The sequence below is a fragment of the Fundulus heteroclitus genome, chromosome 21, assembly GCF_011125445.2.
Source record: "Fundulus heteroclitus isolate FHET01 chromosome 21, MU-UCD_Fhet_4.1, whole genome shotgun sequence".
Lineage (NCBI taxonomy): Eukaryota > Metazoa > Chordata > Actinopteri > Cyprinodontiformes > Fundulidae > Fundulus > Fundulus heteroclitus.
The window spans coordinates 38,995,893-39,140,071 of NC_046381.1; the positions used below are offsets into that span (position 1 = coordinate 38,995,893).

The 144,179-nt window shown below is 41.1% G+C and overlaps 2 protein-coding genes across 16 annotated transcripts in view; both read left to right on the forward strand.

The window, feature by feature from the left end:
* Positions 1-2,677: 2,677 nt before the first annotated feature.
* On the forward strand, positions 2,678-65,871 carry LOC118556853 (phospholipase D1-like). 2 transcript variants are annotated; one of them, XM_036125346.1, is made up of 26 exons: positions 2,678-2,779; positions 38,760-38,921; positions 38,996-39,159; positions 40,933-41,075; positions 41,161-41,272; positions 41,359-41,424; positions 41,698-41,756; positions 43,738-43,830; positions 45,402-45,554; positions 46,927-47,076; positions 48,750-48,833; positions 50,039-50,120; positions 50,437-50,547; positions 50,628-50,810; positions 51,467-51,698; positions 54,167-54,295; positions 54,375-54,493; positions 54,947-55,060; positions 55,802-55,912; positions 56,697-56,785; positions 60,517-60,630; positions 60,742-60,791; positions 60,868-61,002; positions 61,585-61,738; positions 62,010-62,127; positions 63,759-65,871. In XM_036125346.1, the coding sequence occupies exons 2-26, from the start codon at positions 38,792-38,794 to the stop codon at positions 63,981-63,983; spliced, it is 3,120 nt and encodes a 1,039-aa protein (XP_035981239.1). In that variant the 5' UTR covers positions 2,678-2,779; positions 38,760-38,791; the 3' UTR covers positions 63,984-65,871. The 2 variants fall into 2 exon arrangements, with proteins under 2 accessions (XP_035981239.1, XP_035981240.1); XM_036125347.1 differs by lacking the exon at positions 2,678-2,779 and adding an exon at positions 20,582-20,722.
* Positions 65,872-71,199: 5,328 nt separating this feature from the next.
* Positions 71,200-144,179, forward strand: part of LOC118556197 (TRAF2 and NCK-interacting protein kinase-like) — a 78,024-nt gene continuing 5,044 nt past the window's right edge. Inside the window, exons 1-32 of one of the 14 annotated variants that reach the window (XM_036124904.1) lie at positions 71,200-71,756; positions 79,337-79,402; positions 101,578-101,634; positions 101,739-101,864; positions 101,942-102,052; positions 102,216-102,306; positions 102,383-102,513; positions 104,012-104,066; positions 104,344-104,422; positions 105,344-105,519; positions 105,618-105,684; positions 109,092-109,290; positions 109,586-109,702; positions 115,009-115,095; positions 117,828-118,028; positions 119,730-120,020; positions 121,940-122,104; positions 123,513-123,752; positions 126,440-126,546; positions 126,645-126,760; positions 128,098-128,189; positions 128,339-128,362; positions 132,617-132,625; positions 136,143-136,324; positions 136,463-136,577; positions 137,031-137,168; positions 139,272-139,380; positions 141,004-141,186; positions 141,266-141,409; positions 141,663-141,797; positions 141,926-142,026; positions 143,015-143,164. In XM_036124904.1, coding sequence (XP_035980797.1) covers positions 71,649-71,756; positions 79,337-79,402; positions 101,578-101,634; positions 101,739-101,864; positions 101,942-102,052; positions 102,216-102,306; positions 102,383-102,513; positions 104,012-104,066; positions 104,344-104,422; positions 105,344-105,519; positions 105,618-105,684; positions 109,092-109,290; positions 109,586-109,702; positions 115,009-115,095; positions 117,828-118,028; positions 119,730-120,020; positions 121,940-122,104; positions 123,513-123,752; positions 126,440-126,546; positions 126,645-126,760; positions 128,098-128,189; positions 128,339-128,362; positions 132,617-132,625; positions 136,143-136,324; positions 136,463-136,577; positions 137,031-137,168; positions 139,272-139,380; positions 141,004-141,186; positions 141,266-141,409; positions 141,663-141,797; positions 141,926-142,026; positions 143,015-143,164 — 3,972 coding nt within the window. In that variant the 5' untranslated portion in view covers positions 71,200-71,648. The remainder of the gene's footprint in view (positions 71,757-79,336; positions 79,403-101,577; positions 101,635-101,738; positions 101,865-101,941; positions 102,053-102,215; positions 102,307-102,382; positions 102,514-104,011; positions 104,067-104,343; positions 104,423-105,343; positions 105,520-105,617; positions 105,685-109,091; positions 109,291-109,585; positions 109,703-115,008; positions 115,096-117,827; positions 118,029-119,729; positions 120,021-121,939; positions 122,105-123,512; positions 123,753-126,439; positions 126,547-126,644; positions 126,761-128,097; positions 128,190-128,338; positions 128,363-132,616; positions 132,626-136,142; positions 136,325-136,462; positions 136,578-137,030; positions 137,169-139,271; positions 139,381-141,003; positions 141,187-141,265; positions 141,410-141,662; positions 141,798-141,925; positions 142,027-143,014; positions 143,165-144,179) is intronic. The other 13 variants (XM_036124905.1, XM_036124906.1, XM_036124908.1 and 10 more) reach the window with 13 other exon arrangements.

Genomic DNA, 144,179 nt, shown 5'->3' on the forward strand with positions numbered 1-144,179 from the left:
AGAAGATTTTTAAGGTTCTGGAGGAATAATCCTGAGTTTGATGGTCCAGAAGTACCTGATGGATGGATGGATGGATGGATGGATGGATGGAAGGATGGATGGATGGATGGATCAATGGATAAATGGATGGATGGGTGGATAAATGGATGGATGGATGGAAGGACGGACGGATGGATGGACGGATGGATGGAAGGATGGAAGGATGGATGGATGACAGATGGATGGGTGGATGGATGACAGATGGATGGATGGATGGATGGATGGATGGATGGATGGGTGGATGGATGGATGGAAGGATGGATGGACGGATGGAAGGATGGATGGATGGATAGATGGAAGGATGGATGGATGGATGGATCAATGGATAAATGGATGGATGGGTGGATAGATGGATGGATGGATGGAAGGACGGACGGATGGATGGACGGACGGATGGATAGATGGATGGAAGGATGGATGGATGACAGATGGATGGGTGGATGGATGACAGATGGATGGATGGATGGATGGATGGATGGATGGGTAGATGGATGGATGGATGGATGGATGGATGGATGGATGGATGGATGGATGGGTGGATGGATGGATGGATGGATGAATGGATGGATGGATGGAAGGACGGACGGATGGATGGATGGATGGATGGATGGATAGATGGATGGAAGGATGGAAGGATGGATGGATGGATGGATAGATGGAAGGATGGATGAATGGATGGATGGATGGATGGATGGATGAGTGTAAACTGCTGACGCTGCAGCATTCAGACCAGCCTCCTTCCTCCTTCCTCCCACGCAGATGTTCCTCAGGGTTCCTCAGGGTTCCTCAGGGTTCCTCAGCAGCTCTTCTGCAGGTCTTCATGTGAGCCCACCTGTAATCATCTCTGACTCTCTGAACTTTAATTTATTCTCTTTCTGTTTATCTCCAGTTGCTGCAGCAGCGATCATTATTTTTTAAACCTAACCTGGGAAGGAAGCATCTCAGGGTTTCTGATGCGGTTCCCTGGAGGAAAACCAGCAGCTGCATCAAAGCAGAGACGCAGACCGGATGCGTTCCCTTTTCAAAATAAAAGCCGCTCAAATTGGCTGTCGAGATGATTCCTGGACATAAAAGCACCAAATCACAGAAGTCCTCCTGCTGAAATATGTTTTTAGTTTGAGTAATTATGTCACAAAAACACCAGAAATGGTGCTTTAACTATAACATAACTTATTGAGAATTATGTGTGTTTAACTGGAAAAAAAACAACAAACTTTTGTGTCTTGATTAAGATAAAACGTTTAAAATAGGAGGGTGAGCTTCATGTTTGGGCCTCAGAGCTTCGCTTTGACATTAGCATGAAAGATCATGAATAAATCAGCACACAATTAAGGCCTCCAAACAATCCTTTGCTATATTGACTGATGTTGCAATGATGATTTATTCATGTTCTTACCAGAAACACTCGGCGTATGTTTTAATCCATAAAGTTAATCTTCAAAGACAATTTCCATCCAATCTGACTGAGGTTGAGCTTTTTTTTTACAAAGTAGAATGAGGAAAATAATTCAGTCTGGGTGTGCGAAGGCCGAAGTGAAGCATCCTGATAGAGCCAACGCTGGTTAGTCATTTCATTTTCATTTAAATTTAATTAGCTTCATAATTACGTTTTACTGTGTGTTGGTCGGTCACATGAAATCCTTAATGAAGATGTTTGTTCTGACGGGTCAAAGCGGTGAAATGACTTTTCTAAGGCTGCTGCCTGCTGGCCACTAAACACTCACTAAGTGCCGATTGCTTTACAGACATTTTATTTAACGATGTGAAAAAAGCCTGAATAACTTCTGATTTCTTCACAATTCATGTAAAGAAACAAGATTTTATGGGAGTCTTTTAAGGTTCTGTAGGAATAATCCTGAGTTTGATGGACCAGAAGTACCTACAGGATGGATGGATGAACAGTGGTGCTTTAAATATAAAATGATTTATTGAGAATTCTGTGTGTTCAACTGGAAAAAAAAAACTTTTGTGTCTTGTTTAAGATAAAATGTTTAAAATATGAAGTAAAATTCCATATGGGCAAAAAACGACATAAGAACACCTCTAATTGTTTTGTTTTTACTTTTATATACAGTACCTTTATTTTATTTCAGACATTACTCAAGCACCAAAAGCTTTTATTTTACGTTGTTTTATCAATCAAAACAACCTCGAAATTACACGGCTGAAATGTGTTTATTAAATATATTGTAATTTAATCAAATAGCTATTGTATTAATTTTTAAACACAGTGTATACTTTTTAAAGACTTTTAACTGAAGTAGATTTTTGGAGATGTGACGCATATATGAGCATACTTTATTTAATCATATTTGAGGTTTTTGTTGGAGGAACATCCACTCAGCTGTCTGTTTCCTCTTATAGTAAATTTAATTAGTTTAATTTAAAATGTGCTATTTGGTATTTTTCTAACTTGTTTTAACTTCTTCACATTTATTTTACCTTGAACCCTCATCATTCCTGCTGTTTACCTGAAGGAGGATCTAGACGTTAGTAAAATATTCTAATGATTCTTTTCTCCTGGTGAAGGAAATGTTAAATGGTTTAAATAAGATCTCGTCATTTTTTAACCTCCATGTTTCTGGGTTTTTATTTTGAAGGCGGCGGCACCGGAAGTGGCGCTCCGTGCGTAGTTGCTGCCAGCTTAGCGCGCCGCTGGGACGCAGGCGCTTGTTCTTGGTCGCGGCTCCTCGGCTCCGCCAGAGCAGCAGCTGCCGTCGCTTCGCTTCACATCGGGAGGGTGAGCTTCATGTTTGGGCCTCAGAGCTTCGCTTTGACGCTCAGTTTTTATTTAATTTAATTTAATTTAATTGTATTTTCTCTGTGTGTCTCATGGATGTGTGCTGAGAGAAGTTTGCAGGAGTTGTGCGTAATTTGGGAAGATTAATTTTCCATTTTTAAGGCTGTTAGCCAGATGATGAGCAGCGGTTTGATTAATTAGTGTATCTTTATTTACACATTTATGAATTTATTGTTTATTTATTTGTTTATTGGCGGTGTGGAGGAACCCCCCCCCCCCCCCCCACGGCCCCTCCTCCCTGCAGCAGCTGTCCGGTTCGCTGCGCTCTCAGGGGGGATCCAGGTGAATTAAATCTCCCGGCTCTGGCCCGGTAACTTCTTGCGCGGCAGGGAACGAGTCAGACCTGTCTGGTGAGCGCGTCACCCGGCCGGTGGGGTTGTCGGTTCGTCACTCCTCCCTGCCACAACAAGGCGCTTCTTCCCCTTTTTTGAGTGACTCCTCTGCGCTCTGCAGCTCTAAACCCAACAAAGCCACTTCCCCTCCATGCCAGCCAGCCAAAGCCACCACGGTGTGACCCAGAGCGCCAGAGCTGCGGCGCCTCGGCTTCATTCATTCCTAGAAAATGCTCCACCAGCGGAGAGGCGCCTCTTTCAGGCCGTCAGAACCTCCAGAACCTCCATCTTGCTCAGGTTGTGCTCTTGTGTTCTTCGTGTTGCAACGAGGCTTTCCTCTTTCTGCAACAGCCAGCCGTGGGACCCAGCAGCAGCATAAAGATGTTAGCGAAAGACTTTCGTGGTCTAAAGCTGACAGGAAGTCATAAGAAGCAGAACAGCCGCAGGTTTTTCTGATTTCACTTGAAAGGTTCCAGTCAACCCAGACAGAAGTTTTCAGTCCAGAACCAGACCAGTATCAGAACAGGTTTTTATTTATTTATGGATTTTTAACTCTTGCTGGTTTAAAGAAGGTCCTGAACTCAAGCTGGTGCCATCACATGACAGAGAACTCACCAAAGAACCAGGCATGAACCATATCTGCTGTTGCCTTGGACCAAGCAGGTCCAAAATGTGCCTGTTAGGGTAAAGAGTGTCTGAGCATGAACAGTTATTTGTCCTGTGATGGTCTGCTGGAGATGCCTCCCTCCAGCCGTGCATGGCTTGTACCTACATGTTTAGTGGGTGTAACGGGACCGGTACGGTCCAGTAGGGACCAGTAGGGACCAGCAGCTCATTCTGGGGCATCCTAAGGCCCACCTCAACACTAGCAGGCAGAATCTGGACTGATCTGACTTTGACTCCATGCCCTTTGGCTTGCTTGTTGTTTTCCAGCCTGATGTCTTCCTCTGGTCTAAATTCAGAGACGGGTTTAGTTCCAACTATGGGTGGGTATTGCCAACGAAGTCATGATTCGATTCGAATCACAATGCATCACGATACTTGAATTATTGCGATGTATCGCGATGCATTGTGATATTTTCACTGAACACTGTTAGAAAAAAATACAGCCATTACCAGTGGCTGACTGGCTGTGTATGATCTGGATAGTGTCTTCAATTGATACATAACTGAAAGAAACTGAATTCATACATAGCTGTATTTATTGAACGACTTTTGGAGGTATTGCCATGAAAACAAATATTACTGTTACTGGGGTGGACACACTGACAAAAAGTGTTTAGGATTTATAAAACTTAAAATAACAAAATAAAGATAATCAGTGCCGTTTACATGGCCTCAGCTGTCCTTTAAACCAATGAAGTTGTATTTTACTTGTTTTTGGCTGATGTTCGCCAACCATTCATGCAATTTTATTTATTAATTTTTTTAAATTAATAATCGATACTTGGCGTCAAGAATCGATGCAGTAGATCGCGAAAATTAGAATTGCGATGCATCGTCATGACGATTATTTTGCACACCCCTAGTTCCAACAAGCTGATCTTAGCTGTCAGCTCCTAAACAGGCAGTATTTACACATTACAGTGGAAAACGGGCCCCTGATGGCGGCCCCTGTTGGTGCTCTTCACTGGTGGGTAAAATCTGGGACCCATATGGGTTCTATGTGTTTATACCAATTTAAGACTTATTTTACCCTAGATAGGCAACCGTGGTGTTTTTTATTTTATAGGAGGTGTATTTGGTCACTGATGGGTCCCATATAAGAAAGCATCCAGAAACCAGAGCCACATAGTAACTGTCCAGCCTAAATGAAATCCGTATGGGGCCCCCGTTCATGTTGTTGGCAGAACGCATCTCTCTGGTCCGGCGTTCGTTTCTTTGCTGGATCTTAAAGACTTGAGCTTAAGATACAGTTTCTCCGCAGGAGATTGCTTCTTTGGCGCCTTTGCACTTCTTTTAAAATAAAATAAGAGCAAAGATGGGTCAAAAAGACACCCTGGATTGGTATAAATTACGTGTCTGTAATAACGAATAAACACCCAGGATCCCTGACAGAGTAATCCTGAAACATCGGCCTCATTCTCTGCTCTGCTAATGGATCAGGGAGTCCAGCAGGGCCCGGCTAACGGGGGAGCAGGTAGGATCCTGTATGTCTAATGGCTCTTCCTCAGGATGGGAGTGCTGGATTGACTTTCTGGGTGGGATTGACTGTGTGCTTTGGCACTAAATGCACGGAGACGCTGATAGCCTGAAAGCTCAAGGGGCAGTGGGTGCGGCGGAGCCTTTCAGCCTTTAATCAATATGTTCAGGGCTAAATGTCACGCCACACCAAGCAAAGGGTGAGTGAGAGATTCACTCAGCGGCGCTGAAGTGGAACGGGACCCATCGGCCTGCAGGGATGCATCTGAGTACCGGAGAACTGAAGAAGAAACGATGGTTTTACCTTCTTCTTCTTCTCCTCTAAGCTTCTGTTGCTCTCTGACCGTTAGCCGTCTCGTTAGCGCCCCCTGCTGTGAGACTGGTTGGCTAAATATGACATTAGCATGAAAGATCATGAATAAATCAGCACACAATTAAGGCCTCCAAACAATCCTTTGCTATATTGCACAGACTAATGTTGCAATGATGATTTATTCATGTTCTTACCAGAAACACTCGGCTCTCTGGTAACATCCCTTATGATGTATGTTTTAATCCATAAAGTTAATCTTCAAAGTCAATTTCCATCCAATCTGACTGAGGTTGAGCTTTTTTTACAAAGTAGAATGAGGAAAATAATTCAGTCTGGGTGTGCGAAGGCCGAAGAGACGCATCCTGATAGAGCCAACGCTGGTTCCAAGTAATTTCATTTTCATTATAATTTAATTAGCTTCATAATTACGTTTTGCTGTGTGTTGGTCGGTCACATGAAATCCTTAATGAAGACGTTTGTTCTGACGGGTCAAAGTGGTGAAATGACTTTTCTAAGGCTGCTGCCTGCTGGCCACTAAACACTCACTAAGTGCTGATTGCTTTACACACATTTTATTTCTCCACACGGACGCTTTCGCCCGTTCCCAGTAAAGATGGCGGCAGTGAATCGATGTTGAAAGGGTTCTCTGGTTCCCCGTACGCCTCCATCCTCTCCCGCTCCGATAATTCAGTGTCTGGAGGTCAGAAATCTTTATTAATCACCAATAAATCCAGCAGTTTCACCACTAAAGGCTGATTGAAAAGGTTTCTCACCTAAACGTGACGTGCCGACTGGACTCGGGGTTTAAAAAGATTATCTTGTCATGTTTCTGATCTTTAATCGAGTCAAATGAACCTTTCAGATTAGAAATGTCCCTCAGATCTCCGTTGATGCAGAATATAAAGCAGCTGCAGGTTTTTCCATTAAGCTGAAACAATAAAACACTGCAGGCATTTTGTTTATAGGTTTCTAGTGTGCAGACTCGGTCACCGGGGAGGAAGTTTCAATCTAATGCGCTCCTCTGAGCGAGCTTTTAACGCTCCTCGTATCGCCTGCTGCTGAGTGTGGCTGCAGGACTGCTGTTAAACAAGCAGGGGAGGACAAATAATAAAACCCTGTACGACTTTATGCAATCATGGAGAGAAAAAAAGGAAATGTCCTGAAATGTGACACGAAAATATTTAAACCAGATCAGCTTCATCACAGCCGGGTTTATTTATTTTTAAATAAATGTGTCTTAGATTATCTGGTATGCAGTTGATTTAGGCTAAATTCATATTCACTGTTGTTTCAGTCAAATTTAAAATCACAAAAATTTATCATCAACTTATGTTAAAAACTTTATTGCGTTATTTCTGTTTCAATTTTCCTAAATGTTTTGAAAAAAATCCCGAACAAATTTTGACAAAAGTACTAAATATCAATACATCTTAATGAGAAAAAAAAACAAAAAACATTTTCATCTGGCAGAGACGATATGAAAAAGATAAATATTAGTTAAGTTTTGGTTCCTGTGGGGCCCATGCGGGGCCTCAGTCCACATTCTGCTCAGGGCCCCAGAAAACTGTGGACCGGCTCTGGATTTGGAGCAGAAGAAAAACTTAATAAATCAGGCCTGCAGTCACTTTTTCAAACCTTCCCTCTCAGTTATTTTAAATGAGTTGGATTTTTAAAACTGCTACACTAAGTCAGAAAAGTTAACACCCCTCACTTTTTTTGTAAATATTTTATTAGATCTGTTCATGTGACGACGCAGAAGACGTGACGTCTTGATCAGATGCAGCGTTCGGGTTGTAAATTTGTTGTTCCTTCAAAATTCGCCATTAATGTCTAAACTGCTGTCAACAAAAGTGAGCACACCTCTAAGAAAAAAAACACCAGCTTTGGTCCCAATTAGCCATTTTCTCTCCCTGGTGTCATGTGACTCGTTAAAATCACGAGGCTTCAGGTGTGAATGGGGATCAGGTGAGTTAGATTTGCTGTTATCGCTCTCAGACGTTCATCAGAATCTGAATAAATGAGTTACTGCTCTACAGGGAGATGGTCCGGGCTTAGACCTGCTGCCACAGGGGCCACAAAGTCTAACAAAAAGTTACATATTCTGCCTGTTTTAAAATAAATAAATTCTAAATGAGTAAATTCGGTTTCAGAGCTGAGGAGGAATGTGACCCTGGTCGGGTCCGGATGCCGATCGTGTCTCAGTAAATGAATCTATCCGCCTGCTGAGCTGCTGATTGACATCATCTGACTGAAAACAAAGGCGAGATGCTTCCTGGAGTGACGCGGCAGTCAGAGATGTTTGGTGACCAGCGGCTGAGGCGTGCAGCAGTCTGACTTTACCGTAAGGCGCGCCCCGCCCGGCCACGCCCACCCAGCAGTTTTAATCTGGGCAAGAAGCAGGAAGTGTGACGTAACGCCGGCCGGCCGGCGGCTCTAGCAGCACAGCAGCAAAACAAACTTTTCATTTCCTCTTTTATTGAAGCTCTCTGGCTAAAGCGGACAATCAAGCCAGATAAACGTTTACAGCAGATAAAACAGCAGCTGAGTACAAAAACTACGATCCATCATGGTGGACATGTAGGAGCAGCTGTCAGACCTTCAGCTTTACCTGCTTCTCTCATCGCTGTGGAGAAATTCTCACCCAATATTTAATTGTTGCTTCATTTATTGAGCTTGGAAGACGTGCCTTTCCTCACGGCTCTCTTATTTCAGCCCGGTGGAGGTCTGGACTTTGACTAGGCCAGAGCAGAACTTTGATTCTTTTCTGACCTGCTGACTGAGGCCTGTAGAAGGAGGTAGAGAAGGAGTTCTGGGGTTCCTGATTTCTGCTCTAGTGCTGAGTCTGCTGGGACGTCCACTCATGGAAGGACTGGCTGATAAACTTCAGACGGTTTGGAAATGACCTTTGACCCTCCCCAGGTTGATGGGGCATCAGCGGCTGCTTCTCTAACATCATAAATGGGGATTTTTTTAAAAATGTAGATCTGGGGAAACCAAGAGAGAAAATGAGGGTCAAGTGCAGCAACAGTAAAGTCCATTTCCTGTCTGTAAATTAGAGTTTTGAGTAGCGTTGCACCGATACCGATACCAGTATCGGCCGTGGCTCCGATCCACTAAAATGTTGGTATCGGTATCAGTGAGTACCAACAAATAGGCACTGATACCATTTTAATGTTTGTATGTCACTTGAACGCAGCCTTCTCTCTCCAGACACTCACTAGTTCTACTGGATTCACTTTGTATTAATCTTTTTCCTGCTTTAATAAGGTAGCAGTTTGACAAAGCCATGATGGCAATTATTTTACATCCAAGTAGTCTGCAGTTCTTCATATATACACACATCAATTTCAAACAGATGGTATCGGTGTCGGCCGATACTGCACAGCCAGGTATCAGTATCGGGGCCAAAAAATGGCATCAGTGCAACACTAGTTTTGAGTCATTTCTCGTTAAAGATGGCTGGAAAGCTAATGTGCTGTATAACCTGACGCTACCGTCTCCTTGTTATGCTGCTAATTGCTGCTGATTCTGACTTATCCTTTGATGCCATAAACCCTGATTGTCTTTATTACTGGTAAAATGGACACTAGGGCTGCAGACATGTTAATTTTTACAATAATAAAACCGCCTCATTGTTCATATCAAGTTAGCTGTTTTTTTTTTTTTTTTTTTCTGTACCAGTAAACCTGGAACCGCAGTTCTTCTGGGTTCTGGAACAAGACTTTTCTACGTGGTTAAAACATTTTAATAAAAGTATTCTGAGCAATATTGTTGCTATTTTAGATTAACCACCCAGCCCTGTTAGTGTGTTTTTTCTTTTTATTTAATAAGAGCCACAGTTAAATTAGAGCTGCAGGACGAAAAGTTGTTAAGTGAAAATTAGGGCTGGGTGATATGGCCTAAAATATAATCTCTGATTTTATTTTCCTAAATCCGATTAATCAATTTTTTTCCCTCCATTTTTTTCCACAAAATTAAATTATTTAAAAAACTTGACTTCGTGTCAATCGTTTCTTCTTTGAGTCGACCAGAAATCAAAGTGTAACTAAATAAAAGCTGCAAAGCATGCTGGTAAAGCAAGATGGCCGCCCTGCCGTAGTAAACAATGAGAATATAACTAAATGTTTGCTGCTGGTGGTTTTACACAATGAGCTGAGAACAGAATTCACTGCTGTAGCTTCAAACTAACTTAAATAAGTAAATGAGTGAATTAAAGTGCCTCATATTATGGTATGAAAGTTTCCTCTTTACCGTATATTTTCCTAAACATATTCAGCGTCGCTGCTGTTCTCTAGGAAGCCCAACGAGATCAATAGCAAAATAAAATCCTGATTATTAAGAAGAAAAAAATCAGTCTTAAATTGTAAATTCTAATGAATCAATTAAATTGATTTTACCGCCCAGCCTTAGTAAAAAATATTTATGTTGGAGAAAATTGTTAAAATTGTCATCAAAATGAATTTTGCTGTCTGGATTAAAACTGAACAGAAAGGCTTCAAATAAATGAATTAATCAGTTATTTGTTCAAAACCTAGAAATGTCAGTATCTATCAGTCATTTATGAGGAGAAAAGACTAAAAGTGGGTTTGATTTAACATGATCTGGGTGAGACGTTTCCACTCAGCAGGACGAGTGGAAACCTGCACGGCTCCAGTGGAGCCTGAGAAAGTTAACGAGTGGGCGTGGCCCAGATGTCAACTTAATCCTGATTCAGTGCTGACTAAATAATACAAATCCACACGACTTATTTCTAACCACAGCGTTTCACATACCGAGTTTTATTCAATTTAAAGATGTTTTGAAAAATCCAGATACGCCAACCTGTAGCTGTTGTTCGTTAAATGAAGCCAGTAGAAGACTAAAATCCTGCAAATATGGCAGACTAAAGTAAATCAGGTTTAGGTTTGTTGATCACAGGCTGCAGATATTCAGACTGATCTAACGCTGTAAACTGGCTCCGTGTTCCACGAACGTTCAATTTACACGATTACATAAAGTTGCAGCTTCTGCTGCAGACAAATGTGTTTAAAAGTCCAACATCCGTCCATGTGGCCAATGAGGCTGAAAGGCTTTCTATCACTTCAGGAAACAAACTGATCATAGATCTCAGAAGATCTTAAACCACATAAATGCTGCTTCGCTCAGATTTCTAAGCATGCCATTAGAAAGTGGCTCCTCCTCTTTATCAAACCACAGAGTTTGATAAGTTCTGGGCTGCAGAATATTACGGGCTTGGTTTTTGGTTTTTGGAGCCTGTAGCAAACTCTGAGCTCTGGAGACGAGCGTCCCTGAGGGAAAACTGATTATAGAATATACAACTTGGAGCTAAATTCTGATTACAGCAGTCATATTATTCACATATAAAGCAGCATGAGAACATTAAAACAGAGCATTAATAACGTCAGCTGCTCTGCATGTTAGTCAATATTAATCAGCTTTCTCCGTCACTTTCTTCTGCCACCCACAGTCACATCGATCACAATCTCCCCCTCCACCCACTTATCTCATCTTCTTCATGTCGCCTCCTCCTCCTCCTCCTTCCTCAGACCCTCCTCCTCTATCTTCCTCCTCATTCCCTCCGTTCTCCTCAGACCAGAACCTTCTCCTGCTCTGGACCCAAACCCTGGATCTTTTACCCACTTCCTCTGGTCAGATCCAGACTTAAAACTGACCCCTTCCCTGTGATTGCACCGCTCCAGATAACTTATTTTATGTATATTTTTATCAGTTTTTCTTTTCTTTTAACGGTGATTCTGAACTTTATGAAAGGAGCCTGTAAATAAACGCATTATAAACTGGGTCTATATCTGCCGTCGGTATGAACACATTCATGGCTGATTATAAACCTTTCTGCTGCGTGTTTTTATTCAGCTGCGTGTTTTTATTCTGCTGCGTGTTTTTATTCTGCTGCGTGTTTTTATTCTGCTGCGTGTTTTTATTCAGCTGCGTGTTTTTATTCAGCTGCGTGTTTTTATTCTGCTGCGTGTTTTTATTCAGCTGCGTGTTTTTATTCAGCTGCGTGTTTTTATTCAGCTGCGTGTTTTTATTGAGCTGCGTGTTTTTATTCAGCTGCGTGTTTTTATTCTGCTGCGTGTTTTTATTCAGCTGCGTGTTTTTATTCTGCTGCGTGTTTTTATTCTGCTGCGTGTTTTTATTCAGCTGCGTGTTTTTATTCGGCTGCGTGTTTTTATTCGGCTGCGTGTTTTTATTCGGCTGCGTGTTTTTATTCAGCTGCGTGTTTTTATTCTGCTGCGTGTTTTTATTCAGCTGCGTGTTTTTATTCAGCTGCGTGTTTTTATTCTGCTGCGGGTTTTTATTCAGCTGCGTGTTTTTATTCTGCTGCGTGTTTTTATTCAGCTGCGTGTTGTCGGGACGTGTTTGTAACCTCGCTGGAGGCTGCAGCTTCCTGCTCGCTGCACCACACAGACCCGTCAGAGGAAACTTCTCAGAACTTGACCCAGTGGCCTGCTCTCTTTCCTCCGGCTGCCGCTGCAGGCCTGCATGCAGGCGTCACTCCTGGCCGCTAGGGGGCGCCACCAGGTTGCAGCTTCCACCTCCATGTTTGCTGGAAAGTCCTGATTCTTCCTCTCTAGATGCTTTACATCTGCAGTCAGTGTGATGTAATCTGGTAACCTTTAAGTTAATTTAAAGTCTGTTGGACGTTGACTTTGTGTTTTTTCTTTTAAATTTCTGTGTTATTTCCTGAGCAACGCTGGGACAGACTTCCTGCTGAAAAGCAGAACACACCCACCCAGTCACTATAAAAACATGATGCATTTTCCTCCTGGCACTCGTTTGTTGTTTCGGCCGTTCTGAAAACACGTGTTTCCTTCACTAAAGGGAAAAGTGAAGCTCTAACAGTCTGAAGTGTTGGTTTGGCAGCTTGGAGACAAATATTTCTCCCTCTCCAGCTGAGAAGGTGTCCCAGACAACGAGATCTGATCTGTGTCTAATGAGTCAGGAAACCCATTAAGAAGTCATTCAGTCTGAAAACACCAAATCGATCTGCAGCAAACGGCGGTCAGTCTGCTGGAGACTCGTTTTTATTTAAATAACATAACATTAACCCTAATTAACCTTTCTATTAATGCGTTAATGTGCTGCCCATACTACTCTGGAGGTTTTTTTACTCTGTTTTAGTATCTCTGCACCTCGCAGTTTGTCTCCTACTGACCACATGTTTGCACAGCATGACTGTGAGGCATTTCATGCGGCGCAGCGACTTCTTCTAGTGTTCTGTGAGTTCTGCAAAGCTCAGCTCTAAGAAAACTGCCTGAACATAATAAGTCTTTGCTTATTTTCCAGTACTTTTATAACTTTTTCCGCAGCACAATGAGCATATATGTGCCACTACGCTTCAAATGTGTAATACATTTAAAGTTTATTTACACATCACCACCTTTTTAAAAATGTGAAGATGCTTGTAAAGCAAACAGCAGGTAGCAACTAAAATAACTAAATCAGATAAATGAGACTTATGACTTTTTTAAATGGACAATTAAAAGACCAGAAACAAGAGAGACGCATTCACTGCACTTGCCTAAAAGTCTGTCTCATGAGTTTAATTAATTTATATTTTTGACCTTTTTGGGGCTTATTTATTTTATTATTATATGTATGAATACGTCTTTTTATCGTAGCTGTAGAGCAGCTGTATTGTTAGGTCCCTCTTGAAAAATGTATTCTTAATTATATTTTTTTAACAAAGGTTAAATAAGCTCAAGTCAAATTTTATCAGCTAAAGTAAAGTCTTTACTAGTTGCTTTGCTAGCCAGCTTGTTTTGTATAAAAACAAGTTAACTAGCTACTAACTAGCTGCAATGAGGGAGACACTCTCATTTTAACCAGAACCACCTCGTTCTGATCTTATCCTACAGCACCTCTGCTTATTAGGTAGTTAATCGTGTCTAATAGTGTTTTCACGCTACTAACATTTCAGACTTACCGAAACCAAGAAAATACTTTATCCCATTTTTTTAAGGCACAGGTTTCTATCTGGTTAGCAAAACACATCATTAATTACACTGAGACAAACTTTTTTTTATTAAGGGAAAACCAGTAAGAAAGGGACAATTCAGCCTTTGTTTAGAGAAATATGTAATTTAAATGTCACTTCCCTTTTTGGCAAAACGGTAGAAAAGATAACACCTGGTTAAAGTGTTCAGTCATGTAACTATAAATGTAATTAATTATCTTTAGTGCGCCACTCTGTGCTTCCATTTATCTGCCGGTTTGCTGATGATACAAATATAACGTTACTACTGAGGAATGAATAAATAAAATAATATTTTATCAGAACAGACGTGGACAAAACGTTGTAAACGAGGATCTGGTCCATGTAAATTTATGCAGCGGTGTAATTTCTGTCTCTGGTATAGGTTGGAGTGCTGTGTGAAAAAATGTGATCCAGCTTTTTTAGCTCAACTACACGTCTGCCTTTTTTATTTTTGTCTACTCTCTTAAATATTTTTAAGATGTGTTTATTGTGTTAAACTTTGAGAAAGCCACTTTATGGGTGGAGCCCTTCTTGGTATAATGGTAAGACGTCTTTAGGATTACATGCTGAAGTCAGCATTTCTGGGGTTCCAGTCGTACCTGGTGACCTCGTCTGCTCCCTGTTTATTATGAAGCTAATATTTAATCAGTTTGTTTTGAAATGGTAAGAATATGATATTCTCTTTTTCTGAAGTTCAGTTTATAAATAAAATTTAGCAAGCCAAGTACATGCCTATATATTTAAAGTAATTTAATTACTTAATTTAATGCATCGAGTGGCAACAATTTGGCAAAAATATTGACTTGACCACCTTAAAGGTGCATAGCTGTATTATTTGACTTCTTTAATTTATACATCAGCAGCTCACTCTGGTTGCATACAAAGATTTTATGAAATATTATCACGTCCTGCTGGAGTATTGGTTGTTATTTTGGTGTTTTATTCTTTGTTTTTGCTCAATTTGCGAGTAAATAAGGCCTTCCATGTTAATTTACGATATTAATGGAAGTGCGTACTGAGCATGCACAGCAGAGGTTAAAACAAGGAAGTAGCTAACGGCTATTAGCATCTCCAGGTGAAACAATGCAGAAAGGTCCAAGATCCAGTGGGAAAAAAAAGGCCAAAATAAATGATTCCAGGACAGAAAAGCCAGGAATGTCTCTGGGAATACAGTCTGATCGTTGTTGGTAAACCTGCTGAGGCTCAGATGTGACGCAGAGTTGACTGACGTCAGTAAATGTTCTGATATGAGGCTCTTAAAGTTGCTGTAGATCGTTTATATGTAATTAATAATGTTGGTCTTCGATCATACCAAGCTACCGCTTTGCTGCGAGGCATTGAAGAGGATCAGGCTCGGTCTGGCCTTATTTAATTTAGATTTATTAATTAAACAAACTGGCATTATAACAGTTCTGTGATACTGTCACTAGATGGCGCCACGTCTGTTTACGTCTGCTGGGGCTATTTATCCACAAAAAGGACCATAAAACATTATTAGGATGGAGGCTTGATGTATATAACCTTATTTTATCATGATTAAACATTTTTTTATATAAGCATATAACGTGGCTATGTACCTTTAAACCCATTAGAACTATGTGATATGTTAAAAAAGTTTCACAGAACATTTTTATGTTTTTTTTTTATGTGACACAACTATTGCAACCTTACAGTTATGACGTCTTAATTGTTAAATTGTTAAATATAGTCAGTTTTTTTGTTTCCTACCTTCTGACCCCGTTTACCTGTCTGTGCTCACCTTAAATCTCTGCACCTGTAACAACATTTTCTCTTTCAATAACTATCATAATTTGATAATTGGGAGTGTTTTAAATGCTTAGGTTGTCTTCCTCCCAGCTGCCTCACCCTAAAGTGTTGCACATGTTGTCACCTGTTGAATATAAATTTGTCACCTCAGATGAACTATAAAAGCAAACTAAATCAGGAGAAATAGTCTTTACCCTCCACAACAAATACCGCAGCAGGCGGCTTTATATTTTCCTAGTGTTTTTCAGTGCCTTGCAAATAATTTTTGTTTAATTATGTAACCAAAATATAAGAAATGAAAGTTTTTGGCCTCCTAAATATCAAAAGTCCCTCTGGATCCACCCAAACTGGGGATCAGTGGGTCCTCAATGCTTTAGGAAGGCTGAGGTTTAGTTTCCGGCTCAGTTTTGTTGCACCAAGCTGTGAAGATGAAGACAAACTCTGCGTTTGTGTGGGCCGCAGTGTGAATGCTCTGGTCCTCCTCTGGAATGTCAACAATGAATTCTCGCAGATACGCTCATTCCTCTGGTTTCACTCACACCCACTTCCAGAAAATTCAGCAGGTTCAACCTGTTTGCAAAGTCGTTGGTCTATTCAGTCATACCTGTAGCCCATGTTGTCATTTAGTTTATACTAAAAAAAAAACACATTTTATGTTTTTATTCCAGTGTTTTAAAATCATTTAAACAAATTAGCTTAATCTAAGGAACTGGAAAAAAATGCAGAAATATACATTCAGTGTAGTTTTAATATTTAGACACATTAAAAGTTAAAATAGAAACATATTTGTAGAATTCCATGTGACTGATGTGCACCAATCAGATGGGAAGAAAAAATGCTGAATCATTTCCGTCTGTCATACGGTGCATGACGCATAATGTTAGCGTTATATAATTATTAATGTCTTTACAGACATTTCTGCTGTTACACACACTGTGGAGCTCCTGAGGGTCTTTACTGTGCTGACAGTCCTGGTTCTGGGTTTTTATAAAGCACCAACATGTGGCCTGCGGGCACCAGGTAGCCCCCCAGGACCACATGTGAGGCCCTCAGACCTGTTAAGAAATAGCAGTGAGTTGCATCTAAAATGTAATTTTATTTAGTTGCTCTTCCTTTTTAATCATACTTGTATTTACATAGATTTAAAATGATTAAAGCATTAAAAACATCTTTACATAAAGTTAAGATGAGCTGACTGCACAGGTAGCCCTTTTTATGACACAACACCAATGAATTAGCGCTTATCTTCTAAAAGGTCGGTGACGCCTGTTATAAAGTGATCAGATGTGTTTTTATACTTTCTAACGAGCTATAAAAGTTACTTTAAAACCAACAGACTTTCTACTGTTTATTTGCCACAGTTGATTAGCTTAGTTTATGTCTGTGTCCGTACAGGTGGAGCGGATAATTATTTGTTAATCTACTGGAAATATTGCGTTGTTGTGTTGGCAGTGGTTGCCACCGATGCAGAGCTTGTTCAGCGTTGGCAGCAGGTGGGTTTGAGAACACCTGTTTACACGTTGAGGTGAAGATTAAACCCCACTGAGGAGCCGTGGTGCGTTTTCTAACATTAAAGAAAAGATTAGCAGCCACAGAACGGATCGACTCCAAGTTTCAAATCAAGAAGTTAATCTTCTTATGAAAATGTATAATTTTATTAAACACACAATAAGCAGCTAACTTTGAAGACACACCACTTTTACCCCTGTGAATATATATATAAAAAAGGATATTCCTACAATATAAATCATATTATATAGATATCGATAATTATCAACAAATTGAAAACATGTATTTTAAGTGCAGCCCTGACCATTTTATGCTGTTGCTTTAGTGACTTATTTTTAAATACAGACACAAACACTGAATTCAAACTCAGCCCTTTGTTCAACCAACTTTGTACCAAAACTACAAGTTTTTAAAAAAGAAAAAATGACACATGCGCTCTGAACTCTGAAGGGGCGGAGCTTAGTTCCTGGGTCTGCGTTGTGATTGGTTGGGAGGATGTAATGATGTAATACTAACCTATATGGATAGAATGTAAAAGGAAGGAAAACTGTTATTCTACTGAACTTTTTATTCACCCTGCTTCTATCAATCAATATATATTGTTATTGAATTATCGTCCAGCCCTAGCTATAACTTTACAGAATATTTTTTGTCTCTCATTAAAACTCAGTCACAACTAAATGTTGGTGGTTTTACTTAATTTAGTCGACTGTTAAGAGCTGCAGTGATGATCAGGGCTGGGCAATGTATGGAGTTTCTAAAAAAAATTAAAGATGAGACTATATAGTTTAGATCGAGATGGTCTATGTTACATTATAATTATACTTTTAATTTTTCTGCCATTATCTACAGCTGTTGGTTAAATATTTGCTTGTGAGACGTGTGGGATAAAGCTTTCATTCAGAGACGCCTTTTTATAATTTATATATATAAAAAAAACATATTGAGATAAATGTTGTATATCGGGACTCAGCCTAAAAATATGGAGGTATTGTTTTTGGTATTGTCTTTTCCCAGAAGGCTGGCGCTGCCATCACCTGAACACCTGGTGGGAGCGTGTCCTAACTCTTTATTCTGTTCAGGCAACATGATCTTGGCGGGGGAAGAGTGTTTCCAGGCCAGAGGGCTGGGGTTACAGCACCTACCTGTCCCAGGTATCACAGGTGTGTCTCAGGGTTGCAGGCGTGGTGAAGCCTGCAGGTTCGCTGTCAGGGCTCTATAGTTCACTACACTTTACCGTTTGTTCTTTTAAAGCAGCTACTTGATCTTTCTTTTCCACTTAGTGTCTGATGAGGAGCGCTTCAGTTTTTAAAATTGCTAAAATGTTGAAATGAACCCAGACGATTGGCTGAGACGGGCAGCAAGCTTTAATGTGTTAAAATTAATAAACCTGTCATCATGTCTGTGAGTAAGCATTCAACAGCAAGTTATTGGATTTATCTGCTCCTGTTAGTAACAATGTTGGTGAAATGTTTTGCAGACTAAAACGTTTAAGCACAGATTTTGTGAAGGAACGGTCCGATTCAGACTCAGTGGATTTTATCCCAACAGCGTCGTTAATAGAAACAACCCAGACTTCATTCTAGGGCTCTATGATTTTTCCCTAAAAATCCAAATTGTGGTATATTTCAACCATAACTGTGATTTAATTTTGACTTTTCTCTGCATTAACCATCAGCAATCAAAAATATCCTGCAGATAAATGTTTGTACACTTTTTAAAACAAGAAAATGAACAGTTTTTATTAATCTGAATATTATTATTCGACAGAACAGCTTTTAATTAAGTTGGACATCAATCCTTGTTGAACATAAAGTGCAACCAACAAACAAGTCTGTGGCAAGATTCCTGAAAGTATAAAAGTGTGATTATATAAAGTTTATATAAAATTAGGTTATCTCACGGCTGCAACTCTCTTCCCTTCTATGTGGAAACATAATACTGACACCTAAAGGACGAATTAATCGTTACATAGCCAAAAATTGCAGAACTCTGGATTTGGAACACGATTTTTTTAAAATTATGATTATATTAATAATGCAATAAATTGTCCAGCCACACTTTTGAGGGTTTTGCTGACTGTATTTCAACCACCCGACCAAGTAAATATCTAAACTCTATCATAATTTCACTGGTTTGTCTTGAGATGACATTTGCTGTGAATTGGCACTTTGGAAATAAACTGAAATGAAATGTTTGCCCACCAAAACACTAAAACACCAAAACAAAGTCAAAAGAAATGGACTTTCTGCCCACGTTACCAACCAAAGCACATTTACAGAATGATTATATCGCTCTTATTTGGTTTGTCTATTTTCATTGTTCTGGTTAAAGAGAAGTTTTATCGATTTATATTTAAGAGCATCCAAACCTCTTTAATCAGCGCTACTGCTGCTGAACATGGCAGCTGGATGTTTACACTTTTAACGCTATTCTCCAAAGTGACGAGTACTTTTGTCTGCTTTCACAATTTCTCACAATTCTTTGTATTTTTGACATAATTTACCTTTTTTTTTAATACGCATCTTCCTTTTTTTCCCGCACGATTACCATCAACTTGGCGTGTAATTTACTCAACTTCTTAAGTAGTTGACTAAGTTGAAATAATATTAAGTTAGAATGACTAATAATTGTAGTTCTTAAAACTAATCAGTAGAATTAATCCATTCCCAAATATTTTGTTTGAAATTTACCAAACATATTAACAATATCTAAAAAAAATTATTTAAGCAAATACTAATTTCATTTTGTGAAATAAACCTAAATCATAGTTGTAAATTGGACACAAAATTAACTGTTGAATTCTTAGACATTTATTTTGGTATGTACAACTCTTAGACTTAGACAACTTTATTTGTCATTTTGTATGCACAGAGTGCGTACAGAACGAAATTTTGTTGCATACAGCTTTGTAAATTACAGAAAAAGTTAGATTACAGTTTTAGGTGCAGCATAGATTTAAAAGTAAACATAGATTTAAAATACACTATAAAAACAATTTAAATGTAAACAATGCAGGAGAAGATCACAGTATACAAACCATTAAATGTGCAGAATTGGGTTGTGAAAGGATGCTTTTAAGGACTAAGAGTTCGGTAGCATTTATAATGCTAGATGGAGATGCTCACTTAACTCAATCACTTAAGTGATATTTAGAGATTTTATTAAGTTAGTATAGCTATTTATTGCGATGATATTTACTAAACCTGTGAATCATTTTTTCAGAGCATAGGGTTACTTTTGTTGCCGTTCTGCTGATTTTCTGGTTTAAACGAAGCTGCTGTTCGTTTCTGCTTTTCTTGAGCCATTCTGTGACATTTTGGCCACATATGCACATCTAAACAACAGCAAAAATAAGTCTAGATCTGCCATCTGCTGGGACTTTTAATCATAAACTGTTGCCTTTGGCTGCATAAACAGAAATAAACGGGCTTAGGAGCGATTCCTGCGGGTGGTTTCTCTGATCAGGCTGCAGAACAGCCGCTCTCTGTTCCTGATAAATGAATCTGCTGCTTTAACGCAGAAAGACCCTCCCTCCTCTCTCATTGGCTGGACTCTGACTCCCCGTGGCTCTCCTGGCCAATGAGAGTGGCTCTGTGCTGCATGCCCCGCCCACTCTGTGGTGTCCACGCTGCAGCTCAGCCTCTCTGGGCTGCTGTGGCTCAGTGTGTGCTGAGGAGGGCAGCAGGAAGGTGTGCAGCATCTGAGAAGAGCTTCAGGCAGCGGCTGCTGAAGAGGGAGCTGAGGTTTGATTTCTGTGGAGGAGGAGGAGGAGGAGGAGGAGGATGAAGATGCCTGGCGTTCCTCAGGGTCTGCGAGCTCAGGTCAGTCACGCCTCCTGCCAGGAGCTGAAGTCTGACAGGAAGCACATCTCTGCTGCTCTGCTAGGACTTTTAGTGCCAGGGTTGTTTGTGGATTTGTGTCTCAACTTTCTGCCAGACAGATTTGTTAATCAGCGTCTGATGAGTTCCCACCGCGCTCATAAGACTTTTATCTCCAGAGGAATGTGTGCAGGCCTGTGCTGGCGCCTGCATTTTTAAACGCAGTGCAGCTCCTCTGTGTCGACTCACTGCTGGACAACATTTGCCTCCTGAAGCCGTTTTTAATGCCGTCAGGATTCCCTCTGATTTATCTTTAAAATAACAGATTTTTCTCCTGGTGCTGAACTTTGTTTCTTTTTTCTCCACTAAATGTCTGTCTTATGCCAGGACTTAAAAACCAGCTGGTATTTGTTTAGTTTGCCATGCGTCTTCGCTCACTTACCTGTAAATGAGTAAACTTTCTGCAAACCACATTTCTGAGAAATGAATAACGAACGTCTGACTCGGCTCCATTCATCCCTGCAGAGGAGATGGAAGACGACAGCTTTCAGCCAGAAAAGGGCAAAATAAGGTGACTGCATGCAGCCTGCCACATTTGAACCATTACACGGTACCTGGGAACAATTCAACATATTTAAGATAAGATAAGATAAGATAAGATAGTCTTTATTGATCTCACAATGGAGAAATTCACTCGTCACATCGGCTCATACAAGAAGGTGCAGAGTAGGGAAGGTGCATTCAATTATATACAGTGAGTCTTCATATATACAATGGATCAGAAAGAATACCAAAAAAATACAAAAAAAAAAAAAAAAAAAGGAAATAGGAATGGGCATATGATGTCTCATTTACATTCTTAGTGGTCTATATATATATATATAAACATATCTATATACTTAAATATATACATATATCTATGCGCCTACTTACATACGCACCTACGCGTATGTACGTGCATATACATTGTATACATTTGTACATACATACATACATACATACATACATGTGGGCTGACTTATGTTCAGGTGATGATAGCAGCAGAAGTCAATACATCAGGATTATTGCACGGGTTGTAGGACAGTGTATTAAATAGATTATTGCACATTGGTTATTGCACGTTAATTATTACAGTTATGGTCACAGTTATAGTGCAGCATTGTAAAATCTTGTAGCAGCAGGAATAAATGACCTCCGGTAGCGCTCCTTTTTACACACAGGGTGTATAAGTCTGGCACTAAAGGAGCTGCTCAGCTCCTCTACAGTCTGGTGCAGGGGGTGGAAGGTGTTGTCCATGATGGATGTGAACTTGGACAACACCCTCCTCTCAGCTACTTCCTCCACAGAGTCCAGAGGGCAGCCCAGGACAGAAGTGGCCTTCCTCACCAGCTTGTTCAGTCTCTTTCTGTCCCGCTCTGCACTGCCAGGAGCCCAGCAGACGACAGCGTAGAGGAGGGCTGAGGCCACCACAGAGTCATAAAAAGTTTTTAGCAGAGGCCGGCTCACTCCAAAGGACCTCAGCCTCCTCAGGAGGTGGAGCCGGCTCTGGCCCTTCTTATACAGAGCGTCTGTGTTATGTGTCCAGTCCAGCTTATTGTTGACGTGAACACCCAGGTATTTGAAACTCTCCACAGTTTCTATGTCCTCCCCCTGGATGTTCACAGGTGAGTGTGGTGGGGGTCTTCTCCTGAAGTCGATCACCATCTCCTTGGTCTTACTGGTGTTTAAGCACAGATGGTTTTCCTCACACCAGTCCACAAAGTCCATGATGACCGACCGGTACTCCAGCTCGTTTCCCTCAGACACACAGCCCACAATGGCCGAGTCGTCAGAGAACTTCTGAAGGTGGCAGCTGACCGTGCTGTAGGTGAAGTCCGAGGTGTAGAGGGTGAAGAGAAACGGAGACAGGACGGTGCCCTGGGGGGCCCCGGTGCTGCAAAGTGCCACCTCTGACTGACAGCCGTGCAGCCGCACGTACTGAGGGCGGTCAGTGAGGTAGTCCATGGTCCAGTCAGCTAGATGTTTTATTTCTTAATATATAAACCTTGTTTGGATCTATAAATAAACCGTATTAAATAATTTCTGTTTTTTAATACATTGCCAGAATCCACAGCACATGAAATAAATGTTTTAGCTAAACAACAATTAGAGGCACAGAGTGAAACGAGGTGAAGCTGTGTGTGAATAAAATTCAGGGAATTGTTTTAGTGCAACAATTTCAGAGAAGAAGGAAAACTATATTAAAAGTATTATATCTGATCCTGCTTTTTAAATCAGGGCAGGATAAATTTACAATGAGGGAACCGAGGTTTTCCTCCCTGCTCTGACTGCAGGTGAGTCTCAGGACGAGGCAGCAGCAGCGCTTGGACTAGGGCTGGACGATAATTGCATTAAGGCTCTCTGTGAGGTTTATTTAGGATGCACCGATGTGTCCTAAGTTGGGCCGATGTTGATATTCGATATTAATATTGCTCTTATGACCGATAACAGATATTTACAGATATGCATATTATAAACATTTTTGCACCCTTTTAGCAGCGTGAAAAAAAAGCACCACACTGTTGAAAATGTTGCTCTGCTTCGGTCACATGACCACATGATCCGCCGCCCGAAACACACAGCAAGATAGAAATAAACTTTTAATATCGGCTCAGTTTTACGTATCGGCCCGATACAATATGTAAAAAAAAGGACCAATGTCGGCTGATACTGATGGTCCTGGTTTGTTGTTTGATGAGACGGTGTAGGACGCCCAGCTGTGACGGTGTGTTAAAACAAAGCAGGAAGAAAAATAATTATTTATCACTAGTCGCATTGTTGTGATATTTACTAATCTTATCAGATGTTTCCTAACATCGTGCAGCTCACTGTAAACCTATTAAGCAATTAAGCAATTAACCAGACCTGTAACCAAAGTGTTAATGCAGGCTGAGGCCAACCAGGCGTCTACTGAGACAAGCAGAGCCTCAGAGCGATGATTCAGGGCTTCTTCTGCTTAAAGTAAAGCGCTGAATATTGTTTCATTATTTACACATTTCCTTTTCTACTTTTCTACATATGAGGGAAAGAATCCAGTAAGGACCTTTTGTTTGACCTGATTGGGCAACATTTCAGCTGCTTGCTCTTTGCTAATCGCCTTGTTGGAGCTTAGCTTCAGGAAGTCTGGGTTTTTGTCGTTTTGAACTCTTTTCTAAAGAAATGCAAACTAATTGTGTCTTAATGACAAGCTGCTGGAACCAGTGGTGGAAAATGTTGGATTACTAGACGGAGAATGAGTGAAAAAGCAGCCAAAGTCCGCCTTGGAAAGCCTGGAAAATGTTTAAGGTTTTCTTTCAAAGATCACAATGTAGTCTGTGAGCTTAGAGGAGAAAATGTGGAATCGAGGACTAGATCTGGGCTTCTGCACGTCGCTGTGTTTTTAATTAAGGAGATAAACCATTAAGGCTGCAGTTGTAACGATGTGATCAGCTGCGGTTCAGGTGAAACGCCGTTAATTAGGCTTCTGATGAGCTGAGAATGAGCCGAGCAGCCAAACATCGGAGCTCTGCCGCCTCGTAACTCAAACCTAAATATTTAGATATGAAAAGGTAAAGTTGCAGAGCAGCTGCAGGTGATTCTGCTCAGCGTTTACCTGCAGAGATTCTCGTTAATCCACCACTTTCATGCTTTCATGCATTTTCTCCATAGTTTCCTTGTTTCCTCTCTGGAAACCTTTTGAAGGCTCTTCCTTGGTCTCCTCCTCCTCTCCACAGATCAACATGAGCTTGAAAAGCGTGAAGCGTCTGTGTTTAGGAGCCGTTAGCCTCCACTATCAGCCTGGCACTGTGTGTGAGTAGAGTTATAGCCCACGGTGAACCCAATTAACGTTTGTGCTCAGTGGCCCGGACACAACCCACCGCCGTCACTCATCCTAAAGCCCGTTAGTTTGGGACTCGGTGTTAGCTGAAGGTTGGATTCATCCTGAAGGCTGCTTTCATCTGGAGCTTTTCTGACGGCGGGTTTCTGCGTGGCTTTTATTTAGGAGATGATTATCCTGAGGAAACACTTGGTGCATGCAGGAATCAGAGCCTCCAGATGCGTTGTGGCAGATATTTTCTCTGCAGACAGACGCAGCATTTTCTACGGAGTCAGAAATCAAGCAGTAAACGGAGAGAATGATGCAACCAGACATTCACAAACGCTTCAGCTTAGACCTGCAACACGCCCGTCCTCATTCTATGACTGAAGACGGCTGGATTAATACCCAGGTTCACTTTTCTTTCTCTCATATTTTTTAGGGTTGCCTTTTTAACGGACCAGGATCAGTGGTTCTCAGTTTGCTGAAATCTAGACCCTGCTGACAGAGCTGGTGGGTCCGGTTTGCAGGTTTTTAGTCTTTCTTTGGGGGTGAGGCCACTCCAGAGTGTCTGCTCTGTTGTCTTTAAGTGACTAATTAGGTGGTTTCCTCAGGTTTTCCTCCATCAGAAGGACGCATGTAAGGCCTGAGTGTCCGGGGTTTCATGTCCTCAGACATGATGCCGTCTGTTTGGTGAGGTGAACCGGTTCTACCTGCAGCGACATGATTCTTCTTGCCCTTTACTTCAGTCTGGATGGCGCTCTGGGGCGCGTCTCGCCCTTTTTTACTCCTGATCTAACGATGCTCTTTGTTGCCAAACATCTTCAGCTGCAGGTTCATCAGACCACAGGACATTTCTCCACGACTTAAGGTCTTAATCTTTGGACTGACGGCTTCTACCTGAGAGGCTTTTCTGCCCACAGGAAAGCAGGACTCATTTCACTGTGGATGATGATGATGATGATGATGAAGCCTTCCTACCTGCATCTTCACCGGGCGTTAGCCTTTGTTCTGGAGGTTGATGCACGTGTTTTACACCATAAACCCGTTCATGTCTGGGGCTCAGAACCTGTGTCTGCATGCTGAGGCGTTGCCTCATCAGATGCTGCTGTCCTATATGAACACTGCTGTTAATGCTGAGGACTCATAAATACATGCAGTCACCGGTAATTAAAATCAACCCGTTTTTTTTATTGGTCGGCCCCAATAGAAAATCAGCAAATTAATTTTTACATTTCTGGTTCATTACTTGCATTGAATCTGAAGACGACCTCTCTCTGACCTTCAGTGCTTGGCGACCATGTTCATGGAGCCGAGTAAAAAAAAAATCATGTTTAGCGATGAATGCTTGGCTGCATAGATGGGCTTCAACTTTTAATGCCTCCATGTTTCTTGTTTGATTTTAAGTTATTAACTTTTCCCCTTGGACTTCATGATGCACATTCTGATTGGTTTAATTTTTTTCCCTTAAACAAAGTTACCTGCACAGACAATATTGAAAAAGCTCATTTTAAACAGTTTTACTATCAGAATAAGTTTTTTTTTTGTCAATTAAAACAAGATTTTTAATCAAAGTATTGTTGTTTGTTTTGCAGGTTCAGTCAAAGTTATCAACTAATGCCGATTAATTCACAGCCAGGCTATGTCTGAATATATGATTAATCATCCCTATCAGAATATGTGGGAACTGCAGTAAATGTTAGTTAATTAGGCTGCAGTATATTTGCTGCCATTTATTGAAAGATCACAACTTCCACTGATTTTCTCACAGATGGTGCAGCCGTACGTTGTAGTTCAGCTGTTTATACACAGCGTGTTCAATATCAGTCATTTTATAACAGGTCTGTATCGGTCCGATATGTAAAACTGGGCTGATGTTTATTTCCATCTTGTTGCTGTTTGTCTTTCTGGAGGGGGGGGTTGGTCATGTGTTTGGTCATGTGACTGTGACACATCACAGGATTGGAGGATAGTGTTTAACTGAAGCAGTTTCTCATGGTGTCTAAACAGCAGGAGGAAACTAAGCGGCCATGACGGTGATATAAATATCGGATACCGGGATTGGTCCAAATTTTTATGTGCGTCGCTAGTTTGATGCCGATATCAGTGAATTAAAATTTGAATAATTTCTCCTGAAACTAAGCAGAACAGACTTAAAGCATAAAACAGCTGCAGTTTTTTATGTTATTTGTGGCAAGATAGTCATATTTTTAAACTTCAATATGTTTCTATGTTATTATTATTCCAACTTGTATCGTGGATATTTGTCATTAGGTTGGTGGAACATGTTGCAAGATGGTGCAACGCACAAAATTCACAGTTTCAAAAATACTTTAAAAAGCGGATCTGGTCATTTTAGGTCTTTATTTAAAATCTGATGCAATCTATTGTTTTTGGTAACATGTTTTCACTTCCTCTTTGCTCTTCATCCTAATGCGTCGTCGTTTATTTCACTCTCAGCCGTATGAAATCAGACACGTCTGATACTAAAGAAACTGCAGTAAAACACATTATATATTAATCCAAGAATAAGATCCCAGGACAGTCATGCATACTTTATATGAGTATTAGTTGGACTGAGTATAGTTTTGGTCACCAGACCAACTGCAAGACTGCAAGTCAAAAATTCAGTGCAGATAATAATTATTTAAACTCGATTAGATTTGAAAAGTTGATTTAAATAATGAAAAAAAAATTTAAGGAATTTTGAGGAAATAAAACCACAAAACGTCCTCAGATTCATGTAAGGCTTGTAAAAGAAAATAATGATACGTTTTTGTTGTGGTTTAAGATATGAAACCTAAAGAGAGTAGTGGAAAAACAAGAGAAAAGTCAATAAGATCTAAATAGTTATTGTAATTTGCAACAAAAAAAAGAGAAAAGCTGATTGGGGGGGGGGGGAAACTTAACTTTTCATAAATAAAATTTACTTAGATTTCATGCTGTGTAGATTTCTAAAGCAAGTGATTTTAACTATTTTAATTCTCCCAGATGTTTGCAGAAGATTACTGAACGTTTCTTTAAAAAGTGATAAATCACTCGTAAAATGAACCCACATCTCCTGAGGGGCTCAGATTATAAAGCCACGTTATTTGTTTATAAAAAAAGACCAAAAGCCATTTGATCGTGATAAAATAAGGTTATATACATCAAGCCTCCATCCTGATAATGTTTTATTGCTCCGTTCTAGGGCTAGATGTTATCCAACACGGGCGCGATTAGCAAATGTAAACAGATGTGGCGCCATCTAGTGGCAGTAGGAGATGCTAATAGCCGCTAGCCGCTTCCTTGTTTTATCCCCTGCTTTAGTACGTCCTTCCGATGTTTATTATAAATAAACACAAAACGCTTTATTTACCAACAAACGGAGCGAAAACGAAGCATAAAACATTAAATTAACAACTGATACGCCAGCAGGACGTAATAATCTTTCAGAAAAACCTTGTATGCAACCAAAGTGAGCTGCTGACGTATAAATAAAAATAACGTGGCTATGCACCTTTAAGGTGCTTGGATGGCTGTAAAATCCGTCCTAATAATGGTTAAGATTCGGTCCGCTGGATAAAAGACAGTAAAAATCATAATGATGTGAACTGATCAAATAACAGGAGTCCTTTAAAAGATTAAAAACTGCTTCTACTGAAATTATATCACATAGTCCTGCATTGAGTTTTGCTGTGTGTATAAATTGAATATTTATATTTTAATCTTAATAAGTGTTCAGTGCTCATTTATTTAGAATGACAGAACAGCTGGGAGTGTTGGCGGCTCCTCTGTTTAAACATCAGTCTGCTGAGATAAAATAATGAGACTAACTTTAGATCTATTTCAGTTCTTCTGTTTATTTTACCAACACACACGGTGACGCTCTTAGTTTGTGTTTGTTTGTGTTAAGAGTAAAGGGCGTTGCTCTTCTGGTAGTTAAATATAGACTTGAACGTATTATTATCTTATTATTATAGCGTTCCTAAACAGACATGAGTCTCCTCCTTTCAGCCAGCCCGACAACAGGGCAATGAAGTTTCTACTCAACCTCATGTGGCGTTAAAATGGGGACAAAATAATTCAATTTAATCCAGTTTGTTTATATAGCAACAGTTCAAAAAGCAGTTTAGAAAAAAAGTTATTTGAATATAGTTAGGGCTGAACGATATAGGAAAACAAAGCACATTGATAAAATATAAATCATATTGATCGAAATCAATAATTATCAACAAATTCAAAACATATATTTTAAGTGCAGCCCTGGCTATTTTATGCTGTTGCTTACTTACCTATTTTTATATACAAAACACAAACTAAACCCTTTATTCAACCACCTTTTTAGTAAAACTGCAAGTTTTTAGAAAATAAAAAAGAACGAGTGCTCTCTGAACTCTTTGAAGGGGGCGGAGCTTTATGACGGAGGGTTCCTGGGTCTGCGTTGTGATTGGTTGGGAGGGTTAATGACTCTAATATTAACCTACATGGCTATAATGCATAAGGAAGGAAAACTGTTATTCTATTGAACTTTTTATTGACCCTTTTTTTTTCTGTATCGATCGATCGATATATATTGTTATTGAATTATTGTCCAGCCCTAAATATAATCATACCATCAGATCCACGACTGGCTGGAGGTCAGAGAAGACAGAGCAGAGTCTAGCTGCTCTGACCCAGGAGTACTTTCTATCTGCCATTAAAAGGGAGGAGTAGCTTCTTAAGTGGCTTCACCTAGCAGAGAAAGTTGGTTTTCAGGTCTGGAGGATGAAGGAGAGCGCAGACAGGTAGTTGCAGTAAAAGCTCAGCCTAGAGCAACGTCTGGAGGAGAAACACTGGCAGAAAATCAAATAGTGATCAGCGTGAAACACGATGCAGGGACCGAAAAATCCAGTAATGAGAGTTTTCAGCTCCAGGGCCGCTGTAACTTAAAATACACATTCACTTTCTTTCATTCATTCATTCATTCATTCATTCATTCACTCACTCACTCACTCACTCACTCACTCACTCACTCACTCACTCACTCACTCACTTTATTTTTAGTAAATTATCCAACATTAAACACAGGAAACAGTAAAAAAACAACAATAAACAAACAAATCCACAATTTACCAGAAAAAGGAAAAGGCGGAAGCAAAGTTTATTCTTGCCTATCCTGTTTTATACTTCCGACCTTTACAACCAGTACATATATACATTTTTAAATCTACATATCATTTTACATTTTAAAGCCCTTTTAAAATTCACCAAGAAAGGACATAACTTTAAATCGTCATTCAGTTCATGCCACAGTTTCACACCAATAACTGATACACATCTAGACTTTATCTGGCTCTTCTCTTTTGCACATTCAAATATAAACCAACATCACAAATTATATTTAATCTCTATTAACTTAAATAATTTCTGAATACCAGAAGGAAGACTTTTGTTCACTGCTTTATACATTTCAGTATAAAGCGAGTTTCAGTTCGATTTAGTTTATTTATATAGTACCAGTTCACAATATCCATAAAAACATATACTAAGTCTATTTACATGAAAGAAAGCAACAAAAGAAACAGTGTTCTCCTTTTTAGACATACGTTCTGCCCTTCTGTCTTTGACAGAAGCAAATTTCTCAATAACTCTGTGGTTGAAGTCTGAGACGGTTTAACGGTGATGCTACAAAATCCACCGATCCTCTGAAAACACTCGTATTATCTGAGCTGTTGCTTTCATGGTGGTTTATGATTTATGATTAGTTTAAATACAGCACAGAACTCAACCCGGTCTATTTTTGTTTTTGTCAGCCTCCTCATTCTGCTGCCGGATCTACGCCCTGCAGCCCTCATCAAGTTTATGGGAAATGTTTATTTTGCATTGCTAATCCATGCTGGGTCAGACGCTGATGGAAAAGGAGGCAGCGGAAGCAGGATAAAGCGTTAGCCTCGCTATTAGCCGTTAGCCGTTAGCCTTGTTGCTAAACCAGGTCCTGGAAAAAGTGTCTCGTCTTCCTCTGCCCATGCACTGCTGATTTAATTGTGATGAAGAGCTTGAGCTCTTTAACCTTTAATTTCTCCTTTTCTTCTTTCAAAAAGTGTTTTTGAGTGACAGCGTTCTGAATTATTAGATTTTTCTTGCACCATTTCTAATTTCCGTCCGACCGTCTCCAATCCCGCGGCTCGACTTGTCGTTCCTGCAAACTTTATAACGGACAGCTGTGACGTCGCTCCATGGTGGGAGGAAAAGTATTAAAACCCGTTCTGCATTCAGCTCTGGGCGTCCCTGGATGGTTCTGTCTCTTGTACTGAAGAGGAGCTGCTGCGTATATAACGACTTTTTACGATTTCTGCGCCCAGGGCGGAAATACGTGACCAATCAGACGTCGTCGATGGATGAAACAACTTTACTCATCGTTAACTTTAAAATGTTTATCTTACACGGCTAAAAAATACATAAACATATTTTTATTTTGTTGTCTTATTCAAGGTAAAGTGGTGACAGGTGGGGTGGCGCCCTCTATTGGCCAACCGCCACTGCCCAGACTTCACCTTTTAAAAAGGTTCTAAAGTTAAATAGTAAACGGTTTGTAGAGCTTTAACGAGTCTGAAGACCCCAAAGCGCTTCACACTACAGTCAGTCAGTCACACCCTGACGGTGGTGAGCTACGCTAGTAGCCACAGCTGCCCTGGGGAGTGAACCGGCAACCCGCCAATTGCAGGACGGTTCCTCCGTTGCTCCTTAAAGCTTTCGTTGTGCTGTAGCTCTGGGGTTCCTCTTTTTGTGGCGGTTTTGGTGAAGGAACGTTCTGGATTGATGGAAGTCTGAACGTAACTTCTGAACGTAAATCAGGAGGTGAGGACCTCCTGGGCTCTGCTTCTCCAGCCTTGGTCACTTCTGGTTGATCTTTCTGTCGTGTTTTCATTCTCCGTGTCGCCCGGTGCCACCAGGAGCTGTTGGCAGACGCATCTTTCACTCACTTTTTCCACCCAGTTAACAATGAGAGTCTGTTTCATGCAAAAAAAAGCGGTCCTTCAGGATCTGTGTGCAGGATGCTTTGCATACTATAAACACCGGCCGTGCTCTCTGCTCCACCAAGCAGCTGTCTGTGGGCTCAGTGAAGCTGCTGCGTTTGCATGACGGTGTTACAGCCAGGCTCATTAGCTGGAAACCTGGGACGACTAAACCAAAGCTCCAGCATCTTCTCTGTGACACAAAGGCTCCTCTGGCTGAGCCGCCGGTAGTAGAGGCGGCCATCGTGGCTGCAGCATGATTAATTGATACAACCGGACCCAACGGGTCCACCAGAACCTTCTCCGTACCATTAGACCAGACATGCTGGTTTCCTGCAGCCTCACAGCATTTACTGGCTCATGGCTTCGGTTCTGAGCCGGTTCTGCTGCATTTTCATATTTCTGCTCCCGTAAAGAACGGGAATCAGCGCCGTCTTCCATTCAGAGCGGTCGGACTGCAGAATATCAACGGAACATGTATGAAATGTTTGAAACGTGGTTGTTTGTCCTTTGAGGTGCAGAACTTGGGGGATTTGGAGCTCTGAGCTGCAACCAGTTTGGGATCTTTAGCTCCTCTTGAGATGTTAAAATAAATGTTTATATCTTTGCTCCAAATGTCTGAGGAGATGAACGTCAGTGCCTACCTACGGATAAAATCAATACGTTGGCTGTTTACTGCTCAGAAAGTTAGAATGGTGAACGAGCTGCAGTTAAATATCACTGATTTCAGAAAATGAAACTCGTTCATTTTACAGAATCATCACATAGAGACGTTTCAAGGCTTCATTCCTTATAATTGATGATTATGGCTTACAGAGCATGAAAACACAAAACTAAGAGTTCTATGAGCAAGAATGTTTGTTTGAGAGTTACATCCTAATCAAAAACAGAGGCTCAGTAAATACAGGTTTCCTGAGCCTCTAAACCACATGTGTCAAACTTAAGGCCCGCGGGCCGAATCCGGCCCGTCAAGGCAATTTATCCGGCCCTCAAGAGCCAAAAAAGGCACATAATCTCATATTGTAGAGGCATATCTCCTTTTATAGTGAATAAAGTGACTAAAACTGAGCCTCCTGTAGTGAATGTTGATTCAGTTTTCCTACAACACATTAAAAGAACCCAGAAATGTCCAAAAAGAGAAGAAGTGATGCAGAATGATTAGTTTAAAGTGTAACTCACCTCAATATCAACTTTATTTGCAGATAAACTGTATAAACTGGACCTACAGTGCTACTTTATGTTACCGTGTATTTTTTTATATTTCTGTATGAACGAAAGTGAAATTATGACTTATGAAGTCATTAAAAGGGCCGGTTATACGAGTATGAATGATACTTTTTAATCCCCAGAACAGAAATGAGTCTGACACCCTGATCTAAATGGCCTGGGTCAGCGGGCGGCACCAGAACACCGCAGTCTGGACAGAGGTCCAGAAGATGGACATCAGTAGGAAAGCAGGTTGTTCACAGAAGGCGGGATCCAAGCATATTCATGGAAAGTTGAGTGGAAGGAAGAAGTTCAATAGAAAATAGACGGACCATCAGCCTGGAGAGGATTGTGAAGTGAAACCAGTGAAGAATCTGAGGACCAGAACCGACGCCGCTATAAGTCCAGATTAAAGTTTCCACAGTCTGATTATTTAGGGCGCCATGTCATCTGCTGGTTCTGGTCCACTGGTTTTTTTTAGAACCCAAAGTCAACGCAGCCGTCTACCAGAACATTTTGGAGCATTTCATGCTTCCTTCAGCTAAAAAAGCTTTATGGAGTTCATTCCTCAGCAGGACTCGGTACCGGCCCACACAGCCAAAGGTACCAACAGCTGGTCCAGTGACCCTGGTGGTTCTGTGCTCGACTGGCCTGACCAGAACCTCACAGAGAACCTATGGCTTAAATGTCCAGAGGAACATGAAGGAGCAATCAGAGGAATCTGGACCTCCTGAACATCTCAGCAGAACCTCCTCCATGCCACGCCGACCCGGTGCTGAGTGAGCAGAAACAGACGATTCTGTTTAAAAACGTCCGGTTACTGATCCGATGGGACGTTTAAATGTTGGGTTTTTATTCAACCCAGATTACAGGAATGGAGGCTGAAACATTTCTGTGAGTCTGGCTGTCTGACATCAGTGGGTCACACGGTACGGGTCGGTCCGGGTCGGTCCGGGAAGTCCTGCTTTAGCACAGCAACCATTACAGAGATTTAAATGATCCTACATTCTAATTCAGGGTTTTTTCCACCAGCAGGTTGCAGAACCGGTTCTGAACCGGTTCTATAGATAAACAGGTTTAGTTTTCCTGAGAGCCGCCCTCATTGCACCACCTACAGCGGCGCTCCGTTCACAAAAGAACCCTCCCTGGTTTGTTCTGACCCGGCTCACGCTCTTCCTCCCATTATCTCAGATTTCCTCACATTTCTGAACCACATTTGGAGTTTTATGAGCAACGTTCCCATCTTTGATTACTAATGCCGTTCTTGCACTGCAAAAACGGATGTAAAAATAAGTAAAATGTTCTTAAAATGTGTATTTATCCTTGATTTGAGTAGGTAAATAAGATTATTTGCCAATGGAATGAGTATTTTGACCCCTAAAATAAGATCATTAGACATTATGCACTTGAAATGAGATGATGGAGATGAGTTGTTCCTATTTTAAGTGCAAAAGTCTTAATCGATTGGCAGATTATTTTATTAATCTGCTCAAATCAAGGACAGATCCACTCATTTTAAGAAAATATTCATTTTACTGCAGTGTGCCTCCATCTCCAGTCCAGATGGTTCTTCCCTCTGATCCAGCACAACATCTGGGCCTCAGTCACAGAAATTTAAAGAACCGGTGTTAGAAACCGTAGTGATGTACTGTCAGTAATCCAAATAAAAATGATTAAACTCAGTTTAAGTGGAGCCAATTAGCAGCAGCAGCCATCATGACACCATGTTAGACCTTATGTGTGCATGTTTAGTATGTTTGAGCTTTTTTATTAACCTTTTCTTGTTTTAACCTGTTTGGTCACCTATGAGGTTTTTAAAATGTGCTTTAGAAATAAATTTGATTGGTTCAGTTTATAATTACATCTTCAGGTTCTGACCCTTTTTATTCCCCATCAGAACCGTTATATTTTACAGCAGGTTTCATGAGTTGCTTGCTGCAGAAACAAATTAATTATATATTGTGAATTATTGTTTTTTCCCACTGATTATTGGTGTTGAATGAGCACCGTCTCATGAACGCACACAGTCGTCCCTTCGGTGGCGTTTTTATGAGCAACCAGGGAACCTTCAGCCTTCGGCTTAATCCCTCAGTCACAGGGAAGATGAGGCTGCTGCATTCATGACGTTTTAACTCTGGGATCGTTTCCTGGCTCCTAAAAGAGCTGCAGGGTTCACCCCGGCATGAATTAAAAAAATCTCCACTACAGTATCATGGTTTTTACCTCCTCTGATTTTTTTTTCTGGTCACTCCTAAATGTTTCAGATCATCAGACTTATTTTAAAAAATGCAAACATAATCTGAGGGAATTTAAAAAAGCTGTTTTCTACTAGCGGTTCCTCCTAATCAGGTGAAACAAAGCTCCAACCTGGCTCTTTATATACTCTTCATCATTGCTTCATCACGTTGATCTGGACGAGGCGTTGGTCTCTTGGGTCTCTTTCATGTTTTTCTCTGTTTATGGATAAAGGTTCTCTGGTTCTTCAAAGTCCCAAAGCCTTATAAAATGCATTTGTAACCTTTTCCAGACTAATAGATGCCTAAAACTTAGTTTTTCATCTGTTTTCCTTCTGATTGGGGCGTAGCGTCTGCTATTTATGAGATCTGGCCTACTTCATGTCGCCAGACGGGTTCGATTGAAGAGATTAATTTACGGGTCGTAGAAAAATCAGGTCTCAGCAGTTAGTGAAGCTCAAAACAAGTTTAGTTGTTTTACTTTTCTGAATATTTAACATAAATGATTTGTATTCTTCCCATTTTGTTGACTAAATGATATTATTATATTTAAACATAGTAAACTCTGTACGCTGCTGTAGGAAAAGTGTCTTTATTTTCTACAGCGTGTCCTTCTAAGACGTCTGATAACTAAAACCCGTTAAAGGCGACTCACTTTGTTTTTTTTTTTGCCACTGAATTAAACTTTGTGTCGGTTCGCTGATCCTGACCGCTGCTGTTTTCTGTGTTCTGGCTGCAGCTGAACTGACTGGCTTTTTGTTTAACGTTTGCAGATGTTTGCCGAGCATTTAGTTGTTTTTTTTAGCTCCGTACGTCGTCCCTGATTCTGCTCAGACATGTTCTGCGACGGTTCCACGGCTTTGTGCTCCGTTTGTCTCGTTCTAGCATGAATGTGAGGATTTGTAGCTAAAACGCCGTTGTGACTCCTGTGTGTTCTGGTTTCTGTGGTTTTGTGCTTTGTTGACTGTTTCTGTAGGAGGAAGTGGAAGCAGACAGACCACAGTAAAAAACCACGATTTTACTTTCTGTGGAACCCAAAAATAAATGTGCACTGCAGCTCAGTGCATCAGGTTTTAAATTTTTACTGGGGTGCTTGTAGGTTGCATTAGCGGGCTTCATTGTGTTTTGTGTGTTTTTGTTAGTTGAGGGGAAAAAACCCTGAAATCATTGTTCCATCAATTAGACTTGCTCTGATGTAGAAACATGTAGACCAGGAATGTCAGACCCGTTTCTATATGGGGTCACTTTGGCGTCGTTAAGTCATTAAAAGGGCCGATTGCATCTGCATCTGTATAGATGACACTTTTGACTTTATAATTTCATTTAAGTTCACATAAAAATGTAAAAAAACTTTCACAGTAACATAAAAGTAGCACCTTAGGCCCAGTTTATACAGTTTATCTGCAAAATAAGTTGATATTGGGGTGAGTTACACTTTAAACTCATCATTCTGCATCACTTCTTCTCTTTTTGGATATTTCTGGGTTGTTTTAATGTGTTGTGGGAAAACTGACATCTAGTGGCAAATAAAAACAATTAACATTAGCTGCCGGAGGCTCAGTTTTAGCCACTTTATAAACTTTAAAAGGATTTATGCCTCTACTTTATGACATGATACGCCTTTTTTGGCTCCTGAGGGCCGGATAAATTGCTTTGATGGGCTGATTCGGCCTGCGGGCCTCGAGTTTGACACATGTGATGTAGAAACTCATTGAGTTTGTTGGAAACAGTTATAGCACACTGTCACAAGTAAAATGTTCTTGAAATGAGTGTATTTTCCTTTGTTTCAGCAGCCTAATAAGATTATTTGCCAATGGAATAAGATTTCTGCACTTAAAATAGGAACAACTCATCTCCATCATCTCATTTCTACTGCAGGATATCTAATTTTCTTATTGTAGGGGTAAAAACACTAATTTCACTGGCAAATGGTCTCCAATTAGCTGCTCAAATCAAGGGGAAAAAACTAATTTCAAGAAAATTTTACTTACTTTTGGTTCCCTTTTTGCACTGTGAAGGTTTATCCAAAAAAATCACATTCAAGAGAGGTGGGATTAAAGCCCAAACGTTTAAAATCGTGAAATGGCTACAAAACCAGGTTTATTAACAGCTTCTTATGGAAATAAAATGATTATTATTCTGGAAAAGGTTCTGGATTTTACCCGTTCATCTTTGTGTGGCCATCTTTCGCCCTCCTCATCTCAGACGCGACACTAATCCAGACATGCTGGGATTAGCAGAGAAGCACTGAATTCACTGTAAACACATTCCTTTATAACATGGATGTTTGATGGAGGAAAAAAAAAAAAACGGGTCATAATGTGTGTGTGAGCTCAGTCATGAACGAAGAGGATTGACTCGAGGGATTTTCACTGGAAACTGACCCAGAAACATGAACATGAGGAAACATGAATTAACATATCACCTTAGCCTGGATTACACAGATTAGCAGCCCTACTGCTGGCGTGGAAAAGATAAATTCATCTTTTATAACATCAGAACAACCTCTCACTGACATTTATCTGAAAATGACAGCATTTTACTCCAGTTCATGTCGCAGTAGGGAAAAAAAACTCATGCTAAAAATGTCTTTTACATGAAATTATCTGTAGGTTTTGGATTATTATCCTCCTGAAAGACCTGTTTTTAAAAAACGACCAGTTTTATGTTTAAATATTATGATATTTTAACAGTTCCTTAGGCCTCTGGAAGATAAGGAAGGGATAACGCCAGATGAGGAGTCTATTATCAGAATTAACAGACGACGTGGAGGCGTGAACCGTCCGAAGAAAAGTCCATTAACTTCTTATATTATCCGGCTGATACCCTGGTTACTTATGAAATAAATAAATATTAAATTAATTATTTACACTTTAATGTTTATTTTTCAGTGTTCAGGTTTTTTTTTATATACAAGAAGCGGCTGAGAGAAGTATTTATTATCTGACATTGAGGCGGTAACCAGTGTCGCCGTTAGCCGCTAACGAGATCCGTACTCTCAGCGCTTCTGAGCATGTGCAAACAGAATGATTTCCCGGAAGGCAATTTTTCGTTTTTCTTACTTATTTCCTCTTTTATCTTATTTTGGGTGTGTTGTTGTATTTTGTTGTAATTGTGTGAATATTGCACGATTTAAAGAGAATAGCAAAAATACAGAAAATAATGGTTAAATTGCGTTTCAATGGACGCTATGCCTGCTCTGAGCATGTGCAATGATCACATCACACAGAGCAAAAATTTAAATTAATTTGAATGTTATTTTCTACGTACGTAACTGTGCATTCCGCAGTGTTAATCAAAAGATTTTAAATCTACTGTAAATTACAAGCTGTATTCTCGCACAAATGCCCTTTGCACAATCAATTCTGCACATAGAAATGGTTTTAAAAATACTCACCTGTACACTGTGACTTCTCCTGCATTGTCTACATTTAAATTGTTTACTTTTAAATCACTGCTGCACCTTATACTGTAATTTAATTTTACTGCAATTTACAAGCAGTATGCAACGAAATGTAGTTCTGTACGCACTCTGTGCATACAAAATGACAAATAAAGTTTTCTAAGTCTAAGTCTCTAAATCTAAAGAATGGATCTGTTTGCAGTCTTTTGTCACCTGCAGTAATGTTTATGCCAGAAATAAACGATGTGGCCGTCGTAACGAGGTTTACCTGCCTGGTCACACTTTATCATGAGTAGAAATATGAAGTCTTTGTGTTATTCTGCTGCAAGTCCCTCATGTCGGCACTAAAACTAACCCCTGCCACCACTCTTACCTGTCTCTCCAGGTGAGCCCTGGGCTCCAGACTAAGAGTTAGCCATGCTGCGCCAGTCGGAGCCGACCTCCAGTACCCTGCACCTGGTAGCCAATGACATGAGCAGCATCATGCAGCGGCTGGACGCTAAAGACCTGGACATGGGAGACAACGTCTTCGACACGACGGATGGAGGTGCCCGCCTGCGTTGACACAGGTGTTTTCTTCACCCGCTGTCGGGTTGTGACGGTTTTATGTTTTCCTCGCAGGCGACCGGTTGCCCTTCACAACGATCTACAAGCTGGTGGGTTTCAAGGAGCCCGAAGCCGTCATCTTCCTGTCTTCTCCCATCACCGCCAAAATCTTGGATGTGGAGCGATGCACGACGACCGAGGACCGCTTCAAACGTTTGGGGCAGAGGAGCGTCAACAAGGTGGGTCCATGTCGAAGTTATACCTGGTCACAGATCATAACCGAGGAGTTATGTCTGATACGATAAAGGGTAAATGGTCAATGATGCGTCTGGTGTCAGGATGCAGATATTGGTTTAAGCTATTTAACCTATGGAAGGACGATATAATAGGAAAGCGTATCGATAAAATAGAAATCATTTTGATCGACATCGATAATTATCAAAAAAATTCAAAATATATGTTACAGGTCCCAAATATGGGACTGTAGTAACAAATTTAAATATCCTGAAAGACAGGTGAAATAAAAGGAGATTGAGACACAGCAGCTTTCCATGTTTTCTCCCAAATTGGATCTGAGAGCGAGCGGAGGTCCGTTCCCATAGCAACCGGAACGCAACTGCTTGTGCCATTCCTTAAAGCGACAGTATATATATATATATATATATATATATATATATATATATATATATATATATATATATATATATATATATATATAGAGAGATATATAGAGAGATATATAGAGAGATATATAGATATAGATAGATATATACTAATAAACATATGACCAATGTGGTCACCTGTTTTGGGTGCGCCACATATACATTTTATGTGCATCCCTGGCCATTTCATGCTGTTGCTTAATTATCTATTTTTAAATAAATGGATTCAAACATTAGTTTTAAACTGTAAGTGTTAAAAAAGAAAAGAAGAACATGTGGTCTCTGAACTCTGAAGGTTTATGGAGCGTTCCTGGGTTTGTGATTGGTTGGGAGGATGTAATGACTGTAGCATTAACCTACATGATAGGCTAGAATGTTCTTTTACTGAACTTTTTATTGACCCCTGTTTTTTTTGTTTTTTTTAATAATGAACCACACGTCTATCGATCGATATACATCGTTACTGAATTATCGTCCAGCCCTAATTTGACTGCTTAAAAATCCTAAAAGCTATAGTTGGTAATCCTGTTCAGAAACACTTTTTGTTACCTTGGGTAAAATGGTCCTTCCATCCTGAATGTAGTTAATAAATTATGTATTAAGAGAAAGGAGGCTAAAAAAATGAAATCTCTGTAAGAGATGCAGGCCTGTAAAACCTCTGACCATTAAATAATTTCCCTCTGGGATTATTAAAGTATTTCTTATTCTGATTCCCTGCCGTTTGGTCTGAATGGAAGGGATTGGTCAGAGTTTTCTTCCTGCTTTTAATGTTCTCTGTCCCTAAAGTTCTAGAGGAATCAGCTTATCTTGTGGTTGTACCGCATGCCATCGTTCTGATGGGCTCACGTAACGCCAGTGTGCTGCTCGTCTCACTTTCTGGCTGCACATTCACACTTCTCCTGTTTCTGTATCTGGTTAGCCTAGCGGTTAGCTTAGCGGTTAGCTTCGGTGTTAGCATGCGCAGTTATTCAAAAAGGGACTTACGGAAAATTTCCGGAAAAATTGCAAAGTCTACCTTTAAATTGATGTGGGAAATGAAGAAAATCACACAAAAAGAGGAAATAAGGGTCATTGCTTTACTGAATTTCTCTATTTTTTGTTTTTATGTTTACTTCGCCTTTGAGGTTTTACAGCTTTAACTTAGAAACAAATGGCCTCGACGATATAAACTGAAGTAAGACTTAGAGTTTTTATCTTATAGGCTGAAACACCCAATTGAGACCAAAGAAAATCCTCCCTTGCTAATAAGCGATAATAGCTTCAGTACTTTCAGCGCTGTCCGTATGTGTGGCAGCCATATTGAATACTAGACCGCTGAGACCTGACGTCTGGTTGCCGTCTTGCGTGCAGGTGATGCCTGCTCTGTACACCATCGAGCTGAAACACGGGGAGTTTACCTGGCAGGTGAAGAAGAAGGAGAAGCACTTCATGGAGCTCCACAGAGACCTGAAGTTGTACAAGACGCGCAGGCGGCTCCATCTGCCGTCACGAGGGTAATTTCTGCTCCACTCTTTGACGCCGCTGCTGGAATTTCAACCAGCAACCCCCTGGCTCACGTGAGCAAGTAATGTTTTGCAGAAATACGATAATGAGAAAGACGATGCCAAAGATGGAGAAGGTGCAGATTCCAGACCTCCGCCGTGAAGAAGAGACGAGCCAATCAGGAAGAGGCATAGTGTCCAGCCGCAAGGTTTCCGCCCCAGCCGAGCTTTCATTGGTTAATTTTTCTTAATCGGCAGGTTTCATTAAGTGGTGCTGTGTGTGTTCCTGTTTCAGACACAACTGGAGGATTACCTGAACGCCATGCTGAGGATGCCGCTGTACAGGAGCTACCACGCCACCGTAAGCACAGCACTGTCACTTTAAACGTTTTCATCAAGCAGTTTTTAAAACCTTTAAACCTTGAGTTTAAACTTGCTGTGACTTTAAATCTCTTTTTTTCTCACCCACACGTTTCACTCTCTGAGAATCTGTCTCTGTAGTGATTATGTTATTAAAATTTCACCGTATGTTTTAGACCTGGGCAGAGACGGCTGCTTTCGCTCTAAGAAATATGCGTTTTTAAGACCGCCTCCCTGTTTGGCTTCACTGGAAATGTTTTTTTCTGTTTTTCAGAGGGAGTTCATAGATGTTAGCCAGCTGTCCTTCATTCATGATTTGGGACCAAAAGGCTTGTAAGTTGACTTGCTTTTATGAAAAAAAAATCCCAATTTACAGTTATATTAGGCTGTAATTCTGCATATTTACAGGGTTTTCGCTACATGTAATTGTGGCGCAGCGTCACACCAAAATAAAACCTGCCACGCCTTCAGAATGAAGTTTTAAAACAAAAAGTTAAAATAATGTAAAGTGTATGAGATATATATATACCCTATATTATGTATAGCCTATATTTGCGCACTTAGACTTGCCATAATCCGAGTTTGAAATTAATTAAAATCTGAAAAAACAACTTGGCCTGCTTCTTCCTATCTGGCTAGCTGCTGCGCTGCTCTCAGGAGGAAAGGAAAGCTAGAGACGATACTCCACTGTTGCCCATTTAGCATCGTTGTTGCTTTATTTAGCGACTTTTGAGACAGCTCTGGCAATTTTCTTTCAGAAAGTGACTTAACGACTTTTTTTAGTGACAGCTTTACCAAAGTATCAGTCGCTTTGGAGTCAGCAGTGAGAGCTGCTATGAGGGATCCTACTTCCCTCAGCGCTGTCTCACAGGCACACTACAGCTGCTTCTGCCTCGTCACATAAATAAAGTTTTTAAAATAGTCTTTATTTTGTCCCTGAACTGCTGCACTAAAATAATTCCCTGGATTTGATCCACACACGGCTTCAATCTCTTATTTACCTCGTTTGTGTGCCTCTGAGAACTGTTTATTTTATGTAGTGTGGACACAGCCAATGTATTAAAATTCAGAAGTCATTAGTAGTTTCAAACACATTTAATCACCATTTTTATGAACTTTTTTGAAAAGCGGTGGTTTCTGTGACATAAATGTAACTTTTAAAAAGTTTTTAGGCGAGAAATTAGCTATGTGAACCAGAAATATGTGTTTGTTGACATCTCTTAATTTTAAAAATAGCTCTGACCCTAGCTGGTAGTTGGCGCTCGCTATGCCGAGACAGAACGCCTTTCTCCCGACACGTTGCCTTCCAACTCCTGTTGACTTTGTGAAATAATTCAGATATCTAATGTCAATGTTTGGTTAGTTCATTGTTATTATTATTCTCTACAAATAAACTGATTTAAGCTATAGGGTTAGTGTTTAAGCTGGAATTACACAAATATTTGTCATCAACAAATTTTTGTTTAGTGGTAATTTTCTATACAAACATAAAATGAAACATTTGGCTTATGAATAAATGAGATGAGCTATCATGAATATGTAAGGGAAAAATAAAAACTTTATACAGTTATTTACAGAGGAGACAGCAGGATTAACCTTCAGGCTCCGTTGGTTTGACTTCACAGCTGCACTTTAGATCTAAATGCAGATAAATTTTGCTGCTCTGAATGTTTTTTTGCATTTTGATGGTCTGCTTACAGTCTGGTTACCAGAACGAGTGAACAGCTGTAACTTCTTCCCCAGTTTTGTTATGATGATTTTTATAAGGAACCGTCTGGATGTTTGTTTAAGGAGGAACCACACCGGACGTGTTCTAAGTTAGCATACGCGCGTCCTGCGCTTAGGCTAGCTTTTAATTATAATCGGTCAATAAATTTACACCAGAATCATAACGCGATGCCTGAATTGGATAGAAGATCTAAATAAGATTATCTGCAATTTTGCAATTAAAATAGGAACGACTCATCTCCATCATCTTATTTCATGTGCAGTTTATCTAAATATCTTATTTTAGGGATCAAAACACTCATTCCATTGGCAAATAATCTTATTTACCTGCTCAAAGACAAATACACTAATTTTAAGAAGGTTTCACTTAGATTTAGTTCTTTTTGCAGTGTTGAATAACATTGTTGTAAAACCAACAGGTTTCATTGACAGAAATTAAACATTAAGTTTTTGCAGATTATGCAGCAATTTAAATATAAATAAGAAAAAATAATGTTTCTGATTAAAATCTTTGCATTTTCAGTGCCTAGTTCTTTTAAAAGGCAGAAAAACTGCAGTTTCTCTGATGCTTTGCTGATGCTTCCAGGGAAGGAATGGTGCAGAAGCGTTCTGGCGGCCATCGAATCCCCGGCTTGAACTGCTGCGGTCGGAGCAGAATGTGCTACCGCTGGTCCAAACGGTCAGTGCAAACACGCAGACAGACAAAGTGATGCCATGGGTTTAAATAAGCCTGCAGATTGTTTGTCAGAGCATCTCTGCAGACAATGCAAGCCTTTACTCCAGGTCAGAGTGGTTTTGCCTGCACACACAGAACCATGCAGCTGATTTTATTAAATAAAGTTTGAGACGACAGACCTGGAATGAGCTGTTCCACATTTATAATTACCACCTCTGACACGGCAGCAGCTCGTTCTTCTACAAACAGAAACGTCTGAAATGGTGAGATTCTTACAAGACGCTGGAGCATAACTGGGTTTGATGTTCCGATGAACTAACATGTTCTGATAACAGCCAGACTGTTAATCTTAGTTAAGTATCATTTAGTTACAATGCTTAAATAAGAAGTTATATTGTAGTTCTTCTTTTTCAGACACCTTACATCAAATATTGTTTTAAATCCCACGATTGCATAAAATCCTCCATGTTCTTTATACCTTTCAGGGTGAAAATGTGAGAAAACAACAAAAAACTCTGACTGATACTGACGACTATAAATACTGACGACTCGGCGTGTTGTGCAGCTCTAGGGTTGACCCAGAACATGAAGGAGGGACTGCCTGGTCCTTCTAGGCTTGGAAAGCAGCGGGAACCCCAGGATGAACTGCAGAGTGTTGGGGGGGGGGGGGGGGGGGGGGGTTATGGGCAGGTTGGATTAGAAGATGGATGGACGGATGGCTCTCCGACCAAAGTTCTGTCCAAAGACACTGACTTGACCCAGTTAGCTAACCGTCCTACCCCAGACGGGTCTGGTTGAGGACGATAAATCCAGGCGCACCAACTACTTCCTGTTAGGGGTCCAGTTCTTAATGTCCGGGACCTTTAAGCCTTCCCAAGATTCTTTAACGTCGCAGCGTGTTACTGTGATCTTTTCAGGACATCCTCCGCTGTAGAGTGGACAATAATCATGTGTACAGCTTTTTATGCCCACATTAGAGCGGGAAAAAGATGATAGATAAATAAATCAGAGTCCGAGGGCTTTTAATATCAGTCCCTTCACCGGTGGTATGAGCCCTGTTGCATAGATCAGTCCGTCCTTAATAAATCACAAGTAGTGATGTAATAAGGTGCTTTTGTGCAGTGATTATAAGGCTTTATTTCCTGGAGAGCAATTATAAGAGTACTCCCAATCAGATCTTTGAAATTCTTCCACTGACTCAACTTAGAGACTTCCTGACCACGTAGCTTAGTGATCCGGACCTTACAGTCACCCTGCAGTCCCACAAAAAAAACCAGCCATGTGACTCTAAAAGGGATCATGATCCAGTGAGTGTAGCGTTAGACGCAGGTTAGCATGGGCTAATATCCACGCTAACATCTGGAACAAGGTCAAAGGTCGGGTTGGCCCCATTGCTGGGTCCCCGGTTTCCTCCTTTTGTCATGATGAGTTTAATTTGCAGCCTTCTGCGTTTTCTACCTGTTGCTTTGCTGGACTGTCGTGGTTTGATTGTAGCTGAAGACCTGGATGACGTTTTCCTTAATTAGAGGAAGAAACTTTCATTATTAAAGCGATTTATCTCCGTCTGTGCTCAGCTGGCTGGTGGTGAAGGACTCCTTCCTGATGTACATAAAGCCAGACTCCGGCGCCGTCTCCTTTGTGATGCTTTTCGACAAAAAGTTCAACGTCAAGCTGGACTCCAAGGAGACGGAAACCAGACACGGCCTCCGCATCGACAGCCTGTCCAGGTCTGTAAATCCTTTCTGTTAAAAGACATCCTGGTAAACACATTTCTGCCTGTAAACCTTCCATTGGAGCATCATAATCATCTGCAGCGCTTTTTAATTTAATCCGTTTCATCAATTATCGTTAAGTGGCGCCGTCACACCCTCAGGTGCAGCTTTTTCTGCGGGTTCCTTTTCCATTTTAACTATTTATTTTTCTTTATTTAATATAGAGCATCACATACAAACCAGATGAAATGCTTGAGTGTATTAGCACATGTGCTAATTTTCAACACCAATCTATAGGAAGCTTTTACAAAAAGGTGATATTGCACAGCTAAGTAGAAATAATTATATAGCAGACAATTTAATATGCATAAGGTCTGAAAGTTTCTGACACACTCCCAACTTTCCCTTTATCTCTTGTAAAGGTAACAGCCCAATTTATCCCTAAACCTCCATGTGCTGCTGAGTTGCAGCGTCCACCACGGCGCCCTCTAGTGGTGGGATTTCTGGATCTGCCACTTAAAGCCGGGCGTACGCTCTGAGTTTTTGTCTTTTTTGGGTCGATTCTTCAGTCATGTGAGAAATGTTTGGATCAGGCTGAGTTTTCAGCTGCATTGTGCGTCGTTTAGCATCCAGGGGGAAGCAGAACTACGAGCCGATTTCCCCCAACCTCACACACTGAGCATGTGCAAACAAGGAAATTCTTCTTCTACTCAGACAAAAACACAGGAGAGGAGAGAAGCATAGTGGTAGTACGTGAGACATGGAGTCAAACTACGGAGGAGAAACTCGTAGAATTACCAAGGGAGCGCGTTTGGTTCTAGTGAGCCTAAAGTTTAACAGAGAGCATAAATACCTCCGCCATTTTCTTCTTCTATGGTTTACGTTTGGCTTCCAGATAGACGAGTCCGACAAGCGCCATCTCTCTAGAGAACTGTGAACTTTCAAACCCTGAGGTTTCATCGTACAGTTTGAGATGTATCTGAGTATGACTGAAAATATCCTACAGTGAACGCCTGGTTTAAGACGAATTTTAGCTCTGAAGTTGAAGCAAAAAAAGGTCTGAGAGGCCTCAGAAAACTCGTAAGTCAAGGTAGCGCTGTGTGTCAGAACAAGACCAAAGCGGCGTAAATGTTTCTCATGACCAAACTGTATTAAATACTTCCCAGACAGCAACAGGGACAGTTTTACTGGCTTTTATTGCTCTATATTAATTATAATATTTGATTAAATCAAACCAATCCCCGGTCAGTTCTATTCGGTTGCTGTTTGAAATGCCAGGACATTTTGATAAAATCTAATCACCATCATAAGACTTTAGTGTTCCTGGCTCACCATTTTGGCTCAGAACTCCTTCAAACTGTGTTTTTTTTTGTTCATACCTGTGCAGGGAGTTGGTGCTGAAGTGCTCCAGCTACAGACACGCCCGCTGGTGGGGCCAGTCCATCGAGACGTTCTCCAACAAGTACGGCTCGGCCTTCCTCCAGGACCATCGCTTTGGATCCTTCGCCAGACAGGAGGAGAACATCCCCGCCAAATGGTAACCGTGAAAACCGGCGTGCCCTGCAGCAGCGGCTGCGTTTTTATTAGCGCTTATACCTCTGAGTAAAAGGATTTGGTGTTTAGGAGTGAGAAAGAGACGATTGCTAAAGATGACTATAAGGACGTCTGGGATGGATCAGGACTTTGGCACGGTGCCGTCGCTGCTAAAGCATCTCAGGATGGACAGTGTTGCTCAAAAATAGAAATGGAAACAATCTCTTTTTAAGTAATCTCTTGTGTTTGATGAAATAAAGATGTGTCTGCTGTAAACTGAGCCGACCAATGAGAAGTCTAGACGAGGTCCGGTCCAGCTGGCAGAGTCTGTTTTCAGGTCTTGGTGTTCTGTGCTTGTGAGGAAAGTCCCACTTTTAGATCTTTATGGTCAAAAAGTGTTAGAAATACGTTTATTTTATGTGTTTCCAACATTTGGTGAGGATAGCAGAGGTTTAAGGGATGCATCCTGTCAGCGAAGGTCCTGACAGAGATGTGCGTCTCGCTGTTGTAACCCGACACAAAGAGAGGGAAAGTGACACTCAGCTGCTCATCGCCCGTCTACCTGCAACTCTATCCTGTCTGTGAGACGACCTGAGAGTGAGACCGTGTGTGTGTCGGTCAGTAAAAGCCTGTTTATACACACCAGCAACAACTCTGTTCAGTTTATTTATAAAGCAACAATTCATGATACATGTCATCTCAAAGTCAGACTCCATCAGATCCTCCAGGTTGGTGAGAAAGTTTCCTCTCTAAGGAAACCCAGCAGGTTGCATCAAGTCTCTCCAAGCAGCATTCACTCCTCCTGAAAGAGCGTAGAGCCACAGTGGACAGTCGTCTGCATTGTTGATGGCTTTGCAGCAATCCCTCATACTGAGCATGCATGAAGCGACAGTGGAGAGGAAAACTCCCCTTTAACAGGGAGGAGAACCTCCAGCAGAACCAGAACCAGGCTCAGTGTGAACGCTCATCTGCCTCCACCCACTGGGGCTTAGAGAAGACAGAGCAGAGACACAGAAAGCTCAGAAGCTCACATTGACCCAGGAGTACTTTCTATGTTAGAGAAGACAGAGCAGAGACACAGAAAGCTCAGAAGCTCACATTGACCCAGGAGTACTTTCTATGTTAGAGAAGACAGAGCAGAGACACAGAAAGCTCAGAAGCTCACATTGACCCAGGAGTACTTTCTATGTTAGAGAAGACAGAGCAGAGACAGAAATATGTGGAGGTGATAAAGTCCTGGGTTCAATTCCCAGGCCGGGGACTTAATGTCTGGCTATTTTCTCTCTCTGCCCTTTTTTCTTGTCCAGCTACTAAGCAATAAAAACAGCCAGTGCCACCAAAACCTTTAAAAATCTCATTGGACCTGAGATCAAGTCTTGTGACGGTCTCTCCTAAACATCGACTTTGTTGTCTTTAAACCACCTGGTAACTAATTTAGCGACGTGCTCATGGTCATTGTCCGTTTAGAAAACCTACCTGAGCCCCAGCTTTAACTTCTGGGCTCATTTCTCGACACGTTGCTTTCATATTTCCACGTAATGTTCTTTCACCTCTGGAACAAAGACCTGAACGCTACGATCATACTGGACGTTCTCACACTGTGTATGCTTTTATAATTGATTTAGTGAGTCAACCAATCGGGTGATTACAAAGTCAGACTGCTTTTGTTTTCTGCAGGTACGTGAACGGTAAAAGCTACATGGAGGACGTGGCTGACGCCCTGGAAGAGGCCAGAGAGGAGATCTTCATCACAGACTGGTGGTGAGCGTCACACTTCCTCCCTCAGGCCAAGCTGCCCTTTCAGCTTCAGAGTTGAACGAGTGCGTTCTCTGGGCGGTTCTCTGGTCGGGCGGATCGGTTTCAGCGTGACGCTCCACAGAGTCAGAGGTTCAGACTATCGCTCGCGTTCTCACACGTCACGGCTACTAACGAGGAGTTTCTGCTGCGTCAGCAAAAAGAGGCAGCTGTGAGCTGAAATGGAGGGGTTTTAATTGGTTTAACAAAGGAAAAATTACAACGTGGCAGATTAATTTGGGCAGAAAAAGGTAGTTTGATGTTAAAAACAATGGTTACAGTTTTTTAGTTTTACAACTTTGAGAAAAAAATTAAAGAATGGAACAGATGAAGGAAGAACATGATGAAAGAAAATAAGATGGTTGGCAGGTCAAAGGAAATAATTAATTAATTTAGTTTTATTTGACTTTGTAGTTTTTTTATTTAATTTTTTCTTTCTATGTTAAAGTTTGTTTTTTTACTTTGATTAATTCTTTGACAATTTTTTGTGTTATTCCACTTTTCTTGATTCATTCTTTGTTTTGCCTTCATTTCTTGTTTTTAATCAGTTAATTTGTGTAATTTTCTTGTTTAATATTGTTAAATATTTATTTTGTATTATGATTGTTACGTATTCTATAATATTTAGTTTTGAGTATAATTACATTTAACTTTTCGTATTCATTTATCATGTTATTTATATTTAGTAAGTTTTCTTATTTTTTTCTCATTTATATTTTGTTTCTAACTTTTATAATAATAATAATAATAATAATAATAATAATAATAATAATAATGTTATTAATGACTTGTGTAAGAAACTCAAACTCATATCTCATATTTATTACCACAGAGCACAAACTGTTGTTTTTACTTTATAAACTTTCCTATTAATGTATTTTTTCTTATTTTACATTTTGTTGGTACATTGTTGATGTTCTAAATATAAACTAAAGATAACTGAATTAAATTGGTTCAGGTTTTAACGCCTGGGAAGAGATACTGGTGAAATAATGAAGAGGAGGTTGCTACAAAAAGTGGAATAAAAATGATAAAAAGCTATAGAAATGTGGAAAATTATGGGAAAAACACAGAATCACAAAGCAAGATCAGCAGAAAGAGTGGAAAATTGGTTGAAACTGTAAAAAATGGAAGGCCTACAGGTTTTGGCTCATGTCTGCTTCGTGCTGCAGGTTGAGTCCAGAGATCTTCCTGAAGCGGCCGGTCGTTGAAGGAAACCGATGGCGTCTCGACTGGATCCTGAGGCGCAAAGCGGTGAGCATCAGACATTTAGTCTGTTTTATTAAAGTTAATAAAAACTGCTCTGTGCATGTTTTTATTTGAAGAGGTTCACCTGAGAGGGGCGGCCAAAGAGATAAATGCAGTTTCTGCTTGTTTGGGAATTTTATCCAAAATGTTGTTGATAAATTAAAGTAAATTAAAAGTAAGAATCTCAGAAACGTCAGTCATTTTAGTGCAGAATGTTTCTGTTCTGCGTTTTATCCCACCTGATGATCTGCTCTGCAACATGGAAAACACAAACTGGATTTTTTCAGTTTGCCGTTTTAATGGTCTGAATGAAACTTTGCAGCAACAAGGCGTGCGGATATTCGTGATGCTCTACAAGGAGGTGGAGTTGGCTCTGGGGATCAACTCCGGCTACAGCAAGAGGACGCTGCGGCACCTCCACCCCAACATCAAGGTGTGACCCTTTCCCCACCCGCAGTTTGGCTCACCTGATCTTCTGCTTCCTGTCTGAACTGCTACGTCGTTCATCCTCAGGTGATGCGCCACCCGGACCACGTCTCCTCCGCCGTCTACCTGTGGGCGCACCACGAGAAGATCGTCGTCATCGACCAGTCGGTGGCCTTCGTGGGTGGGATCGACCTGGCGTACGGCCGCTGGGACGACGGCGAACACCGGCTCACGGACATCGGGAGTGTGACGCTTTCCCACTTGGAGCAGGTACTCACAAACAACCACACCTGCACCCCCCCCCCCCACAGCTCCTACGAAGGCATAAATTAGGGAATGGTTCGTATCTGTAGCTGTGTTCTGCTGAACGAAGGAGGTCACCATTTATACCGTTATACCCATCTTTTGCTTCGGGTCAAACCTCTGAAACTTTTTAGCAACATTTAGGCATTGTGATGCGTTCATTCTGTGGAAGAAGTGGGACACATTTTCTTTTTGTCCTACTGTTTGAAGTAAACCAGCAACAGACCAGATTATTACACCCTACATACATTCCAAAAAAAGGTAAAAAACAAAGCAACTGGACTTGTTTTCCGTAGTTGAAGACGTTTCGCTTCCTCTCCAGGAAGCTTTCTCAATTCAAAAAGTCTGGAGTAATGTGGAGTAACAAGCTTTATACCATTGGCAAACAAAAGCCTTTTAATGGCTTAGATAACATGCAAATTCAACAGAAACAGGACCACCCCTTAGTAATGAGCGGTCGTTAAAGCCATTAAGCCAGCAGATTGGACCCTACATACATTGTATAAAAAGCTTTTTTCCTCACTGTCTGGCAGTACATATGAGTAAACTTCTCCTGTTTTTGGTCAAAATTATTTCCATCTGGAACAAACTAACCTTCAGCTCCATCTATGGTTAATTTTCAGGCTACGGCTGCATCCCCCAGCGCCGCAGCTCCGTCCAGCAGCAGCGCTGGCGGCGGCGACGTTTCCCAGAACCAGGGGAAAGGAGTTACCTCAGTGACGGACTCTACAGACCAGCCAAAGCTGAAGGGTCAGGGACGGTTGAAGAGGACCAGGATGACCATCAAGAAACGGCTGCAGAAGCACGGACTGGCCCGCCCCGACAGCGACAGCGACCTGGAAGAAGAGGAGGAGAGTGAGTCTGAGAGCGTCTCTGCCCACAAACATCCTCAGCAATGCTAGAAATTCACATCCCAGCACTGCCGACTTTTAGCTTTTCTTGAACAGAATGGTTTTTATCAGGAGACAGTTTTGCTTCCCGATGTATTTCCACTGCTCACCTACGCAGAAATACGTCATGTTAACGTTGGGCACACATGCGCACTCGGGTCACTTTGCCACATTCAGGTTAACTTGAGCCACACAAGCGTTTATATCTACGTTGATCGGATTATCAATCAGAATAAACCACTCCTCTCATTCCGAATACAATTTAATTCTGATGAGGTTAATCCGATCATCATAAATCCAATTGCCGTGTTTACATGACACATTTTTATTACTTTTGTCCATGTAAACGTAGCTGCTGTCTCTCAGATGCTACTTTGGCCGCTTCATTACCAGTGTTTCCCAGAATCAAATAAAGCCTTTTTTTTAAATCCAGCATTAAAGGTCATGCCCAGTGGGGGGGTGGTTGGTGTTTATCTTTGTCCTTCGGCCGATCTGTTCAGGTTGGTCCTCCCACATCAACAGCCAGCAGACTCTGATTCCCAGCAGGCTGCAGGAGCCGAGGGCGCCGGCGCCGCTCGGCCACTGCCAGGCCGGTGAGTCGGACAGACCACATGGAAGCATGATGGCCAAATGCCTCCTGTTTCCCAGCATGCATTGCTGTGGATTTGACCTTTATCCGACAACCTTTGGTTCTTTGTGTCAAAGGTTGATCTTTCTTTTGAAAAAGAGAGAGTATTTGTGACATTAGTTATTTGTTTAGTTGGACTCTGTCTTCTTCACACCCACAAAAACTCCCATCAGTCCTGATGGTAAATGGACAGAACTTATCTGAACTGATCACACCCGTCACGTTGTGTAGGATATATAAACAGGTCTAGTTTAGTTGGAGTCGTTTTAAACTTTAGTCTGTTGAAAAATAATTTCTGAATAAGCTGATGCCTCATTAAAGGTGGTTGTAAATCATGTTTAATGGTTCAGTCGTTTCTAGGAACAAATACTGGTAGGTTGTTCAGGACTAACTGGACCGATTTAACCTCTTACACACGAGGATCTATTTCCCACAAAATGCATACTCATACTTTATAAGTAATTTCTCAACTTGTGCAACGCCTAAAGTGCTAATCTTGTTATCAACTAACATAGACGTCCTGGAGGATGATGTAGATGTGAAAATGTGAGAATAAATCATTTTTGGCCCTGAGTAAATGAGATTTAAATTCCCAAAAATGTATTTCGCCTAAGAAAGCAGCTTGTTTACATACAAAGCTTCTTACTTTTGCTGTAAAGACAGAAATAAAGTAATTGTAACTACAAAATCTTGGTTACATCTGTACCAAGTTTGGTATCCACACAACAAGTAATTAAGACGGTATACATGTTTAGACTGATAAAAATCCAGGCAGACCCTTATTGTTTTTATGCAATTCTGGCACAACTTTTTGGAATTTACTCTTGAAATTGAAAATGTCGGACGCTATTAGATATATTTGGTAGATACTTTTGTAGAGGAGTCTCAGATGAAGATCTGGACGTAATGATAAGTGTGTGTCTGTCTCAGAGTTAGTCAGCTATGTGTTATTGTTGCTAAAGAGTTAATAATTCTCATCACAAAACCCTTTGAATTAAAAAACACTTTTGGTTGGAAAGTTGAAGTTGTAAGCTAACTGTTTAAAATTATTGAAGGACTTACTATTAGCGCTAGCTTACTACTTCAAGGGGTTAGCTTACTAGTAGTAAGGTAATCTTGATAAAACAATTGATGTAGTAAGTTAAAAGTGTTAAAACCCTTGTAGTAGTGTGCTAGCTGTGATGAAACAATTGAAGTAGTAAGCTAGCGCTAATAGTAAGCTAACGGTGATAAACCATTAGCTTACTTTTAGCGCTAGCTTACTACTTTGAGGGGTTAACTTACTAGTAGTAAGGTAATCTTGATAAAACAATTGATCATCCTTGTAGTAGTGTGCTAGGGGTGATGAAACGATTCAAGTAGTAAGCAAACACTGGACGTTTTAAGCAAACGTCGAGATATTATACATTTTAGCCCAAACTCAAAAGCTGTAGGAATGTAATTGTTGGAAATAATGTTTTATATGTTTTATTTACATCCTTGGGGTTAATGTGAAAAATCTAAAAGCCAGCAAATCTTAAAAACAACAGGAACCACATAGGCACAGACCTGCTGACGACTCATAAATGGGTTTGGAAACTGCTTTACTTCTTTTTAGTTTTTTTTTTATTGCTTCTCTTTTCCCATTCTGCAAAAACTAATAGTCTGAGTATTTCTAACAAAAATAGTTTCCTAAAAGCTGTCGTTCCTGATCATAATGATGCTTCTCTAATGACTGCTGGTAACTTTGAGTCTATTGGTTTGAAAAAGAACTGTAATGGGTATTGTAAATATTTATAAATCCATATACTGTATCTTTGTTTTAGGGAGCCACTCTGTACGAAGTCTTCATACAGGTGTTGGAGATCTGTTTGGAGACACGAGGTTCTGGCATGGCAAAGACTACTGCAACTTTGTGCACAAGGACTGGATACAGCTAGACAAACCTTTTGATGGTAGGCGTTCCTCTGTGTTAAACAGGATTCATTTTCTTCACTTCCCTGTTCTTATTTGCACTTTTTCCATCTCTTTTAGATTTCATTGACCGACATACCACTCCCAGAATGCCTTGGCATGACATCTCTTCTGTAGTTCATGGGAAGGCGGCGCGAGATGTGGCTCGACACTTTATCCAGCGGTGGAATTTCACCAAGGTTAGTTTTAAGTTTAGCGGGTTTAGTATTTGTAGGGTCAACAAATTATTCAACTAAATGCAAATAACTCTTTGAGGTTGGAGGAATGGGAATGAGAGAACCCAATTTAATCCTTGCATGCCATGTATTTATTTTGTGGCATCACCGATTTTGATGCCACACTTCATGGCTTTTAGATTTTAGTCTTACTTCAATATTTTAACTGTGTCCTTGTTCAAGTCTTTTATTGTCCTACCAGTGATCCAGATTTATTTTGTAATTTTTCTTAAAAAGTTTTTCATCAGTAGCTCTTCATCGTTTCTGAAGGCATTTAAAATGTTTCTTTGGACTTTGATTGCTATTTAGTGTTCTTTTAGTAATTAACCATTTTTAGAGAGAGGTGTTTCTATTTAGTAGATTTTTAGCAAAATCTCTTTATTCTTTATAATCCTTGATTTTTCCCCTCTATACTAGATCATGAAGCCAAGGTACCGTGGTTTATCGTATCCATATCTGTTGCCCAAGTCACACACCACAGCCGGAGAGCTGAGATACCAGGTTCCCAACTGCATTCGTACAAAAGTGCAGGTTTGTGTGCAGTTATTGTAATTTTTGCTTTCTATTAACCAAAAGCTTTGATCTAATGAAAATTATTAAATTTTTTTTAAACACTTAAAACATTATCAGTGTCACAATGAATAATTGTTTTTCCTCTTGTTTAATTTCTGAGTTAGTTTCCGCAAATAATCTTTAATAAAAAAAGACAGTTGCATTTGGTTAATAAGTAATGGTCAGATTTGGAAGGATTATTTTTCCATCTTTACTTTCTTTTGGTGTCCCTCAAGGCTTTGTATTGGGAGCTGAACCCATTGATATTTTGTGTGCACTTCCAGGCAAATGTTATTGTTGTGATGAATATAAACCAAGCTCAAACCAAATTATTTGAGCTTAGCTGTAAATTTTATGCTTTGTCGTGGCCTTTATGGAAAGGGTGCAAGATGTTGTATTTTGTATGAAATTGAACAGCAAATTAGACCCCAAAGAAATAAGTTTTTTTTATTCTATTCTATTATCCATCTATCATACATCATCTACTAAAGTAATTTATTTAATAATACATTTATTCTATATCTGTGCTCATTTATACTTGCAGTGTGATTTGATCTGGTGCCTATTTGCAACAAATGTAAAGTATTGTTTTGTAGTTGCTTAGAAGGTTTTAGCATTTTACTAAGGACTATGTTTCCTCCATTTTTCGCTCATGAATTAAATGCTCCACATGTTTTATTTATTTATTGCTCATTTAAAGATTCCTCCACTTTTCCTCAGGTCCTTCGCTCTGCCTCAGACTGGTCTGCTGGCATCAAATACCATGAAGAGTCCATCCACAACGCTTATGTCCACGCCATCGAGAATAGCCAGCACTTCATTTACATCGAGGTATTTGTTATGAGCCGATAGGACTTTTAGAGAGAAGTATAAAAAGACGATGCCGTAGGATAATTAAGCTCTGGTATTGTCTTACTACACATTATACACAATTGTTTACAAAGTTTTGACCACTGTTTTTTAGTGCATGAGCTCTTAGCTGTAATATATTCTGTACCACTGCCACAGAATTGAACCAACTGTGACTTAAAGATTGCACCAGACCCAGTAATATTACTTAATGTCACCATATGCTTTACAAATGCTTCACTCACGTCCACATGCTGGATGCTTAAAACATGTGATGATCAGCATGAGCTACCTTCTCTGACCACTCGGGGGCACTCTTACGGCAATGACATTTTATTTTCAGTTGACTTATTGTTCTTAAATATCAAAAAAATTAAACTGGACAATAATGGCTTGGCAAATATTACGTACTGGATCCTGACGCAGCACAAAACTGCCAATTCCAAACTCTTTGTCCCAAAACACGTGAGTTATTTGGAACAGGGGAACATCAAAAGTGGCACATATCTCAAACACATGAACGGGACTTCAAGTTTCAGAAAGCTTCCTTCATTTCCACATAACACACGTTTTTCAATACGGCAGCATGACAACAGCTTTGGAGTAATTTTACAACATTGGAAGATTTTACTGTGATCATCTGGTTTATGACTCCCAAACGCTGACAATGCCGTTTTATTACTGTGAAACCCAAACAGTGCAGGTTGTGAATGTGATCTGAAAGCATCAAGGATGAAAACTGTAACTGATCTATGTTTTGTTACAGAATCAGTTCTTCATCAGCTGTGCAGAAGGCAAGCTAGTCCAGAACAGGATAGGAGACGCTATAGCAGAACGCATCATCAAGGCTTACAGGTAAAACACAAACCGTGAGCTTATCTGCTTTTATTGCCCACATTGTACACAAACCTGTCGCTGCTGTGTGTATTTAAGCTTATCTAACAGCAGTTCTTTAGAACGGTCATTGTTTTACTTTGAGTTTCCTCATCTTCTCAGTTCAGTAACCATGGACCTCATCTTATCACATCCTGGATACAAAGAAAAACAAAATGGCCCTAAACACACAAACCAGCTCAGTTTTGGGTTTTTTTTTTTTTGGACCTTGGTGTGTGAGCAGACTCTATGGAAATACATTTTGTCTAAAGTGTCAGATTTGGTTAAAAAGGTTGACATAATGTGAAGCAATAAGTGTTAAAGGTTAGCTAGTGTATGTCAGGCTATCAAGGCTAAGGTTTTTTTTTTATTTATATAAAGTTTTCAGTTATCCCCTAACATTTTTTAGATGAACTGATAAAGCTGTAGAAGTAAAACAAATATTGCTGTTATAACATTCATTTTATATATATAGTTCAAAACATGATCCCTCTGATGTCTCATATACAGCGTTATATGCAGACATTAAAACGTCTGACAGGAATAGTTTTCAAAGCCGAGTCACAATTTCAGAAGCTTTTCATGCATTATCAACAGATATGCATCAAAATAAAAGCTGTTGTTGAAGTAAGGTAGTAAGAGACTCAAAGCTGTGACATTAAGTCCAAGACAAGTACAGGACTCCCTTGGAAAAGAGATTATTAATACCATACCAATTTTATATATAAAGCACTTTAAACACCCACAGGACCAAAGTGCTATACATAATCATAAAATACAAATAATCTATGTGGGACTTTTCTGGTTAAGTAACTGCTAAATAAAAAAATGGTGAAAACATGGAATGTAAAACATCCATTTATCAATCGATCGAAAGTTGTTGAGAAATAAAAATGTACTCGCAGGACTTATTTTTATAGATAGATAGATGAGGGGCTGGTTTGAAATTTATTTATCCATTACAATGTCATATCACAGTTAACCTAGCTTAAAATATTTCATTACAGTGAACAATGTATCTTTATAAATGATAGCTGTATGTTGAAGGTTTGCAACAACAAAAAAAAGAGAATCCATTAGGTATTTTGGCGGTTTTGCTTGAATTAAAGTGCTGACTGTTCTCTGCTCCTACTAAACACATCACACTGAGCCGAGCTGTCGACCTCTTCAAGATGGCGGCCCCACATCACGTCAGCGCACATAGGCGAATAGCGGTCGATGTGGGGTCTTCCAGCTTAGAAGGTTTTGCTTTGCTTGAACGGAGCAGATTTTAACGGTCGTTATAAGGGAAGCTGAGCAGACCGAACAGGTGAAGTAAGAGGGACAGTTAATGATAACATTGTTATTGTGAAAGTAATAAAACCTCCCAAATAATGAGCAATAAAGATGAACAGATGTTAGAACTTTGGCCATAAAAGCTGTAATTTCTCCCCCTGATGACGGGGAAGCTGCAGTTCAACCAGAACTTTAGCTCTTCTCTTTTCTTTACAATAAAACCCTGTAAAGCTTTTTGTTTTTTTTTAATTCTACATGTGCGTTTATGTTCTTTTTGCTAAGACGACATATAAATTAATCCAAAGTGTAAAAAAACATATACCTGAGGAGACAAATAGGCGGGTCGTTTTATTTAAATAGAGCGTGAGAATTTAGATTCTGTTTTCTTTTGTGTTAATGCATCTTCTGAGCGTGTAGGAAAGCTCAGTTAGAAATGAATTTAACGGGGAAGCAGCTTAAACTCTTGGTGCAGCTGGAGGCCTGAATCAGATGGTTCTGGCTCTTCTGACTGACCTCGCCTTGTCCAGGTTAAGAGCCCAGACTGGCGGATAAAGTTAACACCGATCACAAAACGTCAGCAGGAGTTGACCGTGGGCTTTTTAAATCTGGGCTTTAGTGAATACAGGCAGGAAGAAAGCAGAACCATTGTCTCAAGCAGACGATGGAGAGACAGACACAGGAGAGGCGTCGGATAAAATGAATCTTTCTGATCTGCATCACCACCTCGCCCTGAGTGCCGCGTCATTAATGTGAAACATGGCGGCGGCATCGTTCTGTGGGGCTGCTTCTCTAAACGAGATGAGGGACGACGAGGTCAAGGTCAGGATTAACTTCTAGGCGATTTGTTTTGCAGCCAGCGTAGAAAAAAATGCAAAGTAAAGCACAAATTCAACCAAAACATTAATGATGCCACCAGGATAGAAACCCAGGCTACTAGAGTATCTGGGCCTATCAGGTCACATTATTAAGGAGACTGACACTGACAGGCAGATAACCTAAAACAATCATTGCAATAGTTTAGATTGAAGCATGTAGACCATATGGGTTAAACTCGAGGCCCGCGGGCCAAATCTGGCCCGTCAAGGCAATTTATCCGGCCCTGCAGAGCCAAAAAAGGCATTTCACGTCATAAAGTAGAGGCATATCTCCTTTTAAAGTGGCTAAAACTGAGCCTCCTGTGGTGAATGTTGATTTTTTTTTTTTAAACTGTGTAGTAACAGCATCCTGCCACTAGATGTCAGTTTTCCCACAACACATTAAAACAACCAAGAAATGTCCAGAAAGAGAAAAAGTGATGCAGAATGATGAGTTTAAAGTGTAATTCACCCAGATATCAACTTTTCTAGCAGATAAACTGTATAAAGTGGACCGAAGGTTCTACTTTTGTTACTTTGCATTTTTTATGGTTCTATATGCACTGAACTGAAATAAAATCAGAAGTTTCATCCATACAGGATGATACTTCTGATACTTAAAGAGCAACCGGCCCTTTAAATGACTTCATGATGCCAAAATGGCCCTGTATAGAAATGAGTTTGACGCCCCTGATGTAGATCTATTAGATTGGCCTAGTCAAAGTGTAGATAGAAATTCAATGTGAGCTTCTGTGCTTTCTGTGTCTCTGCTCTGTCTTCTCTAACATAGAAAGTACTCCTGGGTCAATGTGAGCTTCTGTGCTTTCTGTGTCTCTGCTCTGTCTTCTCTAACATAGAAAGTACTCCTGGGTCAATGTGAGCTTCTGTGCTTTCTGTGTCTCTGCTCTGTCTTCTCTAACATAGAAAGTACTCCTGGGTCAATGTGAGCTTCTGAGCTTTCTGTGTCTCTGCTCTGTCTTCTCTAACATAGAAAGTACTCCTGGGTCAATGTGAGCTTCTGAGCTTTCTGTGTCTCTGCTCTGTCTTCTCTAACATAGAAAGTACTCCTGGGTCAATGTGAGCTTCTGAGCTTTCTGTGTCTCTGTTCTGTCTTCTCTAAGCCCCAGTGGGTGGAGGCAGATGAGCGTTCACACTGAGCCTGGTTCTGGTTCTGCTGGAGGTTCTCCTCCCTGTTAAAGGGGAGTTTTCCTCTCCACTGTCGCTTCATGCATGCTCAGTATGAGGGATTGCTGCAAAGCCATCAACAATGCAGACGACTGTCCACTGTGGCTCTACGCTCTTTCAGGAGGAGTGAATGCTGCTTGGAGAGACTTGATGCAACCTGCTGGGTTTCCTTAGAGAGGAAACTTTCTCACCAACCTGGAGGATCTGATGGAGTCTGACTTTGGAAAGAGACTTGAGATGATGTGTATCATGAATTGGCGCTATATAAATAAAATTTAATTGAAATTGAATTGAATTAAGAACATCCTGACTTAGAGCTCCTGGACTTTAACTGAGCAAAACAGAAAAACAGCCGTTTAATCTGCTCATGGTTAATGTTTAGTTGTGTGTGTTTCGTAGGGAGGGGAAGAAGTACCGTGTGTACGTGGTGACGCCTCTGCTTCCCGGCTTCGAAGGCGACATCAACACCGGCGGCGGCAGCGCCATCCAGGCCGTGATGCACTTCAACTACAGGTCAGATCTCCTGCAGCACAGACCCAGCAGCCGGTTCTGGTTCTGGTTCTGGTTCTGGTTCTGGTTCTGGTTCTGCCGCTCACGCTGCTCTCCCGCCTTCTATCTCCACAGGACCATGAACAAAGGAGACCGCTCCATCATCTCCCAGCTGATTAACGAGAGTAAGTGGTCCAGCGCTGGCGGCTGATTGGCTGAGGCGAGCGGCGGCTCTGACGGCGTCTGCTTTTTGCCTTCCAGTGGGAGGCCAGTGGATCAACTACATCTCCTTCGCCGGCCTGCGGACCCACGCCGAGCTGGAGGGCAAGCTGGTCACCGAGCTCATCTACGTCCACAGCAAGATGCTCATCGCCGACGACAACACCGTCATCATCGGTAAGCGCCCGCCTCCGTCCGCGGCGGAGGACGTTTTAAAGACGGCGGGGGAAACGTGTAGCCTCGTGAGACCACCCTGATCTCGCGAGCTTTCAAGGTTTCACTCGCAGATCAGTCTGGATACTCTCCGTTAAAGAAAATTTGGAGCCGTTCACCAAACGAACGTCCAATCAGCGTTGGCTTTGAGGCGGGTTGAGGTGTGACGCAACGGGAAGCGACAGTTCAGTCTAAAGAACATGGCGGCTTCAGCCGATGAAACTAGTGTTAGCGTGGCTATCGAGCAAGTTTTATCGGAATTACAGAGTGTTTCTCTGCTGAGCTAACGAGCCTTTACCTGCAGCAGCAAGAGCAGCTTGGCTTGTGGTTGTGTTTTCGTCGTCGCTCGTAACAGAGTGACGACGAATCTGATTGGTTTATTTGGCCCGTCTATCACCAACATAGGCCAATCAGCTAACCAGTATTTTCGCCCCTTCCCAAAATTACTTCAACGGAAGGTTTCCAGATGGATATGCGGAGCAAATCTATCTGGCGGAGTCAGGTAAGGAAACGTGGCCCTCACCTCCGTTCCCGCTCTCACCGCAGGTTCTGCCAACATCAACGACCGCAGCATGCTGGGGAAGCGGGACAGCGAGGTGGCGGTGATCGTGGAGGACTCGGAGACGGTGGACGCCGTCATGGACGGGCAGCCGTACAGCGCCGGGAAGTTCGCCCTGCAGCTGCGCCTGGAGTGCTTCAGGTAGCCGCAAACAATTTAAATCACAAACAGGAGAAATAAGGGGCAGCTTTCATGTTTAAGTAACTGAAAGAGCAGAATAAAATATTTAAAGCAGCACGACTACGATGCATCTGAGGAGAACAGTTATTGTAATAAATGAATAAAACAGAAACGTGTCTCCGTGCTCAGACAAGAAGCATTTATCTCCTCGTTAAGACCTCTGCAGGTGTTCTTGTGCAAAGCTGCCCATGTTTCAGTGTCTCTGTGTCTGAACCTCCTGATCTTGGCTCAGGATGATCCTCGGCGCCAACACCGACCCGTCCATCGACGTGTCCGATCCCATCAGCGAGCAGTTCTACAAGGAGACCTGGATGACCAGCGCCGCCCGCAACGACTCCATCTACCAGAAGGTCAGTCTCTGCTGCTGGAACGTCTCTCACCTGCAGCTTTTTGCTCTGGAGGGTTCTGAAAGCTTCTGGTTCTGGGCTCCAGAGACTCAACAGATGTTTCTAACCAGGCAGAACCAGACAAGAACCCAGAACCTTTGGTCCATTAAAATGGCAGTTACTGTTTTATTCCACATTCTTCTGGTTCTGGTCCATTTTAAGGCATTTAGGATGATTTTAGCAGAGCAGCTCTTTATGGATCCATTCAGGACCGTCGGATCTGGCGGTTCTGTTAGTCTGCTGCACATCCTTATAAACGTTCTACCCTGTAGAGGTTCTCCTGGAACTGATCGGGTCTCTGATGTTGGTCCGGTTTTATTTCTAACCCAGCTGCGTCTTCAGCCTTAGACATTATCTACGTAGACGCGTCATTGGGCGGGTTCTTCCTATGCTGCGTCAGAGCGTCCGCCATGTTGGATGTGGCAAATCTGCTGATAGACTCAGTCACTTAAACATTATCAGAGGGACTTTAATCACCGAAAATACTTTGTATTCGTAGTATTTTACTTTTGTAATATTACAAGTTTATTTTCGTATTCCTTTAGCTTCATTCTCCTGAATTTATTCTTGTAAAGAATAAAAATAATTATAATAATCTAACCTGGCCCTATTACTCCAGGAGTGAAATAATTCTGCAAACTGTGACTATTCTGGAAATGTTTCCTCTTAATTCTCATAATATGACGTTTTTCTCATAACATTACCACTTTTGTCTTTTTTTTAACATTATTCTCCTATGACTTTTTTCTCAAATTAGCAATTTTATCTCGTTAATACTCCCCCAAAAAGTCTCTTGCTAATCTGTTTCTATACCAGATCTTAAAAGGTTCACGTGGTTTTATGAAATAATAAGACCACAATGTTTAGATTTAACCAATTGAATTTTTATATTCATAACACACATATATTTCTCTCTCTATTTCTGTCTCTCTCACATATGAGTTCCTTTAAATCAAGATTAAAAACACATTTGTTTAGGATTGCCTTTGACTGTTCTACTGAAACAGCATTAGTTCAACTTTTTTTTAGTCCAACTGTTTTTAATGTTCTATTTTGTTTCTACATTTTATTCCTACTTGCTTTTATTCTGTTTTATTTTCCTATATTTTAATCATGTAAAGCACTTTGCATTGTCTCTGTACTGAATTGTGCTATATACATAAATTTGCCTTGCCTATATATACATACGCACGCACGCACGCACGCACACCTATTTAATAATAATAATAATGGTAATAATTATTTTTTTAGAATACCTCAAAATCTATATATACACATCGATCAAAAGCCAATCAGGCTGCCAATCTCTATCAATTAACCTATATATTTTTTTCTACAGTGTGTGTATATATAAGCTCCATCTATGTCTTTCTATCTGAATACTTAAAACATATACACACGGAACATAGACATTCACTACTTTCTGCCACATACAACATGGCGGTGACTTTGACATGCAAACCTGCGTCCAATGAGGCATCTACATATTTATATATTTATATATATATATATATATATATATATATATCTGTGTGTTTAGCCACTGCAGACGTGTTCATGTGACCAACTCCGCTCTTTCTCTCCGACTCCTCCAGGTTTTCCGCTGTCTGCCGTCCAGCGACGTGCGGAACATCTCGGAGCTGGAGGGCTTCCTGGCCAAGCCGGGTCTGGCCAAGGAGGACCCGGCTCAGGCCCGGGAGGAGCTGAAGAAGATCCGCGGCTTCCTGGTCCAGTTCCCTCTCCAGTTCCTGAGCGAGCAGAACCTCCTGCCTCCCATCGGCAGCAAGGAGGCCATGGTTCCCATGGAGGTCTGGACCTGAGCCGCCTGGTGGCAGATCTGACTCTCCCTGACGCCATGTTGGAGGTCCTTCTGTAGAAAAAGACTTTTACCGGGGAGAAAACGGTTCTTCACGCTGACTGAAACCTGTAGTTCAGGCTGAAATCAGATGACGGCAGCAGTCAGCTGGGTTCACATCTGCTTCTTTAACACTAATCCTGCCTGAGGTCCAGTCTGAAAACGACCTTGAAGATCATCAAATCAACAGTTAATCCGAGACGCTGAAGGGTTGATGGGTAGCAGTGGTGCCAAAGACGGAGACACAGCGGTGGGAAAAACCTGCAGAAGCCTTTAGAGGATCAGGAGTTAAGCTACAACGCCTGCAAGGCTCGACCCAGGGCAAAATCACACTACCGTTCCTGCAACCAACCGTTTCTCTACATCTAATTCTCTGTCGAGGAACAAAAATCCATCCAGCGAAAGAAATGGAGCCGACCAGTTTTTCCCGGAAGACGCCTGATTTTCTCCAACCAGGGTCTGTGAGGCCAAGCAAAGAAAAAACTCTCAATTTCATGCATTTTTCTATATAAATAGGGTCGTTTAATTAATTATCTCATCGTGAAAACTTACAGATGGCTTTTTATTTAGCGGCAGAGGAAAAACACGTTTATTTTTGTTCAAACTATAAATCGGGTTGTCAGTTTGCAGGTAGAACCTCCTCCAACGTGGCTTCAGGTGTAAAACTTCTCACACTTTGACCAGCAGACGGAGCGTTAAGCTCCACGATGCCTGAAAGTCTGCTTCCTCCTTCATCCCGGTTGGATATTGACTGTTCATCTCTCCTCCTGCTGACCCTTCAGCACCAAGCTAAGACTCTGTAATCTCCATTTGCTCCTCCTGCTAACACTATGCAACATCCAGAGCTGGGAAACGCTGCTCCTTTTGCTCTAAAAAGACACTAAATGGATAAAAACAGAGCAGCGATGAAGATGAAGGAGCAGCTCAGCCTTGACTCGTCTTTCACTGTAATTACGTCACATAAGAAATTAAAAGTGCCAAAAACCATCCGAGCCAATGCAGACCCATTTACATTCCACTGACTGTATTACGCCTTAAATGACTTGTTCTGTATTCTGTGATCTGGCACTTCTGCGTAAAGATTATTCTACAAATTAATCTCTCAAATTTCAGTCCGTTTTTTTTTTCCCCCATCTCAAAATGAATCAACAATTTGCCTCCAAGACAAAAACACCCTGATCCAGGATCAGATTCATTTTTTTTACTGTTGTGCTGGATGATGAGTCCAGTGCTGCGTCAGAAACTGGAGCTTTTTGCAGCCCATGTCATAATTATAAGTTTATATTGGATGATTAGAGTTAAGTGTTTTTTTTTTTAAACTGCAGTTATACTTTTGTCCACTAGGTGGCAGAACGAGCTAAATCACAATTACAATTTAACGAGATTCTGTTATATTTCTGTTGTTTTTTATTTTTTTGGGTGGGGTGGGGGGGCGCAGTTTCTGTTTATTTATTGGGGATTGGAGACGTCACATGACATGAACCTGTAACGCTTTTTGTTTCTGCTTCACCAAAATGAATTGTGACACTGCAGGCTCCTCTATATTTGGGTTTTTGGGTTTTTTTTAACTCTAGTTGGCATCAGACATGTTTTATTTTTACTACACAAAGAAGCTGTGTAAGCTGGTTTCTCCTGCTGCCAATAAAGGAGACGACTGTATGAAAATATCGGCATTAATTCTTCTTCGGTCAACGTTTTCTCCAGAAAGGATTTGTTGGTTTAATTATTATAATATAAATAACGATCGCTGCTATAAATGCAGCGCCTGTTTGGCAACAAACCACAGGCGGTTTCAACCATCCGTCCTGAAAAAGATGCTGAAAAATGAATAAAAAATAATGCAAAAGTTGAAACTGATTCAGTTAAACATTTTTTTTTGTTTTTCATTATGTAAGGCATTTTAAGTTTCAATTTAAACATTTATTTAACTTTGTGGTCCTGCATGTTAAAAATAACTGCAAGGATTTAGCTTTTTTTTTTAGGTTTAAATTTTATTTATATTTCTGATTCATACCTATTGAATGCAGCGGTGGTCTTTGTATGTATTGGCCTGTTTACCTGCATGAAGCTGGATGTTTTATTTAAAAAAGGAGCCGCGTGGCGGACAGCATGACGCCAGCATGTTGCCTTTAAATCCCAGCATGAACCCTCAGAGGTCTCCTTAAAGCCACGATTGAAGCTAAACTCTGTGCCTGCCTCAGCCTGAAGCTGAAACGGTTCATTTACCTTCTCTACCTCCTGCTCCAGTGCTTCTCCGTTCATGTTTGTCTTTAAAAGCATGACTTTTTGTATCTTTGCACAAACCAAACCTTGCAGAAGAGATTCTCTGGAGTTTCTGCGGACGCCCTGAAGCGCTCGTCTGTCTTTCATCTTTCTCTGTTCACCTCTTATTTCTTTGTTGCTATAGAAATGCACTTATTTGCACAGACTGTGATCTCCAGTGTCACTTCATGTATTGCTCTGGTGAACTAAATAAATGAGGGATTGATGGCATTAAACTTTGGGTTTCCCATTTCTTCACTTTATGCTTCAGATCTGTTTATTCTAATCAGAGGCTGAAGGAACGGATATCTGATGCACCCCCAGAGTCTGTTTTGCATTAAAAGCCAAAAAATAAATAAAAAATAAACCTTTGTGTACAACACTGTTTAAAAAGTATGTACTGTACATCCGTACACTTTTCTTACATATTTTTGTTGTTGTTGAACTTATGTGTTTTGCAATTGATCAAAGAGATTTTAGCAACAGAGGAAAAATAAATGTAAATTCAAAGTGCAGTTTTCAAACCTTTCTGCAGGTAGAATATAGCTGCCAGCTTGTTGAATCGTGACTTCACTTTGAATAGCAAAGTTTTTCTGCCGCACATTTACCCGCCGCAGACATGTGCAGTGCACTGCAAAAAAGGAACTATAAGTAGGTCAAATATTCTTGAAATGAGTGTATTTGTCCTTGATTGGAGCAGACAAGTTTAAATGATCTGCCAATGGAATTAGATGTTTGCACTTAAAACAGGAACAACTCATCTCCATCTTATTGTAGGTGCAGTAGAGCAAATCATCTTATCTTAGGGGTCAAAATACTCATTCTATTGGCAGATAATCTTGCTTACCTGCTCAAATCAAGGAGAAATACACTCAGTTCAAGACAATTTAACTTACTTTTACTTCCCTTTTTGCAGTGTGGGGCAAAGAAGTGTTTAGTTTGCACCAAGTTTAGTATTTAGCTTCTGATCGTGCAGGTTCTCTTACTTAGAAAGATGAGAGAGGTCTGTAGTTTTCATCATTGGTGGGGCAAAAAATATTAGACAAAAACATTTTTCAAATAATTATCTAATTAATTAACTTATACCTATGTGAAAAGTAATTGCCCCCTAAACTTATTCCATTGTGGCAGTAATAGCAGGCATCAAATGTTTCTGATAACTGGTGATGAGTCTGACATCACTTCTTGACCCATTTTGCTTTGCAGAATCGTTTTAAGAGACACTGCAGGGTTTTCTCTGATGAATGGTCCTTTTATGTTCGTGTCACAGGCCCTCAATGCAATCTTAGTCCAGACTTTAACTAGGCCGCACCACAACCCGCTTTGCATATTTGCTCCGTCTTTTCAGAGCCATTCAGAGGTGAACTTGCCGATATGCTTGTAGTCATTGTATCATGTTTTGTTTTAGGAAGGACTCAAAAACAGACAAACTGGTAGGTGTTGGTTTTTAAAAATGAAATAAAAACTTATGGCAGGCCTGAGGAACAGAGCAGAGACAGAAACCAGGAGACCAAACGCATGGGAGAACAAAGTCAACGATAGAAGCGATGAGTCGTGAAAACCAGGGAGCTTAAAAACGGAGGGGTGTGTGGAGAAAGACGGTGGAGGCATCAGGTGGAGATGAGGGGCAGGTGAGACTAATGACAGGTAAGCTGAGGGGAAAATTGTAATGAACAGATCCACAAATGAGCTAAAATGGCAGCAACTAGAAAATATAAACAGGGGGAAACAAAAACGAAAAGTAACCCCAGAACTCAAACACCTAAAATCGGAAACTGGTTTCCTGCCAGGCAGCAGAATTCATGGATTTTATCAGAACACCTTAGATAACACCTCCTACCTCCTGACCCTTGACCTTTCCTGGGTCAACAGAACTCCATCAGGGAGGAAAGGAGCTTCAGCTGCTGAGCTGATTCCAGCCTTTAACTCTGACGGCATTAGTGACGGAAACATGGAGGATGGAGTCAGATCCTACAGCCTTCTGGACATGAACTACAAAGTGCTGCTCTCTTCTCTCCGGATGATTTCTTTGATTTATGTGAGGTGGGCTATGCAGATACCTCATGACACGCAAAGAATTGTGGGATACCTTAAAGGGTTCTTAGTGCCGGTAAGAGACGTCATGGGGTTCCTAGGCTAAACTAGCCGTCATAGGAAGCATTCGGGCTCCTTTTCCTACCTCCTTCCTTACTAACTGCACTATTCAGACACTCTGATCCTGGTGACCGCTGACGCACTTCCATTTTGGCTAAAGAGTCCTGGATCTATAAGGATATTCAGGTTGGAGCCTTGGTCTCAGTCATCCAGGTCCTGCAGCAGCAAGCAGCCACAGACCATTCCTCTACCACCACCATGTTGGTAAGATGTTATTTTCTGAAAAGCTGTGAGTTTTTGACCAAATTTAGCCAAAAAGGTTCAGTTTCATCTTGTTCATCCACTGAATATTTTCCAAAGGTTTAGAAGATCATCAAGTGGTTTCTTGGTTTGGTTCCCCCACACAAATTGTGGTCCTGGAACTCTCACAGAGGTCAGTTTTGTTTAAAACATGTGTAAATGCTGTATATATAAACGTTGTGCTATGGTACCTCTGTAATAACACCATAATATCAGAATATAATGTCTTATTTCTTTAGATTTTGCCACTGTTGGCCCATCCATTCAGAAAAAAACTCCCATTCCACTGAATTATTCACTCCATCCTGCAGTTTCCAGGTCTGCCTCTAGGTGGAGCCAAATAAACGTGATTTAACTGTGAGCAGTTTGAGGTTAGGAGTCCAGATGTTTTATTTTTTTTAACCTTTTTTTTGGACCAGTGTGAGTTTACTGTGGAGCAAAGAGACCATGAACACATCTGTGTCTGAATCAGGGTTTCATGATATCTCTGAGGTTGACAGCATGTTGCACAGCGATGAGCTCCAGGTGGGCCTTATCTCCACAGACCAGCACAAACAGAGACTTGTTTTGATCGTGAAGAGCTGCTTCACCTGCCCCAACATGACTTCTCTGAGAAACTGAGGGCAGCCTGCCACTAATCCCTCACAAACAGGCTCATTTCTCCCTGGCTGTCCCGCTGATTGGGTCGTTAGCTGCTGGATTGGAGGGAGGAACCCTTCAGCAGTGCAGGCAGGGGCAGATCTAACGGCGGTTTAGTCTAAATTTTAATATTTATGTGAGAAAAAATCCGTTTGATCTGCTTCATCACGTTTGTTTTGCAGCATGGTGCCCCGACATGCTGGAAGAAACGGCTTCTCTCCCATTTCTGATGTTTAAGCTCTGCACCGGTGGCAGCCGTGCTGGACCCTGTTGTCTTCCTCACTGGGGGGGGGTATAACCTGCTAGGGGAAAATGAACCATGCATTAGTGAAGGTGTGTGTTGTGAGAGAAGGAACAGATTAGATGAATGATCAAAGCCTCTGATGAGTGAAGGTTAACTCCTCACTGATCCAGACCTGTTGGGCAGAGGTGGTTTCTGGAGAGAAGGCGTCTCTTTGTTGCTCTGTTTCATCACTTCTAACGTTTCTTTACAGCAAAACAGAAAGAGCGAGTTGTTGTTTGGTGCTGGAAGATCAGAGAAGCTGCTGTGGACCCCAGCCTGTGCGCGGTGACAGCTCTGGCTTTGTGTGCAGGTCTGAAGCTGACGTCCTCAGGGCGGATTTAGGGTGTGTCCCTCAGGCTGAAGCTTCTCTCTGTGAGGATCTGTGAGCAGCAGCAGCAGCAGCAGCAGCGGGGCGTGGAATCACAAGCATGTTCTGACACATTTAGTCTTCACACACCTGGAAAGTTTCACCGCAGAAACATGGAGCTGGGCCCAAAGCTCACACAGAACAAGAGATATTTTTATTTCATTATTTCTTTATTCTATTTCATTATTTCTTTTTCTTTCATTATTTCTTTATTTTCTTTCATTATTTCTTTATTTTCATTCATTGTTTCTTTTCTTTTCATAATTTCTTTCAATATTTATTTATTTTCATTCATTATTTCTTTTTCTTTCATTATTTCTTTATTTTCTTTCATTATTTCTTTATTTTCATTCATTGTTTCTTTTCTTTTCATAATTTCTTTCAATATGTCTTTATTTTCATTCATTATTTCTTTTTCTTTCATTATTTCTTTATTTTCTTTCATTGTTTCTCATTGCAACTTTATATTTGCCTGTGAAATGTGTCCCCTGCATGTAACCCGTCCCCCACGGAGCGGTGGGCGACCCCCGTGGACCAATCTGGGGCCAAGGGTTTTGGCTCAGGGACCCAGAGTAGAAAACTGTGGGATTCGAACCGAGGACTTGCAGCCTTCCCAGAATGCTTAGGCCGCCACTCCCCTTTAATAAGAATTATTCCATAATACATAAATGATTGCAACAATAATAGCACACATGTTAACTAAGATTACTACCAGTGTTTTCAATAATGAATCAATTATTACTGCATGTTTGGATAATAACACATTTTAGTTAATGTGACTAAACTGTCAATTTTAATATAGTTGCTTGTATTTTAGTTTTAGTATCAGTATTTCTGGCGGTAGTTAGATTCTGTTGTATTTGTTGTATCTTTCATTTGAAAGATGGGATTTTTTAGATTGAATCAAATATTTTGTAAGATCTATTTTTGGAGCAATCTGGCGCGTCTGGAGATGAGAGGCGCCTACAGAGGCCAGGCTGGGAGGGCACTAATGTTCCCGTCTAAGTGTCTCTTTGATGCCGCGTTAAGACATAAATGAGGTGTGGAAATGTCCCGGGAGGCTTTTAGAAAAGCCATTTTGCCACTTGGAACAGAAAGGGCAGGGCGGGGGCCCTCCGGGTCCCCCCAGCCCCCCCAGCCTCTGCTCAGCGCTGGCTGGCGGTGAATGCGTGGATTAATCATGAGTTTTATCGTCATGTTCGGGTTTGAGTGAGGAGATGTGATGCAGCTGCGTGATTCCGGCCCCTCTCCGTGGAGGTGTGCGCTCTGTGTCGTTGTGGGCGTCTCTGTGTGAAGCGCAGCCTCCTCTCAGGCCACTCCCGGGAAGCGCGCAGCTTCACGCACGCACGGACGGACTCCGCTGCTCTTCCTCAGTGCGCCTCGGCCGCTTCTCCTGCGCGCACCTGTCCTCCACGGCCCCGCTTCGGGATGAAGGCATGTAGGACGGGCGCTCCGAGCAGCATGTAGCACCTGGAGCTGCGCGCACACCGCCTCCCCGCTGCGCTCCTCCTCCGCCTCTTCCTCTCGGCTCCGCGGCTCCTCCGCCTCCCGGAGCGCTCATTCCTCCGCTCGGCGTCGCCTTCAGCGGGATTTTTCGGGGATCTTCTTGGGGATGGGTAGGGGGGGTTCTGCGCTCAGGCCCGTCCTAGAGGACTGAGTCTTCATCCTGCTGCACCTCCCGGTCGATGGTCGTTGAGGAAGCTTCCATCTTGAGCCGCGCTTCTACCGACGGAACCATGGCGAGCGACTCCCCTGCGCGGAGTCTGGATGAGATAGACCTGTCTGCACTACGGGTAAATGTCTCCCTCTGTGCGCGTGCCTGTGTGCGCGGTGTCCTTTCCTGTGTGCGCGCGTGCATGTGCAACACCTGTCCCCCCCCCCCCCCTCCCCAGCTCTCCTCCCTCCATCCTCTCCATCCTCTCCAAGCACAGAGCTGGATGTGTCTCCAAATGCGCTTTCCGCTACCGCCCGACCTGTGGCGTGCACGCGCGTGCTTTAATCCCACAGTCTGTGTGTGCACGTGCGCGTAGGGATGTGTGGGAGGTGTGTGTGTGTGTGTGTGGGGGGGGGGGGTGCAGCTGTGCGCGTGCGAAGCGGACACTGACTGAGGAAATCAGGTCGGTGATCAGATATATCCGCGTGGATCACTCTGCTGCTGTTGGTGTTTCTGCTTAACAATTGGGACGTGATGTAATGACGCCCTGAGCCGCTGCTGCTGCGCGTGCGTGCGTGCATGCGTGCGTGCGTGAACCCACTCTCCAGCACTGTCGTGCGTGAGGCGGCATAAGAGCCGCTCTTGTCTGTACTATGTGGGGCAGATGTTAAGCTGCTCGCTGACACTTTGCACAAAGACATCAGATGCCCGTGCACGCAGAAGCACACACGCGCACTTCCTCTCCTCTCTCTCTCTCTCTGTCACGCACACGCACGCACAGATGCACGCACGCGGCGGGAATAACAGCGATGATAACCGCAACAGGAGCGAGTTCCGCCATTTCGTGATGTTGTGGCGACAGCAGCTTTGCATCACGGCGGCTGGCCGCGCGCGCCGATAGGAAGTGCACTGCCGGAATGTGTGCGCGTGAGGCGCGCTCGCGTGCACGCGCGTGGAAACTGTGGTTATTTTGCAGGTCACCCCAAAAAAAAACACCATAAAAACAACAAAAAGGCGCATCATGGCTGAACTAAACGTGTCACCAGGAGCTGCGTGCGTGCGTGTGTGTGCGTGTGTGTGTGTGTGTGTGTGTGTGTGTGTGTGTGTGTGTGTGTGAGAGAGTGGGTATTTTCTGCACCCCCCCCCCCCTCTTCCCAGCTGCTTACGCAACTCAGTTGTACCTGCAGAGCAAACGTCAAGTCTGGACCTGAGCGACGGGGTGGGACTGCTTGTCAGTGTGTCTGAGTGTGTAACGCACACCTGCAGCAGCAGGAGGAGGAGGAGGAGGAGGGGGGGGGGGGTGATGAAGGCAGGGGGATGTGAGGAAACACTGAGGTAGAAGCTTTCTGCTAAACCAGAACCCGCATGCCTCCATCAGCAGCAGAAATTAGGTCAGAGAGGATGGAGCAGAGAGAAGGGGGCGCTGAGGGAACACTTCCTGTTCCTCTGATCTCCCCCCCCCCCCCCACCATGGCTGGAGTCTTTATGGTCCACGCTGACAGCCTGGACGGCGGGCCCTATCAGGGCCGTGGGATGGCTGCTGTCAGGCCCGGCGTATAAATAGCTGTCTGGGTGTCACATATAGGAACGTTAAGGTGTTATATCACCCGCTGAATCATTCTGGAGGAGACCTCTTAACGGAGAATCCTCTCATGAGCCGGCTGTGCTGGATGAGGCCGGAGCAGAGTTTGGCTCGGAGGCAAAGCCCTTATACTTAGACCTCTTCTCGGTTGGTCATATTATAACCATGCGTTCATACATTTTATGGGTATTTTATGTGACAAAACGTCATAAAACGGTGAAAAATTGTGGATTCTCCACCAGCTTTGCCCATTCTTCTCTGCAGAACAGCTCAGGCTCAGCGGAGAACTTCTGTGAACATAAATGGTCAGGTCATGCCCCAGTGTCTGAATTGGAGTTAGATCTGGACTTTGAATAGGCCATTCTAACACATAATATCATCTCATCTCATAATATCATATCATTCTCCTGCTGGAAGGTGGACCTCGGTCCCAGTCTGAGGTTTTCTGCAGGTTTCCTTCCAGGACTTTCCTGGATCTACCTCCGTCCATTTTCCCATCAGCTCAGATCATCTTCTCTGGTTCCGCCAAAGAAAAGGATCCCCACAGCATGATGCAGCCGCCACCCACTGTCACTGTGGGAGTCGTGTGTTTCTACGTAGGCCTGACAGCATCATTTTGGTCTCATCAGACCGGAGCACCTTTTTCCACACGTCTCCCTAAATGCTCCGTGGCAAACGGCACATCAGCGCACCGCTGATATTTGTGCTGTTCAGCTACTTCCCTGATATTCCTGCTTTGCTGCTTGGTCCACATCATGCCGTTCTTTAATAGGTTAAGTTATTCCTGAAGGTAATTGATAGCAGTGGATTTTAATCAGGGGTATCAGGGTAAGAGAAAATGCATTTTGAAGACGTTTTAGTTTCAGCCCACTTTGCAATTGTGCTACTTTGGTCCGTCACATAAAATCACGTTAAAATTCATTTAAAATTTTAGGTTTCAATGTAACAAAATATGAAAAAAGGAGCATTGCTTGCAATTCTTATAAGGTGTGCAAGTCCTACTGGCCTGGCCATGGGCTTTGTTTAGTTATGCTTCTCACAGCTTCGCTGCTGACATGTCAGCCGTGGCGACATTTAAGGAGAAATTAAAACCGAGTGTGGGCGCTTTGAAACACCTCATAGGTTTTCGCACGTAGTGTATTTTTATAATCAGTTTTCTCTAAAACAATTTATTGATATGTCTGTGGTTTTCTTCATTTAACATTTAGAAAAGAGAATAAACAGCGTGGTGTTCTGTTTAAACATGGGTAAAGCGTTATTTCCTAGAGCATGTCTGCATCCCAAGTCTTAAATTGCCCTAAAAACGATGCTAATTGAGATCCAGGAGGAGAGATAATATCCAAACTGAAATTTAAAACCTTTTGAAAATCAGAGAAAGTCTGATTTTCTGATAAAAAAAAAGACATAACGTGTATTTCTATAACACATTTTAACTTAATTTTAAGTGGAGATGTAAATGTAGCCTAGCTACTCACTGATGAATAAAGTAAAAAAGCAGCCAGTCCCTACAACAAAAAATAATGGAATTCTCAAACAACCACTTAAATATATTTAGCATAGGAAGCATCTTAAATAAATAAAGCTTTTATGAGATTGTTAAAATATTGGGAAAAGTTTCAGAAGGTCAGCTTTATGATTCAAAACTAGCATAACTTGCTAGTTAACTAAGCTAAGCTAGTTAGCTTTTTGGTAGTTTTAAATTAGGGTAAACTATCTTGTCAATGATTGAAAAACTTACAATAACTCTTGCTTTTCATAGATTTGAAGCTATTTATAGCCACTTATTAACAATATTTATTTATTCTTTTTCATTTTTAAGACGACAATTTGAAAAAGAAAAGGTTTAGCCACGTTAACGGTTAGCTTTAACTGCTGTGGCTAACAGCTGCTGTCAATGTTTGGTTTCAATGATTTTGGTCTCAACCTTTTTACATTAGTGTTTTTGTAAAAACATAAAGCATCATATATATATATATATATATATATATATATATATATATATACATTTTTTTTTTTTTTTTTTTTTTTTTTTTCAGGCTGTGTTTCTTGTTCTCTTTTTGTGGTTCATTGCTGTTTTTGTGCAGATTTGGTTTCTCTTTGTGGTCATTTTGTCTCAGTGGTTATTGTTTTTGACCTGCTGTGTATATTTCTTGTTCAGCTTATTTTCTTCATGTAGTTTATTTTCATCTTTTCTGTCTTCCTGTGTTTGTCTGTGACCGTTTTGTCGCATTGCGTCCACTTTGTGTCTCTCGGTGGTTGTTTTCCATCTTGTTTTTATGGCCATATCGTGTCTTGCTTTCTTCTCAGGCTCTCTCTGATTCTGCTGAGGCAGTTTGAAATCATTCGATTTATTGTCTTTTGTTCTTCCGTGTTTTTATCTCGTATTACACTGTTGTGATGGTTTGGTTCCCATTGTGATTGGTGGTTTTACATCAAGTTATGTCACTTGAGTGATTGTTTCCAGCAATCCATGCTGTCATCTTGCTTTGCTGTGGTTGTTTTTAATCTTCTTACAGAAAGAGCTTATTTCAAAAAGGTCCATTTTTAGTCTTTTTGGTTTATTGTATCTGTAAGTGGTTAAGCTTAAATTCCATTTACAGCCGTAATGCAGCTTTGTTCAGGTTTAGTATTTTTTATTTGATTATTTTTAGCTTTCATTCTCATGTTACTTGTTGTCTAACTGTATTGTGACTTTTTGTTCATTTTGCACATTGCGCTTTATACTTCTTTGTTTTTTACTTTTATCTGTTTGTGGTTTTACACCCATGCTCTTTTTCCACATCATTGTTGAGTGTATTTTTGTCTTAAACTTTATTGTCTTTTTGTTGTGGATCAGTTTGCACCTTTGCCAATTTGTGTGATACTCAACTGTTCTGTCCTTCAATTTCAAACATGTCCGGAAACCATTTTGCATCTTATAATCAGTTTTTGTCTTTTGGCAGTTAAGTTCTTTATTAGTTATGGAGGCAAACAATCACGATTATCTTCATCAACAGTCTAATTTATTTCTATACTCCATCTGAAAGAATTTATATTACACCTTATTTCCATTCCTTGTGGTCCTGATCCCATTTGGTGCCAGTTGACTTTAAATAAATATCAGAGATTATGGCACCTTATCAAACCAAAATAACTTTGGGACCTTCAGCTGGTAGATTTTGGTCACGCTTATCCAAGTTCCTTTACAGCAGACAATGAGTGGATAATAGAAATAGTTTCTCAAGATGGGTAGACCTTGTCTGCTATGTGAGCTTGAACTGGGTGTTGTTGAGTAATGCGGTGTCTGGGAGTAAATGAGTGATGTCAACTGAGAAACTCTTATGACAAAATGTAACTTTTTCTATGCCAAAACAGTCGTGACATTTACCCCTAAAGGTAAGTACGTGGTGACTGTTGTGTTTTCTTGAATGTGTGGTTCGGCTGCTGCGCTCACAGAAATCTAGCCCTGTGGGGCCATATTACTTAAAACATTTACCTCTTTCCTCTTTTTAAACTCCACTTTAATCCCTTCCTCTTCTCTTCACTTTAAATGTGACATTAAAAGCTGGAGGTTCCCGCCCTGATCATCCAAACTGCACCTAGCTTTATTGTGACTGCGGGAATCTGATGCAGGCTGGGAGGGAGAGTTAGCAGCTATAGTGGAGGCAGAGGAGCTGATGTCTTTAAACATAATTAGGATTTTATTAAGAAGGTAAATTAACCTCTGAGTGTTTTAGAGGTGCCTGGAATTAATAACAAATCTTGATGGAGATGTTTTCTTCATAATTTTCATTTGAAAACATGAAAACCTGATTTTATGAAAAACATTAAAAATGAACAAGAACCAGTTCTTATAGGGCATATGAGCTATGTTTAGGTGTTGAACTACGTACATGAAGTAATTCAGTTTTTAATTGTTGAATTGACTTTAGAACTGATTCTGGTTCTGGTAGCTACTGCAGCCATATTGTGTTTTTTTATTGCTTCTCATTGGGGCTTTTTGGACGCCTTTAATTTCCTCCAGTGCTTCCCCTCAAACAGTTTAACCATTTGTTAACAGAAGTCTTCATCAACACGTTGAATTTGCACAGAGTGCTTCCCATCCAGGAAGTTAGTTATTAACTGAACCTCCTCGCTTTTATGCAACTAATTAACGACTGTAAGAAGAGCAGCTTATGACTGAAACCTCACGTCTTTGTTGTGAGGTAACCTGTAATCTTCCTTTGATCCGATGGTTCATGTCTGAGTCCATAAGCGAGAACGATGATGATGTAATCTACATCATGACACCGTTAGCTTTTATAGCTAGCTGCGTTCAGATCCAGTGGCATTTCTTTTAAAAACAAACGTGTCAGTTGGAAATCCATAATGTTACTTTCACACAGTGTTCCTTTCATCTAACAGGTAGACAGATGTACAGGTGGACGGATGTGGATGCATATGGATGCTTGTGCACATGAGACTTTGTCCTCCAGGATTTGTTGTGCTTGTGTTTGACCTTGAGTGAAAAGGACCGTGGCTTTTTAAGATAATCCTTTTCAGGCGGATGCACTGTAATAGTCCCAACGCTCTCCTGATGGCTACTATAATAGGACACACACACACACACACACACACACACACACACACACACACACACACACACACACACACACACACACACACACACACACACACACACACACAGGTACAAGTCAAAAATCTGCACCTGTGTTTTGGGAGATTTTTTTTTTTAATCAACTCAAAGATAAGATTAAGCGCCTTTGGTTTTGTGTCTGTGTGAGTTTACCTGCAGACTACTGGTACACAAAATATGTATCTCCTTATGCTTTAAACACGCCGCTGCATCAGACATGTTTAACAAGAAGAAGAATCAAGAATCTTTTATAGTCACCATGTTTTACCTGGGAAGTAAAACAGCCATAAAGATAAAGATTGACATTTACAAACAAAAGGAACATTTAAACCTTTGGAAAATAGAAACAATATTAAGTAAAAATGATTCGTATAGTCTAGCTAAACAATGAGAGTTTCCAAAGTGATATAAATGGGTGCTGGTTATTTTGCCTTTTGGTAACTTGTTGCCGTTACAGTTTTGGTTCACATTGTCTATGATAAGTAAATGTGATTAAATGACTCCAATTAATGATGGAAGGAAGACGACCTGGAGTAATTAAGCTTTGATCGCAGGTCTAGAACCAGAATCAATGGAAATAGAGGGTGATGTAAAGTTGTTGTTTTTTATTTCACACCTAAATTAAATTAGGCTTTACATCAACACATTTTCATAACTAGTTATTAGCTTCAATGAAGTCAAAGGCATTGACAGGAAATGGTTTGTTTCAGGAATAAAGAGTGTTACGTCTGCAGGCGGCAAGACGAAGATCTGCTCCAGAGTCCAAACACAGAGACGATGTCAGAAAGTTTTTAAAACAATTATTTAGTTAGAGAAGCCAGTGATTCAGTTAAATTGTTCATTTAATTATTTAATGTTGCTTACTTACGTTTTTGATTGAGTCAAAGGTGTTAAATATGCTCGGATTTTGTGTTTTGCATGAAATGAACTAAAGATTCTTGCGGAGTAATAGACTGGTTGAACTTCTCACACTCCAGGCAGAGGACAACATGGTGGAGATGATGGTGCAGCAGCTGACAAGTTTACAGTTAAACAGAAGTTTTGTTGGCGTTTCCGTTGACATGCATCAGAAAAACCCATTTATCCATCCTGCTACAGGCCTCTTACTCTTCTATTACCATAATTATGAGTCATTTGAATAACACCCGAAGAGAACATGGAGCTGTGGTCAGACTGGCACCTAGCCTCGTTAAACCTTCTCCTTTATGATGAAAAATTATTATTCAAGCGACGCAGGAAGTCCTGGTTTCAGTCTGCATGTGAGAATGTGCAGAAAAAGAGGGATAATGGTGCAGAACCAGGAAGGATTTTACAGGGTAATACCTCAGGTATGCAGAGCTCACTCAGCCCGTTAATAAAGCTGAGTTTGTGCGTGAAGGTCGAATGCTTTTTGGAATTCCTTCACCTCTATCGCTTCGGGTCAGCGTTACGTCCCCCTGACTGGCTTTGATTGTCATCGCTCTTCCTCCTCATCACTCAGCTCTTCCTCCTCATCACTCAGCTCTTCCTCCCTCTCTTTCAGGACCCTGCTGGGATCTTCGAGCTGGTCGAACTGGTTGGAAATGGCACCTATGGGCAGGTCTACAAGGTAAGACCTGGGTTATTTTTGATAAGCTCGCCCTTCTAAATCCACTGATCTTCTGGGCTTTTCACAAGCATTTGTTCAAACTGGGTAATGTTTGAGGTTTTAAAGCTGCTTCTTAAAGATTTGTATTTAAACTACAGCATTATTCCTGATTTAAATCTCATTTTAGGGTTAGAATCTGTGCTTTGAAACAAGCCGTTACTCTTTCCTCCGCTCTTTATTATGACTTCACGTAGAAAAATCAAATTATGTCAAAAAACCTGAGGTTATTATTGACTTTCAGTGAGGGTGACCTGGGAGGCTGGGCAAACAAACAGCCTGTTTATTTCTGTGTATTGTTTTACCTTGAAAGCAGTTAACAGGCTCTCCTGTCTGCTGATGCACATTGAGCTTCGGCTCTCCGTGGATGTGCCGTATCGATCCGCCATTTCTGCAGGTTGACACCTCCTCTGCACAAAAATGATTGACGGAGCAAAATTAACACAATCTGTGTGAGCTTTCAGAAAATAAACTGTAAGAATGAACATGTAAACAGACAAATGGCTGCTAAAAGATCAACTGCTGCCAACTCCAATAGAGACTATCCAGTTTATTTGATTTCTTATGCTTGGTTCTTTGGCTGAATCCTGATTTCATTGCAGGTAGGGAGAAGTCATCAAGACCTATTATCCTCCTTCATACCCCAACATGTTGCATGTTCACACAAGTTGTGAGGTTTTCATGTTGTGTTTCTAATATATCAGACAGGCAAAGAGCTAGGGCGGGCTTGCAAATTAACAAAGTGGTAAGAAATGGGAGTTTTATCACCAAATAAACAAATATTTCATGTAAAGCACCTGCTGTGTTATTCAGATATCAATCTGTTGATGTTGGTGGTGTCTATATGGCATGAAGCGACACATTGATGATGTTTCTGTTTACGGAAAGGACAAACATCTGTTTTCTGGTGGAAATAACTGCTGCTGTTCTCGTTTCACGAGAACTGTAACAGGTCCGATCTCTATCAAACAATATTTAAACGAACCAATCCAATTTAACCACACAGATATAGATTAAATTACAAACATCGCAGAAGACACTCAGCCAGGTGTAGCTTCTGTAAAGAGATAAAACAGAGAGAAAACGAGAAGACAATTGCAGGAATAACGTCTTATAAAGCAGAATTGGAGAGTAGTAGGAAAATGTAGCAGAGTCAGAGAAATAGGCCCTGATGTCCTCCAGCAGCCTAAGCCTATAGCAGCATAACTATAGAGGTAGCTCAGGGTAACATGAGCCACTCTGAATAGAAGCTTTGTCACAAAGGAAAGTTTTAACATTAGTCTTAAAAGTAGACGGGGTGTCTGCCTCACGGACCAAAACTGGGAGTTGGTTCCACAGGAGAGGAGCCTGATAGCTAAAGGATCTGCCTCCCATTCTACTTTTAGAGACTCTAGGAACCACCAGCAGACCTGCAGTCTGAGAGCGAAGTGCTCTGTTAGGAACATACGGGGTAATCAGAGCTCTGATATATGATGGAGCTTGATTATTAAGGGCTTTATACGTTAGAAGGAGAATTTTAAATTCTATTCTTGATTTAACAGGAAGCCAATGAAGGGAAGCTAAAACAGGAGAAATATGATCCCTCGTTTTTTATTCTTGTTTGAACTTTAACTGCAGCCTTAAGCTGAAGGATTTTTACAGCATTTCAGCGCTTTGTAACAGTAAATGACCATCTAAGCGCCCTGCGGTGCACAGATCACCCAGAAGTTTGGACGATCTGGTTAAACGTTCTAATTCATGCTGGGAATCATGAATTAGCTCTTAAAGATGCAAACAATTCCACTTATTTCACTTTTCTGCTTTGTTTTATAACGCGTACAAAGATTCGGGCCCAAACCAAATGTCGTTTTCTTGAATTTGCAGAACTTTGTGGTTAATCATTGCAAAAGTCAACGGTGTCAGAAAACAGCTGATTCCAGCCTGTGTAGTTTTTCCTCATGTTGCACAACTTCCCTCCTCTCATACATTTGATCCTGTTTGGCGGATTTTTCAGCTACTATTTTGCATGCAGAATAGAAATTAGCATGCCGTAGCACCTTCCTGCTCTCTACGCTTTCCTCTCGTTTCCTGGAATCAATCTTCAGAACCAGAGACATTTATTATTTATCTTTTTTGGCGACAGATGACTGATAATGCACGGTTATTGCAAATCATCTGAGCCCTGATTATCTTTCATCGTAGGACTCCCTAGGCTAGAAATGAATGAGAATTAATTAGTATTCTCTATAGTCTCTGTAATTATCCCAAATTAAATAATTTTATTTCCGGGAGACTTCACGACATGATTTCTGTTTTTTTTCCAGGAATTGTAATGAAGCTGAAGAGATGTAGAAATCTGGTCTAACTTTGTCTCATTTGTCAGAGAGAAACATCTTAAAAAGCGGTGAAGTGCAGAAGCTGAAATGCTGAATTTCTGGTAAATTCTGCCTCGGTTTTTAAGCTAGATCAGGTTGCTGGTTTCAGCCCCGCCCGCCTCCCGGTCGTAGCGGTTTTTCACACTCAGACAGCGGTCCTGGAATGAGGAAGAGACGTCTGGGCGACGCTGCAGAGCTGCTCCTGCAGAGCAACCAAGCGGGAAAAATCCTGGTTTATTCAGGCATGAAACTGCTGCCTGAGAAGCTGCTGTGCAGGTTTGCTGCTCCCTGTGAGGGTTTCGCTGCCGTTGTTTCAGTTTCCCTCCCGTTCTACAGCTCAGCCATGAAGCTCCACCAGCGAGGAGGCGTCTCCGGCTTGTATCGGATCTGATTAGGCAGACGGAGTTTATTCAATCTGATCTATTGATCTGAAGAATAGGTGTCTCTTTCTTTTCACCTCGCTGTGAAGGTTTGCTGTGATGGAAAAATTAACAGGATGAAGAAGATTCTCCTGCAGTTCAGTGATTTAAAATGTTCTGATAGGATGCCAGTAAAAAACATAATATCAATGCTCTGAAAACCAGAATCAGCTTTTTAGCCACAGGTCAGCCGCTCAGGACTCCAACGCCCGATTTTAGTCTGATAAGTCGATCCACCGTAATAAACTCACTGACAGAAGGAGACTTAAAGTTAGCGGCTTTCAGTATCAGTGAGATGTATGAAAGGAAAATAGAAAAGGTTTTATTGTAAAGGTTTTCCTGCAACAGATCGAGAGAGAGCAGCACTTTTAGTTGATAACAGGAAGGCCGGGCTGAGTTCAGGCTTTTCAGCTTTGAGCCTCTGTCATGGAGGACATGCTGGATCTGGAAATGTTGGCAGCCAAATGGAAATCTCAGTGTTAAGGTTAGGATCTTTATTCTCCACACGGAGGGCCAATTATCGTTCCTCGTGATAATCTGAGTTATAGTTTTATACGATCCTTCAGACTTTAAAATGATAAGACGGTTACAGGATGTCTTCACTGCTCCTCAGATGAATAATTAATGACTGTTTAGGGCAAGAAGCCAGAAAAATACTGAGGCGAGACGTTCTGGTGCAGAGATTCAGGATGTTTGAGAGAGTCCAGCCAGATTTATGCACTGCAAAAAGGAAACTAAAAGTAAGTCAAATTTTCTTGAAATTAATGTATTTTTCCTTGATATAAGCAGGTAAATAAGACTATTTGCCAATGGACTAAGATTTTTGCACTTAAAATAGGAACATTTCATCTCTATCATCTTATTTCAAGTGCAGTTATCCTATTTTAGGGGTACAAATACTCATTCCATTGGCAAATAGTCTTATTTACCTGCTTAAATCAAGGAAAAATACATTAATTTGACAGAAAATTTGACTTGATTTCGGTTCCCTTTTTGCAGTGATCTTCTCCACTTGAGGAGGCCGCTGTAGAGCCCTTCTGCCACCGGTGCAGAGCTTGCTGAGGGTTGGCAGCAGGTGGATGTTGGTCCATATAAAGCCAAAAAAATAAACCTATAAAGATCAGGCTGAAGTTATACAGGCGACTGGTAAAAATAATCTGTGATGAATCCTCTGTGTAGTTATTCGGGACATCTGGAGAGATAAAGACGAGAGGTGTCTATCTAACACAGCCACGACTAAAGAGTGCAATCAAAGCATCTTCATGAGGAGGTTCTCCCAGGAGTGCGAGGCCAAGATGTCGATCTGTGGGTTTCCCAGTATGAGGGAGCACCGAGTCACAAGGTTAAAGTGATAATGGAGTGTTTCACGGATCAGAATGAGGAAATCATGGACTGTTTTCAGGAAGCTCTCCAAATCTGAGAACGTACTGACTTACTGTGGTCAGCTCTGAGAACGCTGGTGAAGAAACGGGCTGTGGTCGGCTCAGACCACTGAGCAGACGAGAACAGGCCGTCATCGCTCAGGTTGGGTCAGAAGCTGTTACTCAGCATTTCTGTGAGGACAACAGAAGAGGAAGTCAGGACTTTTCTCATGATGGATTTCCTAACAAATCCCTTGTTTGTTAATTGCTCTGAAATAAAGCAAAGAGCAACCTTTCATCCGTGATGGCCCTGTGGTTTCACTAAGTGCTGGTATCTCCCTCAGATTCCCGCTGAAAGGCTTTAATTTGCTGCAAACGCAGAACATGCAAATGTTTGATTTAGCTCTGAAACAAAACTGGGAGCCCGTCAGACGTCCTGATGTCACAGCCTTTTGTTCCCCCGACCCACAGAGGGGGGGATCTTCTGTCATCTGACTTCCTGAAGACATCACAACACGCGGCTCTGTTGCACAACCTGTAATTTACAGGATGATCTCACTGGCTGAAGACGGAACCAACAAATTACTGTCGGGTTCCTCCTGAAAACAAAGTGCACAGGAACCACTGGGCACTGTTAGGGGAAATAACACCTGGAACAATGAGAGGAATTAGCAAACCGCAGGCCGGGGCATTATCTGCTCATGATCTGCGGAGTGTTACAGAAAACGGGAGCTGCAACACTCCCACACCTCCAGGAGGCACATCTTCCCGTAATCTGAACTAATCACTGGAGGCAAAACCGATTCCACTGAACTTGTTTGTTCAGCAACACAGTATTTATTGTTTTAAAGGGAACATATAATGCTCTTTAACGCCTTCCTTTTTCTCATTTAAATCATGCAGTTGAAGTGGAACTGCAATGCTTTGTTCTGAATTCCTCGTTATTGTTGCTCCACAGACAGTTTATTGGACTTTAGCTCCTGTTCTGCAGTTCGTCTGAGGCGACATTTACATGAAGCCAAATACTGTATCTGTAGAAAAGAGTTTTAGCGTAAATGTGAAACGGCACGAAGCCAAAGGAGCCGTTATAGGCGTTGTAATACTTATGCCACACCAGTGAGTGGCGCAATAGTGCTGCCACACAGTTAATGAAGGAAGAAGAAGAGCAGCATGAAAACACTGTAGAGAAGCTAAATGTGCTTTTTGAGTTGTGTGAAACAGAACAACAACTCCAAAGTTGTTGTTTGCCTGTGTGTCAGTGGAGAGCCAAGGTCTACTTTGGCTCGTATGCACAAACACGTCAGTTTGTAGCCAGGGGTGTCCAGACCAGTGGCAGACTTTTACTTTTTCAATGTATCTACATTTAAGTCCTCTATGTCCAAATCCAACAAAGGTTAAAAAAAACAACAAAAAACAACTGGACTTCTATTTTTAAGCAAGCCAGGCCACATTAGAGCTCAGACTCACTTGTAGATTCACCTGGAGAGGTTCGCCCCTCACATGGAGAGTCGTTAGGCTCCTCGTTAGCCTGGCTAACAGGAGGAATGTTGAGGTCTTATGCATGGAGGTGTGAACTGAGGTGAAACTTGGCAGGAATAAAACCCACAGCTGTGTTGTAAGTTTCTGAAAGTTGAAACCTGAGCAGGTGAATCTAAGCTCCAATGAGGCCTGCAGGTCTATAAAGCTGGAACTCCTCACTACTGCAGACATTTAGAACTGAGAAAGCTTCCTGAATGGGAAACAAACATCTTCAGCTTCAGAACAGAAGTCCAGTTTTTATTTTTAAACCCTTTTTGGATTGATCATGACCTGGATGACTGAGAATTTCTCCCTCTAATGGGATCCAGATGAAACGTGTCGTTTTTTTTGTGGCCGCTTCATCTCTCCAACTAAACAACTAAACTAAACTAAACAACTCTCCAACTGCTGGATATCTCCAAATCCGTCTGCATGTGAACGGGCCTGAGAGCAACTGATTTTGGTGCGTTCACACTGCAGGTCTTGATGCTCAATTCCGATTTTTTGCTGAAATCAGATTTTTTGTAGGTGACCATTCATACTATGATTAAATGCGACGGTCATCAGACTTCTGTATGAACGGTTCAGGACCACAAAGCTACCCGCATGCGCAGATAACCAAAGGAGACGTCACAGTTTGCGGAAGCAATTGTGAATGTAATTGTTTCTAGAAGTATAAAATTATAAGATTTTGTTAAAAAACCTTGAAAAATAAAAGAAACACAGATACGGCCGGCATCTATCCTTGCTATTATTAGAAAGCTGCAGCAGGAGCCAACAATATTAAGAGCACGTCATAGCCAGACGAAGGTAAGAAGAAAGCAGCTCAGCTATTAATGGAGCGCTAGCTGCTGCTGCTGTGAGGACGTGTGGTGAGAGACAGGAGAGTGACGTGAAAGATGGATAAAATGTCACATGATCGTTCAGACTGCAGACGATTTAAAAACTATCCAATACGTATCTGAATTAGCACCACGTATGGAAGTAGCACAAATTGGGATTTTTATGGGGGGGGGGGGAATAGATCAGAACTGGACTGTTCACACTGCCATGAAAAAGGCAGATTTAGGCCGGAAATTAGTGAAAAGATCGGATTTGGGTCGTGTTTCGCTTCAGTGTGAACGTAGCCTTTCTGTAGTATGCTGGCTGATGGTGGAATGAATTATGTGGGTAAATGCACCCAAGAAGTGAACATTTAGACGTATCCATTTGTAGTTAAAGCATCCTTCAGCTTGGACTCCAAAACCACGGCAAAAAATAGAAACGCCGGATTCAAGACTTTGGTAAACTGCGATCTCTGCTGTCAGCGGATTTTGTTCAGGACCAAAATGCAAGAAAGAGTTTAGAAGCAGGATGTTGAACGTGAAAACCTTAACAGCAAAGCCAGCAGCCAGAATGAGGCAAATGATGTGTGGAGGCATGAAACCAACAAAATAATTCAGTGACTGATGAAAACGGAGCTTAAATGAAGCAGAGGACAGGCGCAGACTGCAGGTGAAACAACCAGACAGGTGAATGGGAACGACTAATTACTGGTGGAGAATAATTAACTGGGCAGACAGGGAAGTAAATAAAGGAACTAACATAATCAAGTAAATAAAGGAACATAATCAAGTAAATAAAGGAACTAACATAATCAAGTAAATAAAGGAACATAATCAAGTAAATAAAGGAACTAACATAATAAGTTAGTTAATAAGCTAAATAGTCAATGAACAATACACACAACAAAGCATTAACTACAGACGGCATGATCCTTAAACATTAAATCAAAAAACTAAACAGCTGCAGCAAATACTGTGAATTGATTGTTCAAAAAATTTATTGTAGGATAGAGAAAACTGTTCATTTTTTTCCCCTGTGTGTGTTAAAGCAGATTAAACAGTATAGTATACTGATTTTTATTATTTAGCTCAAAACTGATGCAATGTTGTTGCATGATGTGTCTGTTTGCACCCCTGTGAAAATTTATTTCAGCTGCAATTAAAAAGAGGCTTGTATCACATTTCTATGGTTCATATTCAGCATTAGGCTTTATTTTTTTTTAAAGTGTTACTAGTCTTACTTTATTTAACTTACTGTGGAGAAATCTGGGACAATAATTACAAAACTACACAGCATCAATGAACAATATTACAAAAATTAAGAATAATATAGAATGTCAGATGTCTGGATCATCCTAACATGCTATTTATAACATAAAATAAAAACTAAATTGATTGACAGTGAAACGACAGACAGCTCTAATGTTAAACAAAGCCAAAGAAAAATCAATTACAATGACAAAACTGTTCAGAACCTGGTAGGGATTATATAATTTAAGGTCTGAATGTCAGATTAAACATTTAAAGTCTTTAAGCAGAAAACATTCATGTGTTTCAGTGTGTGCTGTTAATACAGCAACGTCCAAACATAGAATAACTAAAATCATGAACATATATTAATTAATGGCTGTAATATACCTTATTATTACTTTCAGTATTATTATTTTTACAGTTGTTGCTGCTACTTGTTTTTTAGTTCATGCAGTAACTCACATTATAATTTCAATTAAATAGCAGTCATTCTTTCCACTGTAATTATTATATTTTAACTGAACCTGTGTAAACAAGCGTGCTATATATTAAATGAGTGCATATATGTTATATTGGATTCATATATAAGTAAGATTAAATAGGCGCTGTAAGGATAATGGATAAGAAGTGAGAAAACATATATAACAAGTTTTCACTTCCACCCACTTGCCTGAATGTGTAAATCATAAAAGTTCTGACATTATGTTACAATGCTGTAAATATTCCTGCACATGCTCAAAAAATAATAGATGCTAATGCTAAAAGAGAATGTCACTAAGTGTTCACATTAAATATGAATATGATCACAGTCATGAGCTGTTCCTTAAACCAAAAAAAAGCTCAACTAAAACTACTCAAAAACTTAAAATCTAACAAATAGGTCAGATGGTGTGGAATGAAGATTAAAGCAGTGGAAGCCCAGAACGGTTGAAACTGGTCCAGACACGAGGAGCGCACCAGGATAAACACCAGGTACCGTTTACGCTAACTGAGATAAGCGTTACCAGAATGCTGGGGTCGAAATCAGAAAACAGACCAGGTATGTGGGAGCGGCGGAAGGTAAAACTGAAACCACAAAGTCAGTGAGATAACAAACCAGGTTCAGAAAATACAAAACATGCATGTAACTCTGAAACATAACGATAAAAAAATCAAATCAAGAAAAGAAAGTAAGCATGACATAAACACCGACATGACTAAATTTCTACGTCATTTACAACCCTGGAGAGATAAAAAGGAGGTTGAGAAGACAAAACAAAGTGCCTCTCTTAAAGAAAACCTCCTGAAGGTTTGATTTTAACATATTTTACATTTAAATGGATTTTCACTGTTATGTCTATATTTTTTATATCACATATGATTGAACTTGACTTTGTAAAGTGCCTTGAGATGACATGTTTCATGATTTGGCGCTATATAAATAAAATTGAATTGAATGTGGTGAATGTAAGCTCACATAATGTGGATTTATGTGGTGATTAGTCAGTGAGGAACAGGAAGTTAAGGGATATGTTGTCTGAGAGAACCAAAGGACCGGTACCCTCCCCGAGTGTTTAAAGCACTCTGTGCCGATCCCAGAATTCACCATTCTAGTTAAAAACTACAATTCTACCAACATTCAGGTAGATTTCTGTCGGTTCTGACCAACAGGGGGCTACATGTTAGCAAGCCATGAAGTGATTGTAAAAAAAACAAAGCAGCCGTGAATGGAAGTGGTTGAAAGTCTCACTTTTCTACACATAAGCAGTCTGTTTAACAGGTGAAAGTTTAACGGTTGTAATGTAGCTTTAAAATGTGATTCTGAAAACAAAATCAGTCGTTCCTCTTAAACTCCACGAGTCGGTCTATAGTTTTTTTTCCACATATCACATCCATATTATCCTGAATTTCTAAGTAATGTAATGCATGTGGTGGCTGGGAGAAGTCCTTATTTACCATAATATAGAACCTCAGGTCAAACATTATTGCCTTTATTTGGCTCAGACACTGTGAATAACTACTGCTGCAGTTGATTATCAGGACTAAAACCATTCAGAATGAATGCTACAACTAGCCAGGCTCTCCTAGAGCTCTTTTCCTCACAGCTAAGGCATGAACTGTTTTGTTAGCCTGTCTCCCATCCTTGGGTTTTTCATTCCTTTAGAAAGGATTACGTATAAGGCATGTTTTGCGATCATGTGGCAAGAATTGTTTTAAAAGAGAAAGGTTTGACACTCTAAAGTGATTTCTCCCACTTTCTTTCAGTCAGGTGTGAAGAACTGTTAATAAACCCTGGTCAGCTTGTGGTGTTGTGATCAAATGCAGACTTTTTTGTAACATCTAACACCAATGCTGAGCTTGAATATTTGGGGGCTTGTCCGGGATATTAATGTTTCATAGTTTGAAACAGAAGGTGCCTGGGTCTTTGTTTTCATGAAATAAATTCAAAACAAAAGTCGAATCAAGCTCTTTGTAAATAAAGTGAGCTGGTCTATCTCAAATCCAGTTTCACACTTCAACTCCATTTCCTCCCAGTGAACTCTAATTACGGTTCAGCTGCATAAAGTGAGATTCTGACTTGTTATACAGTCAAATTTTATCAAATCACAAACTCACTGGCAGAGGAATAACCTGAATTGGACCAAATGTTATCCACAGAAACTCAATGTTACAATTTTGATTTCATCTGCTGGGAGCTTTCATGCTACAACCAGCAGGCGGTTACCTGAGCCTCCAACAGTTGGTTCAAACAGTATGAGGATGCTTTATAGACAGATTACCAGCGCTTGATATAGTCTGAAAGGACTTTAAAACATTCTAAGTCCAGCTGATTATTCTGAGTAGAGTGCCAACACGGACTCAGTGCCACTTTGAAATCTGTTTCTGGCACCAGTGGTCCAGCTGGTACCTTTAGCACCAGCGCACCGCTCATATACCACCATTGTTGGCCTCTGGGGACCGTTCCAGACATCCTAAATCATTTACACACCCATCTCTGATCTGCATGAGCACCAAATTATATCCACACCAGACTGGTCCGCCTTTCCTACTCTGTAAATTGTGAAATTTTAATTTATAAGAATTAACAAATATGTTCCCTTTGGTTTAATGATTGGTTCTTCTGGTTGGCGGCATGACGTCAGTTGATGTTTCGGCCCTTTGTGGGTTCCTCTGTGTGGTTTCTCTGGCGTAATTAATTTCGGTTGACTCAACACAGTAATATCGTAGGATAACACGTCTCCTTAGCAGTAGAAAGGAATCATGTCTGCTCTATTTGGTCCAATTAAGATCATTTCTGAAATGCTTTGGACAATCCATAGATGGTCTGGGGCTTTTTTCTCTAAAAATAGACATGTAGTAAAACAGCTTCCCTTTAAAATTTGCTTTTAACTCAGAGGCTGACGGATCATCTGACCTTCACCGTCTCTCTGCAGTTTTAACAGCAGGAATGGAGACATGATGGAAGTAAAATCCCTCAGCTGAAAATGTTAGACAGAGGAGGCAGTTACTAGTTACATTTACTCAGTTACATTCACTTAAGTAACTTTTTGAACAAAATGTATTTTTTTTTGGGAGTCGTTTTATCGCACTGTACTTTTTACTTTTGAGTCACATTATTACTCAAGTATCACTACTCTTGAGTAACATTTCTGGCTCCTCTACCCGCTGTGAGTAACTTCATGGATAAATAACAAACTAGTTTTAACCAAAAATGCACCAGAGACACAAAAACATAGTTTATGTTAAAGTGAGACTTCTTATTTTTGCACAAGGTTTGTAATTTTTAAGTTATTTTCTATCTGCTGAGCTCATTGAGCCATTTGGAGGTGAAATGAACATACAGTAAACAGCAGATATTGTCTATATATATGTGTATCACTCTATATATATTGACTTTTTGTCTTTAAAATACCAGAATTTGCACATAACCTTATAATTCTGTCTGTCCGATTACATATTTTTTAAATATTAAATCATCAGCTGTCATGATTAGTTAGTACTTGTTTAGCCTTCTTACTGAATATTTTTTTGAGTAATTTCTTGGCAGACTACTTTTTACTTTTACCTGAGTAAAAATGTATTAAAGTAGTGCTACTCTTACTCGAGAGCAGTTTTTGACCCAGATGTTGTTTTTTTGGAGGCTTGACGTCTGGAAGTTAACGTTGGATGAAAAGATCAGGGTGGCCGTGTGTCCGTCGCTGCTCTGGGCTTATTTCAGAACGAAGATATTTTATTAATTTCACGGACCTTCCGGAGACGATAGTGCCAGGTTCACACAACAGTTGGGATTAAGTCTCTGTGAACAATCGCAGCATTATTAGTTTCCGCCTGGAGAAACTGTTAAAGATGTGAACGCTTTGAGTCATGTCTCACTGAGAGTTGGAAAAAAAAAAAAAAAATTTCACTCTTAACAAATTATGCAACTGATAAAAGGTCCTGCTGCAGATCCTGGAAGGCTGTTAGTGTGAGGAAGGTGAGGCGATCTTCCCGTCTACAGTTCAGGCTGTTTCTACAGAAAAAGGAACACGTAGCAGAAACTTGTGGGAATTCTCTGAGCCACGGTGAGACGTGTGAGAGGAGCGCCTGATTCACCAGGGAACTATTTAAAAATCACCGGCTCACACACACAAGTACCAACAAAGTCCAGGACTTTATCACAGCTTTCCTGGAGCTTCAGACCAGATTCCAGTTAAACTCCATGCTGAGTTTAACTTAAAGAAGTTTTTAGAATTATATTTAAACTGAAACGCCTCTAAGAAACTCAGAAAACCTCAATTTAACAGATTCAGTTAAAAATGAGTGGATAGACGCATCCATCCATCCATCCATCATCCATCATCCATCTATTCATCCATCCATCCATCATCCATCCATCCATCCATCCATCCATCCATCATCCATCCATCCATCCATCCATCCATCCATCCATCCATCCATCTGTTTATCATCCATCCATCCATCCATCTGTTTATCATCCATCCATCCATCCATCCATCCATCCATCCATCATCATCATCCATTCATCTCCATCCATCCATCCATCCATCATCATCCATCCATCCATCCATCATCATCCATCCATCCATCCATCCATCATCATCCATCAATCTATTCATCCATCCATCATCATCCATCCATCCATCCATCCATCATCATCCATCCATCCCTCCATCCATCCATCATCATCCATCCATCCATCCATCCATCCATCCATCCATCCATTTATTCATCTTCCATTCATCTATTTATCCATCCATCCATCCATCCATCCACCCACCAATCCATCCATCCATCCATCCATCCATCCATCCATCCATTTATTCATCTTCCATTCATCTATTTATCCATCCATCCATCCATCCATCCATTGATCCATCCATCCATCCATCCATCCATCCATCCATTGATCCATCCATCCATCCATCCATCCATCCATCCATCCATCCATCCATCCATCCATTGATCCATCCATCCATCCATCCATCCATTGATCCATCCATCCATCCATTTATTCATCTTCCATTCATCTATTTATCCATCCATCCATCCATTGATCCATCCATCCATCCATCCATCCATCCATCCATTGATCCATCCATCCATCTGTCCATCCATCCATCCATTGATCCATCCATCCATCCATCCATTGATCCATCCATCCATCCATCCATCTGTCCATCCATCCATCCATCCATCCATTGATCCATCCATCCATCCATCCATCCATCCATCCATCCATCTATCCATCCATCCATCTATCCACTGCATGAAATCATCGTCTAAAAACTGCCTTTTGGATTTACTCAGATCACTTTTGTTGGATATTAAAATTAGTTTGATGACCTGAAACTTTTAAATGTGGCATAAAAATCATAAAGCTGCTTTATCAGTGGGCGTGGAATGATTTTGTTCACGGCGCTGTAAGAAGTGTTGGTCTGTCGACCTTTGGGCTCTTTCTGCTGTCAGCTCTGCATCAGAGTGAGTTAGCTCAGTATTTACTCTGTAAATCAAAATGTCTACAATCTACCAAGAGTTCCACCATGACGGTGGAGCAAACCTCCCCAGTCAGCCTGAGTGGTTCCTTCTTTCTGTAAATATCCGTGCCAGCTCCCCTCAGAAAGCCTGGAAGAGTCCAACCTCCACAAACTTTGATCCTGTGGTTTGAAAATGATACAAAGCTTCTTCGCATCATATTTGAAAGGTAAAAACATGCAAATGCTGCTCCACATCTGAACCCTAGAGCTGACGTTTGGTGTGAAGCCCAGAACGGCGGCACATTAATCACAAGCCCATCTTTGTTCCGGCGCGTACGTCCAGATCCAGTTCAGCCGCTCACGCATGCAAAGCGTTTTACCTGGAGAGGGAGGCTGGTTTCTCCCCTGATGCTGATTAAAACAGCAGAGATGTATTTTTAAACGTGTTCAGGACCGATGAGCTAACGCTCCAGCTGATGTTCTGATGAACACACACTTTCCTGAGTTCTTAAAACGACAACAGGCGGCTGGCTGGGGAGCAGGAGGCCTTTCTGAGACTCGGCGGTTTCTATTCCTGGCGGCGCTCCCTCTGCGGGGGGGGCGAGCGGACGGGATGGCGGAGCGGGAACGGAGACTCCGCTCGTGTTGCACTGATTCCGCCTTCATGTGTCAAGGCTTGTGTCTGGGTTAGGAATGTGAGGCATGCCTGAATGCAGCACCTGACGTGTGTTTTGTTTGGTGCCCCAGGCTGCAGGAGGAGCACATTCTGCTCCTTTTTCTACCTCCATGTCCTCCTCACACCCCCCCCCCTCACGCTCTATCTTTATCCCCCCCTCGCTGCATATATGTGTGGCTTCAGATGCTGTTTTAATGCCGCCGCCTCGCCTTGGCCATAATCTCCGTCACACACAGCCAGGCCAGCTCACACCGGGGGCTCAGCCTCACCTCTGGGAGATTGTCTGGCCGGCCGTCAGCGTCGGGGGGAAAGAGATAGCAAAACAAAGAGGCTCTCTGCGATATTATCGCTTCCTCTCATCTGTCCTGCTTTATCTGCCTCTCCTTTTATTGCTTCATCGAGGTGGATTGCTGCCATTTGTCCTGCAGTCACAGCCACACTTCACACACTTAGCCTGTCCTCCACAGATTCGCTTCACACACCCACCTGGATCGTGAATTTGGTGAGAAAGCCCCTCCCAAAATCCAGAACTATTTATTTAATCAGGTTCCTCTTTAACAGACAAGTTATTTCATATCAGTATATATTTGATACGCCTTTGGAAAATCTGCATTTGTTCAGCAAGTTAATGAGTTTTAGGGTTTTGGGCGCAGAGTTTTATAGTTTCTGCTCTTCCATTTGGTACTTCCTGTTCAGCAGTTTAAGAAATTCTTCGTTACAGACATTTATATATTCAGAATATGTAACTTTATGCAGCCTTTAAGGTCAAGGTATCTGAACGTCCACTTATTATTTAGCCCCTCTGACCTGTGATGCATTCTGGGACAGAAAGGCTTCTCACACTTATGGCTCCTTCTTTTAGGTCCCAATCAGTCGTTGAGTTTAATTTATAATGTTTTCTGGTGGTTTTGATTTTATTTCCCATGAATAAAACTCCAAATGAACCAACGTCTGCCACCGTGAACCACACAGAGACGTTGATGTGACCGGGCCGGGAGAACCAGATGTAGAAACAGAACCGAGATGCTGTGTTCTGAGTTGCTAGAAGACACGGAGAATTGAATCATGCAGAAACATCGGTGTGATTCTGCGTGTCACTTCAAGCAAAACTATCTGAGAACAGATTATAAGGAGGCATCCTGAAAGTTGCATAGAGCTCATTGCTTTAGGAAAAAGGACGTTCTTTGCCGGCTCCTGATGGGGTCCGCTCGGTGCAGCGGCCACTCCTTAACACGTGACAGAGGGTGAGGTATGCAATGAACCCCCTGCAGGAGAAGGACTCCCAGCAGGAGCGAGGAGCACACACCTCCAAATTGCACCATGCTCGGCTGTGCTGTTTGCTCTGAAACTGAAAGAAGCTGCAGGGTTTTCCACGCTGTAGCTTAAATGTTATATGTGTACGTCACTTTTTCAAGAATAAAGGGGCTTTGCTGGTCTTGAGGAGAAGAAATAAACAGCTAATTAAATTCATGCTGACACGATACAACCACACAAACAGGTTAGATTTAATTACACACAGATCAATCTCATCCTATATGCAACAGTTTGGATCATAATGCCAGTTAAATGTTATCTATGTAAGGCAAACCCAGCTGATTATTACTTTGAGTCATTGACTTTGTATCCGTCCCTTCCTTCTCAGCAAGCATGTGGCGACAGTGGACAGGTAATTGGTTAAAGTCACTGACTTTCAGCAGTGCCTCCTACTGGGTAAGCACGCAGCAGCAGTAAAGAGGACGGACTCCTTTTTACAGGAAGGAACCAACTGCAGAACCACGCAATGATTGGTTAAAAACACAGATTAAGGACTTCATGTCCTCGCCTGACAGCCCCTACCGAGGCGTGCCTAGAGAATGTTGCAACATACTAAAATCTGGGTGCAGGGCTGCATGCTCAGTGGTGCATTGCACAGAAAACACATTCATCTGGATTTTCTGATGCTGCTTGTAAGGGGATTAAATTACTGATGGTATTTTATGATATGAGAAATTCCTATATTGTCCCACAATCAGCGACAACAACACAGACGCGAAGCAATAAAAAAAAACACGCTGATCTAAAGTTGGTTCTAAAACAACAGAGGATTAGCTTTATCAGAAACAGCAAAAATAAAGTAAATACCAGAGTAAATATTGCACAATTATTGATAATATGGCATACGCGTGTAAAAAAGATTAAATTAACTAATTTACAGAACAACATGAGCTAAAGTGCATTATGCATAATAGTATGCATTGTATGTAGGGCTGGACAATATAGAAAAAAAACATATCGATAAAATAGAAATCATATTGATTATCGACAATTATCGTAACATATATATACTTATATAAGTGCAGCCCTGGCTAAAGACACAAACACTGAATTCAAACTAAACTCTTTATCCAAACAACTTTTTACCAAAACTGCAAGTTTTTAAAAAAGAAAAAAGAACGCATGCTCTCTGAATTCTCTGAAGGGGGCGGAGCTTGGTTCCTGGGTCTGCGTTGTGATTGGCTGGGAGGATGTAATCATATAATATTAACCTACATGATAGAATGCTAAAGGAAGGAAAACTGTTATTCTATTGAACTTTTTATTGATTCTTTTTTTCTATCATTGATACATGTCTATCGATTGATAAATTTCATTATTGAATTATCGTCCAGCTCTGATAGTATTGCGTAGAGAACAAGCCTAAAGCCTTGGTAGAGGTGCAGAAACCTCCCACATGTACAGAGAAAACCTGTAAGTAGGACAAGGTCACAGAAACTGTGGCGGCGGTGACACTGTGCTGAATTTCCTTTATAGTAAAATGATTATTTTTTTCAAATTTGGTCCAATTAGGTCACTTTGAACACCCTGAGGTCTCTGAGACTATAAGGTAGCTCAGGTCCAACTCAGCATAAAATACATTTTAAATAAAGGTTTGCTACCAGCTGCCTGTAAAAAAAAAAAAGACACTTGTTCCCATTTGTTTATTTCAAATCATGAAAAAAGAAATTAGCTGTTCAACAACAATAATCTGGGAGTCCTAAAGATCAGTTAGCTGAAAACTCAGGGAGTAAACAATCAGCTGATCAGCTGCATCAGGAGTATAATGGCTTGATTTATTAAATGCATTACTTCCAGTTACTGTTTATCTGCCGGCTGGCACTCCTCTTGTCCACTTTCCTAATATTTTCTAGTTATACTCTATATTAACACAATGCATGGCCTAAAAGCACAGAGAGGAGGGACAGGTGACATGTGTGCATGGAGCTATGGTATCTATTGGAGTTGTTTTATTGCAGCATCGTATCAAACACAGAGTTAAAACCCAGAAAAAGCAGGAAGTAGCTGAATACGCGTCACTTTTGTATTTTATTTGTAACAGTGGGGCTCAGGTCCAGTCCTCCAGATCTACCGTCCTGCAACATGCAGATGCATTCCTTCTCCAATGCCTGAATCTAACAAATGTTTCCTTACAGACCTTTTCCTGGTGAGAGGCTCAGCCGTTTGCTGGAGAAGGGATGCGTCTAGATCAGGGCTCTGCAGCCTGTGGACCTTCCACAGTGGCTCTTAATAACTTTGGCTACAAATTATACTTTTATTATGGTATTTAAATGTAATAATGATAATAAATGCAGGTTATAGTAGTTTTCTTCTTGGAATAATTGCTTTTAAAGTTCTCAACAGAATGATGCTAGAACTGCCTGTAATATTTCATTTTAAATCAATATATTTTCATTATGTTGGAAACTATGATTTTTTATTTTTTACATCATTATCCACAAATATCAACATCCCGTCCATCCTCTTTTATTTAGGCTTCATAATCGACATAAAAGGGCGTTTCTTTAACGATGAACACATATTTCCTGCAGTAGATCTTTATCACAAGTTATAACTTGTCTTTTTTTCCAAAGGCCTGGCAACATTTGTGGCTCTGAACGAGTTTAATTCAAGTGGACTGTAGGAAAATTGTCTCTTTGGACCGTAAAGGTTGCAGACTCCTGGTCCAGAAGCTGCTGTTTGCACCAGACTGCCATCAGAGTTATTCTCCTCTTGAACATTTTTAGTCGTTTGCCTCGTCTTTGTCAGCTTTCACTTTTGCTTCACTCCTTTCTTTCACACCTGGATGGAGTTTCTGAAGAACCCTCATGTGAGATGCATCCTCATCCCTGCCGGGTTCACTGGTTTCTCTTTCTTTTTCCCGCCGTCAGATCCTCCCTGGCTGTCGACTCCAGCTGTACGTATCTGGACATCCTGCTTCTGCAGCGCTTTTTACTTTGCCTTTTGTCTCAGTAAGTCAGTGTGGACCCTGAGCAGCTGCCTGTTTATCACCACCTCAACACGTTTCACTTCAAGGACCTGTTTTTTAACGAAGGGGGGGGAGATAACCCTCGGTTTCCTCCTGCTGACTCTGGAATCGGTGTCACTGCAGCTGCTGAGGCTGGGAAAGTGGAAATTCATTCACCTCGCCGCACACACGCCGTTTCCTGGCGGTATCCATAGCAACAGGCCGGGCCAGCCAATGGGGAGGCTTGGAAGGAGGCAAAGCGATGGCAGCGTGTGTGTGTGTGTTAGGAGGCGGCGATGCTTCGCTCACACACACACACGGGGTCAGCTCGGCGTTTCTCACACAGCGAGCGGCTCGGTTACTCAGCGTTGCATCAGACGCTGAATGTTTCTGACAAGACCGACTTCACCTCAGAGCCTCTTCCTCACGTCCCGTCCCTCATCCTCTGCTTCCTGTTGCTTTCTCACGTTACAGACGGCTGTTTACCGGCCGGCCTTTAGACGCTGAGCCGACTCATAATCAGACTCAGTTAGATGGGGAATAAAAATGATTAACTTTGGTGTTAAACTCAGTTTCACTCGTTTGGAGATAAACTCAGCGGGCATCTTTGTTTTATAAACTTGTGTTTTTCTTTTATAAGCAGGAAGCGTTAATCAATTTAACAACAGCAATAGATTCCTCTATAGTTAAGTCCAGAAAGCTTTAAGGAGAAACACAGGACCAGGTTCACTTTCTATGGGAAACAAAAGCAACAGCAGGACTAAATGAAAGCAAAAGGCGCTTTCAGTGTCTATTCAGCAAAGGGACACAGCTGAATACATTAGAAGTACTTGGTTTGGATAGGAATAAGAAAGACTTTATTAAAAGCTGTTGATAGCAATAACTGTGTCAATGAGTCCAGGAAAACCACAGCAGCTAAACACAGGAACGCTGGACGGGGGGTACTTTCTGTAGGAAAATAACCCAGACAGGACTAGAGAAATCCAGCTCTGGTAATACCATACATCTTTATTTATAAAGCGCTTAAAAACAGCCAACAGCTGAGACAAAGTCCTGTACATTGCTACAATATAAAACACATATTTATATTTTATTTAAATAAATAAAATATAAAGATAATGCATGAAAACGCTTAAAAGAAACAATAAAACCAGTTTAAAATGAAAACTAAGTCTCCCTATAGTGGAAAAAGACAAAGAATAATAGTCATAATGGTTCCAGGAAGAGACCCAGTTAAATACAGAAGTACTGAGCCAGGTGTACTTTCTATGGGGAAGAAAAACCAAGGAGAGCACAAAGTCAGTTCACACAGAAACAACTACCCAGGGATACTTTCTATGGGAAACAAACATGAGATTAACGTTGCTTTCAGACACTGTTCGGCTGCAGAGGTTTATCCATTTATTGTCTTATATTTCTTCTTTTGACATCTACTTCTCCTTTGATCCCAGTTTTTCTTTTATAGACACATAGAAGCATTTCCTACAGGCTTGTTGAACTGCCTTTTTATCTTAAATTATTTGAATTTTAGCAAAAATGTGAGTGGTTGAATTTGGTAGGAGGTTTATAAGGAACTATAAATATTTCCACAAATTATTACAGCTAATAAAATGTTAAATTGTCACACTGAGCAAAAAACAAAAGATATTTATTGTCTCATTAAAAGCGAGTTAAAAAGAGAGAGGTATAGACTTTAAGCCCAGGCGTGGAAAGTGACATATCCGTGTTAAAACGGTTTAAGAAAGCTGCACAGCTGAGTCTGTCATCCATGATTTACTCTGTTTTTATTGCTTCTCTTTTGGGGGGCAAGAAGATCGCGTCTCCGCTGTTAATCCGGCCCGCGATGCTGTGTTTGGTTCAGCTGTTTTTCCAACTGGGAGAAGAGGAAGAGTGGGCGATGATTCAGAGCTCTGGAAGCTGCGAGTACAAAGGCAGAGAGAAGTCCAGAGAAAACCAACGACAGACACATTAAAAGGCATTAAAGACAGGCAATTAAAAATACAACACGCGATTAAAAGAATAGATTCCTAAAGTCAACAACAAAATGACTCCCTAATGTTATTTCTGTCTTTTTATTCTCAACCAGTAGGTATTGACAGGGTTCTAATCTCTGACAGCTAAAGATCAGGAGACATAAAGAAGAGTGATGCTTCTTTGTTAGCTAGAATCTAGTCATTGCAGTAGTTAACTGTGTCCTTTTGTGATATTTAGCTGTCTTTGTGCACGCTTTATAAAACTGCACTGCAAAAATTAAACTAAAAATAAGCCAAATTTTCTTGAAATTAGTGTATTTGTCCTTGATTTGAGCAGGTAAAAAGGATGATTTGCCAATAGAATGAGAGTTTTGCTCTTAAAATAGGAACAGCTCATCTCCATCATCTTATTTAGAGGGCAGAATATATAATTATCTTATTTTAGGGGTCAAAATACTAATTCCATTGGCAGATCGTCTTATTTATGTGCACAAATCAAGGTCAAATGCACTCATTTTAAGAAAATGTTACTTATTTTTAGTTCCGTTATTGCAGTGTGGTTGTTTGCTGGGCACTAAGAGTGTTGAAACCGTGAATTCATCGAGTAAATTTGCTGATAAAAGCTTACAGGATCACCTCAATAACTGCCAGTAGCTGTTCTGTCTGAAGAAACTCTTCATTCCAACATTGCTTCAGCATTTTTGGGTTTGCAGGCATTAATTTCTGCAAATCTCTCTGCAGGTCCCACCACAGCACTTCAATCAGGTCAAGGTCCTGACTTTGACTAGGCCGTTGCAGTGTCTTTATTCTTCTTTTTTAGCAGCTCTGTTGTAGATTTATTGCTGTGTTTGGCACCATTATCCTGTTGATGACCCAGTTTTATACCAAGCTTCAGCTGATAACAGAGGAGATTATGGTGGACTCAGTCAGGGAAAGGTGTCCAGGTCCAGTGGCTATAGCCCAAATCACTGGACCTCCACCACCGTGCTTACCAGTTGGTTTGGGGGGTTATTTAGTGTTTTTCAAACCCAGTGCCATGCATTATGGCCAAACACCTCTGTCATGGTCTAATTTGTCCAAAGGACTTTGTTCTACAAGTGACGGGTTCATTTTCACGTCTAAGTTGTGCTGTCATATTCTTTTAGGAGAAGATATCAACAAGTCAGTCTTTTTTTGTCCTGTCACATTCTTTAACCTTTAACATGCAAACGGAGGCCTGTAGAGTCTGAATTGGGTTCTTGGATGAGTTTTTATCCTTTCACTGAGCATTGCTCTGTCCTTGAGGTAAAACTGCTGGGACGTCCACTGGTGGGAAAACTGGCAGCTGTCTTAAATGTTTTCTACTAGTAAAGGTTCCTATAAGGTCTAAGGTCATTGCTGTTGTTTTTCAGTTCTAAATCTATATAAAGCAGAGAAGCAAACTTCCAAAACGACTGTATTTAAGCAGCTATTCACACTCATGATCATTCAGAGACCCAAAAATCTAAAAAAAGACTGAAAGTTTACATTTACCTATCTTGATCTTTTGTCTGTTGTTTTTTTTTTCAGGGTCGCCACGTCAAAACAGGGCAGCTCGCTGCCATCAAGGTCATGGACGTCACCGGAGTATGTGTCGCCCACAGCCTCTTCCTCCTGCCTCACAGCAGCACTCATGAAGTTTTTACAGCTTAAAAAAAATCCCTGTGCTGAATCTTTATCTTTTTCTTCAGGATGAGGAAGAGGAGATTAAAGCTGAGATCAACATGCTGAAGAAGTACAGCCACCACAGGAATATTGCAACCTATTATGGAGCCTTCGTCAAGAAAAACCCTCCTGGAGTGGATGACCAGTTATGGGTATGAGTTTTTTTTAATAAACAGATGTTATCGATAAAAACAGGACGATGTGTGACGTACGTTTGTTGCTCTGACAGCTGGTGATGGAGTTCTGTGGGGCTGGATCGGTGACGGACCTGATCAAAAACACCAAAGGAAACTCTCTGAAGGAGGAGTGGATCGCCTACATCTGCAGGGAGATCCTTAGGGTGATGCGCAAAAACCAAAAATAAATAGTTTTATCTTAAAAACAAAAGCTCTAATCTAAAGGGAACCCAAACAGGTTCCCTGAGGAACGCCAGTAAATCATTATTTCTCCCAGAACTTGTTCTAGGCTAAAATTTACGGCGTGTTTTCTGCATCTTTCTTCAGGGATTAACACATCTCCACCAGCACAAGGTCATCCACAGAGACATTAAGGGTCAGAACGTGCTGCTGACAGAAAACGCTGAGGTTAAGCTAGGTGAGGAACCGCTAAACGCCGCTAGCATAAAACCCCGGTCCACAGCTTCCTCAGCACTGCTCATGTGTTTCTGCAGTGGATTTCGGTGTGAGTGCCCAGCTGGACCGCACGGTGGGGCGAAGGAACACGTTCATCGGCACGCCGTACTGGATGGCCCCAGAGGTCATCGCCTGTGATGAGAACCCGGACGCAACGTACGACTTCAAGGTACACCCGATGGCTGTGGGGCTGTGAGCTAAAGGTGGATTTAAATCTAAATGGAGTAAAAAAAAACATTTAAACAATTGAGTGTCCAAAAAAAAAAGTCATTCACTGCTGTTTGTGGGACTATATTTTGAAAATCTTTTGGCGCAGGAGTTAGGGAGTTCGTCCTGTAATTGGCTGGTTACAGGTTCGATCCCCCGCTCTGACCGTCTGTCGTTGTGTCCTTGAGCAAGACGCTTCAACCGAAAAGCCTGCTGGTGGTGGTCAGAGGGCCCGGTGGTGCCGATGTATGGTGGCCTCTCTACTGTCAGTCCGCCCCAGGGCAGCTGTGACTACTAACCTAGCTCACCACCGTCAGGGTGTGAATGGGTGAATGACTGTAATGTGAAGCGCTTTGGGGTCGTTGGACTAGTTAAAGCGCCATACATTTACCTTTTGAGGATCTTAAACTATTTTAGCACCTAAAACCTTTAAAGGACTGCAAACTTTGAAGATCCAACCTTAGGAGGACTTCAAACCTTATAAGGACCACAGACCTTTTGAGGACCTCCGGACCCTTGGAGGAACGTAAATGCTTACAGCATCCCACATGTTTAAAGGGCCTCAAACCTTTTGAGAATTAAAATCTGAAACCTTTAAAGGTCTTTGAACCTTTTGAGGACATCAACCCTCATGATGATCTCAAGCTTTTTCTTAAACTCAAACCCTTTGAGGACCTCAAACTCTGTGAGGTCCTCATACGTATTAAGGAACTTAAACCTTTTTAGGGACCTCGGACCTTTAGAAAGTTAAACTCTTTGAAGACCTTAAACCTTTTAAGAGCGTCATACCTTCAAAGAACCTCAAACTAAAGGTGATCTCAAACCCTGTGAGGAACTCTAGCCTTATGACCAGACTACCGTCGGTGGGAATTGAAGAAGGCTTCTTGTTTTGGACTTTCTTTTGACTTCCCGGCTGCCAGCCCCTAAAGTTCAGCACCTCCACAGTAACATAATCAGACTGCTTGTAGATGTGGAGGAGGATTGCAAAGCGACCTTTAGCGAAATCATTACATCTGTTGGTTTTTGTATTCTTCCAATCCCGGATTAGTACCATTGTACTGAACAGACAGAAATAAGAAGGTTCCTTTGAGAAGCGGGGAGTGTGGAGCGGTTGCTGTTTGAAGGATGTGCAGCATTGAGGACAGAATGAACCCCCCGCGGCGAGCGGGTGGAGGATGAGCGCCTACACCATTAACTACGACCCTCCGGGGTTTAATGTGTCAGAGGAGCCTGAGTTTATCTTCCTGTAAGAAGCCAGCAGTTGTTGCCGGCTGAAACTAAACGCAGAACAATGTGATTGTGTTGAAACGGAGGCAGAACGCAGCAGCAGTGGCAGATGGGTAATGTTTCTGTCTGTATTTTTATCACTTGACGAGAACACTGACCCGTGGACCCGTCTCTCAGAAAGTGGAAGTGTTGAGTGGGTTACACGTTGTGAGGATGTGCTTGTCTCTCTGCAGAGTGATCTGTGGTCGCTCGGCATCACAGCCATAGAGATGGCAGAGGGAGCGCCGCGTAAGTGTGATTACACCCCTGTCAGCTGACAACCAGCACAGTTTGTCTCCAAAGACACTAAATCAGAGCTGCTTCTTTCTAATTTTCCCTTCCGTTCCCTTTTTATTTTACATTTCATTTTCTCCTGTCTTATAACATTCCTCTGCTTTTACCTGTGCTGTGTATTCCTTTTCTTTTCCTTTGTATCATTCCCATTCATTTCCTTCTCTTTATTGTACTTTTCCTTTCCTTGCAATTTCTCTTGATCATTTGTGGTCCTGCTTCGTCTCCTCCTCAGCTTTGTGCGACATGCATCCGATGAGAGCGCTCTTCCTCATCCCCAGAAACCCCGCTCCAAGACTCAAGTCAAAGAAGTGGTGAGTCTCACGAACTCAGGAGCATCGGTGGAAGGATAACGATTTTTCAGATGTTAAAAGTTACCTTTCATTTTATCATTTATTTATTTTTATTTATTTATTTTATTTTTATTTTTTATTTTGTTTTATTACTTTTATTTATTATTATCATTAGTAGTAGTAGTAGTAGTAGCAGTAATAGTAGTAGTAGTAGTAGTAGTAGTATTATTAATGTTTTATTTTTAAATTTTTATTATTATTTTTTATTGTTTATTTATTTATTTATTAGTTTTTATTATACTTTTTTATAATTTTCTTTCATTTTAAATTTTTAAATAGAATTTTATTTTTTATTTTTAATGTTTATTTTTATTTATTTATTTATTTTATTTTTATTTATTTAGTTTTTTTATTTATTATTATTATTAGTAGTAGTAGTATTATTAATGTTTTATTTTTTAATTTTTATTATTTTTATTATTTTTTATTGTTTATTTATTTATTATTTTTTTAGTTTTTATTATACTTTTTTATAATTTTCATTCATTTTAAATTTTTAAATATAATTTTTTTTTATTTTTAATGTTTATTTTTATTTATTTATTTAAATTTTTATTTTGTTTTATTTATTATTATTATTATTATTATTAATTTATTTTTGTATTATTTTTATTGTTTTTATTTTTATTTTATTTTTTTATTATTTATTATTATTATTTATTATTATTATTATTTATGTTTTATTTTTAAATTTTTATTATTAATTTTTATTATTTTTTATTTGAACTTTTTTGTTATTTTTTATAGTTTTTTTTTTTACAATTTTCTTTCATTTTAAATTTTTAAATTTTTATTATATTTAATGTATTTATTTTGAAAAGACTTTTCATCAGTCTTTTCATCAGACTGATGAAAAGATGACTGTGAGTTGTGCGCCGGCAGGTCGAAGAAGTTCCAGTCGTTCATCGACAGCTGCCTGGTCAAGAGCCACAGCCAGCGGCCGAGCACCGAGCAGCTCCTCAAACATCCGTTCATCAGAGACCTTCCCAACGAGCGGCAGGTCCGGATCCAGCTGAAGGACCACATCGACCGCACCAAGAAGAGGAGGGGAGAGAGGGGTGAGCCTGCACCCCCCCGACCCCCCGACCCACCGCCCACTTCCTGACGGCTGCTGTAACGCAGCCAAAGCTAACGTGAAGTGTTCGCTCTCTTTCAGACGAGACAGAATATGAGTACAGTGGAAGTGAGGAGGAGGATGAAGAGCGGGAGATTGGAGAGCCCAGGTAGGAACAACGGGCCTGAATTTAAGACGCAGGTTAGGATTTAAAACGCCTACAGATGCAGCCTTAAACATTAGGCCCTTATGGTGCGTCACCTCACAACCAAGAACTAAACTAGACCCGGCGTCTTCATTATAAAGTTGACATTTTAGCTAAATTAGACCAGTCAGCATTGCATGCTATAAATAGCAGTCTGTGTGCGTTCTCCAGAGAACATAGACGATCAGCAGCTACCCTGAGATCTCCACAGGGCTGCCAACATCTACAAAATCAGCTTTTTCCATAACAAACGGAGAACTGAAAGCTTTAAAATAAATATAAAACAGCAACTTTGCTCCAATATGTTCACTCTTACCTACAGAAGGCTGACAGTCAGCATACACTGCAAAAAGGGAACTAAAAGTAGGTGAAATTTTCTTGAAATCAGTGTATTTTTCCTTGATTTCAGTAGCAAAATAAGACTATTTGCCAATGGAATAAGAATGTTGCACTTAAAATAGGAACAATTCTTCTACATCTTCTTATATCAAGTGCGGGATGTCTAATTATCTTATTTTAGGGGTAAAAATTATTGTTCAGTTGGCAAATAGTCTTATTTAGCTCCTCAAATCAAGGAAAAATACACTCATTTCAGGAAATTTTCTTACTTTTAGTTCCCTTTTTGCAGTGTACCTGAGAATTTCACCAAGCAGAAAAAAAATCTGACTTTTAAGCCAAAGCTGAAAATCTACAGATTTCAGCCACCAGCCGACTTCTAGTCAGGGAATTACCTGCCAGGTAAACGCCAGCATGGGAACCTACACACATCAGCTGGAGCTTCTCTGCGTTAAGGTAACACCTGGAGACACCGCTCACCTGCCAGGCCAGGTAGATGCTGCAGCTTTAGGTCTTTACGTGTCACAGAGCTGCATACAGCTAAGCTAACCCCAGACAACTGCACATTTTACCCTTTACACAGCAGCAAATGCTGCATTTTTCTTGCAAACATTTAGCAAGCCTGACGATTATATGGCGTAGTTTGTTCCTGAGTAGCACCCAAAACCATGTGGATGTTTAAGGAAAAGTTTAAAAAAAACTTACAGAAATAAAGCTAAAAGATTTAAAACTGCAGTAGAAGAACCACCAGAACATAATGGCAACGGGAGGATCTGACAATGCTTAAAAGAATGGGATTATACACACAGAGAGGGAGTGATTGATGGTGAAATGGACAGGTGAGACCAGGGCTGGACGATATCGATGATAGAAAAAAGGGTCAATATAAGTTCAATAGAATAACAGTTTTCCTTCCTTTAACATTCTAGCCAATCATGTAGGTTAATATTACAGTCATTACATCCTCCCAACCAATCACAACGCAGACCCAGGAACCAAGCCCCGCCCCCTTCAAAGAGTTCAGAGAGCATGCGCTCTTTTTCATTTTTTTTTAAAACTTGCAGTTTTGGTAAAAAGTTGGTTGAGTTTGAATTCAGTGTTTGTGTCTTTATCTAAAAATAGGTCGCTAATAAGCAGCAGCATAAAATGACCCAAGCACTTAAAATATATATTTTGAATATGTTGATAATTATCGATAAAAATTAATTTTATTTGTATTTTATCAATATGCTTTTTTTCTATATCGTCCAGCCCTAGGTGAGACTAATATACTGAAAATGGAGCAGCGGCTTCCATAAACTACTTACAGTGGAAAGTCAGACACTTTTTTCCTTATTTTCTGCTCTTCTAGCGATAAACTGAGATTGTTGACTTTGCTGCAGCTGATCAGTCAAGACATTAGCCATGACTTCATCCAACTGCCACACGAATTTTGAACAAACTTTTAAATTGTTGCGAAAATAAAAATAAAATGTGAATTAGGCGTGTTTCCATCCACTTGTTTGTAGCGAATGAACCCGGCTGTCGTTACATCAGAAGTTGATGTTACGCTGTAATGCCTGTAATAAACAGGAAGTAGAGGTTTCAAACTAGCACATCTGAGAAAAACGGAGAGAGTTTTTTTTTAGGAATGCGTTGCGATAAAAGAAGTCGGGATTGTTCTGTCCTGTCGGCTGGTATTGGCGATGTTAGCTGGTGTCCGAAGACGTAGGAAAATAAATGCTTTTCTACGCGTGTAGAGGAAACAGCTGATCAGTCATGTGACGTAAAATGTTCACTACGTCAGAACTTATTCAGCAAATGTGTTTCCATCTCCCATTTTGTGCTTTAACTCTTTTTCGGGAATCCAAAAGCAGACTCAAGTGGACGAAAAAAATGTTTTTGTGAAATTTTGAAAATTATTTAGAATTTTGGTGTTTCCATCAACCTTTTCTAATACGATACTTCAAAAGGTGCATAAAAAACATGGAAACACGGATGTTGTTTATTGTGTCTGTAAAACTGGTTTCAGCAGAGACAGAACTCACATTTGTGAATGTGTTTGCAAGTGAAACTCGTACTTCTTTTTTGTCCTCTTGGGAAATCTGGAAGTATCAGACGGGACAATCACAGAGCTATATAATACACTGGAGTGCTGATTTTGACGAAAAACTGAAGTCACTGGCCGCCATCTTGCTACTCCCTACTCTCACAGAATCCCACAGGATTTGGTTGCAACAACAAGCAGTTTTCTGGCTGAGTGAAAACGTTTCACAGGTAATTCTACAGTCAGTGGATGTACTAACACTATCAACTACTAGGAAATTAGGTGCTGAAATATTTTACATGTTATTCATATTAAATATAAATATATGTGTATATATATATATATAAATACGTGTATATGTATACATGTATGTAAATATATGTTTTTGTATATTGTTATTTATATATTTAGAAATGTTATATATATATATATATATATATATATATATATATATATATATATATATATATATATATATATATATATATATATATATATATTTAAATAAATAAAATGCAAAATATTTCAGCACATGACTTTCTCAGTACTTGATAGTTTTAGAACAAAACATAAACGTATATGGCATTTGACATTTTAAAAGTCTTAAGTCCCCCCTGAACATGAGAAAATCATTGTTATTCAATGCCGTAGCGTACATATTCCCTAGTTACTGGAGGGAAATAGGGAGTACCAATATGGCGGCTGGTGGCTTCAAAGCGACTCGTTCTAACAGCGGCTATTAGCACTCCAGTGTATAATATAGATCAGTGGGGACAATCACAGATGCTAAAGCTAAAAAGCTAAAAAACTAAAAAAGGACTCTGACATTTCTCTCTCTAAACATGAAAATGAAAAAATGGTTATGGCGTTAACGGACGGTTATGGATTGGAGTCGGTTGAGTGTTTCTGTGATGCTAAATTAAATGTGATTATGAAACAAAAAGCCCAGTTTTCAGCCGGTGCTAGATGGTGCCGCCCTCTGACTCTCGCCCTATCGGCTGCTTTCCAGCTCAATCATCAACATTCCCGGCGAGTCCACTCTCAGGCGGGACTTCCTGCGCCTGCAGCTAGCCAATAAGGAGCGCTCGGAGCTGATTCGCCGTCAGCAGCTTGAGCAGCAGCAGAACGAGGAGCACAAGCGCCAACTACTGGCCGAGAGGCAGAAACGCATCGAGGAGCAGAAAGAGCAGCGGCGACGGCTAGAGGAGGTAGCGTCAAGTCTTTTAGGTTTCCACAAAAAATATTAAAGGCACAATCTGGCTAATAATAGATGTTCCACATGAATAAAACCTCATAATCCTAACGCAACATAAATGAGCGTAATGAGAGGATGCCTGCAGCTGTTTTAGGTTGTGGAACGGCGTCTCAGATGAGGTGTTAGGGGAAAAAAAGCACACCTGTGTTGTTGGCACCTCGGCACATCAGAATGCCAGAGAAGCACACCTGACATGCACAAACACACACAGGTGACACACTGTTGTGTGAAATGTTTTCCGCCCACAGCAACAGCGTCGGGAGCGGGACCTTAGGAAACAGCAGGAGCGGGAACAAAGGAGGCGCTATGAGGAGATGGAGCAGCTCCGCCGGGAGGAGGAGAGGCGGCACGCAGAGAGGGAGCAGGTAGGAAAACACCTGGGCGACCAGTCAGGAAATCTTACATAATCTGTGAGGGATAAAAATGGGATTTCATACCCATTTAAAGCTAACACTTATTTACATTGTATTTTAAAGTAAACGTTTGGCTGATTGTTGAAGCACTTGGGTCAACTCCTGTTGCTTTCAGCGTTTTAAATTAATTTAACTCCGTAATGGAGCACCAGTCTCAAAAAAAATAAATGTGCATCAGTATTAAAGGACCATATCATCTAAATCTGACCGAGTGCGTAATGGGCCTCACTGACGTCTATAATTTTATTGCTGAGTAAAATTTTTTATTTTTTTTAAAGAAATGGACCTGTAAGAGGGGAAGGAGCGTTTGAGAACCTTTCTTTTACCAAACCATACCGTTTATTTCTAGAGCACTTTACAAAACAACATAGAAGCTGTTTGAAAGTGCTGCACAAAAAACAAATACTTAAAAATACCTACATAAATGTAAGCAGAAAGGAAAGAAAACAAAACAGGTACAATTAAAACACGGATAAAAGTGTGTTTTCAGACGAGTTTTAAAAACATCAAGAGACGAAACCTGCCTGACCACCAGAGGCGGTTAATTCCACAATTTAGAAACCAGAACTACAAAAGCTCTGTCTCCTCTGGATGTATAAAGTGACTTTGGGTCGGATTAAAGCATCTGATCGCTGATCTAAGAACATATAGAGGTATGTAGGGGTGGTACGGTTCAGATAAATAGGGAGGGGACAGCCCATTTTGACTCTTAAAAGCAAATAAAATAATTTAAAAATGGACTTGAAACTTAACAGGAAGCCAGTAGATGGCTGCTAAAACCAGATTTATGTGTTCACGTTTATTTTTACCAGTTAAAAACCGTGCTGCAGCATTCTGTACCAGCTGTAGCCGTGAAAGAGCGGCCTGACTGACACCAATTATTAGAGAATTACAGTAGTTCAGACATGAGGTGATAAAAGCACTTAATAACATAATACCTCTACTTATTAAAAATATAACTGCAGGTAAAATAATGCATTTGTGCACAACCCAACATATTACACCCAGTTAGCATTAGCATATTAATGCTTAAAAACGTTTCCACACCTATCCAGGAGTCTTTGTTGGTTCTGGCGGCTCGCTCTGAGCAATCTGCAGTTGGAGCGCTGCTGTTTTTAAGGACATGGAGGTCCATCCGCAGGTGTTGAAACATTCTCAGAAAGAACTAAACGAAAGTCCGGCTTCCTCCGATTTAAGCCTGTTTACTGTTGGTCTAATATTGTTATTACCACACTGTGTGCATTGCGGTCGAATGCTAACATTAGCATTAGGAAGCCGATGTTATTGTTAGCGTGCTGGGACATTACCTGTAAATTAGTAACAATAGCATTGAAATTAGGATCCAAATGTTAGCATTCAGATTCTAATACTCTATAAAATGCTCCAAGCATGAGCTATAGGGTGGTATTAATCAGGTTAGCATGCTAGCATTACACTCCACTGTAGAGTAGCAGGCAATGTCTGCAGCTTTGATAACCGGGGACCCGGGTACGAATTGTGGTTGGGTAAAAACTTAAAAAGCGTTAAAACTCTGCCCAGTAAGTTGTAAATGAATACCGCACCCACTTCCATGCTAACACTAGTAACAGGATGCTAATATTATTGTTCGTTTGCTAGGGGAATAGCATTCAAATTGTGATGCTAGTAATAGAATAAGAATATAAACTCTAGTTTTAGGATTCAAATATTATTTTAGTATGCTTTGAATACTCATAGTAGAATGCTAATTATAGTGTTATTGTTAGCATAGCAGCAATAAGATCAGGATGCTGTACACGCTGGTATTAAAATAGTAAAAACAGCATTAGAATCCAAATGTTAGCTTTAGGTTTCTAATATTGTTAGTGTGTTCTGGCCATTAGTGTTACAATAATATGATAATGTTGACACATCATTGTTGGTGTGCTAGAGTAGTAGCATTGCATTTGTAACAATAACGTTAGCATTAAAATAGTTACGTTAGCATTGGAACTCGTTGTTAGCATGCTTCAAACATTAGCAGTAGAATACCAATGAAAACGTCATTTTTAGCACAATAACTTTGAAATTAAGATGCTAACTGTGTTATTAGCTTGTGATGGCATCATTATTAGAATAGTCAAAACAGCATTAGCATTAGAATACTGATGAGTATTAAAGCTAAAGACAGGGGTTCTGACAAAATCATTAAAGCACACCTCCCACTTATTCTCTGCTGTGCTACAGCCCTCCCTCCACCGCTCCTGTTTACCCTCATTTTATTCCAGTTTCGGTTTACTTCTTACGTTATAGCTTGCTTTTTGTCGTCTGTCTTCTTCTGTTTACCGGTCTTTGTTTTCTGAGCCGGTGCTAACCCTAACCCTAACCCCGCCACTTGGCTGTTTTCCCTGAACATTACTTTGTTTCTGTAATCTTAACCTTGAATGTTGAATGATTGAAACTGCTAAGATGCTCCTCCTGGCCCTGATTGGTTGATTTTTTCCCCCACAGATTATCTGTCTCATACTCTGTATGTACAATTTTAACAAATATGTAAAAATATTTTTTTTTTTACAAAAGTTAGTTAGTGAAGCGTTACGACTTTGCGCATCAATTATTCATTTTGCCAGTTGGCCAGTTCTGTTACGCACAAATTTTACGTAGATTTATGCCAACATAATACTTAAACTCACTGAAAGTTGTGGGAAAATTGCAATAATGCAAAACAAGAGTGAGAAAAAAGTCGTTGAATTGCAATTATTCACAGCAACGCCTCAATTATCTGATTCCCTAACGTTGTGCTGCCCTATAATAATTACATAAACACAAGTTGGATTCCAAAAAGTAATATTTGCCTAATAGACTTTGTCACAAAGTGATAAACCCCAACATATTGTTCCTCGGAGAGTCATGACTTTCAGAGACCAGCTTAAAGAGATTGTCTGGCAAATCCACTTCTTTATAAATCAAGAGACTGTTGTAACTGAGAGATTAGCGCTACAGTGAAACGAAAGGAAAGGCAAAGGAGGTTTTGCAAAAGAGCCAAAGCACTTTCTGCAGTTACAGCATCTCACAGAAGTGAGCACACCACTCATATTTCCATGAGTATTTTATTACATATGTCAATGAGACCAATGGAAGATTTGTCACTTTGATGCAGTGTAAAGTAATAAGTGTTCAGCTTGTATAACAATGTGAACTTTGCTTTCAAAATACCTCAGCATTTTTTGTGCCCATCATTATTTTCCACCACTGCTTTAACTCTCTTGGAGTTACCTACAGCTTCACAGGTTACCACTGCAGTCCTCTTTACCTCCGGTCTCTTTAGCAAGGCAGCGGCCATCTTGAAGGTGTGTTTGGACCAGGGCTTTGAACCGGTTCAAGGAACGAAAAGGAAAACCGGGAACTTTTTGTATTTTACAGGGAACAGAAACGAAACCGGAAACGTTATTATTTTTTATGTTCTGGAACTGGAACACTTATTTAAGAATAATGGTAACCAGTTATTACGGGTTTTATTTCGTTCCTCAAAGTTTTCGTTGCCTAATTAACTAAAAAAAAAAAAAAAGTAATTATTTTCCTGCGCACGTTACCATGACGGCTGAGGTTCACTTCCTGTGTGACATCACATCACACATTCGCTGACTGAATGGAGAGAGAGCGCTGTCTCCACTAGAGCTACACATCTTAAATAAGAGGTAAATTACGATCCATCGTTAAGTAAAACGCTCATTCCAAACCACAATATCAATAGCTATATCTGTCAAACGAAAGGAACGAAATTAACCGTTCCCGGCACAGTATTTTTTTTGTTCTAACCGGTTCGGGAACGTCAATTTATTGGTGGAACTCATAACAGCGCGTGAATGAACCGTAGCTCTGAAAACCATGACAGTTCCCCCGCCGTGCTGTAAAGCAGCCATGATACACCTGTCTTTGTGCTCACCTGGCTGCCTCTACGTACGCTGGACACCAGCAGAACCACATAAGTTTGGACCTGTTTGCTGGCTTTTTCTGTGCATCACCATCAGAAGAGGTTTTCTTCTGGGACGACAGCCACACAGACCAATTTGATGCAGTGCTCGCCGTCTGGGCCGACTCCCCCACACCCATTTGACCTCTAAAGCGACGCTGGCAGGACTCGTACGTCTGCTCTGAAAAGACGAGCCGTGGTTATGATGCTGAGCACGTGTTCAGCTTTGGTTGACCGTGCCGAGTTCTGCTCTGAGTCTGGGCTCAGTTTCTGGGTGTTGGTAACCTTCCTGCAGCCTCAGCCTTCTGTTTGTAGAGCAGCAGTTCTTTTATTCAGGTTTTCAGAGAGTTTTTCTTGCCATGAGGACCCAGTGTGAACTTCCTGTGACTAATATGTGAGAGTGAGAGCGATAACAGCAGATTTAACACATCTGCCTCCTATTCACACCTGAGACCTCGTAACGCTAGCGAGTCACATGACACCAGGGAGGGAAAATGGCTAATTGGGCACAATCTGGTCACTTTTCACCTGGGGGTGTCCTCATTGTTGTTGACAGTGGTTCAGACATTAATGGCCGTGTGTTTTAAGGGGAAGACAAATTTACACTGTTGTACAAGCTGGACACACTTTACATGGGATCAAAGTGTCATATCTTTAGTGATGATGTAATAAAATATTGACAAAAATGTGAGCGGTGTACTGCTTACGTCAATCAATGTTCATTTATATAGCACTATTTAACAGTCCATTTGATGCACAATGTGCTTTATAAGCTGAAATACAAACAAAAAGATGCTGAGACAAATAGATGAAATCTAAAAATGTGCAGGAAAATAACAGGATAAAAAGAGGTGAAAACTAAGAAGTGCATAACCGCACAATTCAAAACAAATTCAAGCGCTGTTTAGAAAAATAAAGGCATAAAATAGACAAAAGTTATGTGCAGTTGAACAGTTAGGAGTGAAAGGCCTGTGTGAACAGATGTTGTTAGCTGTTCTTTTTCCAGATAAAATGGTCTGTCCCTGCAGGGCTGATTTCAGTCTGACTGTTTTATTACCAGCATGGCCTTCTGTTCTACTAATTACTGCCCCCTGCCGCTTCATTCACTTTATTTCTCATCTGTTTCCGAATCACTCTCCCATTTAACACCCCTTTTACGGATCTACTTTTCTCTGCCCTGTTTCTTTCTGTCTTTCTATTTTTCTTCCCGACTATTTCCTGCTCTGCTGACGTCACTGGTTGCCTGGGGCTCTGATTGGCTTCTGTTCCGCCCGGCCGCTCTCTGATTGGATGCGTCCGATGCGTCGCCTGGGCTCTGATTGGGTAGGAGTATATCCGTAGACAGCTGGAGGAGGAGCAGAGGCAGCTGGAGATCCTGCAGCAGCAGCTCCTGCAGGAGCAAGCGTTACTGCTGGTAACACCACATGCAAACACACACAGATGCAGATAATAGCCCTGATTCTGGAGCTACAACCCACTGACACCAGTTCATGTCCACTTCTGCTGTATTTACCCTCATCAAGGTGTCTGTACAGTGATTTCGTTGTTCTAAACACAAATAAGTCCTACTGTTCTCTTTTAAAGTTTCACATAGTGGTACAGGACGTAGGTTTGGTTGAATCAATAGAAAATAATCACTTATAAAACAGTAAAAGAACACCTCGTTAATTAATTAGATACCATACTGCATACAGTAATTTAAAAAAGTAAGAGTTTTTTTCTAAATCACACGGGTCGAAATTATACACAGAAGCTTAATTATACACACACCACCGTTAATATTTGTTTAAATGGTCCACTTTTTGTTTCCGTCTGGTGTAACCCTGACTAAATATTTTACCACACTCCCTGGGCAGAAGTGGTGGTGCTCATTTAAATGTTTTGTTTTACTTTCAAGTAGGCCTGGACGATATATATATATATAAAAAAAAGCATATCGATACAATAGAAATCATATTGATCGATATCGATAATTATCAACAAATTCAAAACTAGCTTAACCTCTTTTTAGATACAAACACTGAATTCAAACTGAACTCTTTATTCAACCAAAACTGCAAGTTTTAAAAAAATGAAAAAGAACGTGTGCTCTTTGAACTCTTTGAAGGGGGCGGAGCTTAGTTCCTGGGTCTGCGTTGTGATTGACTGGGAGGATTAATGACTCTAATATTAACCTACATGGCTAGAATGCAGAAGGAAAACTGTTATTCTATTGAACCCTTATTGAACCTTTTCTTTTTATCATGGATATACATCTATTGATCGATATATATTGTTATTGAATTATGGTCCAGCCCTAGTTTTAAGCTAATTTCATAAATATTGACCAGGACTGATGCTGGGTTCCAGAAACTGAACGTTAGCCTGATCTGTCCTTTCACATTAGGTTTGGGACCGCTGTCCTGTTGAAACACCCAGACGTGTCCCAGTTTAAACAGAAACAATCTAGTTGCTAAATAGAGGAGACCTTTAGTAATTTACTAATAAAACAGCCCCATAGCATCATGGTGCCACCACCATGCCTGACATTTCAGACACTTCTTAGGTCTGAAAGCATCACCTCGACCAGTGGCCTCTAACTCCAGCACTTTAGGACCGGTGATGCTTCTCTGCCTCCACACACCTGACTCCATGAGCTCGTTAGCAGAGCTCTGCAGAGCCTGGCTGCATGCTGGTGACGTAGTTTAGCCATTTCATCCAGGCCTGCAGGGCAAAGGATGCATCTAAAAGTTACAGGACTTCTCCTTAACATGAACGATGGGAGCCAAGTCAAAGCTGCGCGTTGTTCCTTCTTCTTGTCGCTATTTCACTCAGATCCTATGTTATTTTCCTGAGAGAGACTGACAACAGGCAAAAGGGAAGGAGCACAGCAGAGTGCATGAGCAGTTCTTATACTCTGTGATCAGGGTGGGACGCGCAGCATTTTAGCTGAATGGTTGGCGACTCAGAGAGACCGAATAACCGGTCTGAGTCAAAAAACCTGCAGCTGCATCTGGACACAGTTCTCTGATGACGATGAAGGAATCCGTATTGAAAATTATGTTGGCATTAAATTAAAATACAATTCACACATGTAAAATGAGATTATATGTAGGAATTATAAAAACATATAATTAATTAGGTGATTAATGTAGATCAGCTCCAGAGCCGCCTGTTGTTCTTTAGACCCTGAAAAACTTTTCCCAAAATGCTAAAGAATTGAACAATGTTTGAAGATGTAAATCAAAATGCTAGCTTTAGCAGTTTTTCCCAGGCATCTCCATGCAATACATGTAAAACATTTCCTCAAAGAATTCTACCAGAGGTGTAAAAAATATTATTTTTTTGTCTCAGCAGGTTGCAAACTGCGTGCTTTCTCTAAAAACACTGAACGTCCTGCTGAAGAAAATGTACTAACACTAAAAACAAAAATAATATATCCGCTTTTTAAATTAGATGTTTTAAATACATATCTTGTAGGAGGTATTATAAAAGAAAGCTGCTTTGTTTTGCAGAGTCATGTTGCGTTTGTGGCTCTAAGCTATTTTATTTAGCCGAACCGAAGGCAGAAATGCCTCTTTAGTTTGTAAAGGTTTCCTGATCTAAATAAATCACATTTTTTATGAAATAGCTATTTTTGACACGGCATCAGAAGCTTCTGTAACTCTAATGCAGCGCGGTTGACGCCTGAACCAACTAACAGGCATGTATGTGAACGTAAACGGTCCCTTCAGATGCAGACGTACGTATTTTGGGTCTGAACCACCACATGTGGTCGGCTGTGAAGCTTGAAGCACCGCGGTGCTAAATGCAGCCTGTGCAGCACACAGAACAAGCTAAAAATTCATAAAATGAGAGAAATCCCTCAGAGATACGGCGGATGTTTTGTGTTTATGCAGCAGGATGGATTTTCATTCACAGATCTGTGACCATGAAGCCAGAGAGGACAAACAGAGGCTTAAAAACTTCCATTAGTTTAGCTTTGTGTGTCACCGTCACCACCCACAGGTCTAATTTTAACATTACTGGGCCACATCCTTTATAGCGATGAACATCAGGATAATACCGCCATTAAAAACACGCACAGCAGCAATCTTAGCGGCTGCGACCTTCTAATGATGCGGGAGCAGCTCGGACGCTCAGCCCTGTCGCTTATGGCGTCTGCAGGAGTACAAGAGGAAGCAGATCGAGGAGCAGCGGCAGGCGGAGCGGCTGCAGAGGCAGCTGCAGCAGGAGCGAGCCTACCTGGTGTCGCTGCAGCAGCAGCAGCAGCAGGAGCCGCCGCGGCCGCCGCAGGACAAGAAGCAGCTCTACCACTACAAGGACCAGGCGCCCAGCACCAACGACAAGCCCGCCTGGGCCAAAGAGGTGAGCCGCCGGCCCCACGCAGCGCATGCACCTCTGCAGCGACGCTTCAGAGCGCCGCTTCATTTCTGGTTTTCTACGTTAGGAAAACCCAAGGCCAAAATATCCAGAGAGACGTTTCTGTTTACATGCAGATGACCTGATCGGTTCAGAAGAGAGAAGAATAAAACAACTGGAAATTCACCTTTTAATGTAGATTTTCTACATTAGAAAATTGCTTCAGCTTTTTCCATCAACTTTTCTCCTCTGATGCATTATTTGCCTGCAGCTGATTGAAGGAAGGAGGAAGACCTGCATGTGGAGCCGCCTTTCTGCCTTAAACTCACATAATGCATTTATTTCTGATCCACAGGAACATGTTTGCAGCATCAGGGGACGCTGGACCCCAGCGAGGGGCCGTTTCTTTGCTTAATTTGCTTCCTTGGACCCAACTTTCTTTAGGTTTTTCTTTACAGATGAAACTGAAGATCTGGGAATTTCTGCCAATAAACAACGTGTTGGTCTAAGATCTCTAACTTAAATCAGGCTTAGTCATGAGTCAGCAGACGGATGAAGCCATTAATAGGTGTTTGATGTCTTTTTAAGCCTGAAACATTTTACTCCTGAGAGAAACTCCTCAGCTTTATTTAGTCGTTTGTCTTTGAATCAAACTTTGCTTCATCTGGTTCTTGTTTTGCCACAGAGTGAGGAGGTCCACTTGTGAATCCAGGCTTTAAACAGAAGTCACAGAGAAAAGGAAGCGCGTCCTTTTGCATAATCTTTTTTTGTTGAATCAGTGGCACTAAAAAAACGATGTAAAACAGAAAAGAGTCCAAGTTTTCGCTATTTATTGACCAAAGATGCAGTGGAAATGAATTGTGCGTCCATCACTTTGGGGGAATTTGCTCGTCTTCCCAGCGTTGCTTCCGTCCTCTGAGCTTCGCAGACATTCACAGCATTTCAATCAGGAGCTCTTTGTTAGTTTCCTCTGACCTTGGAGGTTTCCTCTGCAGGGAGCTTCTAAATGATCGTTCTCTCTGGAGGATGACGGACTTCACATGGTTTGGGGGAAACCTTAAAGCGCTCCCCGGGTCGATGAGCAGCAGCAGCAGCGTTTAGCCGCCTGAATTATACCCTCCTGTATATTAAAGGAGCAAAGGGCGCACTTAGATTTAAACCGACCGCTTTTTCATTCCTGTTTCCTTGTAGTTTAATAAACATCAGCGCTGTGTGCTTTTAAAGTTGGACTTAAATAACTTCCAGGGTGTGCTTACTTTTCACGGTGAAAAAGCCTCTCTTCATCGCTGCAGCAGCAGAAGAACGGCGGCACAGAGATTCAGAGATCGTGTCGTCAGTAACTGTTGCAGTGATCTTAAAACCTGCAGTCCAGGATTAAATTTAACTGTTTTTTTCTGGTTTTTGGTCTCCTTTGATCATGTTCTGCATTTTAACATGATGTAAAACAACCAGGTTTGTGCACAGGACCAAAGCTTAACGATGATGCAGACAGCATCAAACGATCCTGACAGGGCTGATCGTTTGATGCTGTCTGTTTATGTGAAGGCTGAGTAAAGATATTAAAAAAACAGATTTCTGAGGACTGAGAACCCTGAAACCTGTCTTCAGTGGACCCCCCCCGGGTTCCCCTGCTTTAATGTGTCTCCATCACCCCCCCCCCCCCCCCCCCCCTCACCCCCACCTTCCTGTAAACTCGCTGCCCTCCAGGTGATGCGTCGCGCTCAGAGCAACTCCCCTCGCTTGGCCCCAAAGAAGTACCACTCCCTCCATGAGACGCGGGACGTCAACCTGGACAACCTGCTCCTGCTGCCCGGCTACAGGCCCCCCCGCCCCCCCTCCTACCCCGCCCACGTCAGCCCCTCCAGGGACAACTTGCACGTCCCCAGAATCCGGATCACCTGCCTCCCCGAGCCGGAGTACTCGGAGCCGGTGATGCGGCGGCAGAGTCCCGGCAGGAGCCCCGTCAGGCAGTCCAGGGGCCGCAGCCCCCCCCACCGGGTCAGTGGGAGACAGACAGACGCTTCCTCCTGGTTCTGCAGTCCTAACGGACCCTAACCTTCCTAATAACAGCTGTATTTCTCTAACCAGGTGAACTCACACCCTTTAACTCTGGCTGCTGTGACACAAATGGTGATTTTTCTCCGTTAAAACGCTCCACCTCTCTATTAACACTTCTCTCTGGATTCTCTGGATTTCCTGAAAAACAAAAAGCTCTGGTCTTTGATGAAACCCTCAGCTGTCTCTGTGTTCAGGTGGTTTCTTGTGAAGAAGCTGGCGTTTAGTTCAGTCTCTACACCTTGGATCACAAATACTTCCAGACAAAAAATCCAAACCTCTTTTTAAAGCAACAGTTAAAGTCAGAGGAACCACACCAGCTCACTTCCTGTTCTAACTCATCATTTATTCCTCCTTCAAAGCTTTTAACCTTTCTTTTCTCCTTCGTCCTGAGGTGGGATTGAACTGTTTTATTGCATGCTTTGTTTTAACGTCTAACAGGTACTAACTTCAGCAACTAATCTGAACTTTCCTCTTCCAGGGTTCATTCTTCTTTATTTCCAGGTTTCTTGTTCTGCATGAATTTATGTCGCCTCCCATGAAATGTTGATTTCTTGTTGGGGTTGTTTTAGGTGCTGACTCTCCGGTCTGGGTAGTTAAAAACGCTTCAGTGGAAACATAAATCACGGCTTTAGATGCACGCAGCCACATGTGAGGACCCCATTTAGGGCAGATCGGCAGGTCTGCCCCCTGGTGGCAGCTGGTGGACAGATGTAGGACATCTGCAGCTATTTTTAGTGCCTCTCCCTGTGCAGAAAGGTCTCCCCTCTTCTAAGCCTCACAGGACTCTAAAGACAGAATGGATGGGTACCAATCAAAGTTGGTTACTCGTTTTTATGAGAGAAAACTATCCGGTCTCTAAGCAGTTCCCCACTGCTTGCCTGCAGATGGATAGATGGAGGGATGGATTTAAGATGCGTCTAATCTCTATGACTAGAGTAGAGGATTTGAGAGTGGATGAGTTTAAGAACCTCGGGTTAACATCCAGAACAACGAGCAGAGTACAAGAGAGGTGAAGGACAGATAGCAGGAGGTTTTCAGGACGCTGGTCAGACCGGGCGTGATGCGCGATTTGGAGGCGGTGGCACCTGTAAACTGCATGGCTGCAGTGAAGGAGGATAAGCACACTGCAAAAGGGAACTAAAAGTAAGTCACATTTTCTTGAAATGAGTGTATTTGTCCTTGATTTGAGCAGGTAAATAAGATTGTCTGGCAATGGAATAAGATTTTTGCACTTAATTAATTCATCTCCATCATCTTATTTTAGGGGTAAAAATACTCATTCCATTGGCAAATAGTCTTATTTAGCTGCTCAAATCAAGGACAAATACACTCATTTCAAGAAACTTTTACTTACTTTTAGTTCCCTTTTGCAGTGTGCTTACCCTCCTTCACTGCAGCCATGCAGTTTACAGGTGCCACCGCCTCCAAATCGCGCATCACGCCCGGTCTGACCAGCGTTCTGAAAACCTCCTGCAGAAAACTTTTAGTTCCCTTTTTGCAGAGCAGAGGAGATGATGAGGTTAGGGGTAGAAGAGGAGTGCAGATGGAGGCAGATCATCTGCTGTGGCGCCCCCTATAGGAAGGAGCTGGTAGAGGGAAGAATAAAAAGAGGAACCTCCAGAGACGTGTAATTTCTGGCGTGCCGTAAATTGAATGTAGTGTTCCTGTTTTTACTTAATCGTTTAATCTTTGTTTCCTGTTGTTGAATCCCTGAATTAGAGAAAACACCTTAGAAACGGGACCTGGCAGCACAGAAACACTGTGAACAAACTGGGGAGAGTTTAGCTACGTGGGTGCAGAGCGTCTAGCGTTGTACATGTTTGCTGCGTGGCGAGTGACGGCGCTCTGATGTTCGTCAGGTGGAGGAGCTTTATAAGATGAACAGACAGGCTTCTCCTGCCTTGCAGCATAAAGTCTCCAATCGGATCTCAGACCCGGCGCTGCCTCCTCGCTCAGAGTCCTTCAGCAGCGGAGGAATCCAGCAGGCCAGGACTCCACCCATGCACCGCTCCGTAGAACCGCAGGTCAGTGGACCGCTCCTTCACCCGGGTCTGGTTCTGGTTCTGGTTCTGGTTCTGTCTGCTTTATGAGAAGTGGAGTCCAATAAGAAGTGGTTAAAAAAACAGAGAATAAAGAGGATAGATGGAGGGGGATGAAGGGATGAATTGATTTATAGAAGGATGAAAGATGGATGGATGGATGGATGGATGGATGGATCAGTTGATGAATGGATGAATTAATGGGTGGATGAATGTATGAATGAATGGCTGGATGGATTAATGGATGGATGGATGGATGAATGAATTAATGGATGGATGGATGAACAGATGGATGGATGAATAATGGATGGATGGATGAACGGATGGGTGGATGGATGGATTAATAGATAGATGGATAAATGAATGGGTGGATGGATGAATAATGGACAGTTTGATTGATTGATGGATGGATGGATGAACAGATGGGTGAATGAATGAATAAATTAATTAACGGATGGATGAATGGCTGAACGGATGAATGAATGAATGGATGGATAGAAGGATGAAGGATGGATGAATGAATGGCTTAATGAATGAATGAATGAATGAATGAATGGATGGATGGATGAATAGATGGACAGATGAATGAATGGATGGATGGATGGATGGACAGATGAATGAATGAATGAATGAATGAATGAATGAATGGGTGGATGGACAGATAAATGAATGGGTGGATGGATGAATAATGGACAGTTTGATTGATGAATGGATGGATGAACAGATGGGTGAATGAATGAATAAATTAATTAATGGATGGATGGATGAATGAATGGATGGATAGAAGGATGAAAGATGGATGGATGAAGGATGGATGAATGAATGGATGAATGAATAAATGAATGAATGAATGAATGAATGAATGAATGAATGAATGAATGGGTGGATGGACAGATGGATGGATGGATGAATAATGGACAGTTTGATGGATGGATGAACAGATGGGTGAATGAATGAATGAATGAATGAATAAATTAATTAACGGATGAATGAATGAATGAATGAATGAATGAATGAATGGGTCCTGACTCCGTTGGGAGAACCCGTCTCTGCTGCTGCTAGAAGCAGAGACGGGTTCTCCCTGAACCCCCAGGCAGGATTTTCTGACGCCGGTCTCAGGTCAGTTCCAGCCGGGTCAGTTCCAGGGAACAGAACCCAGAAACAGCAGAACCAGGATCAGAGCAGAACTGGAACAGAACCAACCAGAACCGTCTGTCTCAGCTGCCGCTTGTCAACGGGACCTCTGAGCCTCGGTGGGGGAGAAACCCGCTCTCCTGGTTCCTGTCAGCTCAGCACTTTCTCACCTTCTTCCTCCTCCTGACTGCTTCCTGATCACCTGATCCTGCTCTTCCCTCCTCCGCCCTGCCTGTTTCCCGCCTGTGTGTGTGTTCAGATGGCCCACCTGGTGCAGGTGAGGAGTCACGGCCTGTCAGGCTCCCAGTCTCTGTACGACCCCCACGGCGTGTCCTCCACCTCTGCGTCGCCCTCCCCCTCCCGGCCCCCCATGCCCCGGCAGAACTCCGACCCCACGTCCGACACCCCTCCTCCCCCGCCACTGTCCCGCCTGGCGCCCCCCCTCGACAAGCTGGACCGCAGCTCGTGGCTGCGGCAGGACGACGACATGCCGCCCAAGGTTTCTGCATGTCGCCGTCTGTCTGTGTGCATGAGAGCAAAACGTCCTTTTCTTTCCGTCTTCTGGTGCTCGTCCTGTTTCTGGTGCCGTCTCGTCGTTCTCACCGGTTTTTGTTTTTGTTGATGCACGAGCAAAAACTATTTGCTGTTAAATAGACAAAAAGCAAGTTTTACTGAAATCTGCTTAGTCAGACGTACCTCTAATATAAACGTGTGATTGGTTGATTTGTTGTCTTTGGTTTTAACAGCACTGGAAAGTTTATTTCTCTGTAAATGGTGCCCGTTTGAAAGGTAAATGTGGGCAGAGGAGCATATGGTTGGCATCCATTAAAAACTAGCCCTACACTGCAAAAACAGAACTAAAAGTAAGTGAATTTTTCTTGAAATCATTGTAATATTCCTTGATTTGAGCAGGTAGATAAGACTATTTGCCAATGGAATGAGATTTTTGCACTTAAAATAGGAATAATTCATCTCCATCGTCTTATTTCAAGTGCAGGATGTCTAATTATCTTATTTTAGAGATGAATTGTTCCTATTTAAGTGCAAAACACTCACTCCATTGGCAAATAGTCTTATCTACCTGCTCAAATCAAGGAAAAATACACCAATTTCAAGAAAGTTTTGCTTATTTTTAGTTCCCTTTTTGCAGTGTAAGACATCTCTGCAGAGGCTAAACAGTTTATTCAATTCAAGATTATTTCTATAGCTCCTATACATATCATCTCATCAAGTCTCTTTCCAAAGTCAGACTCCATCAGATTCTCCAGGTTGGTGAGAAAGTTTCCTCTCTAAGGAAACCCAGCAGGTTGCATCAAGTCTCTCCAAGCAGCATTCACTCCTCCTGAAAGAGCGTAGAGCCACAGTGGACAGTCGTCTGCATTGTTGATGGCTTTGCAGCAATCCCTCATACTGAGCATGCATGAAGCGACAGTGGAGAGGAAAACTCCCCTTTAACAGGGAGGAGAACCTCCAGCAGAACCAGAACCAGGCTCAGTGTGAACGCTCATCTGCCTCCACCCACTGGGGCTTAGAGAAGACAGAGCAGAGACACAGAAAGCTCAGAAGCTCACATTGACCCAGGAGTACTTTCTATGTTAGAGAAGACAGAGCAGAGACACAGAAAGCTCAGAAGCTCACATTGACCCAGGAGTACTTTCTATGTTAGAGAAGACAGAGCAGAGACACAGAAAGCACAGAAGCTCACATTGATCCAGGAGTACTTTCTATGTTAGAGAAGACAGAGCAGAGACACAGAAAGCACAGAAGCTCACATTGACCCAGGAGTACTTTCTATGGTAGAGAAGACAGAGCAGACACACAGAAAGCACAGAAGCTCACATTGACCCAGGAGTACTTTCTATGTTAGAGAAGACAGAGCAGAGACACAGAAAGCTCAGAAGCTCACATTGACCCAGGAGTACTTTCTATGTTAGAGAAGACAGAGCAGAGACACAGAAAGCTCAGAAGCTCACATTGACCCAGGAGTACTTTCTATGTTAGAGAAGACAGAGCAGAGACACAGAAAGCTCAGAAGCTCACATTGACCCAGGAGTACTTTCTATGTTAGAGAAGACAGAGCAGAGACACAGAAAGCACAGAAGCTCACATTGACCCAGGAGTACTTTCTATGGTAGAGAAGACAGAGCAGAGACACAGAAAGCACAGAAGCTCACATTGACCCAGGAGTACTTTCTATGTTAGAGAAGACAGAGCAGAGACACAGAAAGCCCAGAAGCTCACATTGACCCAGGAGTACTTTCTATGCTAGATGGTAATAGAGGATGATCTGCCTCCCCTGATGATGTCACAGCTAACAGAACGCCAGACCAGGTGTACCTTCTATGAAGAGAAAAATGACAGAGAACAAAAAGTTAAAAGATGAAATAACAACAAACAATGCAGATTGGAGAGCAGTAGGAGAACTCAGCAGAGTGAGAGAAATAGACCCTGATGTCCTCCAGCAGCCTAAGCCTATAGCAGCATAACTATAGAGGTAGCTCAGGGTAACATGAGCCACTCTGACTAGAAGCTTTGTCAGAAAGGAAAGTTTTAAGATTAGTCTTAAAAGTAGACGGGGTGTCTGCCTCACGGACCTAAACTGGGAGTTGGTTCCACAGGAGAGGAGCCTGATAGCTAAAGGACCTGCCTCCCATTCTACTTTTAGAGACTCTAGGAACCACCAGCAGACCTGCTTATTCCTCCATTCACTCTTGTGTGATGAGGTTGGAGGAAGAAGCTACACAAGGCTTCTGGTGAAGGCAGCATGAAAAACCAGCGCTCCTCATCAGTTCTAGATGAAGTTCTATAAACAGTGACGGCATCGTCTGAAGTCGTCGCCCCGCGGCAGCGTCTGACCAAACTTGTGACCTGATTTAGGAAGACCTGGGTGTCTGGTTCTCATATTAATCACTCTGGCCCCTGTCCTTAAATTTAAATCCTTAAATTGTCGAAATAACCCATTTCTATAAACTTTGCTCATCTGATCCAATAAATGATATAGAAAACTGGAGCCGACATCAGGATCCGCTGCATTCTCCTCCCCGCCATGGCACCATTTAAGAGAAATAAAAAGCTGTTCTGACAATGAAAGAAAGAATTCTTTACAACCAGCAGCGTATTTCCTCAACAGATGATCTGAAATGAATCTCAAAGCTGTGATCGTTAAAGGAAACTGTGTGTTTCCAGGTTCCTCAGAGGACCACCTCCATTTCTCCTGCTTTGGTTCGGAAGAACTCTCCTGGAAACGGTCCTGGACTCGGCCCGCGGGCCGGAGCTCACCTGATCCGGGCCAGGTAGGAACCCGGGACGGACGCTGCCGTGTTCTCGCCGTCGGGATTCAAACGGTTTCCTCTTTACTGAACGAGACGGCGCCGTGTTTTTGTTGCCGCAGCAACCCCGACCTGCGGAGGACGGAGATTTCCATGGAGACGCCTCTGAAGAGGACGAGCAGCGGCAGCTCCTCCAGCTCCAGCACCCCCAGCTCCCAGGGAGGCTCCAACGAGCGAGGTGACTGCCGGGGGCGCCTCCTGACGGGCCGCACCGTCTGTGGGCCGCCTCTCATTTATAACAGATGTTATAAATACATATAAATACATGAATACAGGTGTTAGGCCATAGGCTGAAGCTCAAAATGAGACTAGAAATAGGATTTCGCTCCACTAACTTGGGGATTACTACGTACTCGAGCTGGGAAAAAAAGTTCTCCATGGGATTCCTGCCAGTATTTGAGAAAATGAGTGCCAAAGGTGGCAGTTTACCCAAAAAAGTGACAAATTTGGGTCTTCTACCATTTTCAAACCCTTGTAACTTTTTTATTATTCAGGCGATCGGACTCAAAATTTTGATTCCCACAGACATTCATACTTACTCAGAGCTTATAAAGCGGCAATGTTTTGCATGCTTTAAGTAAGGAGTTATTCTAAATGAAAAAATACACTTTTTAACAATTTCACAATCGCCCATACTATATCTTTATTGCACATGAAAACTGCAATTCTCTCTCTAAAACTCTAAATAGCAAGATATCTTTTTGTGTCTGGTTAACTAATAACTATGAAAAGATGTGTAGATGGTACCCAACCTCACAGGAATGTTGCTTTTATTGTATTATTAACATTTTAACATCCCAACCATTTTTTTAGGACTCCATAAAAATCCTGATCCCAGCTAAAAAATTAATATTTTTTCCAAATGCATTGATTTAATAATAACATTCTGGCAACAAATTACCCTTTTTAATTAGAAATTATACAAAACGGCACCAAGTTCCTAACATCAGTTATATATTTCCATTTGCTAAGGGGAGTTTCTCTGCAGTTGATCAGAGAATTATTTACCTGTATCATAAATCAGGTTTTCTGATTTATTTCACTTTTTTACAGTTTTACATTCATAAATGTCCCTAGAATAAAACAATGTGCTATACTATTGAATAAGGCGGAGCTATATCTAAATAAAACTGCTTATTAAATGTATTTAAATTAATTTTTGAATGTCTCCAATTTGCAAAAAAGTCCTGATATCTGGAATTATTCCTTGTAAAAGCCTCCAAATGATCTCCTACCTTCAGACCAAATCCTCAAACTGGCATCACTTTTACACAAATGTCCAAACGTTCTTCCAGAACATCTTATTTTTTAGAATAAATCCCTTTATTTTGTGGCGCTGAGGGCCTTTTTCTAACAGGAGCCAGACAGGAATCAGCAGAAAGCTGAGGTCTGGCCAGCTTTATGCATTAAACACGTCTTTAAATTCCCAGAAACTCTCCACCTCGCCTCAGTCCCTGCTGCTCTCTGCAGGATTTGTCCAACCTGCCTTTAAAAGTCGCTCCTCTGCGTTCTCAGGTAACTCGGCCGCTAAAACTGACGGCTCCACGCTTTCCTCCCACGACGCCAAAGACGACAGCCGAGAGCTGACCCGGCCCAGCAGGCCCGCAGTGAGTTTAACCTTTAACCTTTAACCCTTTAGTCCAGGGACACGTCCGTCCATCTGTGTGTGTCCCACAAAGCCAGCGCTGACCACCACACTGTCCGTTCTGTCTCTCCTCTCATCCTGTCCTCCATCTGTCCTTCTGTCGTCCTTCAGAGCTATAAGAAAGCTCTAGACGAGGTCAGTGACTCTCCTCCCCCCCCCCCCCCCCCCCCCCCCCCCACCTCCTCCTTTCCCACACCGTCCTCCCTGTCCATCACTGGCGTCTGCGTCTCCTGCCGACTCCTTTCACACGTGTTCCTGTTTTTGGGGAGGAATAATGTCCCGACACTCGATGGAAATGTGTGGAGTGAGAAGAAACATAACTGGGTAGAAATCTGAGTTTCGGGACAGGAAACGGTTCAAGCTGCGGTTCAGGGCCTGATTCTCTGCAGACTCCGACCTCCGTTCATGTTTAGCTGCCAGAACAGGCGGAGGATGCAGATGGAGGCGTTCTCTGACAAAGTGAAATCTTCCCAAAGGGCAAAATGTTGATAAAAACAAAGTATTTGGCATTTATAAAGTTGCCTTTCATGGTAAATTCAATTCAATTTTATTTATATAGCGCCAATTCATGAAGCATGTAATCTCAAGGCACTTTACAAAGTCAAGTTCAATCATATTATACAGATTGGTCAACAATTTCTATTCAGTTCAAAAACACTTTATTAAGCTAAAGGGACACTAAATGTGGACAATGCGGCTCACACATTTAAGTTCACAGTGAAAGTTATTATTTTTTAAATTGATCTTTGCTTATATGAACCGATCATTAAGAATTAAGATGAGAATCGATTCATAATTAACAAATTTTTTTACACAGCCCTAGTCATCAGCATATAAATGAAAGGTATGTTAGTGAGTGAAGCAATTCAATTAAATTTTAAGGCATTTTCCAAAGTCAAAATCAATCATATTACACAGATTGGTCAAAAATGTCCTATATAAGGGAACCAGATGATTGCTTCAAAGTCTCTCCAAGCAGCATTCACTCCTGGAGAAGCGTAGAGCTACAGGGAGAGTCGTCTGCATTGTTGATGGCTTTGCAGCAATCCCTCATACTGAGCATGCATGAAGCGACAGTGGAGAGGAAAACTCCCCTTTAACAGGGAGGAGAACCTCCAGCAGAACCAGAACCAGGCTCAGTGTGAACGCTCATCTGCCTCCACCCACTGGGGCTTAGAGAAGACAGAGCAGAGACACAGAAAGCTCAGAAGCTCACATTGACCCAGGAGTACTTTCTATGTTAAAGAAGACAGAGCAGAGACACAGAAAGCTCAGAAGCTCACATTGACCCAGGAGTACTTTCTATGTTAGAGAAGACAGAGCAGAGACACAGAAAGCTCAGAAGCTCACATTGACCCAGGAGTACTTTCTATGTTAGAGAAGACAGAGCAGAGACACAGAAAGCTCAGAAGCTCACATTGACCCAGGAGTACTTTCTATGTTAGAGAAGACAGAGCAGAGACACAGAAAGCTCAGAAGCTCACATTGACCCAGGAGTACTTTCTATGTTAGAGAAGACAGAGCAGAGACACAGAAAGCACAGAAGCTCACATTGACCCAGGAGTACTTTCTATGGTAGATGGTAATAGAGGGTGATCTGTCTTCTCTGGATGATGTCACAGCTAACAGAACGTCAGACCAGGTGTACCTACTATGAAGAAAATGAGAGAGAAGAAAAAGTTAAAAGCTGAAATAACAACAAACAATGCAGATTGGAGAGCAGTAGGAGAACTCAGCAGAGTGAGAGAAATAGACCCTGATGTCCTCCAGCAGCCTAAGCCTATCACAGCACAACTATAGAGGTAGCTCAGGGTAACATGAGCCACTCTGACTAGAAGCTTTGTCACAAAGGAAAGTTTTAAGATTAGTCTTAAAAGTAGACGGGGTGTCTGCCTCACGGACCAAAACTGGGAGTTGGTTCCACAGGAGAGGAGCCTGATCTCTAGCTATGAAGCTAGCTGAGAATCTGTAGTTGGCCCACAGATATTCAGCAGTTTTTAACGAAAACATTGCAAAAACGGAACTAAAAATAAGTCAAATTTTCTTGAAATATTGGTCCTTGATTTGAGCAGGTAAATAAGATGATCTGCCAATGGAAGTATTTCGACCCCTAAAATAAGATAATTAGATATTCTGCCCTCTAAATAAGACGATGGAGATGAGTTGTTCCTATTTTAAGTGCAAAAATCTCATTCCATTGGCAAATCATCTTATTTACCTGCTTAAATCAAGGACAGATACACTCATCTCAAGAAAATGTAACTTATTTTTAGTTCCATTTTTGCAGTGAGAGCGCTATGACGTTCTCTGGTACAGTTAGCCCTATCTGCAAAAATAGACCTAAAAATAAGAATTTTTTTCTTAAAATAAAACTATTTTTCATTGATTTGAGCAGGTAAATAGGACTATTTGCCAATGGAATAAGATTTTTGCACTTAAAATAGGAACAATTCATCTCCATCATCTTATATCAAGTGCAGTATATCTAAATATCTTATTTTAGGAGTAAAAATACTAATTCCATTGGCAGATAATGTTATTTACCTGCTCAAATCAAGTGCAAATACATTCATTTCAAGACAATGTTACTTATTTTTAGTTCTCTTTTTGAAGAGCTCAGCTCAGATAATTAAAATGAGGGCCACAACTATTACATGAAGTTTTAAAAGTTACAAAAACAGCCACTGTGGAAAATTAGTTTTCATTTTTAAAGAACTAATTTTTTTCTCTCTCTCTTTAGGTTTTAGAATAAAGGAAAACAAAACTTTAAAGCTGCTTAAACCTGCATTTTTATTGTATTTATATTTAAAAACCTGGGCTAGTTCTTTATGAATTTAGTCAAAGCTCTTTCTCCCTCCCCGCTTCCCCTTCATTGGGTTTAGATGCGTAACGGTTTGTTAGTGTTAAATATAACCTTAATAAATCTCTGAAGGGGTTTAAGCTGCAGCTTAGCACTTCTGTGTAGTTTTAACACTTAATGATGAACAACATTTCACCCTTAGAGTCACGCATGTCGTAAAACCCCTAATTAGAGCATCCTACCTTTATAAAATAGACCAGCAGCCTGTGTTGATGCACTAAAATATCGCACATTTAGAAAATACGTGAGAGCTAAACCATCAGCGCATTTTACTTTAGATTAAACTCAGACATTCATAAACAGTTTACTCTGACAAACAGCTGATATTCTGTAATGTTTAACTTTAAGATGTTTATCATTTCATTTAAAAAAAAAACATTTTAATCAAACAAATTAAGTGGATTTGCTTAGGAGCTTAACTGTATATTTTACGCAAATACTTTTTTTTTTGGTGTAGCTGTACATTTAAAATGTGTTACCTGTGTCTTGGATCAATTACAATCAGACGTTTATATTATATCAGATTGTTTTGGATCATTTAGTGTTGTGAATTCTTTCCTATTGCTTCTTATTCAACGTAATGATGTAATGTTTTAGAAGGTAATGCTGTGTAACCTGGTGCAGGGCCGGAAATAGGAGGATCTGGGCCCCTGGGCTGGAGCTAGCTGTCCACTCAGGGGACTTTCCATCCAAATTACCAAACGCAGATGAGTCTTACCAAATTTCCAAAAAATATCCTATTCTAGTATTAAAATCCAAGGATCAACGTCCTACACTGCAAAAAGGGAACTAAAAGTAAGTAAAATTTTCTTGAAATCAGTGTATTTTTCATTGATTTGAGGAGCTAAAGGAGACTATTTGCCAATGGAATAAGATTTTTGCACTTAAAATAGGAACAATTCATCTCCATCATCTTATTTCCAGTGCAGGATATCTAATTATCTTATTTTAGGGGTAAAAATACTCATTCCATTGGCAAATAATCTTATTTAGCTCCTCAAATCAAAGATTTCAAGAAAATTTCACTTACTTTTAGTTCCCTTTTTGCAGTGTACCGTTAATTTTCCTGGGTTTAACAGCAGATGCATTGCGCGGTTGTCCCGGTTTTCTCTCTAGTAATATAATAATATATTATTATATATTATTTCTCTCTCCTGTCAATTTACTGCTGGATAAAATTCACTCGTGCTTTGAGAACATTCTGCCTTTTTATCACTGACGCGAGAACACGGCGCATTTAGAGCCAACAGGAGAACCCAGCGGTGTCTTCCAGCTTTTCACCCAGTTATCCCTTCTTCTTCTTTCGTCCCTTCCCCTGGGAAGTGATGCTGCTGAACTATTTTCAGGTTTCGTCAGACAGGAAGTCGACCTCTGATCAGACGCCGTACCAGTCGTGACTTCCTGTCGTCTCCCTCGGTGGAAACGCCACTTTATTCACCTCTGCTGCCATGGTTCATTTTCACGGTCACACTTTCTCTCTCTCTCTCTCTTCCTCCATTTTACCCTTCCTCTCTTCTCTTTCTCATCAGGAGGAGTTGGTAAGATTACTCACCCCCCCCCCCCCCACCCCCCCCCCTCACCAAAGTCTCCCCCACTTCGTCCACCTCCTGCCTCTCAGCATCCCTGCTGTGAAAGACCGGATATTTCTCTGGTTGCTTCTGTTTTTCTGCTGTGATGATGTGTCGGTTCGACCGCCATGTTGCTCCAGGCGTTCTCATTATGGTTACATCTGTTAACCTCGTTATTGAGATGTTCGTTAAGACATTCACACGTATTTCATTAAAAATCCAGATGTGAATCATAAGGAATCTGGGGAAAAATATAAAATCTAGTTTTTGATGCCTGCATTTCTATAACTTATTTGTTTGTTTCCTTTCTTTTACAAAAACAATAATTATTAAGGTTAGGTTATTAATTTTGCTTTTAAGAATATAATTAATCTTGTTTTGCCGTATGCCTCTGCAAATTCTCGAAAGGCTCTGATTTAAGCATGTTTGCTGTAGTTTTCCAAAATTCAGTTACATAAAATCCAATTTATTTTCATTTCTTTATTAAATTACTTTCAATTTAATCCAGTTTTAATGCTAATATGTTTAAGTAAATTAAGTTAATATAAAAAATGGACTATTAAATTAGATTGGTTTAATTCAGCTGTTATATAAATGAAGGTCACACAAACTCCTTCCTTGTCAATTATGTATGGATTAATTTATTAATTTGTGTTTACGGTTAACAAAAAAAATGGATTTTCATTCTTATAATTTTTTCATCATAATTAGCATTTTGCAGGATTTAAGATTTTAGTTTCTACCTGATTTTTTTATTATTCATGGTCATTTTAAACGTTTTTTCTGTAATTTTTACAAATTGGATTATTAAGTAGAGATAATGTAAAGAAATAAGAAAATTCTACATAATACATTTTCTGGGAGCTAATATGTCAAAATTAATAATTGATTAAACAATAAGAAGTCTAAGGAAAATAAATAGCATATGGCTTTTTGGTTTTCACCAAACGTTGCAATACATTTTATTATAAAATAAAACAGACTAAATAATAAAAAGTTTAAAATTTTTTTTATTAAATATTAACCGTAATTCTATTGCATATAGTAATTTACATTTTCTGTAACGTTTTATTGCACTGCTTGATTTCAGTCTTTTTTTTTTCAGTCGATTTAGATTCATAAAATGGATTAAAACATATTAAGATATGTTTCAATAAGGAAATTGTAATTTTTCTTACATCTTTATTTTGCCATTCTGGTGTTTGTTTTTTGTTTTTTGCATATTTACACTGTATATACCAATTTACTGAGATATTTACAATTCCCTTTATTTAACCCAGGTTTTAGGACAAAGTATTCGCTCTAAGATATTAGGTTCAGTGCATTCAGATAATTGAATAAAGCCTGCTGCTTTATTAAATTTCTGGTTATATTTTAGAAGAAATTGAGTATCTGCTGTCTGATCTAAATCCTGCTGCAACATGGCGACAGACTCATCACACTATGAGACGGTTGTTGCATCTCAGTTGATTTCTCTGTGGCTGCTGGATGTGAAATGCTACCTGGAGGTTATCTGAGCTGTAACCTGTAACATGGAGGCATGGTGAATGTCTGTAGTTCGACTCCCCTCGTGTCTCTGCTGCCTCTTCCTGCTCGCTGCCCTCCTCCTCATGACAGAGATTCAGACCGCTGGCTGAAATGTAAACTAACAACCTGCATGGTGATCCCAGATCTGTCATGTTTCTGTGCTCTTCTGCCTGCTGGATGCTCAGCCTGAACCGACAGGTTTCTTCTTACAGAAATGTCTTTACAACCAAATATTTGCTTTGATTTCGGTGCGTAGCGCTATTATTACAATCTGCTTTAACCCAAATTTACAGGTTAGTTTCACTGAACTCACTGGTTGCTTTACCTACAATTTAAAGATTACTTTGTTGGAAATTACTCGTTGCTTTCAGGGACTTTAAAGTTGCAGAATAATTTTCTGACAGCTTACTTTCCAAAACACAAGAGTTTCCTTCTTAAATCTCATATTATTTTGCAGAACCTATCTGATATTTATTTTAAAACCCTATACATGATTTCCCCGGGACTTATTTTAAAAACCTACATGTTATTTTTCAGGAATCTTGATATTTCTTTCCAGAACTTGACACTGAAATGCTACGGTTACTTTCCCATAACCTGAAAGTTAGTTTACAGGTTACTTTTTCTTTTCTGAACTTATATTCTACTTTCCTACACATTACTTTCCAGAACTTTTCTGATATTAATTTTTAGATTGGTGTCCCGGAACCTAAAGGCTGCTTTCTAAAACTTAACTGGAATGCAAAAGGTTGATTTCCTGTAGCTTACAAACATTTTTCATAAACTTTAAAGGCTATTTTTCAGAAAAATGGTGTTGAACCCATTCAGGGTTGTTACAGGACATGTTACTTTCCTGAATTTATGAGAAACCTGACAGGTATTCATATTTTTTTGGTTTTAAAAAAGAGTTTGCATTCTGAGCTACTTTCTGGCAACTTAAAAATTACTTTCTCAAACTTACCTGAAATGTAAGGTTACTTTTACTGGACCTTCAAGTTTCTTTAATGGAAATTAAAGGTTAATTTGCTGAATTATTTTATGGAACTCATCAGGAACCTATAGGTTATTTTCAAAAACTTGCATGTTACCTTCTTAAACATAAACATACTTTGCTCAAGTTGTCTGGGTTTTATTTGTTATCTTTTTTAAATCTCACAGATTATTTTCTAGGGATTTAGATGTTGCTTTCTATGAATTGAAATGTTACTTTCCAGAATGCAAAGGTTAATATCCTGGAAATTATAACCTCCTTTCATTTAATTTAAAGGTTAATTTGCAGAATGGTTTCTCTGTCATCACAAATCAATTAAGGGTTACTTTCCAATACTTACAGGTTACTGCACCGAATCTGTGTGTAACTTTCTTAAACTTGCACTTTACCGTTTTCGGGACTTATCAGGTTTTTTTAACCTTACAGCTTAATTTCTATGTTTGAAGTCCAAATATTTAGATGTTACTTTCCAGGGATTTACACAAAGCTCCGTGTAAATTCTGAGAAGTAACCCGTAAACTCAGGACAGTCACCTGTAAATCTGAGAAAATAACTCTCTGGAAAGTGACCTGGTTAAAATAACCTGTAGGTTTTATAAAAGTAGGATGTTAATTCCTGGAAATTACATGCAGTACAACTAACTGCATTCCAGCTTTACTTGTTCTAGCAGCTGCAGCCAGAGACACAGTGAGTCTCTAATAGCACCTGATCTACCTGTTGATATTTTCTTTATAAAACTGCACTCAGAGATGTAAAAGGTTTATACTGACCAGTTTTCCTTCAGTTTATTAATCAGGTTGGTGTGGATGTGAAATTAGCTGCTCTGGTTTTGCAGTGAGGTGTCCTTGCATCAAATGTGCAAAGCCACGGTATTTTATGGGAGCTTAATTCTAGTCGTTTACCTGCTACACCACTGCCTGAGCGAACAGAAAGAACAGAATCAGTGAGAGTTGAACCCTCGTCCCACAGGACCTGACTGCTCTGGCCAAAGAGCTGAGGGAACTGCGGCAGGGAGAGGAGACCAGCCGCCCGCCTGTCAAAGTCACGGACTACTCTTCATCTAGCGAGGAGTCCCACAGCAGTGAGGATGAGGAGGGAGAGGGCCACTCTAACGACGGATCGGTGGCCGTCAGCGATATACCGCGCATTATGTGAGTAGTTTCAGTAGTTTCAGTTCCCCTCCTTTAGTTTTAAATCTTAATGCTTGGATCAAATGACCAGAGCTGAAACAGGTATTTCAATAAAAAGAATAAACTAAAAGTAGTCATGGTCTGAGTTTTTGCTTCCAGGCCTCCATCAAGTCAGAGCACCAACGAGTCGTTCGGCGTGATGGGCGGTCACAACGACAGCCACGGGGACGCGTACGGAGACAGCTCAGAGGACAGCACGCTCATGATGCGAGAGGTGAGTCCGCCGTCGGCTGCTGACTTAAAACACCGTTCCTGTTCCCGTCTGGGTCCGGGTCAGTAGTGCAGGCGCACAAACACCAGGTGGAGCGAAGTTTGGCCTCGTTTAGACGCTGCTGAGACGCGGCAGCTGTTTTACCAGAGACTCCCAGGTCATAAATACCAACTAAAAACAGACTTCTGGTGAAGTTAATACAACATGAAATTAAACTGAGGTCAAAATTCAGCTCTGAATGTTGATATTTAAAAGAAAAGCGACAGAAGTCTGGGTGTGTTTAATTGGCCTTAAGTCAAACTGTGAATGCAGAAACTCGTGTTTTGTTTTTTACGTTGGGCCTCCAGCAGCATCGTTCCCACCCGCCTCCTTAAACAAGCCCACAGGCTCACCTGTCAGTCGCCTCGCTGCTCAGGGGCCACACCCCCCCCCCCACCTTCTCTTCTCTTCTTGCAGAGGTTTAGGGGACGGAGGCGGAGCTCTGCCCCCAGCAACGGTTTCCGTGGCAGCGGTAATCCGTTCCTTGGCAACACCAACCTCCCAGATTTGGTGCAACAAAGCGCCTCCCCTCTGGGTCACGCCTCTGGGGTCCAAGTAGGTGGAGCAGATCCCGGCCCCCTGAAAAACCTCCGTCCCCCCGTCTGGTCCTGACAAGCTGCCCCCCCCCCCCCCCCCCCCCCCCCACCTCATCACCTGCCCACAGACCCCCTCCACCAGCGCCGCTGTGTCTGCTACCTGCCTCCACTGTGAGCTCAGGCTTCAGACTTTAAAACATCTCTGACAACTATTAAAGAAAAATCTGCTCTTCTAAGGAAAGGTTCGGTCAAAGTAATTGAATTAAATTTAAAATTTCTGATTATAACATTTCTCTGTCCAATGAGATCTTACACTGCAAAAAGGGAACTAAAAATAAGTAAAAAATTTCTTGAAATGAGTGTATTTGTCTTGATTTGACCAAGTACATAAGACTATTTGCCAATAGAATTAGATTTTTGCACTTTAAAATAGCAACAATTCATCTCTAAAATTACATAATTAGACATCCTGCACTGGGAATAAGACGATGGAGATGAATTGTTCCTATTTTAAAGTGCAAAAATCTTATTCCATTGGCAAATAGTCTTATTTACCTGCTCTAATCAAGGAAAATTACAATGATTTCAAGAAAATTTAATTTACTTTTAGTTCTGTTTTTGCAGTGTAAGTGGCATCATGCTGTTGTCCATTCATCATCTTTCTGGTTCCCCAAAAACAGACAGATCTTCCCCTCGCCGTCTAAATCAGGACTGAAGACAACAGAAAGAAGCTAAAGCTAGAATAAGAGTATAAAATTAATTGAACCTACTTAAAAGTTGGGTTCAGGACCCAATGGCCAATAAATCACTTTGATTGACCCAACATCTGCAAGGAGGCCAGGTTCTGTGGCTGCAGCACAAGCCCTCATTATCACCCCTCCACCACCGTGCTCTGCAGCTGGTGTTTCTGATATTCTGCGTTTGGTTTCCTCCAAACAGAAATCTGGGCTTTAGGGCCAAACATCTCAGCTTTAGGTCAATCTGTGTGAAGGAAACTTTGCTCCAGATGTTGTGTCCTTCATTCAGATGTTCTCGGGTTGTTTGTAGAGCGCAGAGACTTCCTCCTCTAACACTCCCACACAGACCAGACCTGCTCAGTCTTTTTCTAACCATCCTGTCATGACCTTTAAGCTTTAACCTGCTAACTGAGGGCTGTAGAGTCAGAGGTGGAGCTCCTGGTATCTGTCCACGAGGCTCATCCAGGTCCCTAGCAGCCAACATGGCGGAGCTTCCAGCTAAATAAACTCCATCATTAAACGTTCAGTCAAAGCTGGGTTGAACCCAACTGACCGCCCAATAAAACGATGTGAACAGCTTGTATGTTTAGGATGTGTTGGTTATAATCCTTGTTAATTAGACAACATTTCCACTGTGTGCCACAAGAGGGAGCTCCTGTACCACCGTTTAACACGTTTCTGGGACAGTTATAGTAATAATATTCCTCTTCTTTCATGATTATATGTCAATGTAGCTTCCTGCTGACATTAGGATGTTAACCTTATTCCACCAGCAGACATTTGCATGATTCGTACATATTTTAGAGCCAAGTCTTTAAAAAGGGTTTATGTATTAAATAGAGTCAGTCCTCTGTAACAGGAACTGCAGCATCATATTATGAATTTCACTCTGCAAAAAGGGAACTAAAACTAAGAAAGATTTTCTTGAAATCAGTGTATTTTTCCTTGATTTGAGGAGCTAAATAAGACTATTTGCCAATGGAATGAGTATTTTACCCCTAAAATAAGATAATTACAAATCCTGCACCTGAAATAAGATGATTGAGATGAATTGTTGCTATTTTATGTGCAAAAATCTTACTCCATTGGCAGATGGAAGGAAAATGCACTGATTTCAACAAAATTTGAAATCTTTTAGTTCCCTTTTTGCAGTGCCTGCTTTGTCTGGTTTAATTATGGTCCATATCCTTTCCTTCCTTCCCTCCATCTCTCAGTTATCCAGCCTCTGAACCAGGAAGTTCCCCCCCTGTTTCTGTCAAGTTTTCACTAAATAAAGGAAGCATTAGTGTTCCTTCCAGTGACACAACAGTCGGAAAACTGTCAAAGATCCAAACCTGTGTTTCCTTTATTTTGAGGATAATGAGACCTGTTTCTGTGCTCTGCAGTACGGGATGGGAGGCAGCGGCGGCTCCAAGGCTTCCTTCACGCCGTTTGTTGATCCGAGGGTGTACGGGACCTCGCCGACTGAAGACGACGAGAAAAACTCTGCTGCAGGTACGTCCCTCCGTCCCACCGGCTTCATCCTCGACTCCTCCATGGAGACGATGCAGATTTTCTCACTGCCAACTGGGCCCACATCAAGATTTTCTCAAGGAGAAACCATCGTCGTCTGTACCTGTTTATTCATGTCGGGTTGTCTGTTAATACAGTAATCATTGAGTGAGAGGCAGGAAGAACCCTGGACATGTTACCTGTGCCTCATGGGGCAACACAGACACACTGTGGACACACACAGTCATACCTAAGACAGTATAGAGCAGGGATGGGCAACTGGCGGCCCGGGGGCCGCACACGGCCCTCGTCATCACGCAGTGCGGCCCGCGAATAGATCAATCATAATTTTATAATAATAATAATAATAATAATAATAATAATAATAATAATAATAATAATAATAATAATGTAATTATACTTTTGACCGATAGAGGGCGCACCGTATCCAAACAATAGCGGGCACGGGCCGCTTTGCAACAGCGAGGAAGAAAGTCAAGAGCCCTGGCCATGGCCATGGCATAAAGGGAAAACTTGACCGAGAAAGTCACATTTTTCAGACAAAATGGGAAGAAGTATGGACATGGGGATTTTTTTTTTTTTTTTTTGCTACACAGCACCGCGTTCACAGACCAGTGTGATGCATTCGCAAGCGTCAGAAAGCAATGGTGCATTCAGGAGCATGGGACATTAGATTTTTCAGAATAAAAAGCTAACAGATGTGCATAATCAAAAAATAACAGAAATACAATTATAGAGCATTCAGTATTGTAAGAAAGCCCACACAGTTTCTGGATAGACACATTATTGTTTGGGTTCTGTTCCGTTTTATGCCTCTTTCCTTGTAAATTTGAAATGTCCCATGCTCCTGAATGCATTGATATGGAGGAGTTTAAATTCCTTTTTTGCAATTTTTTTTAAAGCAAACAGTTTGTCTTTTGCTTAAGGACATATTAAAATGCATTTATATGCAGAAAATAGTTATATGTTGGTGCAGTAAATATACAGATATAAATTCATCTAAAATTTGTTCTTATTGAGAATAATTTGTAGCGTCTTTCATATCCAATTATTTGAAGTGCGTGATCATGTGGCCCTCCAATGGTCGTGCTGAAAAAAATGTGGCCCTCTTTATCATGGAAGTTGTCCATCCCTGGTTTAGAGACCAGTTAACCTAGCACTCATCTTTTTGAACTGTTGAAGGAAGCCGGAGTACCCGGAGAGGACTGACGAATGCACGGGGAGAACATGCAAACTCCATGCAGTTCAGGGGTTCCCCACTTTGGGAACCCCTGAACTGGAGCGTCGCTGATTCAGACTTTTACAAATTAGGTCCATAAACTTATAATAGAGCCAAAAACCTGTTAGAGATAAATTTACAAGGTGCTTTTGTTCTAAGGTTTCTAAATACAAAGACTTTTTAACATAGTATTTGTCACAGTTACACATAACTGTATGAAAAGTGAAATTACTGTAGATTGTTGTCTTATTGATAAGAAAAACAATCAAAATGGGTTCCGTACTTCATAATTTTCTACTGCTGAGCTAAAGAGACGAATGAAAGCAGCTCTGAAGATACGTTTCCATCTGATGACATCTTTCCTTGGTTTGTCTGCGGTGCTGCAGCTCTGTTTGCTGACGAGCTGCTGAAACAGGAGCAGGAACAGGAGCAGGCGAGGCTGAACGAGGCCAGGAAGATCTCGGTGGTCAACGTGAACCCCACCAACATCCGACCGCACAGCGACACGCCCGAGATCCGGAAATACAAGAAGCGCTTCAACTCTGAGATCCTCTGCGCAGCTCTCTGGGGTGAGACGGCAGCGCACGCCTCGCGGATACTCAGACGTCCGTGTGGCTGCAGGAAATCACAGGTTTGCATGTTTTCCAGGAGTGAATCTGCTGGTGGGGACGGAGAACGGCCTGATGCTGCTGGACCGCAGCGGCCAAGGCAAAGTTTACAACCTGATCAATCGGAGGCGCTTCCAACAGATGGACGTCCTGGAGGGACTGAATGTCCTGGTCACCATCTCAGGTCGGTTGACCTGCCTTGAACCTCAGCTATCAAATATGTTTTTAACAGATGATGTCAGACAATAATTCATCAGTTGATCATGATATGCCCACGTCAATCCTTTCCTTACCTGGTAGGAATCTTGATAGTTCCTACAATGACGACTTTACCAGGACTCTTCTTGGTATTGTGGTTGCATATACTCTGGAAGAGCTGCAGAGTTCCAAAAGATAAGTAAAAAAAGGAAATAAGGCTCTAATTTCCTCACCTGCAGGGAAGAAGAACAAGCTGCGCGTTTACTACCTGTCCTGGCTGAGGAACAGGATATTACACAACGACCCGGAGGTGGAGAAGAAACAGGGCTGGATCACAGTGGGGGAACTGGAGGGCTGTGTGCACTATAAAGTCGGTATGTTGTCAGCATATAAACACATTAAACACTGTTCGTTACAGTTAAAACTGTTAGAATTAGACGATTCAAACACTGCTTTTTTCATGTCTGACATGTTTTTCTATATATATTTTTTTTTTCTGCAGTAAAGTACGAGAGGATTAAATTCCTGGTGATTGCTCTGAAGAACTCGGTGGAAATCTACGCCTGGGCACCAAAACCTTACCATAAATTTATGGCCTTTAAGGTAATAATAGCAGGATGCTGAAGGCTGCAGCAAATAGTTATCATTGTTGTAGAGGAGGAAGAACCAGCAACCCCTAAATAGACTGAAATTATCAAGAGTCTTTCTATTCATACCGACCACTTTAATTTACTGAAAACATAAATCCAACCCACAACTTTTGGATTGCAGGACAACTACCTCTCTACTTATCTCATATCTAGCGTTCCTTCAATACATTTCTATGCATTTTTTTCTGATGCATAATGTTAGCGTCAGGCAGACAACACACCTGCAATAGTTTGATATGTATTTTAAATACTTGTTCCGACCAGTCTAACCGGTAGCTTTACCAAGGCAAGGCAAATTTATTAGTATAGCACATTTCAGTACAAAGACAATATAAAGTGCTTTACATGATTAAAATATAGGAAAATAAAACAGAATAAAAGCAAGTTGGATTAAAATTTAGAAAAACAAAATAACAAAAAAAAAACATGGGAAAATGGAAACTAAAATAAATTTTTAAAAATAGTTGGACTACAAAGTTGAACTAAAACAGTTTAACTAGAACAGTCGAAGGCAATACTGAACAAATGTGTTTTTAATCTTGATTTAAAAGAACTCAGGCTTTCAGCACTTTTTCAGTTTTCTAGGAGTTTGTTCCAGATCAGTGGAGCATATGAACTAAATGCTGCTTCTCCATGTCTGGTTCTGGTTCTGGTTCTGGTTCTGCAGAGCAGGCTGGAGCCAGAAGACCTGAGTGGTCTGGAGGGTTGATGCACTGATAACAAGTCTGTGATGTATTTAGGTGCTAATTCAGGGATTTATAGACTAACAGAAGGATTTTAAAGTCTATTCTCTGATATCCAGGGAGCCATGGAAGGTCATGTTTAAGGTTACTAGGTCATCTTTTACCAACACTCTGCAAATACCGTCTGAAAAGAGTTCCACAGGTATTCATGGCTGAAGTTTGGTCCTTTAACCACTCACTCTCCTCTCTGCCTGTCAGTCTTTTACAGATCTGCAACATCGCCCCCTGCTGGTGGATTTAACTGTGGAGGAGGGCCAAAGGTTAAAGGTCATCTATGGCTCCACTGTTGGTTTCCATGTGATTGATGTGGATTCTGGAAACCCCTACGACATCTACATCCCCTCACATGTAAGTGAGAGGAAGCACACGCGTGTGTGTTTGTTTGTACTTGTATTTGCAGCTGATTGAGAACATTTTATGCGCTTGTGAAGTGGGGACTTTGATGTAAAGTGAGGACCTTTTTTTTCGGTCCTCGCTTTTTTGGGGGCTAGGGGTTAGATTTACAACTAAGGTGTCAATTAGGTTTAGGATACTTTCAGGGTGAGGCCATAGAAAGGATTGAAAATGAATGGAAGTCTTGAAGTCAAGGCCCGGTCCTCACTTTGTATTTTAAACGAGGATGCGTGTGGTAAGGTTTAGCACTAAGATGTCAATTACGTTTAAGTTAGCCCATAGAAAAGTTTAAAATGAATGGAAGTCAATGGAAGTCAAGACGAAGTCCTGAATAAGTATTTAAAACAAGGATGTGTGTGTGTGTGTTCTGGTATTTGCACATTGTGGGGACCAGCCTTGCCCACATCACGACGACGTGTCCCCAACATAAACAGCTCCTGACCCAATTATTCATTAAACTTTACCACATTTATGGAATTTTCTTTTGTAAGAGATCAACACAAGTAGTGGAAGGAAAATGATAAATATACTTTTAATTTTCAATACCACCCAATAAATTAAAACTCAACCAGTTTTTCTACAGTGAACAGAGTCAAGCTGCGTTTAGTTTAACCTCCATATTAATGTAGCTGTTCTGTTTCTGGTCTTAGAGGTTCTTTAGAGAACATTAGAGAACAATGATTAAAAAAAACAGCAGCATGAAGACCTAAGAACACAGCAGACAAACCCAGAAATGCTTTAAAACCACATGTTATTTACTTGCCACTTCATAGTTATGGTCTTTGTTTTGGTCTGTCTTGCTGAGACACGCATCCTGACAACACGCATTGTAGTTTGTAGTTGTAATGCAACAAAACATGATAAAGGTAAAATGTTATGCATATGTTTACCAATTATTGTGTATATTCCTATCATTTATAGTGTGAAAAATAAACTACAAATAGTAGCCTAAAACATCTATATAAGTGCT

Excerpts from the sequence above, each read along its gene's own strand:
- LOC118556853 (XM_036125346.1), top strand. The coding sequence starts at position 38,792 with ATGCTGCGCCAGTCGGAGCCGACCTCCAGTACCCTGCACCTGGTAGCC. Across the intron at positions 41,076-41,160 it reads CTCCATCTGCCGTCACGAGG|AAATACGATAATGAGAAAGA; the intron begins GTAATTTCTGCT and ends AATGTTTTGCAG. Across the intron at positions 50,121-50,436 it reads GGATCCTGAGGCGCAAAGCG|CAACAAGGCGTGCGGATATT; the intron begins GTGAGCATCAGA and ends GAAACTTTGCAG.